This window comes from Lotus japonicus, chromosome 3 (assembly GCF_012489685.1).
Source record: "Lotus japonicus ecotype B-129 chromosome 3, LjGifu_v1.2".
Classification (NCBI taxonomy): domain Eukaryota; kingdom Viridiplantae; phylum Streptophyta; class Magnoliopsida; order Fabales; family Fabaceae; genus Lotus; species Lotus japonicus.
This window is the reverse complement of record NC_080043.1, coordinates 87,580,977-87,696,440: the sequence shown is the minus strand read 5'-3', so window position 1 is coordinate 87,696,440 and position 115,464 is coordinate 87,580,977. Positions and strand designations below refer to the sequence as shown.

General features: G+C 37.0%; 12 protein-coding genes, 1 long non-coding RNA gene and 2 pseudogenes across 25 annotated transcripts; 7 read left to right on the top strand and 8 right to left on the bottom strand.

Moving 5' to 3' along the window:
* The first annotated feature begins 4,200 nt into the window (after positions 1 to 4,200).
* On the top strand, positions 4,201 to 5,378 carry LOC130744948 (zinc finger protein CONSTANS-LIKE 1-like). The gene has a single exon (XM_057597105.1). The coding sequence runs from the start codon at positions 4,201 to 4,203 to the stop codon at positions 4,771 to 4,773; it is 573 nt and encodes a 190-aa protein (XP_057453088.1). The 3' UTR covers positions 4,774 to 5,378.
* A 5,312-nt stretch (positions 5,379 to 10,690) lies between these two features.
* Positions 10,691 to 14,521, top strand: LOC130746987 (uncharacterized). Its single transcript, XM_057599792.1, has 5 exons — positions 10,691 to 10,843; positions 11,441 to 11,883; positions 11,976 to 13,197; positions 13,309 to 13,455; positions 13,609 to 14,521. Exons 2-5 carry the CDS (start codon positions 11,833 to 11,835, stop codon positions 14,220 to 14,222), a joined length of 2,034 nt encoding a protein of 677 aa, XP_057455775.1. The 5' UTR covers positions 10,691 to 10,843; positions 11,441 to 11,832; the 3' UTR covers positions 14,223 to 14,521.
* Positions 14,522 to 14,648: 127 nt separating this feature from the next.
* Positions 14,649 to 24,874, top strand: LOC130746988 (uncharacterized). Of its 2 annotated transcripts, XR_009022279.1 has the most exons (6): positions 14,649 to 15,836; positions 15,974 to 16,708; positions 16,801 to 17,012; positions 17,112 to 17,219; positions 17,950 to 18,730; positions 24,787 to 24,874. XR_009022279.1 is itself a non-coding variant. In XM_057599793.1 (5 exons), the coding sequence occupies exons 2-5, from the start codon at positions 16,417 to 16,419 to the stop codon at positions 18,664 to 18,666; spliced, it is 1,329 nt and encodes a 442-aa protein (XP_057455776.1). In that variant the 5' UTR covers positions 14,649 to 15,836; positions 15,974 to 16,416; the 3' UTR covers positions 18,667 to 18,976. The 2 variants fall into 2 exon arrangements, 1 of the variants encoding a protein (XP_057455776.1); XM_057599793.1 differs by lacking the exon at positions 24,787 to 24,874 and having other exon boundaries at positions 17,950 to 18,976.
* On the top strand, positions 20,871 to 24,074 carry LOC130746983 (G-type lectin S-receptor-like serine/threonine-protein kinase At2g19130). The gene has a single exon (XM_057599791.1). It carries the CDS (start codon positions 21,437 to 21,439, stop codon positions 23,945 to 23,947), a length of 2,511 nt encoding a protein of 836 aa, XP_057455774.1. The 5' UTR covers positions 20,871 to 21,436; the 3' UTR covers positions 23,948 to 24,074.
* A 16,674-nt stretch (positions 24,875 to 41,548) lies between the features above and the next one.
* Positions 41,549 to 43,142, bottom strand: LOC130746990 (uncharacterized). Its single transcript, XM_057599794.1, has 2 exons — positions 42,465 to 43,142; positions 41,549 to 42,359 (listed from the first exon to the last, which is right to left on the bottom strand). Exons 1-2 carry the CDS (start codon positions 42,723 to 42,725, stop codon positions 41,928 to 41,930), a joined length of 693 nt encoding a protein of 230 aa, XP_057455777.1. The 5' UTR covers positions 42,726 to 43,142; the 3' UTR covers positions 41,549 to 41,927.
* A 3,627-nt stretch (positions 43,143 to 46,769) lies between these two features.
* LOC130746982 (uncharacterized) lies at positions 46,770 to 62,964 on the top strand. Of its 7 annotated transcripts, none has more exons than XR_009022275.1 (11): positions 46,770 to 46,945; positions 47,065 to 47,104; positions 47,535 to 47,638; positions 47,900 to 48,025; positions 48,369 to 48,426; positions 54,514 to 54,648; positions 54,786 to 54,881; positions 55,299 to 55,331; positions 60,429 to 60,728; positions 60,933 to 61,120; positions 62,698 to 62,964. XR_009022275.1 is itself a non-coding variant. In XM_057599788.1 (3 exons), exon 1 carries the CDS (start codon positions 56,354 to 56,356, stop codon positions 58,913 to 58,915), a length of 2,562 nt encoding a protein of 853 aa, XP_057455771.1. In that variant the 5' UTR covers positions 55,342 to 56,353; the 3' UTR covers positions 58,916 to 60,728; positions 60,933 to 61,120; positions 62,698 to 62,964. The 7 variants fall into 7 exon arrangements, 2 of the variants coding, with proteins under 2 accessions (XP_057455771.1, XP_057455773.1); XR_009022276.1 differs by having other exon boundaries at positions 47,065 to 47,291; XR_009022274.1 differs by having other exon boundaries at positions 47,065 to 47,434.
* LOC130746985 (G-type lectin S-receptor-like serine/threonine-protein kinase At4g27290) lies at positions 48,606 to 52,268 on the bottom strand (annotated as a pseudogene).
* A 763-nt stretch (positions 62,965 to 63,727) lies between the features above and the next one.
* Positions 63,728 to 68,025, bottom strand: LOC130744947 (G-type lectin S-receptor-like serine/threonine-protein kinase At4g27290). Its single transcript, XM_057597104.1, has 7 exons — positions 66,726 to 68,025; positions 65,535 to 65,648; positions 65,269 to 65,432; positions 64,992 to 65,202; positions 64,634 to 64,871; positions 64,399 to 64,549; positions 63,728 to 64,317 (listed from the first exon to the last, which is right to left on the bottom strand). The coding sequence occupies exons 1-7, from the start codon at positions 68,023 to 68,025 to the stop codon at positions 64,009 to 64,011; spliced, it is 2,487 nt and encodes an 828-aa protein (XP_057453087.1). The 3' UTR covers positions 63,728 to 64,008.
* Positions 68,026 to 75,107: 7,082 nt separating this feature from the next.
* Positions 75,108 to 78,615, bottom strand: LOC130746986 (G-type lectin S-receptor-like serine/threonine-protein kinase At4g27290; annotated as a pseudogene).
* Positions 78,616 to 82,415: 3,800 nt separating this feature from the next.
* LOC130746978 (uncharacterized) lies at positions 82,416 to 88,026 on the bottom strand. 5 transcript variants are annotated; one of them, XR_009022271.1, is made up of 5 exons: positions 87,602 to 88,026; positions 84,272 to 87,376; positions 83,360 to 83,467; positions 83,078 to 83,269; positions 82,416 to 82,850 (listed from the first exon to the last, which is right to left on the bottom strand). It is a non-coding gene; the product is annotated as an uncharacterized LOC130746978 (long non-coding RNA). The 5 variants fall into 5 exon arrangements; XR_009022272.1 differs by having other exon boundaries at positions 84,272 to 87,326; XR_009022273.1 differs by having other exon boundaries at positions 84,272 to 84,527; positions 85,985 to 88,004.
* Positions 88,027 to 90,181: 2,155 nt separating this feature from the next.
* Positions 90,182 to 96,325, bottom strand: LOC130746977 (uncharacterized). 2 transcript variants are annotated; one of them, XM_057599783.1, is made up of 2 exons: positions 96,075 to 96,325; positions 90,182 to 90,921 (listed from the first exon to the last, which is right to left on the bottom strand). In XM_057599783.1, exon 2 carries the CDS (start codon positions 90,919 to 90,921, stop codon positions 90,361 to 90,363), a length of 561 nt encoding a protein of 186 aa, XP_057455766.1. In that variant the 5' UTR covers positions 96,075 to 96,325; the 3' UTR covers positions 90,182 to 90,360. The 2 variants fall into 2 exon arrangements, with proteins under 2 accessions (XP_057455766.1, XP_057455767.1); XM_057599784.1 differs by lacking the exon at positions 96,075 to 96,325 and adding an exon at positions 91,684 to 91,980.
* LOC130744945 (uncharacterized) lies at positions 94,364 to 97,167 on the bottom strand. Its single transcript, XM_057597103.1, has 2 exons — positions 96,075 to 97,167; positions 94,364 to 94,416 (listed from the first exon to the last, which is right to left on the bottom strand). The coding sequence occupies exons 1-2, from the start codon at positions 97,165 to 97,167 to the stop codon at positions 94,364 to 94,366; spliced, it is 1,146 nt and encodes a 381-aa protein (XP_057453086.1).
* Positions 97,168 to 97,601: 434 nt separating this feature from the next.
* LOC130742940 (uncharacterized) lies at positions 97,602 to 99,541 on the bottom strand. The gene is made up of 2 exons (XM_057595048.1): positions 99,104 to 99,541; positions 97,602 to 98,341 (listed from the first exon to the last, which is right to left on the bottom strand). The coding sequence occupies exon 2, from the start codon at positions 98,339 to 98,341 to the stop codon at positions 97,781 to 97,783; it is 561 nt and encodes a 186-aa protein (XP_057451031.1). The 5' UTR covers positions 99,104 to 99,541; the 3' UTR covers positions 97,602 to 97,780.
* Positions 99,542 to 100,787: 1,246 nt separating this feature from the next.
* LOC130746976 (transcription factor MYB15-like) lies at positions 100,788 to 103,453 on the top strand. The gene is made up of 3 exons (XM_057599782.1): positions 100,788 to 101,190; positions 101,527 to 101,656; positions 102,710 to 103,453. Exons 1-3 carry the CDS (start codon positions 101,058 to 101,060, stop codon positions 103,146 to 103,148), a joined length of 702 nt encoding a protein of 233 aa, XP_057455765.1. The 5' UTR covers positions 100,788 to 101,057; the 3' UTR covers positions 103,149 to 103,453.
* A 6,107-nt stretch (positions 103,454 to 109,560) lies between these two features.
* LOC130746975 (transcription factor MYB13-like) lies at positions 109,561 to 110,857 on the top strand. Its single transcript, XM_057599781.1, has 3 exons — positions 109,561 to 109,794; positions 109,911 to 110,040; positions 110,160 to 110,857. Exons 1-3 carry the CDS (start codon positions 109,662 to 109,664, stop codon positions 110,806 to 110,808), a joined length of 912 nt encoding a protein of 303 aa, XP_057455764.1. The 5' UTR covers positions 109,561 to 109,661; the 3' UTR covers positions 110,809 to 110,857.
* The last annotated feature ends 4,607 nt before the right edge of the window (positions 110,858 to 115,464 follow it).

Sequence of the window (115,464 nt, the reverse complement as noted above, 5' to 3'; positions counted from 1 at the left end):
AAAAGAGGATTAGTGTGAGGGAGATTAAAGCTTGCGTCATTTTTTATTAACTTTAAAATTTTCATCAACTAATGACCCTGAAACTTTGGCCATAAAAAGAAAATGTTTCACATTTTGCCTAAGGTCAATAGTAGAAAAAGAGCGAGCATAGCCCCAAGCGATGTTAGTTTAATTTTTTGTTTGTTTAAATGATAAGAATTTAATTGCTATGTACCATTTGTGTAAACTTTCTTTACACATACATCCAATTAATTTTTGTTACATTGGCAATTAAAGATCTAATTTAACTAAAATAAAAACAGAAACATAACTACTAATCCTACATGACATACAATAATTGGATAACAAGCTAAAGATTTTTTACAAGCAAAAGAGAATCACATTTTTAGTTAAATATTATTTTCTCAACTTTTAAGGTAATTATTTAATTTTTAATAAATAATTATTTAAAAAATTGTTTCAAAAAGGTATTTTGAATAGCATTTTACGTAAAAGTGTTGCTATAGATGAAAGAGAATGGAAATTGAAAATAAGATAAAAATATATGTACAAAATCATAATTTGACAAACAAAAACCTAAATATTTTTTAGATAAATGCAAATCACTTTATGATTTTTTATAAAAAACTCTAAAAAAATAATATCATCTTATTTTACAGTTACAAATTATGATTTAAATATTAAACAAAAGGTACTCTTATTTAGATGTTAAAATATAATTAATTTTGAATTTTGAATATGAAGAAACATTTATTGAAAAATTCTTACCCACTTAACGCAATCTCTGAGGCTTGAGAGATTAATCTCATGGTTATCCGTTGTTGGATATAACGAATAATCTTTGATGACATTGGGATGAAAAAGATGTTCTTGGAAAATTTATTTTACTCATGCCAAGAAAAATATTTAACAAATTTTTCGTTTGCTAAAAGTAAATTTTTAAATTAATAAATTATTTAGTAAATAACTATAATAAAATATTTAAATGAAAATATAATATATAAAATATCTTAATAAGCAAAATTAAATTTAAAAGGAATGTACAATATTAAAAATGTTCGTTTGTGACAAACAAATGAGGAAAAACATAATTCCCAGTTTTAGTCTCAATTTAATTATGGCGATGGGAAAAAAGAATATATGACTATTTACTCAATGACTTTTATAACCTTATATATGTTACTTTAAGTATTCAACTTTTGAATAAACTATTAAATTTTTATATTGAAAATTTAAATAATGCAAACATTTAAAAAAACAAAAAAAATTTATATAATTATTATGCTTCTAAAAGACAAAAAAAAACACATTTATCAAAAAAAAAAAACTTAAAAATCTCTGATACAATAAAACCTTTATTCTTTTAATACCAAAAATATATTTTAAAAAGTAACACAAATCGTAAAAATAAACATAATAAACAAAAATGAATATCCCCCGTGCATCGCACGGGTCTAAAATACTAGTTGTATTATAAATTTAATACTATGGCCCTCACACTTCCTACTCAGTTAGTAATTTATACTCACTTCATTCCATAAAGATTGATTGTTGTTTAAGGTTGTGACACAAAGATTAAGATGACAATTATTGATAGGCTATGTTTGACATGTTTAGCTGATAAGCTAGCTGAAAGCTTATAAGCTAGCTGATAGCTGAAAGCTGATAAGCTAGCTGAGAGCTGAAAGCTGATAAGCTAGCTGAGAGCTGATAGCTGAAAGCTGAAAAGCTACGTGATTGAAACAAAAGTGTTTGGTAAAACTAGCTGTTAAACAAGCTGAAATTGTAAAATGACATAAAAAGACATACTTGTATAAATATTTTTATATTTAACATTACTTTATTTTCACATTAATACCAATATGATATTAATATTAAAATTATTATCACTTTAAATATTTTTATTAGCTCCCGTTATTTATCATCTTAAAAATATAATATTAATTTTTATTAATATAATATTTATAATACTTGTGGTGCGCAACGGTGTGGCGGGAATGGTGGCGGAAACTGCATACGTAAGTGTGAGGGGAAAATAAGTTTATTATTTTTATAAATATATAAGGGTAATGGTAGAATTTTAATAAAATAATAAGGATAAAAATGAGAATAAATTTAATAAGTTATAAGCTTTAAGCTATAAGCTACCTGAGATAGCTTATAGTTTCAAGTTTTAAGCTACTAAAATAAGCTCCTTCACCAAACACTTTTGAAGAATTTTTAAGCTAGTCAAATAAGTTTTAAGCTAGTCAAATAAGCTATAAGCTAGCTGAAATGGCATGCCAAACATAGCCATAGTATAATGTTATTAAAGTGTCCTTGTTTAATTTTACCTAGTATCATATGCAACTATTAATTATACTTAGATAGAACTTTCAAAAAAAAAATTATACTTAGATAGAGAAAAATATAGTTAATAGAGAATGGTTGTGGTTGATTAATATGAAATGTGATAAGTGAGAAAAAAATGTATTAAATAAGGGTATAGATAGAAAAAATTAACAAAAAATGCATTGAATTTTTAAAACAACAAATATTTTAAAATATTGTAAAAAAGTCTAAAACAAAATGCTTGTGAAACAGAGGGAGTAGTAATTTATTTTGTTTTCTCGGTCTCATTTTCACATATGGTGACCTCTAAATTTGATTTTGCCTCTCCTGGCTTTGAGAAAATGACTGATTAGTTATTTTATTCCCTAGTTTATTTAGGAAATATTGGTGACATCAAAGTAGCATTCCACCAAAAATGGATAATTGTAATTTTTTGGATCTCTCACTTACTCCACCTAGTCACTTTAAGTTGAATTTTATTTTATTTTACCGTTTACATAGAATTTCATTAATCAGGAATAAAAGTTGGTACATCCGTAGTAAGGAAAAAAAATTAAATCTGTTTAACATTCCTCAATCCCAACATATTGTTTTAGGGAAAAGACTTTTTGAGCAAGAGAATTGGCAATAAGCTACCATGTTACAATGACGCCTAACATGAACAAATCCACATAGGGTAAAATCTATTGAAGGAAATACTATGCTGAACCATAGAGGCTAGGTAAGAAGGACTGTTTAGCGTGGAGCATCCATAAGTTGCAATTTGTTGCTAAAAAATAAACAATAATAGAATGAGCATGAGCACAAAAGAATATATACTTTGTGTTCTCCCTAAACTTAAGAGACAAATTATTGTTAGATTGAAGTTGGTTATTCTCCGACTTTGTGACTTCTCTTACTCTCTCCGTTCCTTATCTTTTGTTGTTTAAGGTTATGCACATTGTTTAAGAGTGCAATTATTGATATATTTGTTGACATAAACACTCATATTTATTATTGAGTTAGAGTGAAGAGAGAGAATGATAGTTATTGGTTAAAAAAACTTGTTATGATTTTGATTGGTGAAAATAATAGGTGGTAGGTGAGAGATATATTATTAAATGAGGGTATACATGGAATAAATTGAGAAAAAATGCATTGGGTTTGTAAAACAACAAAAGTTTTAGAATTTAGACCAAAAGTTAAAACAACAAAAGATTAAGAACGGAGAGAGTAGGTTCCTAGAATCGATACTTCTTTATTAATGTGTCGTTATGCATTTATTATTGTGTCTTTAATCTGGTAAGTCATTCGGGGCGAGGTGTGACCTTTTACATTCAAGTAACCTCATTATATTGTTTTTATTTAACATCTCATTATATTGATCTTGAACCCAAGTGAATGTGGTCTTACTAACAAAAAGAGTTGCATGTGTGACCAATAAGCTCACTTTGAGTATAGGGGATCATATCTCTCCAAGCACATAAGCATGGGTGCTTGTTGGGCTTGAAGTAAATCATGAAGTGCTTGTATAGGTGAGGTGTGTTATTGTGGGTGTAGTAGCACACATTCTTACAATTGAAAACAAATGAAAGGAAAACAATTACATAGTTAGCATTTTTTTTTAAACATTTTACTCGTTTGTTTTCATGAAAGAAGACATAATTAAAACATGGTTAATTAAAGTTTCCTCTTGTAAAAAATGGTTAATTATTTTTGAAGGAACAAAGTTGAAAATCAATAGTGAGGCAGAGCACTGTTTCAACTTTCAACTTTGAAGCTCCTACCGAAAACTTTGGATTTTGTTTTATAAATTTCGACAACATCACCATGTCCCTGCATAAATAAGCGGGACGGAAAACAAAGGGAAAGCAGAAAAGTGCAAAGAGAATGGTGGTGGAGATGCAGAAGTGTGTGCTGTGCAAGGTTCCAGCGAGGACGTTCTGTGAGCCGGAGCGGGCGAGTTTGTGTTGGGACTGCGACGCCAAGGTTCACGGTGCCAACTTCCTGGCCGCGCGGCACTCCAGGATCCTTCTCTGCCACGCGTGCCGCTCTCCCACGCCGTGGAGAGCCTCCGGCGCCAGGCTCAACAGCACCACCGTCTCCGTCTGCGATGATTGCGCCGCCGGAGAAGAGGAAGAGGAAGAGGATGTGAGCGAAGGAGGCAATGACGAAGAAGTAGACACGGAGGACGGCGATGTTGACGGTGACGGCGTCGGAGACATTCAGGTCGTGCCTTGGTCCTCGACGACGACGCCTCCACCGGCGGCGAGTTCCTCCAGCGGCGAATGGTCGTTGGCTTGCACCAGTAAGTGCAACGACAACAACATAGACGTAGACGATTCTGTTTCTGAACCGTTAACGACAACAGTCTCGTTGAAACGACAGCGTGAGAACGATGATGCTGTCGATCGTGATCTCCAGGTTTCTTTTAAATTCCTTAGTCAATTTCTTTGGTTTTGAACGGTGAAAGTTGATTTTTGGTTTACGAAACAATGACCATTATTGATTTGGGTATTTTTTATTTTTTTTTTAAGAATTTGGGGAAAATGATGTTTTTACATTTTTTTTGTTCTGTTGCGTAAAAAAGCAGGAGGGTCCGGACTGTTTGGCATTTCAACGTGGTGGGGAGGTGGAGGACCACGGAGAACCGCCGTTGAAGGAGGGACGGAGGCCGCGTGATGGAGCGTCCGATGCCGTTTGATGTTTGAGGGCTTGGAGTTTCTCAGCCGCAGGATTGACAAGGTTGTAGCGGCACAAGATGTTTTGGTCTTTGAAATTTAACTTCTTTTTTTTAAGTAGGAAAAATAAACAGCAAAAGTAAAGCTCTAGCTGCTAAATCCTTAGCCAACAAAGGCAACACCAAGGAAGGGGGGTCAACAAGTTCAGTAACATCGCACTGCAAGTGTGCTCCCATTTCCACAAAACAATCTGCCGATTCATTGACCTCGCGAGGGATATGGCGAATGCGAACATCCCAATCCTTAACTTCTAACCTAATAGCATTGCTGATTTTGATTTTGACTACTAGTTTGATTAGTTGATTGTTGTGTACGAACGTTCGGGTCCCTAGGTCCATTTTCAAGATGAAAATTATGATCGCCTTTTTATGCTGATATTTGTTTTTCGGAATTTTATCACTTTTTATTAAAAAACTGCATCTCTTATTGTGGTTTTTTTGGTCTCTCCTTTGGTTGTGGGAAAGTTACATAAAAGAGGTATGCTTTATTTCTATTTGGATGGTAATGCGATAAGCAAAGAAAATAATATTAAGAGAAAATAACATAAAAGGAAAATGAGTTAATTAATAAGTTATTTAGATTAAGAGAAAAAACTGAAAAAAAATGTTAAAGGAAAAAGGAAATAAAAAAGAAAAGAAAGTTAAATTGCATTGCATTCAAAAAGTAATTGCTTTCATATTCTTGTAAAAAGGTCTTCTCCAAGTTTTATCTTAGCATTTCTAGCTTTCACTTTTTAATAAATACCAATAAGAATCAAGTTAGTTAATTTCGACAGGGTGCACTTTCCCTTTATGTGTATTTGTTTCCCTTTCCATTTGTAACAAAAAAAAAAACACTTCATTACGGTTTATGTTTCAAAATTAGGTGTGTATAAAGTAAATTTGAGTAAAGGTAAGTTCGAGCACAACACTTTAATACACTTTAACTGTTCATCTCAACGTGCTCTTAGAGTGTTCATTCTAACATATTTTTTTGATCGTCATTTTTATTACTCATCTAAACATGACGTACACATCATGTCGAGCAAGGGGGTATAGTTCTGGATGAGAACCAACCATTTAACCACAATAATTGGATTGTTAGAATCATGGTCAAGTTGTTGGAACCAAAGTCGAACTGCTATGTGATATGAGCATTCAGTTATGCCACGTCGTCAATGGGTTAACTCCTAGCAACTAAGCAAACGTGAGTGACCATGTATAGGGGATTGCTCTCATAATAAGCAAGATTAGACTATTCATTAGTCTTATATTGTTATTCCTAAACTCGAACATTCTCATGTAGTTACATTGTGCATTGTCATTCCAAAACATAATGAAAAACTAACACTTGAACGTGCGGGTTTAAGACATTCACATCATGGTAGAGCTAACGATTCCAACGAGAGATTTTCATTTACAAGACTCGAATATGAGACATTGCTTAAGAAAAATTAAACATATACCACTTGACCAATCACCTATGAGTAAAAATTCAGCTTTTTTAAGAGACACATAATATTGCCTTTTTGTTGTTGTCAAAACACATAATATTGCCTAAATTCTTTAGCCATGCAGGCTTTTGTTTTTTTTTTTGTATTCATGGGCCTCTCATGGACATGGCCCATCAGCAATGAACTACCACAGTATTCACCTTTCTGAACAAACAAAAAAAAGTGAATATGAACCTCGTGCGAATAATGCATGAACATTACTCCGATGGTGGTGGCATCATAATGTTCACGTTAGAAAATTGATGTGGATGTGGTCATAATAAGTGCATTATTAATCAACTCCTTCGAGCTCACGTTTCAAATTTGCAACCACAAATTACGCGCTCCATCGTTTATTAGAAAGAAAGAAATATCTGCTTGTTTGTCTCAGCATCTTCCTTTCACTTCCCACCTTTTTGTTAAGTGTCGTTTTATAAAGCCATCAAATCTAGTGGCTCTCAGTTATAGTTTAGATTTTTCCACTCTGGACACGCTTTTGTATATAACTCGTGTTGTGTGGCTAACTTTGTTCTGATTATCTATCAATATTCGTTCAATTTTAATGCTGCGTCCAATTAAAGCTAATTTAATTATTTTATCGTTAGAAAGTCTGGCTTTTAACAATAAATAAATAACTTAAAAAGCAAAGTGATAGCGTAGACTTTTTTATTTTAAGAAAAATCATGTTTGAATTGGTAAGTTTTTTTTTACAAATTGGTTAAGATTAGGTGAAAAAAATTTCTTATCAAATATCTGACGCAGATAACATAATCTTACCCACAAGAGGTAACTCATCACTTGTCAACACAGATTAATTGTAAACACTGAATATAAACACATTCATGTATATAAGTATATTTTTGTTTATCATTCTGCGAATTCATTCAACTTGTTCAATAGCAGTTTCACTGGATATTTTATTTGCAATTAAGTAGCTTTTACACTATAGCTTTAAGCTACCAACTGACTTATAAATTTTCATATAACCTTTTTAACTTTCACCTCGCCAAACATACCTTCATGTTTATTGGGCATGCCACAAATCATATATCTCTTCACATGGCGAGAGATATATCTCATTAGCCCACCCATTGGTTGAGTGTGATTGCAAAGAGGATGATCATGTCTAAATAGTAAATAAGTAAATATCTCTCACACCACCCACACCACTATTTTCATTTTTAGAGACCAATTAGATATCTCTCAATGACAAAAATAATGATTCACTATATAACAAAAATAATTTTAGTGATTATTAGTTACCTCTATTACTTATCTTAATAATATATAAAGCACATCCACCAAAGTGGGCCACATTGTTATTTAATTTTCACATGTTTTGATTCTATTGGTTGATATTATTGAATTTCCAAATGTCTAATTTTGATTGGTCTCATATTGTTGACATAAATCATGGAGATGAAAACAAGGTGGCAGTTCCGTAAATAAGTAGAGTTTTAAGTGAAACAGGTTTTAAACTTATAACATGAGTCTATGATCGTGAGTTCGAATCTGGTTGAGATACAAAAATAAGAATTTTGATATTTGATTCATTTGCACTTTGCAGTCTACATCAATAAAAGTATTCTTTTATGCATTTTTTTTTACAGCAAGTATTTTTTTATACTGTTTTTCATGCTGTCATCGATAAAAATAATGTGATTAGATGACTATTTATACTGTTTTTGGTGTTGTCAATATATTAAATATGTATTATAAGTAGTATATTAATAAATGTATAGTAGACAACAGTATTAACAATATACGTATTTGACCGTCAAAAAACAATACACATATTTACTTTTAAAAAAAAATATACATATTTGCTCCATAGAAAATAAATATACGTTTTTCCAAAAAAAAATAGACCTAAACCTTTGATAGAAAAATATATTTATATTTATATATTAATAGAAACACAAAAATCGTTAATATCGTTAAATGCATATTGTAAAAAATTATTTACAAATTGTTCAATAATGAATAGACAAAAATATTATCCTAAAAAAATATACAAAAAAATTATCATTATCCAAAAAAATTGAAATTTATATAAATTATTCATTATTTATTATCTTCAAATTATTCATTCCAATACCTTTTTCATTATTGTAAAATAATTTTAGAAGTAAATTTTACATGAAAATACTAGAAATGTAAATTTTAAGAAAATCTCACTGCTTTGAAATATAATTTCATGTAAATATAGTTTTCTTTTATTTTTGTACAAATTGCAGGATGAAAATATCTCACAGAAGAAACATTTTACATGAAAATCTATTCCTATTAAAACTATTAAAAATTATTTTTTTCATAATTATGATATAATGAAAATGTAGTAGTAAAATTATGTTATATGAGGATTAGAAAAAATTCAATGTGTGTGTGTATATATATATATATATATATATATATATATATATATATGAGGAGGGATATATTGACTCCAAGAGTTAATCTTATCAAAGCTACTCCGCTTTATAACTTGCGAAAGGAGATGAATTTGATAAGTAAACATCAACTATGATATTACATACCTACAAATTTTCCATTTAATTGAAATTTGGTATACATAATCATCATGATTATATTATATAATACATCGGTTAGATTTATCAAATTCATCTCCTTTCGCAAGTTATAAAGCGGAGTAGCTTTGATAAGATTGACTCCTGGAGTCAATATATCCCTCCTCTATATATATAATTATTAAGTTTAAATTACATTGTTAAAAAATTTTACGATAAGATATATTTTCATGTCAAAAATAATTTTGATATAATTTCAATGTATTATTTTAATTTTTCAAAATATTTATGTAAATAAAACTATAGAATATCTCCAATGCACGAGTATAAAACTAGATATGTCAGATGAGCTCATCCCAATTAGTCTTGACTCAATAATGGAATAGATTAAATGTACATATCTTGACCTTCCGCACAGAATGAAAGACCCGCAATTCTTTCAAGATAGAGTAATATTAACCCCTACACTGGAGGCTGTTGAAATGATAAACACTTACATGCTAGGCTTGATAGCTGCACCAGAACATGAATATCTGAGCTCCAACTCTGCCTTGCGATCTTATGAGCATTCTGAAATCCGAGGTGAGTGGTTTACCACATAATTTTTTAGAGACACTAAAAGTTAAGGAACGTCAAACCACAAACTATTATAAAAAGTTTGTATTCCAATCATGCTTTTGAGAAATATAGATCAAGCAGCAAGTTTATGCAATGGAACCAGATTAATTGTTGATGAACTTGGTGAACGTTATATTGGTGCAACTGTTATCACTGGAACCAATACTAATGACAAAGTGCACATTTCAATAATGGACTTGGTTTCTTCTGATCCAAATTTCTAATTTTCAATTGCAGTATGCTTTGTGATGATCATAAACAAAAGCCAACGACAAACATTATCTCAGGTTGGACTCTTCTTTCTGAGGCCCGTCTTCACTCATGGTCAGTTATATGTAGCTCTCTCTAGAGTACGCTCAAGAAAAGATCTTAAACTTTGAATACTGGATGAGTCAGGTAAACAACATACCAGTACTATAAATGTAGTGTTTAAGGAAGTTTTTGGAAATGTTTGATGTGTACAACACAATTTCATTTATTTATTCTATTTTTCTCTTTATATATTATTACATGATTGACTTATATATAATTTAAAAATTACATATATTTTTTTCGTTCCATCATATATATAAAAACTAATTTATTTATTATAAAATTCTAACATAAAATTCCGTGCAGCGCACGGGTTATCATACTAGTTGTCTATATATGCTCATTGGTGAATTAACAATACTTAAACAACTTTTCCGATGTATAAAAAAAAACCTAAATAAGAAACTAATTAGTATATTAGATATAACCTTATCGGTATCCGCTGTGAGAATTAACCTCACTATAATGTATATGTTGTCGGTTCAAATATAATTTGCTTTCTAAGGAAGATAATGTAAGGGCAAAAAAAAAAAAATCACCGATAAATGTTTTAGATATTAGATATATTTATAGTAAGATATATTTTAATTAAAAAAAAAGATATATTTTGTTATGATAAAAGGATTTAAATTTTAAAATTGTTATCAATTTTTTTGAATATAATTATTATTGTATTATTATTATTATTATTTTAGTATAATAGAAAAATGAAGGAAGTTGTTTTGTTTTGTTGATTGCGTTGTGTAGCAGCCTAGGAGGGCAGAGAAGAGAGGGAAGAAGAGGCTGTTTCTGGTTCTGGATGCAACAGTGCCCTTCTTTTCATTCGTTCAAACAGATCAACTCTTCTCCTTCTATTTCTTCCTGTAAGCAATTTCCCCTTACATTCTTATTCTATTAATCTGCTTTTCGCTGATGGAACCTTTGTATTTCATGCCTCTTCCAAAATCCCATAATTTCAAAATTGATTTTTCACGCTTTTTATTGTATGCTGGATTCAAAGATGCAATTTTGTGAAACCCCTTTTGTGTATTTTTCTGAATAAATTAGTGGGTGTTGTTGCAATTCATGTCTGATTTTTTGTTGATTTTTATTTTTTTGTGTATTTGATTTTTCATATAATTTGTTTTGCCAATTTCAGAGATTGATTTGTTAGAAATAATCTCCAAAAAAATTCTTCAAGTTTGGTAAATCTCAGAAATTTTAGCTGGTTTTGATTTTGAAAAGAAGGAAGATAGCAGCTGTGTTTGGATGAAGTTTGTTGTTTCTATAGGCATATTGTTTCATAGCATATCTTGATGGTTTGGTTTCTATTGTTTGTAATCACAATTTCCATATACTTTTCGAATCGAGTAGAAGTGTTTCTATTCATGGTTGTTGATCCTGTTCTTGTGGTTTAACTATACTCTGGATGTTACATATATGAGATCAATATTGATCCTTGATTCTCTTTATTTTACCAGGTCTGCATCTCTTATGCATATTTGTCTCTGGATTCTGCTAGTTGGAAAAGAATTTATTTCACTCTGGCCGCTTTAAATCATTCGAACTGTTCTCGCACCTCGAGAAGGGTGTGGGGTGATGCAGAAGGAGTGATTTCGCTTTGTGTTTTACGAAGATCAAAGTCGTCAGACATATGGAGATTGTGCCGTGCTTCAGTAGGCTTGTCTGTTGATTATGGCTAAGGGTGGCTTTTGCTTTGCCCCCAGAAGCTCTTTCTAATTTGCCTCTGAATATCAGCAAATTTAGAGTCTTTGATCAAGCTTCTGGAAAATTGATTATAGAGTGTCGTTGATATTTGTTTTTGTGCAAGCAAGTTTACGGTTTAGATGTAGGTCTCAACAGCATCGCAGCAATGTTTAGATTTTCTTGTTTCCATGCTAATGTCCAAGGCCACAAGACAAAGGTAAGCAGAAGATGCATTGTAGTATTGGCTAAGTTTAACTTCATTATTATCACATGACTTATTTTGACTCTGTGCTTCCTTCTTTCAATCAGAAAACAGTTCTACCTACTGAAGCAATGGTGAAGGCTTCACAAGATGGTTCCAAAAGTCAAGTCTATAAAGATTCATCTCCCACCAAAAGCTCAAAATCAACACCTTCAAAAGAACAAGTTCATAAGAAAATGAATGTCATTGAGAGTCAAATTAGCAGTTCGGATTCAGTTGAGCGCATTGATAGGTCAGAAGATCTGAATAGCAAGTTTTCCATTGAACTTGAGAGAGAAGCACACCAAACTGGGTGTCTTAAGAAAAGCCAGTCTCTGGGTGGGCTTTACCGAGGCACTACTGAGGGTGATGAAGATCTGGGATTTTCTGGAAATAATTCCCAAGGCTGCTATGATTCTCCTGGTGTTAACTCCATTGATCAATCTGAAAAGAATCCAGACTTTGAGTTTCAAGTCAATTTAGATCTTGCAAATAATGACTCACTTTTTTCAATAGGAGATCCTTCACCTTCCGATAAAGGTGAAATTTCTGAGACTCCATTATCTGGTGAATTAGCTGGTGACTCTGCTGACCAGAATTCTGGTCCCGGGACCCCATCTTTGATGAAATCACGTTCTCTACCAAATATTAAAGCTTCTACACTTTCCCCTGAAAATCATGCTTTCAAACATCCATCTTCAAAGTCAAGGTCTTCTGACGATCTTCATGCTTTAGGCATGAGGAAGAAAGAGGGATTCATCAATGAGTCTGAGGATCAAATAAGGGAAGGTCAAGAGAGGGAGGACAACATTGGAAAAACAGAAGATAATCATATGGGCGAATACTTTGATGATGGTTTTGATTCTTATCTCCTTTCTGATCTAGAAAAAGACTGGGTAATGCCAACTACAGATGATATAAGTGAAGTCAAAACCCTTCAAGGAGATAACTCAGTTGATTGCTTTGGTGAATTCCCTAACAAGGATTTCAAGGTTAAGCGCATTGAGGATTGGGTAGTGGATCTGCAGCATTGCGGACCACCTGTAGAGGAGATAAATGAATTGCCGGAATCCGTTGATCCCGTAGTTGATATTAACACCATAAATGGTGTGACTGCTGCAGGTGTGAATCATAAGATCACTCCAGGAATGGAAGCAGCTAAAAGATATATATCTTCATTGACTGCTAATGCTTCTGCAGCTCAGCTGGCAAATCATGGGTTGGTTGTGGTCCCATTTTTGAGTGCATTTGTGAGTTTGAAGGTGCTCAATTTGGCTGGAAATTCAATAGGTTAGTAATATAACTTATTCATTCATTACTTTTGAGTTTTGAGTTGAGCTGGATAATGTTGTCATGAAACTTAGTTGAGTTATGTTAACCCTTCTGCATTCTCTTTTCCAGTAAGGATAACTGCTGGTGCTCTTCCTCGAGGACTTCACTCCTTGAATTTGTCAAGAAATAATATTTCCAGTATAGAGGGACTGCGTGAACTTACCCGGCTTCGTGTCCTTGACCTCAGCTACAACCGTATACTAAGAATTGGACATGGTAAAACAAATTTTAGATTACATCTCAAGTTTATATTTTTTTAATATATTTTTTTTTGCGGGAAGAATTCTTAGTGCACATTGAAATGCTGATTGCTGATATTCTCTCCATTTTTTCCTTCTATTGATTGGTTTACCTTTTCCTAATTTGCAGGCCTTGCATCCTGTTCATCTCTCAAGGAGCTGTACTTGGCTGGAAACAAGATAGGTGAAGTAGAGGGTCTGCACCGTCTCTTGAAACTAAGTATCCTGGATCTCCGTTTCAACAAAATTTCAACAGCCAAATGTCTCGGTCAGCTTGCAGCTAACTACAATTCTTTGCAAGCTATCAACTTGGATGGGAACCCTTGCCAGAAAAATGTTGGGGATGAACAACTGAAGAAATATCTGCAAGGCCTTCTTCCCCATCTTGTCTACTACAACAGGCAGGCTATGAAAGTGAGCACTTTGAAGGACGGGGCTGATCGTTTGGTTCGGTTAGGAACGAATGATCGCAGCCTTAGAGTGGATCGCAAGACCACAAGGAAAGGAAGCCATGGCGTTGCGGCTGCGCGGAGACCACCATCCACTTCAACTCATTCTCACAGAAGTCAGACAGTGGAGTCACCGAAACTGTCCAAAGGCAAGCAAAGCCATTTGCCACCAATCAGAACCAAAGTATCAACCCAGAGTCGCCATTATTTGGATGCTCAAAGCAAAGTATTGAACTTGACATCAGGGCACTCCATGCGCAAGAGTCGCAGTGAGGGAACTCTGGGAGCTCTATGAGGGCATTGCACTGCAAATTGATCCCTTTACTGCCTTTGTTTCAGTATGCATCTCTAATTTACTTTCGTATTTTATGTTCATGCTGTGTTCTGTTCGCACCCTTTGCCCCCTCCCCTTGATTATTCTGCACTAGATTTTGATACATTGATTTATGGTTATACTTGTTTTCAGTTTTCCCAATAAGCAGCTTTATGCTTTCTATTTAATTATTGCTTGTGTTTTTTGCAAGTTTCTCAAAACATCCTTGTCAATTTGTCTGGAGTTGGGTGCAAGTTTAATAAAAAATAAATTTTATCATCTGCAGCAATTTTTGTCACATTCATAATTTTATATTTTTATTTTGCTTTATCATAAATTAAGATCAAATATGTAGTGTCATGTAGTTTTCTTTGTACTTCATTAATTACATAAATTCGTTGCTGTCATTTGATTTGAGTTTGACTAGTGTTTTTTGTTTTCTTTGATCCAACAAAGTCGTCAAATTCTTACATGGGTCAATAAGTCGTCAAAACTTTAAGTTGAGAAATATTCCGTTTAGCCAAACCCAACAGCTCGAAAAAATTTCTAGTTAGCCAAACATCATAGCTTGATTCATTTACACCAGCTGCAACTTTTTCTTCAGTTCTATGAATGGCTAATTTGATTTGCAATGTAGTTTGATAGAAGAGTGAGGACAACAAGTGGTAAGTATCTTGATTGAACATGGGAACTATAACATGTTGGCAAAGGAGTTGTCTAGCAACAAGACTTGGTTATTATGTTCTGATTTTGCAATTGTTTTCATCATAGCTTGATAAATGATGTGATTTGAAAGGAAATAGAGTCATAGATCATTTGAGTATTGTTGGTCACCACTCACCGAGAGTATCATGAATAAGTGGCTGACGAAGCCATTCATGACCAGTGTTTGTAAAAGCAATGGAGAAAGATAGGGGTTATGGGAAGTAAGATTACAAAAAAGTGAAATGTAATGTTAAAAGACATCGAGGTTATCCTTGAGATAAAGTTGACTGAAAAATGTTAAGTTAAACTTTGTGGCAATGTTAAAATTTAAAAAGAAATATGAAAAGGTGAAAAACCTAAATTAGAGGAAAAATTGAATGACTATGCATGCTTGAAGTGACGTTTTTTTTATTGTTAGAGAAAATGTGATGATTTTTTGACACCATTTACACTTAGTCATAAAATATCAAATCATGATTGATGCCCTGTTAGAACATGATTACTTTTTAATTATTAAAGTTCAAGTTTCAAAACTTAAAAAGACCGACTAAATATAAAGTTGAGCATAATATCTTAGTCATCATTATAGATAAGTCAGACACTTTATCACAACTTTAAAAATAAATCCGATCATTTATTTTTAAATATTCATCTTGGAAACATATTTATTTAACATCTTCTATTGCTCAACTTGGTGTTTTGCTCGACCCAATTGATTGCATGATCAGTGCTCGTCATGCTAGCCAGTCAGGACAACCAAGCACAAGACTTCCTTCCTTCTAACCAAGTAGGTAAACATGAAGCTAGGTTGTTGGAACTATGGCCAAGTCAAGTTAAACAAAGGTAGCAGTCTCAAATCTCAATGCCACATAAGTAATATGATAGCAAAAGGTAAACGATCAACACAGTTAATTAGACGACCGTTATAAATGTTTGATTGCCTTCTAAGCTATATAAGCAACTCATTTTGCGCTCTTATTGCTCCTTTGAGATTCTTTTGATCCTCAACGCCAAAATGCATGTTACAGGTATCTCACTGTCATGGATTTGCACTACAATACCATGTTCACCACCTGGCTTTTGAGCAGCACCACCATACACTCATTCGGAGAATCATTTGTTATAAATTTGAAAGAACAATTTTTGTCAAAGAAACATTTTAAAATAAAACAAGTTTTAGATCAATTTTAAATTTTTTATTGTATTTGAAATAAAGGTTGGAAAGTGAACTCCAAAAGACAAACTAATAATCTTTCTTTCCCCATTGATAATCTCTTCTCTGTTCACTTACCCACCGGATTTTCCAAACCGTGGAAGCAGTTTCTCAATTTTAAAATTTCCCACCACCGGATTCAAAACCATAAAATGTTCCCGCCGAGGATACGAACCAAATCACACGCCTCGCACTTCCTCTAACTCTTCTCTCTCCGCTCCTCCGTCGCGAAACAACCACCACCAGAAACCCCCGAAAATGGAAATGGGTTTGGTCTCTGTAGATCGCTGGGTACAGGGAAGCCAGGCCTACTTCCTCACCCACCTCCACTCCGATCACACCAAAGGCCTCTCCTCCTCCTGGTCCCACGGCCTCCTCTTCTGCTCCCCGACCACCGCCAAACTCCTCCCCTTCAAGTTCCCCGACTTTGACCTCTCCCTCCTCCGCATCCTCCACGTCGGCACCACCCACACCCTCTCCCTCCGCTCCCCTTCCTCCTCCTCCACCACCACCGTCTTCGTCACCGCCATCGACGCCTGCCACTGCCCCGGTCAGTTAGTTAGTTAGTTAGTTAGTTAGTTACGGTTCGCCGATTAGTTTGTTACGATCCGTTAGTTAGTTAGTTTGTTATTGATTGATTAGGTTCCGTTATGCTGCTGTTTCGCGGCGAGTTTGGTTGCGTGCTTCACACTGGTGATTTTCGCTGGGAGGTTGGTTGCGAGAGAGCCAGGATGGCTAAACAGGTGCTTCGTGCTGCTCTTGGTGGTGAAGATGGGGTTGATGTTCTTTACCTTGATAATACCTACGCTAATCCTACCTATGATTTTCCCTCTCGCCAAGTCGCGGCGCGGAAGGTACCACTCTAATTCGAACTCCTAATGCATCCTTAGCCCGTAATTGATTCACAGAAATGCTTATTTTCTTAGGTTGATTTGGTTGGTGTATGATTTCAGGTGATTGATTTAGTTAAGTCCCTTCCTGATCATGATGTCATTATTGGGATTAACAGTTTGGGGAAAGAAGATCTCTTGGTTCAGATTGCAATGGAGCTTAACATTAAGGTCTCTTCAGAACCATTCTTTAGCTGTTCAAAAAAATCAAGTCATTATTATCATGCTAATAGTCCCTGTGTTGTTTTGTTCTATGTGATATCATGATATGTGAGGATAATGGCGAAAAATTCATGCCATTAAGTCTAGTTAGATCTTCCTATTTTATGTGTATGAATAAGTATGAGATAAGTATGAATAATCTAGATAAGGAAGAGTTGCAAACGTTGTATTGTAGCACTTGGTTTTACCTTATGCTGCTATTATGTAGAAGGATGATAGCTATTGTAAGATAGTTTCAACTTCTTTTCCTTATAAGTTCTTATTGATGAGTTTATCCAAACATGCTTGAAGACTAATGCTCTGAATAATTTAGATAACTTTGGAGAGTATAAAAAGTTCAATTGTAAAACTTGATTTCAGCTTATGTGGCTGTTATGTAGAGGGTTCATAGTTGTTGTAAGATTGTTTCAACTCTTTTTTGTTCTTTCTTATTAGTGATTATAAGGAGTTTATCTGAATGTTCTCTGATGATTAATGTTTTCTTATTTATAGCTTTTTGTTAGAACTTTAGAAGTGAAGCATATGTTCTTAACATGCTTGGTTTGAGTGTTATGTTTTTGTTGTATGTAGTATTGTCATGTTTGATCTCATACAGAATTTTACATTTTTCTTTTTGGTTGCTATATTTGGACTAAGCATTCTATTTTATTTCAATGGTTTTCTTGTTTTTCAATTGAAGGTTTGTGTGTGGCCAGAGCGCTTGCGGACTATGCGTATACTTGGTCTCCCAGATGTATTCACAACCGACACGACTATTACTAGAGTTAGAGCTGTTCCTCAATGTAGCTTAAAGATTGACACTTTAGAGACAATGAATCAAAGGCGCCCTACTATAGGAATTTTGCCATCTGGTCTTCCTTGGGCAAAGAAATACATTCAGAAGGGTGAATTTCTCTCTGGGTCCTTTTTGACATCACGTTACAAGCGAGACAAATGGAGCGAAAATAGTAAGGACCAGAGTGACAAGCCAATTGGAAACACAGGACCTCCTGAACAGATTCATCAGCATATGTATGCAGTTCCCTACTCTGAACACTCTAATTATTTTGAGATTGAGGATTTTATCAAGGTTGTCAAACCAACCAGCATCAAGGGCATTGTTTCTGCGTCCGAATGCTATATTGAGCCCATGCACTTCTTTGGTCGGCTTTGTCGTGTTAACCAACCAAAACAAGATTTGCATAACAGGTCTGAAGTGAAAGACAGTGGTAAAAGGGTAGGTACAGTAAGCCCTGAAACTTCACTTGGAGATGATGTTAAGTTGCATAGATACGGAAGTGGGACCTCGAGGATTAAGCTTTTAGGCGTTCGTAAGAGGAGGTTGAGTGTATTGATAAGAAAGCGCCGCGGTGTGAAGATTGTGGACATTGACAGTCCTGAAATTGTTGGAAATTAAATGCCGTAGGTGGTCAAGGAAGATGTGTACGCATAAAGTTCTGCACTGCTTTGAAGTGTTCAAGGTATGATCTACATACTCCCAAACTCAGCTAAGCACTTGTTATAGATGTATATTGTATGACTCTGTTAGTTGAAAGTTTAGTTGATCGTCAACATGCAATTGGATGAGTTTTTTATACACCTTTTGGATTCCAGTTTGCATATGGGAACACTAAAATTTGCCTTGAGGCAGCTAAATTGTAAGAAAACAGGATGCTTTCTGTAGTGCTGCTTACAAATTAAAAGTTTCAATAGTTTTATAGCTTTTATTACTGTGCTGCATATTTAGGATTCTATTTCAATTTTACTAATTTCACCTTAACTTTTCATATTAAACTCTTTTACTAATTTCACCTAAACTTTTCATATTAAACTTACTAAATTGTAATTTTAATAGAAGTTATCATTCACATGGGTAACTATACTAATTTTTTTTGGGGCAGCTTAACTGCTTAATTACGTTGGAGTTTAGATATATTTTTTATTTGAAGTCTTCATTGCTTTGTAGTGACATCAATTTGTTCTTGCTTAAATAAGATAGGATATTTTTCTGTTATACATTTTTTTTCTTAAGAGCTTTTTTTCCCACAGGTTTAACATTATTGAGAACAAACCGGCCCATTGTGTTTTTCTAACAATTTTTTAATAAGTTTTTAACTGCTATCAATTTTTTTTTTTACCTTTTTTCAATCTCAGCTATTTTTTAACTTTCAATTAATTGATTTGAATTTTTTTTCACCGTAATTATGTTGCTGAATTTTAGTAATTCATATTCTCAAACTAATTTTTCACATTAAAATATGATTTTATTTTAAACATTTGTTCTACTTTATATATTATCTTGACTTCTTTAGTGTAATATGTTGTTTTAGTTTACTTTTTAAAGTTTTTATGCATCAATTTTTGTTTTATTGTTAATTATTATATTTAAATCCTTGAACCAATCATCTACTTTTTCTATAATTTTGATTTTTCTCTGTTGATATGCATCTTGTGAGTACTAGCTTAGGAATCAAAACTAGCTTGATTGATTGTGCAATAAATATTAAATATTGTTCATAACTCTTATATATGAAAATACAATTCTCACATCCAAGTCAGTTTTTAGGTTGAGTTAGACTTCTTTAAGTCTAATTTGATATTAGAGTCAATCCTAGATCGTTTATTGGAAATCACCCACATATGAGCCACCTGCATATGTTTGGTCTGAGTGTGAGGGGTGAGTTGTAATTAGAGATATGACTAAGATAATATATACGTAAAGACAATCCTTACCTCTAAACTATATTTTTTTGGGTAAAGTTATTTCTCTCAAATTTTGATAAATATTGCTTAGTATGTACTTTTTTTGTCCAACTATGGGCCATGAATATAAAACATCGGTTGGATTATTTCTCACAACAAAGAACCATGAACCTACTCCAATTGACAACAATACCAGTACTGAGAGAATGGCATCCTTCAATTTCTTATTGATATTGATCTAAAAAAAATTCTTATTGATGACTTTGAACTTGGAACTGCCTAAACCTAAGGATGAAAATCAACGGAGAGAAGGCGAACATCCAGATCCTCATTCTCATTCTCTGTTGGTCTATCTTCTATTTGGTCCTTCTGTGATCTCCTGTCATGCTTACGATTGTAATGACGCAAATACTAAACACATACATAAGTCTAATATGGCAACTCAGAATTCCGGTAAAAAAAAATCATAAGTATTAAGTAAGCATTTACATTTATCATGATTCGTATGCAGGATATTGATAGTGCAAAAATAATTGGTGAATATATAGTAAGTGATAAAGATGGGTGAACCACTAATTTTGACGCAAATACTAAAATATATGAAGCGAAGAGATAAAAGTAATAAATATAATATGTAATATAATATGAAGATAGAGATAGAAAGGAAAAAAAAATGTGTATGAATGTTATTATTATTTTATGATACATGAATTGACAGCATATAGACAAACCTTGACTTTTCCCCGAGCTGTTTGTCATAATCATGAGCTAAATTAGTTGCACCATGCCACCATCTGAAATGACCAGAATGCACTTCTGTTGCAAAAGAATTAATTTTCTGTCTAGTTATTGTACATTTACACTTCACTTTTTTTTTTTTTTTTTCATTTCTACACATTTTCTCTTTTTATCTATCTCTATTTTTTCTTTAACATCACGCGTCATATCTCTCTCATTTCATCTTAATTCTCTCGTATGTTGTTTGATTGGGAGGGTCAACAAAACATGAACCTTTTATTTCTATTTTTCATGTTCGGTGAAACATATTTTGTCAAGAGCAAGGAATTCATCTGTTGATCAAGGATCAAGATAAAAAATAGTTTCAATTTTCAACATGACAGTCAAATCCATTTGCACTAAAATAAGTTCAAGATCACAGGAACTTCTTAACTGAAAATTAAGCAAAAATACGTATGCACCATAGTGGTTCCATTATAAATTATAATGCCTAAGAACAAGGTTCAATGGACTCCTGTTGGCCTAAGAAATTCACTGAATGAATAACCTGTACAACATTTTTCTGTTTCAAAGGGCACAATAGTCAGTTTCAACAGTCTTAGTTGACTTTGCTAAACAGAACAAAACACAACCTTCTATTCTATGTTTTCATTCCAACACGACCAGGTCATACCTCAGACCCTTTCTCCCATTCAAACTCTACATAATATCTAGATTCTGTGGCAGTTGGAGTTCAGCCCCAAGCCATGAACAACATGAATAACAAACCATGTTTCTTCTGGCTTTCTCTTCTAATCTCCTGCTTCTTCCTTCACACCTACACTTCCCTTGCTGCTTTGACCACCATCTCAGCCAATCAATCTCTTTCTGGTGACCAAACTCTTGTCTCCAAAGATGGGAACTTTGAACTGGGTTTCATCAATCCAGGCAACTCCTCTAGATACTACATAGGCATGTGGTACAAAAAGGTGTCAAGAAGAACATATGTTTGGGTAGCCAATAGAGATGACCCTGTTTCTGATAAGAATTCTGCCATCTTAACAATATTGCGTGGTAATTTAGTGCTCTTGGAGAATGGGAATCTAGTTTGGTCAACGAATTTGAGCTCTCCTAGCTCTGGTTATGTAGAAGCTGTGCTTCTTGGTAATGGGAACCTGATATTAAGCAACAAGCCTAATGCATCAGAATCAGAATCTCTGTGGCAGAGTTTTGATCATCCAACAGATACATGGCTTCCAGGTGGTAGAATCAAACTGGACCACAAAACGAAGAAGCCTCAGTATCTGACTTCATGGAAGAACTATGGAGATCCATCAACAGGGCAATTCTCTCTGGAACTGGACCCCAATGGAACCAGTGCATATCTGATTCTATGGAACAAAACTGAGCAGTATTGGACCAGTGGTGCTTGGAATGGACATATTTTCAGTTTGGTTCCGGAAATGAGGCTTAACTACATTTACAATTTCACCTTTGTGTCGAATGAGAACGAGAGTTACTTCACCTACACCGTGTACAATACTTCCCAACTATCTCGTTTCGTGATGGATGTCACGGGGCAGATCAAGCAATTTACTTGGCTGGAAGTTTCTCAGGAATGGAACTTGTTCTGGTCACAGCCAAGGCGCCAATGCGAGGTTTATGCTGTTTGTGGTGCATTTGCGAGCTGCACTGAGACATCCCAGCCATACTGTAATTGTGTAACTGGCTATGACCCAAAGTCACGATCTGATTGGGATCTAGGAGATTACACAGGTGGGTGTGTGAAATCAACGAAGTTTCAATGTGAGTCATCCAATTCCTCTAAGGGGGCAAAAGACAGGTTTTTAACAATGCCAAACATGGCTTTGCCTGAACATGCTGAACTTGTGGGAGCTGGTAGTGTTGGTGAATGTGAGTCAACTTGCTTTAGCTACTGTTCCTGCAAAGCTTATGCTTTTAACAGCAGTGGTTGTTCATTCTGGAATGGGGATCTCTTGAATTTGCAACAGCTTACTCAGGATGATAGTACAGGACAGACTTTGTTTCTCAAACTTGCAGCATCTGAGTTTCATGATTCTAAGAGCAGCAATGGGATAAGCATTGGTGTTATTGTCGGTGCTGTTGGTGGTGGTGTTGTGGCGATTCTTCTAGCTCTTGTTGTAATAGTGGTGCTGAGGCGAAGTAAGAGACAAGGTGGAGCAAGAACTAGGATGGAGGGGTCATTGACTGCATTTGCTTACAGAGATTTGCAACAGGCCACAAAGAATTTCTCAGAAAAACTGGGAGAGGGAGGTTTTGGTTCTGTCTTCAAAGGAACATTGTCTGATTCAAGCGTTGTAGCAGTGAAGAAGCTAGAAAGCATTAGCCAAGGTGAGAAGCAGTTCAGAACAGAAGTGAGCACAATTGGAACAGTTCAACATGTCAACCTTGTCAGGCTTCGTGGGTTCTGTTCTGAAGGTGCTAAGAGGCTGCTGGTTTATGATTACATGCCAAACACTTCCTTGGATTCATGCCTGTTTCAGGAGAAGGAAAACTCCAAGGTGATGTTGGGTTGGAAAGTGAGGTACCAAATTGCTCTTGGAACAGCAAGGGGATTGGCTTATCTTCATGAGAAGTGCAGGGACTGCATCATACACTGTGATGTGAAGCCAGAGAACATCCTCCTGGATGCAGATTTGTGTCCCAAGGTAGCAGATTTTGGCCTTGCCAAGCTTGTAGGAAGAGACTTCAGCAGGGTCCTAACTACCATGAGAGGAACAAGAGGCTATCTTGCACCAGAGTGGATCTCTGGAGTGGCTATCACTGCCAAAGCTGATGTTTACAGCTATGGAATGATGCTTTTTGAGATTGTTTCCGGAAGGAGAAACTCTGATCCTTCTGAAGATGGCCTAGTTAAGTTCTTTCCCACTTTTGCTGCAAACACAGTGCATCAAGGTGGGAATGTGCTTACCCTGGTGGATCCTAGGTTGGAGGCTGATGCTAGTGTTGAGGAGGTTACTAGAGTCATCAAAGTTGCTTCTTGGTGTGTTCAAGATGATGAAGCTCACAGGCCTTCCATGGGTCAGGTTGTTCAGATCCTTGAGGGGGTTTTGGATGTGACTTTGCCTCCAATTCCAAGAGCACTCCAAGCCTTTGTTGATAACCAGGAGCACATAGTTTTCTTCACTGATTCAGCTTCCGCGGTCTCCACCAAGAGTTCACAGCAGGTGAAGAGCAACGTCTCAACACAGTCTTCTCATTCCAAAAGCAACAGCTCCTCTAGTACCCAGTCCTGAAGACAAAGTTACAATTAGTTGTTTCTTATTTTGATTGAGGTGTTTGATTGTGTAACTATGTAAGGGTTGTTTAACCAAAAATTTGTTTATAAAAATTGAAATAAAGAAGTGGGTGTAATTTCCAACACATTTATCCTCTTACACATTGATCCATCTAAAATGTAGTAATGTGATCCTACTAGTTTGAGATTAGTGGAACCGGTGCCAAGAAGCTTGTATATTCAACTAAAATATCATTTGACTATCTTTGTGTGAATCATTAGACAAGGCACCTGAATTGGGTGCATTAAGCAATAAATAATTAGCATACCAAATAATCATTTGCTATTATTGTTGATTGATGAATGACTGTTATTGTTTTAATAATTGATTGGTATGCTGCAGCAAACTTGTATGCATTATATTTATCCAAGAAATTCCCTTGGACAAAGAGGGTGGTTGGAGGTTGGAGCTGCTATGCATTGCCTCCAAATCTAGTTTCTCTTCAATCTCAACTGAAGAATGACTTTTTAAGTATAGCAGTTGTAAATTATTATTATACTTGTTTTCACAGTAAGGGAATTCCCTGATCAATAATTGTGTTTAATAGTCACTTAATCTTGTTAAATCATTATGCAGAACACTTTAGTCTTTACAGTCAAGACTTGCAAAACTGGACAAGTGTCTTGATTTCAAACTTATTGAAAACCAACTTTTTCCTCAACCTTTTTGAGACTTGGAAAAGGCAAAATTAAACATAAAATAAAGGCATCAATACCGTGATCTTACATGCAACTTCTTACCCTCTGACACTTTCAATTTTGTGTATGTGTCTCCTCATGTATTAATTCCCATTGCAGTGAATGTGTTGTAGATGCACAAGCACATCGTTTGACACACGGCAACATGAAGTGCTAATGCAAAAGGGAAAGCAAATTCCACTACGAGGTTGATAATTACTCCACTTATTACTATATATATTTTGGATAAAGCATGGCTCTGCTTTGCTTTTCCTGCATTTCTTTTCTCCTTTTTATTGGATATTTTATTTAGATACAAACTTCAGTGACTGCAAGTCGCTCTCATTTCACTTTTCCAAAAGGATCTAGAAACAAATTTTGTTTTATCAAATCCAAACTGTGGGAACCTTGGGTATATACATGCTAAAGTGGAATATGCATGATTGCTTCGAATGTAAGAGTAAGATTCAGGGAGAATCATATCCAATAGATGCAGTTCTGTTAGCCCTACCCCTCAACAATCTTATATTCTTATTTATGTTCTTTGTGATCCCAAAGAAAACAAATGTAAGGTTATAAATGCTTGTACTGTTGTACATATTTTCTTGCTTTGTAGTAGGGTGCTTTTTGGTGATGAAGTGTTTGCCTTGTTTCATATTGCTCTTCCTATTTGTTTTGGAAGAGGATCGATCCGGTCTCTTGTTACACCAATAAGATCGTGTCATTTAATTTAAAACCACAAATATAAAGTTATTAATAAATATTATATTCATATATTTTTTAATTTTCATAACATAATTTTATTAGTTGTGACAGAAAAATGAGACATTATTTAGAGACAGCAAATCTGAAAGAAGAATGAAGATAATTTACAAGCTGACCTGCACCCATACTAGGAAAAAGGATTGCTATGCCAGAGTACTAAGTATCCCATATGTGGCATTTATTGTAAGCCAAGGTTATGGTTAAGTGCATCTGAAGTACATATATACTACATGCCAACCTAAAAAGTTTTAGAAGAAAACAAAAAAAGAAAGTACAAGTCCTTTGGACCTCATTATTTGCACAAGGTTTCTCTTTATAATTTTTTTGACCTTGTCAATAATATAGCAGTCATACACATGCCATTGCAGGAATCCATCTTATAGAAAAGTTTGTAATAATTACTTCCTTTTCCTCCATTGTGCCTTTCTTGATCTGTAGTAGTTTTACTTTTTTGTGACTTAAAGTAGGCAATTCCATGATTTGGTTACTTGCTTTCTAAAAGCTTATATTACTTTAGCATATTTATCAGATTTCCTTATTCCAACTTTATTTTTCTTTAACTGTTTACGACGCAGGAGCAGATTAATTAAGAATTTATTATTTTTAGTATTTTTAAATATATTTAGGATCTATTCCGAATCTATTCTGTTTAATTAAGTTTAGGATCAATTTGTTAGGATTTTTTATTTTTAATTACTTTTTAATTGAGTATAAAATCTTTTAGTTAGGATTTTCTTTATTTTTAGTTTCATTAGGGTTTTCCTATTTCTCTATTTAAGCACTTGTAAGGCAATAGCCTATTCAGTTTTTGATTGATAATAAAATTCAAGAGTTTTCTCTTCTTCTCTGGTGGATTCCAGTGTATTTTCTAGGGTAGGGTTTTAGCGCTGACTAACTCCCTTTCTGGTGGATTCCAGAAACCTTCTTTTTAGGATTAGCGCTTGCAATCCTAGTATAACTTTCGCTGTATCAGTTTAGAAGTTGATTTTGTAGAAACTTACTTCTAAAGATTTCCCCCCTCGTGCAAACATTTTCCATATAACACTTCCTATTAACAGAGTTGATTCATCATTTCCATAGGATGTTGAATCATATACGATACAGGGAAATTGAAGCCAACTTAGCATCTTGTTATGGTGGACCTGAACTTGAAACAAAAGTATATCGTGGGACAAGAAGAGAGTGGCATGTGCCATTTCACCCTTCAAGTAATGAATTTAGATGTGAGTGCAAAAGGATTGAATCAGTTGATCTACCTTGTCTAGCAGTGTTGGTTTTTCTAGATGTTGAGGACTTTACCTCAGTGCCTAGAAGCAAAGGTGGACAAAATATGCAAAGGATGAAGTTGTCAACATTTCAAAGTTAGATTCAAAACACTGGGAGTTTAACTTGATTTGTAGGTATGCTGCTCTAATGCATCAGATCATCAGTACATATTGGGTCATGTGTGACAATGTAGCAATTTGGGTGGGCATACGATTTTAAGTTCAGGAGTATTTCTTTTATTTTTTTGAAACAAGTTCAGGAGTATTTTTTTTTGGTACAAGAGAACAAAGGAGAAAAGCAAAACAACAAGAAAAAACTAGACTAAGGTCTTACAAAGGAGACACCCGACGCATCTGCGAACTCCTCCATTTGACTCATGCCCTCTAAAGGCACATAAGTGGTAACAAACTCCTCCATTTGCTCAGCTTCACGCTTAGCTAGAAAATCAGCACAAGCATTCCCTTCGCGCAGCGTATGAATCAGAGACACTCTCCACGAACGGGCCAAGAGGTCTCTAATATCCCAAACAATCGACGCATATGCATGACGGCTAATAGAATTCCCTCCACAAGAGAAATAACATGCAAATAATCTGATCTACACTCCACGATTCGGTACCCACGCTTCCAAGCCTCCTCCAGACCGTGAAAAATCCCCAAGAGCTCCAGCTGTAAGATATCAGAGTCAGCTAGATGACCAAAGAAACCCGTAATCCAAGCACCATCCGTGGTCCGCAAGCCACCTCCAAACCCCCCACGACTCGGTGTGCCATGGACACTACCAGGAGTATTTCAATATCATAAATGTTAAATTCATATTTTTTTTTCTCTCTTCATAAATGTTTTAAGAATCTCATCTACACCTATTGATATGAAGAGAAATTTCATATAAAAGGATATAGGGTGTATCTATAATTTCTTTAGGGGCCGAAATAAAACAATAATACAAAATTATCCATAAATATTATATATACTTTAAATGATAAAAATTAAATATTAGTTCTTTTATTATAATAAATTTATCTATTATTGTATCAACATTGATATTTTAAGCAATTTATCTCTCAATATATACAATTAATAAATTTAAGAGAAGAGTATCTTCGATCTTGTTGCGAAATCGAGTTTTAACAACTTTCATTGCATAAACAATTCACTCTCTAGAAGCTGTTGAAACAGTAAGTGTTAAAACAAGACGTATCATCTATCAACAGGTGAAAACATTGTTGTTTTTCCAGTTTCAACAAACCCTTGGTAAAACTCCGATAAACTGAATTTTTTTTATAAATTAAGATATCAAGAAACATCTAATGATAATGTCTTAGCTGAAATTGTAAATTCTCCTTTTCTAGCTCCGAAAAATAATCTGCATAAAATTTATCAACAAGTTTACAAATTTTCTCATTATCAAATGATTTGAAATTTTACTTAGGATTTAAAGTTGAACTTACATTGTCTCGACATTAAATCTTTTATTTAATTCAAATAGTTGAAAATGAGCTAAAATAAAATATATCTATAGTAAAATGATATTCAATATCTTTATCTTATTTCTTATTACAATCATTGTTGTCAATCTCTAGAGATATCTCTTAATCTCTTACGAGATTACGAGATCACGTACCAAAAACGAGACTAGTGGGGGGTAATAACTGTTTTTTCAAATCTCGGCTGATATCTCGAGATATCTCTTAATCTCTAGTAATATCGCGAGATTACCACGAGATTACGAGATTAACTTGTTTTGTTAAAAATGTTTTGTCTAAGGCTATTTCACTCATTTAACCCACAAATTTTAGGGTTTTCACTCATCTCTGTCGTTCTTGTCACTCAACTTTGTCGTTCTTTCCACTTCTTCTCTCATCTCTGCGTCCGCAACCTTTACTCATCCTCTCGCGTGACCTCCAGCGCAACTTCCTCCTCCTCCGACGCGGCTTCCTCCTCCTTTTGATGAAATCCAATCTGATGATGAATGGATAACTAAAGAGGTAGATGTAGAGGAGAATGATATTTGTAAGGCCCTAAACTCATTTTGTACTATTCAAGTGGAAAATTGAATAAAAATGAAGGTTTTGACAAGGTTTGAGTTTTGACAGATTCTGTCTGTCACTTTGTACGAATTTTTAGAGGGTCTTAACGACCTCATTTGGGAACACGTCCTTCATGAGAGTTGTAGCCCTTTAAGTTAAGAAAATTCTCCAAGTGGTTTAAGGTCATTCCGATCTCGGTAGCCCGAGATATCGAAGTTTTAGTGACGATGGTTATGGCTGTACAGTGCCATTGGATTAATTGATAAATTTTTCTTTTAATTCCGATTTTTCTTTTGTTTTTAATAAAAAGGGATTAATATTCCATTTAGTTCAGATCTGCTTATGTGTGTAATTAGTGGGTGGGGTTTGCTTGGTGTTGGGCTTAAAAAGAAAAAGAACAAAACCCTAGCCCATCTATAGTGTAGCCGCAAGTTGATAAGGGGTGAAGGGGGGAAAGAAACCCTTATTTCCTTCTCATGCAGAAATTGTAGTGCACCCACACACACCACTCACGTAAGAAAAAAACAGAAGAAAGAAAAGAGAAGAAGAGAGAAAGAAAGGGAGAGGCCGTGAAAGAGGGAGGTGAGAAACGCAAGTTGAAAGGGGGAAGAGTGGGAGCAACCGAGAGAGAGGGAAAGGAAAAGGAGAGGAGCTGTGAAGAGAAGGCAGCAGCAGCCCTAGAGGTTGACCTAGAGCCGCCGCCACCTCCTTGTACCCTAGCACCGCCGGCCACCGCACGCGTGAGGGAGGAACCGATCGCGTGAGAGAGATCGAGAGAACGAGAGGAAGAGATCGAGTGGAGAAGAAGAAGAGGGACTGGACAACAACTGTTGAGGTCTCTTCTACATCAAAGAATCCTTCTTCTCATCAAGGTTTTAGCAAGGTAAGGGCTGGTCCTAGGAGGGGTAGGTTACCTAGGAATTCTTGGTATGATTTGTCTTATATTGTGTTGTGATTTAGAAGGTTTTCCATGAGGTTTTGGACATGTTGTGCTTGCTGGAAAATTTTCATATGATGCTAAGTTTGCTTGCTTTTACTCTAAATTCTATGTTTGATGTTGGTCATGATGTCATGAGAAAATTCACATGCATGCTGCAACTTTGCTACGTAAAATCGCTTGTTATGACATGAAGATTTATGTGTGATTGCTACTGAAAATGTGACATGATATTTGGGTTGTTGGGGCTGTACCAAGACTCCTAAGATCAAAAGGGAAGGAAGGAAAATTGTTTTGAAAACCCTAGGGCCTTGAGAGGGCTCGGCCGAACCCAAGTTTTGAGGGTTCGGTGGATGTTTCCCTTCGTTTTGGCCATACAAGTCGTGTGGTACCTTGCCCGATGATCTTGCCATGATATGTTATGCATAAGTGAATGACCATGCTATTCCTTAAGCGAATTATATTTTCTATTTGGTTAACGGCTCAAAGGGTCGCTCACCTAGCTGTAATCCCCTTTGTCCCCTGTGATTGTTTTACTGTTGATATTGGTGTGTGAAGAGAATAATAAGACTCTAGGATTGACTTTAGAGCCTTAATATAAAAAGAATGAGATTTAACTCGCTTGCAAGTAAAATGTGATTAATCGGTCATAGGTCTAGTGAAGACTATGAGCCATGAGAACGATGGTGCCGTTAGAGACAAACGGTAGCTTGCACGCGAGGGAGAATTTGTGGATCGGTGAATCCTCGTGATTTGGTTGACTGCGGTCACCGTGAGAATTGTGAATTGTGGATCATTGTGTATCCATGTGATTGTACATCTGCGGATGTGTGTGATTGACCAAGGAGTTTTGGTGGGTTGTGTGATGTGAGGATGCGCTAGTCTAACTGACTAACTGTCATAAAACTTAAATTCCATAACAAATGATTATTGTGCTTTATGATATGGATTGTGATTATTTTGTTTGCGACCTGACCCTTGCGCTACTTGTTTATTTGTTATTTGTGGGGGGGGGGTAGATGGTCGTGAAGATAACGACGACGACCCATTCTTAGGAGCTGATACTTCGTGACGGGCCACTATCGGATGACGACTACACTCCTGATGAAGAGGAAGAAGATAAAGAGGAAGAGGCCAAGGAATAGGTTTGGGTTGAGAGACATCCATTTTTTCTTTGGGTTGAGAGTACCGAGTTCGGGAAGCACTGAACAATTATTTTTCTTTCATTTGGATAAATAAAGTTGATGCAATTTACTTTGGTTTTAGATGTATATTTCATACTTATTTTATTTAATTCAAAAGTTTTGGGATGATGTTTACTTCCGCGAGATTTGTTAAAGGTTAATCTTTCAAGAGTTTCGCAATTAATGAACCTTTGTCATTAATCAAAGATTAATAATTGAATCGACGAAAATTCTTTACGAAAATTGGATTAATTGGTTACTGTGTGACATTCGAGAAATCGGGGCGTTACAATATTGATGGTCATGATGATATTGTGGATATCATTGAATTAGTTCAAGACAACATTGAGAATTTGGTTCTTGATCCTAATGTTGGAGGGTCTAAGTCTATCTCATATGAGGAAGAACTTGATGGTGATGATGGAGATGATGATGCTAGTTGTTCTAAATTCGACGGTGTTGTAGGATTTTAAATTTGGATGACTAGTGATTATTTGTTCTTGTTTTAAGTTTATCCTAACTTGTATTGATGTTTTGTTAACTTGTTATGACTTATGTACCTTAGGTTTAGATATTTGGTAATTTTATGCATGATTTCAATTGTCATTGTTGGATATTTTGTGTTCTGTACTAGGGCAAGCTTACGTAAGAGAAAGACAAAAAGTAAACCCTAGCAGAGCACTAAAATAGCAAAACTACCATAAAAGGAATATTCTCATTAATGCTGAAAAAGTTGGTTTCGTACAAGTGGATGACCTCCCCTTTTATAGAGGGGGTGGTCATGATATGGATCTTTCCTATATTTGGGCCTGACAATTAGGGCCCAAATCCCCGTACATATAAGACAAATCCAAAGGAATCTTCCAGCTGGCTTTGTGGGTCCATCACCTAAGGGAGGGTAATGAAGCTCGTCATGTTGCCTTTCCCGCCTTGGCTATCGTCATTGGTTTATTGTTCATTTTGGGCGGGACATAATCTTCCTTATGTCCCGCCCAGTCCACATGCCCCCAAGACATGAGACTCGAGTAATTGAGTCGAAATGTCTTTATCGTTACCCAGTAGTTCGCCTCTATTGTTTATTCATTCATCGCCATTTTTCTTTCGTTGTTACATCGCCATTTTCACACTTCTCCACCTTTGTTGTCGTTTCAAAGATATGTCGCCTTCAGTTTAACCGTCAACCACGTCTTTTCAACTGACGCACGTATCCTTATTTTCCGGGATTTCGTCATCATTTGTTATAAATGCAATCTTCGGTTGTGTGTCTCGAGGAGTACGTCTTTTCGCTTCCCACCTTTTCGAATTTCAAATCCCAAAATCCCACGATCTTCCCCCATTCGTTCTCTCTCCTCCTTTCTCTCTATAAAAACCCCTTTTCACTTTACATTTTTCACTTTCTTAAAACTTTTGCCCTGAACCTTTTCACCGCAGCTTTCATTCTCTTCTTTGAACTCCGGTGAACCCTTTCTTCCTCCGGCCGTCGTCATTGCGCGGTGCTCCCCTATCGCCGACGTTCTCCTTTCTCAAATCCACAGTTCTTCCCCTGGTTAGTTTTTCTCTTTCCTGAGATTCTTTGTTTACTTCTTTTCTCTGACTGTTCATCTTCTTTCTTCTTGACTCTGTTCATCTTCTTTTTTCTTGACTCTGTTCATCTGCTTTTTTCTTTTTATGAAACTGCCTCGCATGTCTTTACCAAACGCCAGCCTTTCTTCCCTAGAATTTTCTTCGCCCTCTACGGAGGAGGAAGTTGTCGCCCCCTCTATCATTGAAATTCATTCCTCGCCCTCTACCCATGATGATTCCGGTCCCGCCGGCTCTGTAGACTCAATTCTCTCCTCTAATGGAGATTTGTCTTCACCTGAATGGCGCTCTGACGTGCATTTAGTTGAAGATAAATGTCTGTTGCATTCTATCTGGGGCAGCATTGGGAGCATTAATTCGCTTCGAATATCTGCTCAAGGGTTTACGAAGATAAATCCCGCCACCTCGAATAATGAAGATCATCTCTTGAATGTCCTCCCATGTGGCGAAGATGACTGTGTTCTGTTGCGTAAAGAACCAGCCGATGAATCGCCCGATTTCTTCTTTGTTTATGGCTATTTCTTCTTAGACTTGAACATCAAACTTCCTTTCTCGCCGTTTATATGTCACGTTCTTTCTTTTCTGAATGTGGCGCCCTGCCAACTCCAGCCCAACGCCTGGGGTTTTCTCCGCTGCTTTGAAATTCTTTGTGAACACTTGAGTTTCACTCCAACCTATCCTTTGTTCTTCCTGTTCTATAAATCAGTCACCACTAAACCTACTTCTGTGAAATGGGTTCCACTATTAGCCCGTAAGAACATGAGTCGGTTCACCGCCCTTAAAAGTCATTACAAAGTATGGCAGAAGAAATACTTTAAAGTTATGGAGTCGCCCGAAATAAAAAACCTGTTCCGAGATTCCGACAATAACCCCCTCTTCCCTTTTTACTGGACAAAGAACCCTCGCCGAAAAATATCTGTTTCATACGACGCCTTGGATGAATCTGAACAAGGCGTCGCCGATTACCTCCGCACACTACCAGTATTTTCTGGTCACGACTTGATTGAGGCGTCGAAATCCGGCACTTTAAATCAATTTTTTAGTAAGTTTATAATCTTTGTACGTAACTTCTTTTTCTTTTTGTTCATGTATCTCGTCTAATTGGTGTTTTCCATACAGCTACGATGGGAAAAGGCAAGGTTGACGCGAACCCACTCAAGATGAAGGAGTACCTCGCCCAGTCTGCTGCGGCGGCGAAGAAGAGGGCCGCCGAAACTGAGCAGAAGAAGAAGAATGAAGGTACCTTGGGTTCTGACAACGTCAGGGACCCTAAACGTCAAAAAACTTCAGGTGCTGCTGGTGGTAAGCCTCTCCACCAATCGACTCTTGATTCAAAAAGCCGTCCATTTGAGAAAAAGAAGGGACATGACAATGTCCCGCCCCCTCAACAAGATTCAAGCACGCTGATCAACCGCCCATCAACTCCATTTGGCCAGGCTGGCCCTAGTTCAGCCATTGGTGGCGAAGCTCCTCCCCCCTTGCTGAATTTGTCGGATCCTCACTTCAATGGGCTGGAATTCATGACCCGTACTTTTGACAACAAGATCCACAAGGATGTTTCGGGTCAAGGTCCCCCCAACATTGCTTCTTTGGCGATCCATCACGCGCTTTCTGCCGCCAGCACTGTGGCGGGAATGGCTCAGTGTGTGAAAGAGTTGATCTCAGCCAAGAACCGTTTTGAGAAGAAGGCAGCTGATTACAAGACAGCCTATGAGCAGGCTAAAACTGATGCTGAGACTGCCAACAACAAGCTGAAATCTGCTGAGGAGAAGTGTGCTAAGTTAACTGAAGACTTGGCTGCTTCGGACCTGCTTCTTCAAAAGACAAAGTCTCTTAAAGAAGCCATAAATGACAAGCACACTGCCATTCAAGCCAAATATCAAAAGTTGGAGAAGAAACATGATCGCCTGAATGCTTCCATCCTAGGGCGTGCTTCTCTCCAATATGCTCAAGGCTTTCTGGCGGCCAAAGAGCAGATCAGTGTAGTTGAGCCGGGCTTTGATCTTTCCCGCATTGGGTGGCTGAAGGAGATCAAGGATGGTCAAGTAGTTGGTGATGATGACATTAGCCTCGACCTCCTTCCCCAATTCAATGATGAGAGTGAGCCTGAAGAAGATGGCGAGGATGGGAATGAGCAGCACATGAATGAGGATCAAGGGAAGGAAGATCCTCAAGCTGGGACAAGCCAGGGCAACAACGCCAACAACGAGAACCTGGCTTGAATTTGTTTTTATTTTATGTTGAAATTTTTCTTTGGGCATTGCCCTCTTTTATTTTCGTTTCAAATTATGTATGGGCATCGCCCCCCTTTTCTCTACTTTAAATGGATATCATCTCAAGTTCATTCGTTGTTTTAGTTGTTTCCAACTTTCGTTGTTATATATCTTAGCCGATTTTTCGACGAGGCTTGGTTTCTAGTGGCCACTAGAATTGCCAAGGCTTTTAACTTTTGAAGGCGATACTTTCTTATTCCGAAAGGTTTACTCGCGGTATTGCATACCTTAATACGATTTGCATTGCATGAACTCGTAATAAAAATTCAAAAAACATAGATTCTGTTGAAATGATCTTTTCATTAATTTTCTTTCGTATGGGAACAATTGTCCCTTCATTACAATTGTCGCCTCATTAAAAACCTTTCCAAAGAAAGGGAAAAAGAGTGCGACTTCATTTACATTTGTTGTTTCTACTAACTAAAATACTGCTTTAGATGAGAGGCGTTCCATGTTCGTGGAACCTTTTGACCGCTTAGTTGTTCCAACTTATAAGCTCCTCCTCCAACATCGCCAATAATCCTGTAAGGCCCGCCCCAGTTGGGTGAGAGTTTGTTGTGTTTGTCGGGTATTGTATTTTTTCGGAGCACTAAGTCTCCTACCCTCATTTTTCTTGGCACCACTTTTGTTGAGAACTTTCTTGCCACCTTCACTTTTCCCGCCTCATTTCTTATGTGGGCCTCTCGTTGTTCCTCGGGCAGCATGATTAGATTTGCTATTAAGTTTTCTCCGTTGTCATTTTCATTAAACTGAGCCACTCGCCAATTTTGGTTTTCAATTTCCACTGGGAGCATGGCGTCAGTTCCATAAGTTAGACGATACGGGGTTTCCTTTGTGCTTGACTGCTCCGTGGTGTTGTATGCCCAAAGAACGCCTGGTAGTTCCTCCGCCCAAAGCCCTTTTGCTTCATCCAGTTTCTTCTTTAAACCCTTCAGGATAACTTTGTTAGCCGATTCAGCCTGCCCATTGGTCTGTGGATGTTCTACAGAGGCAAATCGCATCTCGATTCCCATTTCTGTACAAAATTCTCGGGTAACACTACTTGTGAATTGTGTTCCGTTATCCATTACTAATGCCCTGGGGATCCCAAATCTACAAACAATCCTTCGCCACAAGAAGCTCCTGACCTTGGCGGCCGTGATAGTTGCTACTGCCTCAGCTTCTATCCACTTAGTGAAGTAATCAACCGCCACGATGATGTACTTCATTTGTGCCTTCGCCACAGGGAATGGTCCTAAGATATCGGTCCCCCACATGGCGAACGGCCAAGGCGCCATCATGGTTGTTAATTCTTCTGGTGGAGCCTTGTGTAGGTCAGAAAAGACTTGACATTTTTCACATTTCTTAACATACTCCAAACAATCCTTCTTCATCGTTGGCCAATAGAATCCTGCTCTTATCACCTTAACTGCCAAGGATCGCCCGCCAATATGACTAGAACACACGCCTTCGTGGACTTCCGCCATTATTCCGAGGGCGTCCTTGATATCGACACATTTGAGCATAGGAGACATGATTCCTCGCCGATACAACTCTCCACCCACCAGTGTGTAAAAACTGGCTTCCCTTCGTTTTGCTCTCGTGTTCAAATCATCCTCCTTTGGTGGGTTCTCTAAGAAGGTTTTAATCGATTCTATCCAAGATATCTCGCCCTCATTGACTGACTTTACAGCTTTCAACTTTATTTCTACCAAATCAATGCTCGGGCGAGGCAGGGTTTCTTGAATGACTGTCTGGTAGTTGCCCAATCTCCTTGTGCTTGCCAACTTCGCCAACACATCAGCCCTCTCATTTTGTCCCCTCGGGACATGTTCTATTTTGATTTCTTTGACCTCCCTCATCAATCTGCGCACCACTTCCAAATATTTGGACAGTTGCGGATCCTTCACCTGGTACTCACCTTTCACTTGTTTAACCACTAACTGCGAATCTCCTTTGATAAATAACTTCTGGACTCCCAATTCAATGGCCAACCTTAAGCCGGCAATCAGAGCCTCGTACTCAGATTGATTATTGCTCGCCTTGAACTCAAACTTGAGAGATTGTTCAATGATCATTTTATCTGGACTTTCGATTGTTATTCCCGCCCCACTTCCAGTGTTATTAGAGGATCCATCCACAGACAGGACCCATTCTCCTTGAGTCTTCTCTCCTTCAGTGGGTGTTAATTCCGCCACGAAGTCAATTAAACTCTGGACTGTGACTTGGCCCCTTGGCTCATATTGTAAGTCATACTCTGACAGCTCAACTGACCAGCTAACCAATCGCCCTGATAAATCAGGCTTCTGAAGTACTTGCCTTAAGGGAACATCAGTTTTAATTTTGACTTGGAAACTTTGGAAGTAAGGTCTGAGGCGCCTTGCAGTTTTCAGAATCGCCAAAGCCGCCTTTTCAATTTTTTGGTACCGCAATTCTGCCCCCTGTAAAGTATGGCTCACGAAATATATAACTTTCTGCTTTTTTCCTTCTTCCTGGAGCAAAACCGTACTTACCGCCTTGTCAGTAACCGCCAAATAGAGCACTAATGGAACGCCTGGTGTTGGCTTGGAGAGTACCGGTAATGTGGCCAATGTTTCTTTCAATTTGGTAAAAGCTTGTTCGCATTCCTCTGTCCACTGAAACTTTGAATTCTTTTTTAAACATGTGAAGAACGGGGCCGCTTTGTCACCCGCCATTGGCAAGAAACGTGACAAGGCGGCCATTCGCCCTGTCAAACGCTGAACCTCCTTTACACTTGTTGGGCTTTTCATCTCCAAGATCGCCCTTCCCTTATCTGGGTTCACTTCTATTCCTCTTGATGTTAACATAAATCCCAAGAACTTTCCTCCCTGGATCCCAAAAGAACACTTCTCAGGATTCAACTTCATTTGATATGTTCTTAACTGATCAAACGCTTCTTTAAGGTCGCCACCATGATCACTAGCTCTGGTGGATTTTACAATCATGTCATCCACATACACCTCCATATTCCTGCCTACTTGCTTTGAAAAAATTTTGTCCATGAGCCGTTGGTACGTAGCTCCTGCATTCTTCAAACCAAAAGGCATTGTCTTGTAACAATAGTTCGCCTGATTGGTCATAAATGCTGTACTTTCCTCATCCGAGGGATGCATCATAATCTGATTATAGCCCGAATAAGCGTCCATGAGACTTAAAAGTTCATTCCCTGAAGCTCCATCCACAAGCTTATCAACATTGGGAAGTGGGTACGAATCTTTGGGACACACTTTGTTCAGGCTCGTGTAGTCCGTGCACATTCGCCATTTCCCATTGGCCTTCTTGACCATTACAACATTGGCGAGCCACGTTGGGTACTGTACCTCACGGATGAAGCGAGCCTTGATCAATTTTTCAGTCTCTAATTGTACAGCCTTATTCTTTTCTTCACTCATTCTTCGCCTTGGTTGGATGACCGGGGTCGCCCCTGGTCGTATGGCTAGTTTGTGAGTGATCACCTTGGGATCAATCCCTGGTACATCATTGATGGTCCATGCGAAGAGATCTAGATTATCGCCCAGAAGGGTGATTAGTCTGTCCTCTTGTTCTGTTGTCAAACCACTGCCAATCCTTAGAAACTTGTCCTTGACTTGCACCTGCTTGGTTTCTTCCAGCGGTTGTGGGCGAAAATCATCAGCATCATCTCTTGGGTCCAGGCTAAATCCTTCTTGTGGGAAGATTTCTGTAATTCGATGGCTCTCCTTGGCGGCCTTCCGCCCATAGAGCGCCACGCTCCTCAAATAGCATTCCCTTGCTGCATTCTGGTCTACACGCAATATCCCGACCTTCCCGTTACAGGCGGGATATTTAACAGTTAAATGAGCAGTTGAGATGACCGCGCAGACCTTGTTGAGGGTGTCTCGCCCCAAGAGTACGTTGTAATTGGCTCTACACGCCAATACTAAGTACTTTACTTGAAACTTCTTGACAAACTCTCCTTCTCCAAAGGCAGTCGGAATTTCGACGTATCCCCGCACACTGACGCGGTCCCCTGTGAATCCCACCAAAGTTCCCTTGTATGGTTTCAAATCTGATTCCTTTAGTCCCAGGCGATCAAAGGCGTCTCCATAGATGATATCCGCCGAAGATCCCTGGTCTAAGAATACTTTCTTTGTCACATAATTGTTAACCCTAATTGTTACCACAATTGGATCGTTGTCATGGGGAATTACATGCGCGAAATCCTGAGGGGTAAATATAATAGGGGAATGATTCACCCAACACTCGCCTTCGTTCGACTCCTGTACTGAGTGTACTGCCGCCACGTTAGCATTTTCTAGCCTTACTTGAAATTGCACCCCCGCCAAATCCTCCTGCAATAGATGAGCATTCCCCAACAGGATCGCCCAACTCTTCAACTATCTCTTTGCCTTTGCTTTTGTCCCCTTGAGTGATTTTAGCTACCTCCGGCGCTGCTGTGTCTTTAACAAAGTTTGCCAAATGGCCGGCTTTAATCAAGCGATCAATTTCCCGCCTTAAATTCCAGCAATTATCTGTCGTATGCCCCAACGCCTTGTGGTACTCGCACCACCTATTGGTGTCCACGTTAGCTGGCGGCCGCCGTGGGGGTGGTGGGTACTGCACAACGTTGGTCTGTCCAACCGCCCTTAAAATGGTACTTAAGGGTGCATTCAACTTAGTAAGTGGAACTGGTGCAGGCGAAGCACCAGTCTGACCAGCTGTGGCAGCAGGTGGACCTTGTGGATTTCTGTGCCATGTATTTTGAAAGCCAGGTTTAGAGTTTTGGTATGGTCCCGGTCTTGGTACACGGGGGGTCTGCGCTATCCTGGTTTCCTTCCCCGCCTTGGATTTGTCCTGTGAAACACCACCAGATTGAGACTGCTTGCGTCCTTCCTCTCTTTCTTGTTTCTTCTGATCATCTTGCTCGATTAATATGAACTCTTGAACACGAGCGCGAAGATCCAACATATCCTTCGCTGGTCGCCTTGTTAAGTCTCTATTCAAATCTCCCGCCCGAAGGCCATTTTTGAATGATGCCAAACAAACATCTGGATTTTCATCCTCCAACTGCACCGCCATCTTGCTGAAGCGTGCCATGTAGGTTTTCAATTTCTCGCCTGGTTGCTGATGTATGCTGATAAGATCAAACATTGTTGCTTTTGTGGTTTTATTGGCGGAAAACTGAGTCAGAAACTTAGTGGACAGATCAGTGAAATTATCAATGGAGAAGGGCGGTTGTCGAATGAACCACTGCATCGCCATGCCTTTGAACGTGGAAGGCAATAATCGACATTTTACCGCATCCGTTGCCCCGCCGATCACCATTTTGGTATTGAAATATCTAAGGTGCTCCATAGGATCAGACTCGCCTGAAAAGGCGTCTAATGCCATGGTTTGAAGGTGCTTTGGAATGTCCACCCTAGTGATGGCTGGAACAAAAGGTTGGAATTCAACTACATCCTCCGCCTCCAAGCGTTGTTCTTGCTTAAAATCCTGCCGCTGAGTGAGATACTCAACCTGGGCTTGCAACTGCTCGTTTTGGGACTGCACCTTCTGTAAGGTATCTAACATCTGTTGCAAAGCCGCAGGCGTGATACCTGTCACTGCCTCTTGTGCTCTCCGTGGAGCAGTGGTTTTAAAGTCTTCCAAGTTCACATATTCAGGCGGCGTTGAACGCCGCCGAACACCTGGATCTGATTTAGCGATCAGATCTGAAGGTCTTCCCGGAGCTGCATTCACCAATGACGCTGGCGACGGCGCCACTGAGTGGACCCCCTCCGAGGAAGCTTCCTGCTCGTCCAGTACGGGACGGTTGTTGTTTCGTCCGCCGCCGCGACCACCATGCCGACCACCACCTCGCCGGCGATGATCGCGTCGACCCATGCCGCATGAACGAGTCTCCATGGCTCGCAATTCCTCCTTTTGTCACCGGAAGAGCTGAGTCAGAGCCACAGACGGCGCCAATGTTCTGTACTAGGGCAAGCTTACGTAAGAGAAAGACAAAAAGTAAACCCTAGCAGAGCACTAAAATAGCAAAACTACCATAAAAGGAATATTCTCATTAATGCTGAAAAAGTTGGTTTCGTACAAGTGGATGACCTCCCCTTTTATAGAGGGGGTGGTCATGATATGGATCTTTCCTATATTTGGGCCTGACAATTAGGGCCTAAATCCCCGTACATATAAGACAAATCCAAAGGAATCTTCCAGCTGCCTTTGTGGGTCCATCACCTAAGGGAGGGTAATGAAGCTCGTCATGTTGCCTTTCCCGCCTTGGCTATCGTCATTGGTTTATTGTTCATTTTGGGCGGGACATAATCTTCCTTATGTCCCGCCCAGTCCATTTTGGATAATTTTAAATACTATAAGTGTGACTTAATCATCATTATTATAGTTTTAAAAGTATTATTTTTGCACGAGGTAATCTCTTACGAGATTTTGTTACGAGATTACGTTACGATATTACCTCTCATCCACGAGATTTGGTAATATCTAGAGATTGACAACCATGATTACAATCATTCTACATAAAATAAGAGGCTTTCATGTAAATAATTTCAACATAAACGTCACAAAATGATATAACATTCTTCAACAATAGTTTGAAACTATTGTCTCTTAATTCTTGAAAAAAATATTTAGTTTTTGACACAAAATCTAAAATATTAACTATATTATGAGATATAATATAATTGGTAAAAAATTAAAATTATTAGGGGTCGAGGCATCAGCCAGCCTCTCCCTAAATATGCACCTAAAAATGATCCTAATCTATAAATAGAAGAAACCGAGTCGCGAAGAATGCTTAGTCATTTCAGTTTACTAGTTCCATGTTAATCATTCATTAATGTCAAAACCATATGTAGTATCAAGAATTGATGGCAAAAGATTTTCTACTTCAAAGATCATTAATACACTGATATGAAATCTTTACAACGAATTAAATTTTCAATACAACCACTAAACCCCTTCCTATCAAATTTCATCAACTACTTTTTCTACCCTCTTCTTGTAATAAAGCCAAAGAAAAGGAAAAGCAAGGTAAATAAATGTGCAACCACTGTTTCTTCTGCTTCTGTCCTCTGATCCTTCCCTATGCTAACAAGCTAAACAACACCAACAAGTCTAGCTAGCTTATTTCACATTCCTTTGAGCCTAAGAAGGCAGTGTTGCAGGAACCAACTGAGGCAAAACAGAGAATGAAGAAGGAAACACCAAGCACGAAAAAGAGTATTGTCACGTTAAAAATTAATGCCCATTATAGCAGTTCATAATGACACCCCTATCACCCTATTTCTGCTCTTAACATTTTGTCTCTCTTTTGGACAAATTGGAAACCTCTTTTGGCAGTGAAAAATTGAGTTCCAAACAGGGAAAGAGTAGAGCCACATTGATGTCATAATAATGCCAAAAAGCTTCCCACAAAACATGGTAAACACTAAGCTTATCAGAACCAAGCATATTCCAAAGAGCTGCAACTTCTTTTGCTTCTCTAGTGGGCCTCCATGGCTAGCTTTGTTCTGTTTTTCCTTGGTAGAATTGGAAAAATTCTTCCATTGTGGACTTGAAGAAGTTGAAGATGAACCATGTGAAGATGAAGTTGACAAAGGAGATTGAGGTGATTTGGTTTCTTTATAACTCTGCTTTGAACCAAATGAACCATGATGGCCATAACGATTTTTATGACTTGCTCTTCTTTTCTGCACAATAATAAAGTTAAAGATTAATATTTTTTTTCAAACATGAGTTTAGTTAAATTTTCTCTACACAAAAGAACAAGAAATACATGGATTTATGAGACTAACCAAGATAGTTTGAGACACCAAGGCTTTGATCATCTTACAAATCGTTCGTTTTGGACGGTCTTGCATGATCCATGATCCTTGATGGAAAAAATCTTGATTTTTCTCTGAAATTTTCATCATCTCCTGCTTCTCTGAAACGGGTGTGTTTGAGTAATGGGAACTAGTAGAGCTATGAGATGCAACTTCAGAATCGAGCATGGCATCTATGTCAACAACAGGGCGAAAACAGAGCAAGGACTTGTTTTTTGAAAAGATCCCCATGATTTTTGCTGGTTAAGTGAATCAAGAGAAAGCCCAGATTCTGGTTGTATATAAAGAGAACAACTTCAGGTTTTCAAGAGTTCAAGGTTGAAGATTCTTTGGGGTATAACTCCAAGCTAGCTAGGACAAGGAAAGACAGTGAAAAGAAACAGGGGAACTCTGTTTTTGACAAGACAATTTTGAGAGTTAGAAGCAATGACTCTCTGCAGGATCCTCCGTGGGAGTAAATATAGAGGTTTTGGGTTTTCAGGAGTTAAAGGATGAAGATATTTTTGGGTATAGTTCAAAGCTAGCAAGGAAAGATCGTGAAACGAAACAGGGGAACTCTGTTTTTCACAAGAGGAAGAAACAGGGGAACTCTGTTTTTGACAAGAGATTTTGAGAGAAAGAAATAGCAAGAAGAAATGATTTTCTGTTGGATTCTCAGTGGGGCTTATATAATGTTGTTGATGGTATGGTCATGGACCCCGGTGTGGTTTTGTGTTACATGAGGTGACCATTCATTGGTCCTTTTATTTCCATTGTTTTTGCTTCTTTTTGGTGAGTGAAAGAAATGGTTGTAAGTGGGAGGAAGTAAAAAGAGGATGCCACTTTGGGGGCTCAGTGTGAGGGACAGGTTCTAGGATGTGACTTCTATATCTTTTGAGAAAGAATGCTTTTCATTTCTTTTAATTTTCTAACTACACGTTGAATTATAAAAAACCTACTCTTAAATCTTAAGATTGTGTTAAGATTTCAGCTGTTAGATATTTCGTGAAGGATGAAACATAAAAACACATATTTCAGTGGAGCAAATATCAATGGAAGTGTAGGGATGAATTGAATTGAATGTGCTTTCGGTGGAGCAAATACAACCTAAAATTTGAAGATTAGATTTGTCATATTAGTTTTTTAAAGAGTGATGGCCATAAATATCTTTCATGAAACTAGATTTTTAAAGACTTAAAATGTTATTATATTTATTTTTATGAATCATTGCAATGTTAATATATAAAAGATAAACTATATTAGATGTAATTTAGGGATCAAATTTTTTTCCTTGACTAATGTATTTCTATAGCAGGTAGTTGTGAGACTAATTTTCTACTCCACAATTAGTGTACTAAGTAGTAGGATCTGATCAATGAATTCTTATTCATAAGAGTTGAGAATCGAAACTCTAACAATTTACTCAAGAGATACTAAACCACTACACCTACCCTCTTGGTTATGATACATCCAAGACGTCTATTAACTGCCACGTATTCAAAATAAGTTATATTCCTTTTTATTTCAATTAAATTACAAACTTATTTTTAATTTAACAACCCATTAATAAATGGATGTGTAAAAATTGTTTACTACATTGCCATTAAAATCCTGACTTTAAATCCGGTTAACATTACTTAATTGGAGAATGCATTATAGTAATTTACATTATAATATTATTGTCAAGGAAATGTATTATGTTGGTTTTCTAATTTTTCAAAGCCTTTAAGTAGGCACTTACATGCAATCTTTCAAGAGTTTTTTTTGGGTATAGTAAATGGTAATTTAGTTTAGTCAGAAAAGTTCACATCAGGATGAGGTTATCTTTCCTAGAGGAAAAATTCACATTATGTGCGTTTATCTACGCATGTTATGCACCAATTGAGATGCACCTAAAAATTCATGTAGAGTTTTACAATCCTGTACTATCATAATTCATACGCAAGTCAGTAATGTTTGTTGACATGTTTATTTACAAGCACAACTGGCATTGTACTAAAAACAATTCTGGCGGTTTAAGAATTCTACAAGACTACCACAACATTAACATGTTTATTAGCGGAGAGTGAAAACCACTGTTAAAAACTTTTTTTACTCTCCACATTTAGCGGCAGTTGCAAAGGTATATTTAGTGTTAAATAACCAATTATTTCAAAAGCTTAAGCTACTAGGTAAGAGTCAGATGAATAATTTATACTCTTATTTCTAACACGCACCCTCATGTAAGAGTCTGTTTGAGCTTTTACCCGTTTGGACTCGAAGTGTGGAGAATATACAGGCTCGCCTAACATGTATTTTAATTATTTTTTTTATTAGAAGAATTTGGAGCAGCAATGATCAAACTCTAGACTGTTTCGTTATAAAAAGTTTGATACCTGTCAAATTACCAATTATCCCAGAAGCTTAAACTATTATGTAAGTGTCACATAAATGATATTATACTATTATTTCCAACACTAGAATCACACTGCCTTACATATCATTACACTTTGTAAATAGTGTTGGTGACTTATGTGCTTTATAGGCTTAAGCGACCCTGCCTTTTTTTAGGCAGGTTATGTTATATGAACTATTATGTACTTAGACTCAAACTCATGTATGTAGTTTTAGGCTCCTCTGTAAGGAGAAATGACCATTTATAATAAGGATCGCTCTTCCATTTTCATAATAAAATAGCTAGGTTTAGTTTTTCTTTATAAGAGCTCTAGATCATGTACATGAACAAATAGGTACCGTTTGAAACATGAATGCCATGCATTTGTAAGAATAGGACAATTAGTTTCAAACACCGCCTTGAAATACCAAGCTCAGAGGAATAACTTTAAAGTCCCCAATTAAAGCTCATCGCTTCAGCAATATTGCAACTAGTACGAACCTGAAATTGTTTAATACTCCCTCCGTTCCTAAATAACTGATACTTTAAGGTTGTTGCACAAGTATTAAGAAATAACAATTAATATTCTGGTTTTATTAAAATTATAATCTAACTTCCTATTATACCCTTTATCTCTCTTATTAATTTTAACTTTTCAATTTTCCTACCACCAATAAATGAAGGACACAATTGGTAAGGTATAATTAATGCTCTTTTGAACTTTATAAAGTGGCAGATAATTAAGCACAAAATTCAGCTAGAAATAGTGTCAGTTATATAGGAATGGAGTTAGTAAATTTTAAACAATTGGAAGCAAGCGTTACATGAATCTAAACTAATTTAATAAAATAAAAATTTGGTTCAATATGTTGGGTATAGATGCAAATTTTTTGTTCCCTTCCCGTGTACGAATATCATTAAAAGACATATAACAATTGACCATGCAAGCTAGCTTAAAGTATAAGTTTCCCTAATTCCCCGTCTTACTCTCCCTCTTTTTGCCGCATGATTCATGAGTCGCACACCCCCTATATTTTACGGCCAAAAAACTAGTTGGAGAGTTCTCAGTAAAGCTAATAAAAAAGAAAAAGTAAAACTTATTGCCAAATTTCCCCCTTTGTGCCTACATATTACTCCCATTTAACACATGCTGTAATTAGCATTTTGTTGTCCAAGTTCAAAGCTAGTGTTAAAAAGAACTTGAACATAATGATTTGAATAAGTCCACTCTCAAATATTTTAATAAAGGATAAAGTATACTTATAAGATGATCAATGTTTGATTTTAATTTTTTAATTTTTCAAACATCCTCTGATGTTCCATCTTGCTGTTTGATGAATTTCCCAATTAACGCCAAATATTTGTCCATGTAGGTTGTAGGATAGTTCAAGTGGTAGGAATTGAAGACATATGGGTTGGATAGGGGAGGTCCGGTGATCGATTTTTAGTCGGTGCAATTTATTTTTCTGATGTACCAAAAAAGATGATCAATATTTGATTTTCATTCTTTTAATTTTTCAAAGTGATTATTTAAATTCTAAGGTTAAAAGTTCAATTCTTAGAAGACACACTCTTTATCAGACCTTTAACTTTTACCACATCTGGGAGAATAAGATTGCCTTTCGTCTTTCGAAGATTCTAGTGGTTAAAAAAAACTATAGCGAGTAAGTAGAGTATGGTCACTACTGCACTTAAGCCTTGTTTGGAAGATTTATTTGAGTTTATCTTACAACATAAACACTTATGTCAGTATTTGAGAGAACTTATCTAAATAACTTATGATCTACCTTTTTTTTTTTTTGAAGGAAACTTATGATCTACCTTTAATCATTTTAACTTAATTCCAAAAGGTGCTTATAGTAACTTATAAGTTATAAATAAGAGCTTATACTAATTGATAACCTAATGAGTACAAAGTTCGAATGAAATAACTTCTACGTTAAAAAGATAGACAAGTTTACATGTGTTTGTGTCGGATAATATCCAAATCACTTATGCTCGTAGTTCAATATGAATGATGAAGTTTTATGTTTCCGCTGCATCACTCCAACACTTATTCCAATAAATTTATCAAATCATGCAATGAATAAACGCTCATGTACGTGTTTAATCAAGTTGTTACTACAAAACAACGTTACCAAAATGTTTGGCAACCGTACTAACATTTTTTTACTAAATGTTGCATGTTCACTCTCGCGCAACCTCTGGTGCTCGTAGGACGAGAAGCTCCATGTCAGACAACTGGTGCTCTTAAACTGTGAGTTCCATTTTCTGCTCACAACGTGTTTGATAAAATGTCTCTGAGAATAAACAGTTACTCTGTTTGTTATCAATCACAAGGGTTGTTTTATTTACTCATTGCCACCCTCTCGCCGTTCAAGCGCTGAATTTACTCGTCCTGTACTCGCTGCATTGCGTTTTACTTTTGTGCGAAAAAACACAAGGTACCTTTGTGTTTAGGAATCAATCTTTCTCCCATAATACCCCATGATGAGATATAGTTAAGATTGTGTGCTTGTTTTGCTGCTCAAAGTTGACAAGATTAAGCTCATTCAAATCCGGTACATCTGAATCTGAATTATCTAGTGTGAGTGATATAAACATGCAATCAAGTCAGTGTCTAATGTGTTATGGTTTTATTAGTTTAAGGAACAGTGTTAGTTTTTCTAAATTGGTTGGTAATGCAGGTTTCTTGAAAAGATTAAGGGGAAAAACGTTCATTCAAAAACTAAACATCAATAGGCCTCAACTTGATGAAATTGCTGATGCAGAGTTACCTGTGAAAGAAAAGGTCTGAATCATGTATAGCCCAATGTCATGGATATTTATTCAAATGTTTTTTTTTATTATGTTTTATCATACAGAAATCTCAGTAATATATGTTCTGATGCATATATAATTAAAATGTTTTTTAACTTGATATTGCCAATTTAACTCTTTTTCAGTTATTTGCATAACAAAACATGACGCTATTGTTATAAGACTATGAAACTTTTGATTTAATTTCACTGAATGATACAACACTACTAATCTTAAGTATTTTGTGTGTCAGGTTCTCAAATTGGTTCGTTCGTAGATAGTTGGAGTGACTAAAATTCGTTGCCAATGTATTGAATTCGTGACTGAACTTTTTTGCGGTGTACAGCTCCATTTTGATAGGTTTTCCAGTGATCTCAAGGTTAGCATTTGCTTTGGCCTCTCTTTATGTTTCTGCATTATGTCCTATATAAATATGTTCTAATCATTCCTTATTAATTTATTGGTTTTTTGGATTTGAATTCCATAGTAAGGAGATTTAGAAAAAAGCCAACCTTGGTTTAGGACATAGTTACACCCTCTGAAGGCCATTGGAGACCTCTGAAACCGTTAGATAAAAATGAATATCACTATTTTAAAATCATGTTTTGTTCGAAGAAGGATTCAAGCACTGCTTATTGTTTTTTATTTGAAATTTTCCTCGGAAGTTGTGAGTGTAAATATACTATTTATTTGAAAATTTCCACTATTGTGCTTTTATTCAGAGATAGGAGGTTGGCTATGCTTTTGGAATTTTCATCTTCTGTTCACGGCATTCATCAGGTATAAAAGTCATTATTGCTTACTCATTTCTTTGGATTATGATTTATGAGGTGATTGAACTAGTTATAATAATACATGTAAAAATGGTAAAAAAGAACTTGCTCTGTAAAAAATTAGTAGTAGATGCTGGCGCTGAGACGAACCCTGACCTTTATAAATTATAATTGCTATGAAAAAAATAGTAAAAGGTGAAGTGATATTCGATAGTTGACACACAAACATAACTAACATAATATGAACTTGCACAGGCTGCGGCGAAGGTCTATCCTAATAGCCTGAGGCACTTCTTACTAATAGGAATTGAGCTTTATTGTCTTCATATACAATTTTGTTCATCTCATGCATGTGTCTGGATATATTAGACAAATAAAACACAGGTTCATAATAGTAAAAACATTAGCTATTTCACAAACTAGGTTTGTTAGAATAACCTATTTCATTGTCTCGATACCCTATCTTGCATCTAACTCTGTGATGGATATTCCATTAGCTGAGCAGAATTTGTGATTTGCCAGTGAAGAATCTGATTCGGTACTTACATCTTTTTCAGTGTAAAAGCCAGGAACCTTTGGTTCTGGCAATTGTTTCTCACCATTTAGCATTAGAACCACAGCTGACATATCTGGTCTATCTTCTGGCCTTTGTTGCACGCATAATAGGCCCACCTGTATGCTTCGCATGACTTCAAATGGTGTGTATTGTTCCCGTAACACTTCATCCAATAGTTCCAGCGCTCTCTCTTCAGTCCATAATCTCCATGCCTATTAAGTGAAAGACAAATTAGTGACAGGAAACAGTTCAAATTAAACTAATAAGCAAGGTAGTGAGGTGATTATGCTTACATATCCAAGAAGATTATGGCGGTGTTTGGGGTCTGAAAATTCCCTGTTCTTTTTCCCACTTACAATCTCTAGTACAATCACACCATAGCTAAAGACATCAGACTTTACTGAGAAATGCCCATGGACAGCATACTCTGGAGATATGTAACCACTGAATATATTGTTTTCAAAGTAAAATTAGTATGACTTGAAAATGCAATATCAAAGAACCATAAACATGTAGGAACTAACTTACTATGTTCCAGCCACTCTATTTGTGTTATCCTCGATTTGGTCTCCCAAAAATATTCGAGCCAAGCCGAAGTCTGATATTTTTGGTTCCAAATTTACATCTAGTAATATATTGCTAGCTTTTAGATCTCTGTGGATAATCCTCAGTCTTGAGTCTTGATGAAGATAAAGAAGTCCACGAGCAATGCTACCAATAATATTGAAACGCTTAAGCCAATCTAGTGACATGCTTTTGGTTTCATCTGGTCAATTAAAGACATGCATATTTAGCATAACACTTCAGTCTCCATAGTTTCCAAAATTATGATAAGATATAAGAAGAGTGTTACTGAAGTTTATGATAAGTTGAAAAGTATGCTTGTACCAAAAACAAAGTTGTCCAAGCTTTTGTTGGGCATGTATTCATAGACCAACATTGTTTCTTCTCCTTGAATACAACAACCAAGAAGCTTTATGAGATTACGGTGCTGAAGTTTGGCAATCAGTGCCACTTCATTTTTAAACTCGTCCAACCCTTGTCCAGATCTTTTTGAAAGCCTTTTCACAGCTATCTCTTGTCCATCTATCAATATTCCCTAGAAAGTAATATGATATGGTTAGAAAGTTCCTAAGGGAAGAAGAAGTCATCTCACACCTTTGTTACCTTGTATACTGGTCCAAAGCCACCTTCTCCAAGTTTGTTACTGCTTGAAAAATTGTTAGTGGCATAAGCTAAGACTGAGAAATCGAATGTTGACAAATCAACATCTTCCTTCCTCGGGTTCTTTTTGTAATGCTTGCAGAAAGCATTTCTTGCAGCCCCTGATTAGTTAGAACTTAGAAGACATAATCACTATGACATAGCCCTTGATTGGTTGAAAGATATATATGAACAATACAACACACAGAAAATGCAAGTTATTTCTTTGTTGCCTATATAAGATGGTATATTGTATCTGTGAATTTACCTGGATTTTTTATTATCAATATCAATCCACATGTTATTAATCCAAAAATAGCCACACCAACTGTGATTCCTACTATCTTCTTGATGTTTCCATGGTCATCCGTTGTGACTTGATCTGAAAGATGCATGCAGAGCATGATTAGTTTCCAACTTTATGAACAAATCTGTTTGGAAGGAAGTGTATTTAATTTCCTTAAGCGAATGAGGAACAAAATGCTTTTAACATGGAAAATAAATTATGCCACATAACAAATAACTAATAACTTCCAAATCAACAAGAAACCAAATGGGGAAAGGAACCCCAAAAAGAAAAACGTATAACTAAGTCTTTGAAATAAAAAAAATCTGGGTACCTAGTTCTGAAAGAGGGACTTTGACATAAAGATCTTGTCCCAAATGAGTGAATTCCCTCGCGTCAACCAGATGATTAAACCAAAGCAGACACCCAGTCCCCCCATTGCGGGTATCCAAATTTGCATACGCTACACATGAACAATTTCTCAAACACGACATCTTACATTCCTCAAGGTTCATGGTCTTACTAAACCATGATGAGGAAGTGTCTGGATACTTCACGTGTGTGTACTTGAAGAAGCCCTTTGTTTTGTACGTAGGACTGTTTTTGCAATCAGATTCATTCCTTGGAACACAACCCTTTTGCCAGTGAGACAACTTCCACTGTTGAGGAATCTTGGGAACATACCCTTTCAAGCACTCACAAGTTGGAAGGGTACCGTCCATGCTGCATATAGAATTCGCACCACAATAGGCATAGTCTTCACATTGATCTAGCTCCCCATTTGAGTACACTTTTTGGCTGCTCGATCCAACGGTCCAATAGAGAGTCTGGGCAGCCCCTGAAGGAGTCAGTTTATTTACGGCGATAGTTGAGGTTTCGTTACGGTCGTACTCATAATACACTTCTTTTTCATTGAACACAAATCTCTGTGCTGCTCCCGGAGTTGGACCTTGAGATCCTGCAATGAACTCACCTAGCCATGGCCCTGCTCTAGTAACTATATCAGACCCCTTGAATCTCATTATCTGTGGATATCCTCTGAGGTCAAGTTTGGTAGCATATTCTCCCTCAGCAGGGTCATCAGCACTTTTCCATGATGATATGAATCTTTCTAGACCAATTTCCAAGTTCCACCCAAGCTTCATTCCCGACATCAATGTATCACTAGGATAATCAAAACTCTGCCACAAAAGTCATCAGTTTCCTGTCCATTTTTCACTACCAAATTTCCTGAATCCTGGAGATGAGCAATTAGATTATTCATATTCCCTGCTTTGCTTGTTCTGTTTGATGACCAAATTATAGTGTTGTTAGCAGTACCGTTGAGAAGCTGAAGAACCCCTTTTGCGTTGAGCTTTAACACTCCTGAATTGTTCAGTAGAGGTGTTTCTCTGTTGGCCACCCATATCACTGTTAAAGGCGATACATTCGTATACCATACACCCAAGTATCGACTTTTTGAACTCCCGGGGCTGAAGAAACCCATTTTAATGATTCCACCTGCTGAAAGTAGACTCTCACCATCTCGGATTGATTGGTTCACTGCTAAAGTGTCCAATGAAGTGGAAGAAGTGGAAGTTTTTGAAATGTGGGAGAATAATAATAAGAGCCAAAGAAATGCCATTAAGATGTTATGCACCATTGTTTTGCCGAAGCAAGAGGCTAGATCCCAGAAGTTTTTGTGAGAGTACTGCCTATGCACAGGGGAAGCAAATGACAAAATAATTGAAGAGAAGAAACTCAACAAGCTGTTGTGGTTCTGGGGCGAGGATAATAAGTGATAAGGGCAAAAGAAAGGGACATTGCACCCTCTTTGATTAGTCGTCTACGTTGGTTTTACACTTTTACTACACAAGATCATCACTGAACTAAAAATCTAAAGGTGAACTTTTTGGTTTTGTCCCTAGGTCCCCACAAACTTATAGAAAATTTAATGTGCAACCTAACTTGTAGGTAGTGCAAGTAGAATATACAAAAATAATATTATTAAAAATTTATTAAAACGACATTAATAGAAAATTAGAAAATACATATAAACACTTAGAAATTGTATTAGAAAAAATTGACAAGAATATTTTAATACTAATAGACGTTACAAATAAAATTTTAACTATATTTTTTTCACATCAGAAAGATAAATTACACTAATTAATATAAACCAACCAAGAAATGATCTTCCCGCGGTTGAGGGATCTAGGTGCGTACTTCCGCAACCAAATTAGAAGATTCTCAAATATTTTAATAAATGATAAATTATATTTTTAGTTTCAGTAAGATGACCAATATGTGATTTTATTTTTTCATATTTTAACACACCATTTTTGTCTTTTATTTAGTGATATGGTGCAAACTATCATATATTAAAAAATTATAACAATTATTGAATGCATGCCGATCGCAATGGTCAAACGTGGTTGTTTGAATTTTGAGATTGAAAGTTTAATGGGGAGACCTTTAACTTTCATCACACCCGATAGAACATGGTTGTCTCAGTAGAGGAGTGCTTCTTCAGCCCCGGGAGTTCAAAAAGTCGATACTTGGGTGTATGGTATACGAATGTATCGCCTTTAACAGTGATATGGGTGGCCAACAGAGAAACACCTCTACTGAACAATTCAGGAGTGTTAAAGCTCAACGCAAAAGGGGTTCTGGGGCGAGGATAATAAGTGATAAGGGCAAAAGAAAGGGACATTGCACCCTCTTTGATTAGTCGTCTACGTTGGTTTTACACTTTTACTACACAAGATCATCACTGAACTAAAAATCTAAAGGTGAACTTTTTGGTTTTGTCCCTAGGTCCCCACAAACTTATAGAAAATTTAATGTGCAACCTAACTTGTAGGTAGTGCAAGTAGAATATACAAAAATAATATTATTAAAAATTTATTAAAACGACATTAATAGAAAATTAGAAAATACATATAAACACTTAGAAATTGTATTAGAAAAAATTGACAAGAATATTTTAATACTAATAGACGTTACAAATAAAATTTTAACTATATTTTTTTTACATCAGAAAGATAAATTACACTAATTAATATAAACCAACCAAGAAATGATCTTCCCGCGGTTGAGGGATCTAGGTGCGTACTTCCGCAACCAAATTAGAAGATTCTCAAATATTTTAATAAATGATAAATTATATTTTTAGTTTCAGTAAGATGACCAATATGTGATTTTATTTTTTCATATTTTAACACACCATTTTTGTCTTTTATTTAGTGATATGGTGCAAACTATCATATATTAAAAAATTATAACAATTATTGAATGCATGCCGGTCGCAATGGTCAAACGTGGTTGTTTGAATTTTGAGATTGAAAGTTCAATGGGGAGACCTTTAACTTTTATCACACCCGATAGAACATGGTTGTCTCAGTAGAGGAGTGCTTGTACTTCATACCAATATATATTATATGGCTTATCTCAAAAATAAAGTAGAGGAGTGTTTAAAAAAACACTAAGTAGGGTACTGTAGTCATTACTGCATTTAAGCCCAACTTGGAGGAACTTATTTGAGTTTATCTTATAGCACAAACACTGTGTTTGGCTAGAAAACTTATCCAAATAACTTATGACCTACCTATAAGCTGTTTTGAGCTTATTTTCACAAATTGTTCAGAATAGCTTGTGGAGACAAGCTTATGCTAGTTAATAACTTATTTCAATAAAATTCTTATGCTGTTTTCAACTTATTTCAATAAAATTCTCAAATTGGCTTATGAGTAATTGCTAATATAATCGGCGCTTAGGCCATGAGTGCTTATAATTAAGTTGTTTTATTAAACACCCTTATAACTTTTACTTACATAGTTACATTTGTAGTTTAAACGTTACCAAAAAGTTTGGCAACCATGATACTGTTATTTTTTTACTAATGTTGCCTGTTCATTCTTTCTAGCAAATGTTCCTAACTAAGACACACTTGCGCTATTTCTCGGCTCTCATTTTTCTTCCTGCTCTTGCTCATTTTCACTCTTGTTGTTCGATCAGGTTGCAAAACCCTTCTCTTCTCCTTAATCGCAAATTGTTGAATCTTGTTGCAGGTTTTCATGAAAGCTCAGTGTAGGATTTGATTGGTGCTCATAGGACGAAGCTCAATGTCTGGTAACACCGTAACAGGCGATCCAGTATGGTTGAGTTTGAATTATCCCTTTCATTCGTTAATACCCTATGATGAGGTATAATTATGATCGTGTGCTTGTTTTGCAGCTCAAAGTTGACAAGATTAACATGCAATCAAGTCATTGCATGATTGTTTTATTAGTTTAGGGAGCAGTGTTAGTTTTTCTAAATTGGTTTGTAATGGCTACTGCAGGTCTCTTATAAAGATGGAGAGGAAAAACCTTCATTCAATAAGTAAACATCAATAGTCCTCAACTTGATGAAGTTGCTGATGCAGAGTAAAGAAAAGGTCTGAATCATTTATAATCTAATGTCATGGATATTTATTCAAATATGATTTTTTTATTGTTTTATCATACAGAAATCTCAGTATTATGTGTACTGATGATATATATGATTAAAATGTTTTTTTTTTTGTATTTTGATATTGCCCATTTCACCGTCATTTAGACCCTCTAACCACAACATTCCAAATGAAATAAAACAAACTGTCAGCTCATTTCCAGTAATTTGCAAAATAAAACATGAAGCTCTTGTTATATAAAGACTGACACTTTTGATTTAATTAGACTGAGCTGTACAACACTACTTCAGTTAAGTGTTTTGTGTGTCAAATCCTAAGATTGATTCGTTCATAGATATTTGGAGTGACTAAAATTCCTTGCCAATGTATGAATTTGTGACTGGACTTTTTTGTGGTGCACAGCTCCATTTTGATACGTTTGTCAGCGATCTCAAGGTTAGGATTTTCTTTGGCCTCTCTTTATGTTTCTGCATTATGTTCTACATAAATGTCTTCTACTCATTCTTTATTGGTTTATTTGTTTTTATGGATTTGAATTCCATGGTAAGGCGATATGGAAAAAAACTAACCTTAGTTTGGGACATAGTTATTAGTTACACTCTCTGAAGGCCCTTGAGGGCCTTTGGAACTGTTAGGTAGAAATGAATATCACTATTTTCAAATCGTGTTTTGTTCCAAGAAGAATTCTATCATTGCTTATGCTTTTTGTGGTTCTATCCTTGTGTTTTATTTTTTTGAAATTTTGGTTGAAAGATGTAGTTGGAAATCTACAAGTGCCAGTGAGAGCAATCAAATTCCTAATCGAGTCACAAACTAGGAAAGGAAGCGTGAAATAGCATAATGGGAATATGGAAAATATAAGCCTAAAACGCCTAAGTCTAAGAAATGCTATAATTCTGAAGTGCTGAAATGCAAATAAACTACTAACCTACACTAAAAATGTGGAAAAGTATGATAAACATGCCGTAATTCATACTTTTTCCGAGTAAAATGCAAGTAAAGAAGATAATGAACAGTAAATGAAACTTAAGCTAATAATGAATCTAAACTAGAAATGAAACTAAAACATGCCGCAATATGAAATGAACACCAGATATCATGTCGAAAAAATTGCGAAGTATCTAGCGATGGAAGCAAAAGAAACGTAGGCGAGAATGCAAGATGATGGACTCAAAAAATGAGCTTCATGCATGAAGCCGAAAATAACACACAATGAGTATAAGGAACATGAAGACATATTAGAAGTAGGAAACATCAAACATGCATGCAATTCGACAATCAAGCAATGTTAGAAATCATAAGTTAGAACCACACACCACAAAACCTTAGGCTTAAGGCAATGAGTGTGTGTGTTCTTTATTATATATACACTTGTATACTAGCTAATGTAGGCAATGTGAGATTTCTTTGAGTCACCACTTGTTATCTCTGAAGAATCTATAGCAAAACTGCTGGGTATGGAGTTTCAGCAGGGAAAAAGGATCAAGAATGTTGAAGCAAATGTTGCTGGGATGAGGACCGTGGTCAACAAGGCGCTCTATGATAACTGGTCTTACCAGAAAACCAAGTACAGCATTAAGGACCTGAAGTCTGAGATGAAGATTTGGCAGAAGATCTTCATGCACTGCATTCACCCCAGAACTGGAGGAACTGATTACCTGAATGCAACTCAGAAGGTAATCATGTACTACATTTCAACTGGTGAGCTTATATGTCTGCCATTCCTACTCTTCAATTACCTGAAGGAGTGTGTTGAGAAATCAAGGACCACAACTGGTTCTGAGAACAAGAGGTTCATCTACTACATTCCGTATGGAAGGCTGCTGTCAGACATCTTCGTCCAAAACAAGCTTGTCAAGACTCTATCAGATCTTGGACTCCACGAAGATCTGGCCATGACAATTGGTGATGCTCTCAATGGCATAAAGTTGAAGAAGATGCAGATTATTGAGAAAATTCAAGTTGCTCCCAAAGAAGACACTTCTGATGAAGTTCGTCAGAGGGATTATCCCATTGATGACTTTCCTATTTGGTCCAAGAAGGACAATCCAGCATGCATTCTGGAATATGTCAGGATGCTCAGAAGACAAGGTGATCCAATCACCCTTACAGAATTTGTTAACACTCTTCCTGAAAGTCCTCCTAAGCTGGCTACCAGGAAATCCAGGGGAGCAACAAGCAGCAAGCCCTCAGATCCTAAGGGCAAAGGGATTCTGATAGAGGAACCTGCAAAGAAGAAGGCTGCTTCCAAGACTGTGATCATCAGGGAACCATCTCCTGAAAGGCCTCTGAAGAGAACCTCAGCTCAACAACAACAAATGTCTGATTCTGAAAGCTCAGAAGACACATGGAAAGACTCATCAAGTGAGGAGACTGAAGATGAAGACATGCCTCTGGCTAAGAGACGCAAAATTATTCTTGAGGAAGAGGAAGATGAGCAGGATGACCATGAGATCATCCAGAATGTGATTCAAGGTATAAGGGAAGCTTCAGATGCTGAAGAATCCACTGATTCTGATGCTATTCCCGTAGTGAAGAGAAGGAAGCTTCCTCTGAGGGGACCACTTCAGCAGAAGGAAACAGCAGCAGAACAAGCATCTGAACCAACTTCAGAAGTACAGAGGGAAAGAAGATCTAAACGGACTTCTGATCCAGCAAGGGCTGCAAGTCTCACCAGAACCTCACCCATCAGAAGCCTCAGTAAGGTAATTACTGAAAGCATTAACTCTGATTCTGCTTTAGTAGTTATACCTGAGCAACCTATGCCTATATCTACCTCTCTGCCTACCTCAACCCAAACAGAACCTATTCAACCTGAAACACAACCTCAAACACAGGCTGAACCTCAAGCTCCCAAATCTCCCATCCAAACAGCTACCACAGCCATCCCTTCAACTCCAATTTACACCTCTTCCACATCCATCCCAACTGAACCAATACCTCATTTCAATTCCTTCATTCAAGGTATTGTTCAACATGAGGCCACTCTGAGAACCTTAGTTCAACAGTTCTCTCCCAAGCCTGCATCCACTTCACACACCCTCCTCATAACCCAGACTGGTGAGATCCCTGCTGAGGCAGAAAAAGAGGATGATGATGATGTTCAGATCCTTGTACCGCCCTTCAATGTGAAGCCTCTTCAGCAAATTGCTTCCAATTTTGAAGATCAGATTCCAGATGCTGGTGAGACTTCTTATGTGTCCTTGTCCAACTACTCAGCAGTCAACTCACAGGATCTGAGTTTCACTTCACCTGAGAAGGCTGTCACCTCAAGGCAAAGGCCAGACACTATCTCAGAAGCTGAGCACATGGCTGAATCAGATCACTCAGGGATAGTGAAGGATCATGAGATTGCTTCCACTCACTCAGAACAACTCAGACCTGATTGCTCAAATGCCTCAAGCTCAAATACTGCCAAAACTTCTCAGCCTGACTTAACTCTGGCAACCTCCCTCAGACCTCAGAATCTTATTCAGCTTATTCAGGAATTCTCTGAAGAGGCAACCCGAAGACTTCAATGGTTATATCAGGTAACTGATAATCAGCTTGATGCCTCCTTTGTGGATAGTCTATGGTCTGCATTTGGAAGATGGTCAGAGAACAGAGGTTATGACTTTCAGAAGCAGCTGGACAGTGAAAAGCGCATTAGAATTCATAATGCATCTGAAAGAGCATATGAGCAAAGGCAGAGAGTGCTGCATAAGGTCTGTGAACCTTTGAGAAGAGCTGTGGCTGCAAGAGATTCTGTCATCTCTGAATGTACTTTAGATGATGCTGAAATAATATCAGAAGAGGCCGCAGAAGAAAGTTCTGAAGGGATAGTGATTCTGGAAGATGTTGTTGTTAATGAAGTTGAGCAGCAAGAACAAATTCAAGTTGATACTGCAATGTTTTCAGAATCTGAAGTTGCTACTCATACTCAAGCTCCAGAAGCTCCTCCCTCAGCTCCTGCTCCAGAAGTTGCTACTCTTGCTGCCAGAATTGACCGCATTCAAGATGATCAGCAGAGACTATTTTAGATGGTTGAGCAGCAAGGGATTGTTCAGATAGAACAGAGCAGGCAGATTCAAGAATCTTCTCGCAGAATGGAAAATATGATGAAACTCCTGCTTGAGAATCTTCCCTCCTCTTCGAAACCTTGAATTTCCTCTCATTTTTCTTGCATGCATGTATTTGTCTTAACTGCATTAATTTTATGTTGACTATGTTAATTGCTTTATCTATGATTCAATGCACCGTTCTTAGTAACTCACATGCCTTTATGTTTTGTTAAGTTTTATGCATGTTTTTCTGTTACTTTTCTTCCTTATAATCTCTGCAATCCTTCTTCTTCATCACACCGCAATTCACCTCTCCATCAATCGCTTCAATATTCCTTATCTTCTTGTTCAAAAATGACCACTGTCGAGTTAATTTCTGACCTCAAGACTATGGTATTTGACCAAGTCTTTCCATGGAGCGTAAATCTATCTTCTTCTCAGTTCTCTCAAGCTATTGAGAAGATTGAGAATCTTCTGAAATGTTGGCTCACACCTCATCAAACTTATTGTCTTCAGAATCTTCAACAAGTTCTGAATGATCTCCTCAGTCTGATCGCTCGTCGGAAGGACGTTGAAGATCAATTTCAGGGCATTTGCATGCTTCTGGAATATGAAGAAGATCACCATGCCGCGGATCAAGAGGCTGTCCAGGAGAATCAAGCTTTGAAGGAAGACCTGGCTACCCTGTTAGCCTCAATTGATCAGGACATACGTCCTCTGCACCTTCAACTTCTCTACATGAAGGACTCTAGAGCCTTCCTATGTATTTAGGATTAGTCCTCTTCATTGCTCTTTTGCCTTTGTACTCTTTCTCCGTTCATTAATAATAACGTCTGTTATTTGCTTTTCGTGTTATTGTTATTGTTGATTTTTCACTCTTTATGATTATGACAAGAAGGGGGAGTACACATACAATGGTTTTTGATAAACTTTTATACTATATAAAACCAGTAGAGGAGAATAAGTATTAAAAACTTATAGCACATAGATTTTGTCAAGCATCTCAAAAAGGAATACATTTTGACGCCTCATTCTAATTATATCTGGACAAGACTATATGCTATTATGTGATATACGTTAAGTTCTGAACCATCACTTCTGATGAGTATACATCTATTCAAGCGTAAAATCTGATCACATAACCAGACTCCGAATCTAAACTCTTCACCAATTCATCAAGTCATAGATTCAGGGGGAGTCAGGGGGAGACCCTAGCTCAGAATCAGGTGCTGTCCTAGATTCAGAAAGATTAATGCAAACCGTTACACAAGGATAAGTTTAACTTCTAATCTTTTCTCTCTTGTGTATTCAGTTTATTGTGTAAAAATTGTTCATCAAAATACATGTTTTGTCATCATCAAAAAGGAGGAGATTGTAAGATCAAGGTTTGATCAGTAGTTGCATCTCTATGTTTTGATGATTACAATTAAGGTTTGTGATGATGAACAATTGTGGTACCCTAACGTTTGTCTTTTTAAGTTGTGACAAACAGGTTCTGAATCTGACCCAAGCCTATTCGTTCAGAAGAAGAAGAATCAAGGGTTACTAAAAAGAGAGTTTCTCAACCTACCATGTTCGCATTGAACAGTGGCAAAACCCTCAGAAGTTCTGAAGATACAAGCTCTCAAGAGGCTCTGAAGAACCAGAGTCAGAAGTTCTGAAGATTAGATGTTCCAGTGGAACGGTTCAGAAGCAGATAGACTCAAGTTCTGAAGACCTGTAAGAAGTTGGTTCTGAAGACCCAAGCTATTCTAGCTCTGATGTTCAGAAGTTCTGAGGAACTTATTCAGAAGTTGGTTCTCCATTCTTTAGTTTGTGTAAAGTTGATGTTACTTTTTATATTTATTTCAGTATATTTCAATCTTTGAGCCTGACAATTTTTTTTACTGTGTAAAATGAAAACCTTTTTATTTCATATAGATTCTGAATGGTAAGCACCCAGTATCTTGAAATTTGGCTGGTTTTTGTGTTCTGACTTCAACTTTTTAATTTTCAGGTGATGTGTATTCAAATGTAATATTTTATCTGCATTTGATGAATTAGTTGGGCTTACTCCTTGGAGTTTCTAAGTCACAACTATATTGAGTCTCCAGTGTTGTCGCTACTGTTGGCCCCGGAAGCAGTAGCAAAAACATGCCAACTTTAAAGGAGTACGGAACCAATTTGACTGACATAGCAGAGGAGGTAATTACCAGTTTCTCAATTAATTTAATTGTCATTTTATTCCATATAGATTCAAAATGATAATAGATAGCAAAGTTCCCATGACTGGCATTTCGGATTATGTGTTATTTGAGTGAAGACATGTTCTTGTGATCTTGTATTATCATTTAAACTGACTTCTTTATAAAAATAAGTTAATATTATAGGAATGTGAAACAGAAACATGATATGATTTGAAAAGGGTTTATACTTTCAAGATTAAGATTTGAGAAGCTTTGCAACTTTTACTAATTGTTTTCTCTGTGTATATCTTGAAGATTGAAGAATCAAAGAAAAAACTTTAATTTGAACTAATATGATTCTCGCTCTTGGTGTTCAATTTTGTTTAATAACTAAGAAAAAATTTGGTATAAAAGCTTGAAGGAGACACTAAGAGAGTTATTTCTTTGTGTTTTTGCTGCGTATTTTACATTTGTCTCTACTACTGCATATGTATAACAAAGCAGTCTGTGTATGTGAATCTTTAATATAGTGTTTGATAATGGAAATCTAGGTGGTGATCAGAAACCATCATGCCTTACAAGAACCTGTCAACTGAAGAGATCCATTCTGCTAAATAGTATTTAGGACAGTAGAACAAAGTGAAAGAGCGCTATGAAAGTTTTAAATCTAATAAAAATGCTTCAGTGAAATTGAATCATCTGATGTTATCTACATAATCAATCACATTGTTATTAATGGACTAATAATCAACTGCATATTCATGTACTCCTTCAATATATGCAAATTCATCTAATTCTAATTCTAATGGAAGCCTGATATATGTATGGGGAAATTCCTATGCTATTGTGATCATTTCATGCAATGGTGTAGACTAATTGCACCAACCTGTTATTTGTTTGTTCCTGTATATATGCTGCAATGAACAACTAATTTTTAAAATCAAAATTGTTTCCAAGAGCAAATTACAGATTCACTTCAATATTTCAGGTTTATGTATACTTTCATAGTCATCTGTTTGCATGCAACTGCAATTGCTTGGTCCATATGGGAAACGAATGTCTGGTTTTGTTGTTTCCCCATTCATTTTTCTGCTCATTTATTGGATTATTTTCTGGGTTCTTTGAATTTTAAGAGAGAGAGAGAGAGAGAGAGAGAGAGAGAGAGAGAGAGAGAGAGAGAGAGAGAGAGAGAGAGAGAGAAGGAGGTGATGGGATAGGAAGAAAAAATATGAAGAAAAAGTGGTGAAAATAAGATGAAAGAGAAAGTGTATGAGTATGGCAAATTTGATTCTACAAATCTAACTCCCGGATTATTCCCCTACTCACTTTCCCCTACAACTGAGTTTTTCATCTCATACTCACCTATTCTGTAGGCAATTGTCATTGTTCATTATATTTACTTTTGATGAAAAATTCAAGCAATCCTCCAATCCAAACTAGACTAGATAACGAGGTTACCTTGGACCTTTATGGAAAAAAATTAATCTTAGTTTTCAATATTTTGAAACTCTTCTATTTCGAATCTGATTCCTATCCTCTCTGCTAGCATTAAAAGGATCTAACTTAGTACAATCTTTTGTCCATATATGTTTGCAGGCTGCTCTGGAATCCAGAAATGAAGAGGAAAGGTTAGGTGTGGCAGAAGAATTCAAGGTAGAGGAAATGATTGATTTGGAAAATACTAACAACTGCCATGACCCAAAGACACTAGGAAGAGCTTGAGAGATATATACCTAAATTTGTATAGGATTAAGAATTAAAAAAATGCTACAAAACTTGATACAAGACTTGCATATTAATGTTGCTAGAATATTCTTACTAAAAACAAGAATTATAATAATAGTTTAATTTACTTTGACTTAATATGAAGGAGATAAAAATGTTAGGCTTAATAGCTCTTTTGGTCCCTCACTTATCACAATTTTGCTCTTTTGGTCTCTTTAGAAAAAAATTAGCAAAATTAGTCCCTCACATTTACACACTTTTGCAGTTTTAGTCTAAATAGGGATCATTTTTGCAAATAAATAAGCAATGTGGAGGACCAAAAGTGCTAATTTTTTTATTAGGGATCAAAAGTGCAAAACCGTGATAAGTGAGGGACCAAAAAAGCTATTAAGCCAAAATATTATTAAGAAGTTGATTTTTAATTTTCAGATAAATACTTCAATTTTTATTCAATTATATGATCATTTTTCATTCAATTATATTACCAAATTTTATTCAATTACATTATCAAATTTTTAGTATATTTGATCTAATAAAATGTTAATTATATTTCATAATATATTATAGATTATAAACTAATACATGTTTTAATTCATAAAAAACAGTGACCGTGCATCACATGGGTTACTACCTAGTAAGGAACATGAAGACATATTAGAAGTAGGAAACATCAAACATGCATGCAATTCGACAATCAAGCAATGTTAGAAATCATAAGTTAGAACCACACACCACAAAACCTTAGGCTTAAGGCAATGAGTGTGTGTGTTCTTTATTATATATACACTTGTATACTAGCTAATGTAGGCAATGTGAGATTTCTTTGAGTCACCACTTGTTATCTCTATTAAGCATTAATGACAAAGGCTTGTTGAATTGGAAGGTAAATTAGTAGCTGGAAAAAATATTTCAATTTCTTTGGTGTCAAAAGTTCTCCAAGGAGAAGGGAGATTTGAATCCCGTTCAATACATCAACCACATTCTACAACAAATAGCAATTGAGCTTTATTGTCTTCATATAAAATTTGTTTACCTCATGCATGTGTCTGGATATATTTGACTGTCAAAACACGAGTTCATAATAGTAAAACCATAAGCTATTTCAAAAACTATGTTTGCTCGAATAACCTATATATCCCGCGTTGGAAGGTGAAGACTTGTCATTTCCCTTGACTCAGTACCCTATCTGGCATCTAACTCCGTGATGGACAATTCATTAACTGAGCATAATTTGTGATTTGCCGGTGAAGAATTTGATTCGGCACTTAAATCCTTTTCATTGTAAAAGCCAGGAACCTTTGGCTTTGGCAATAGTTTCTCACCATTTAGCATTAGAACCACAGATGACATGTCTGGTCTATCTTCTGGCCTTTGTTGCACGCATAATAGGCTCACCTGTATGCTTCGCATGACTTCAAATGGTGTGTATTGTTCCCGTAACACTTCATCCAATAGTTCCAGCGCTCTCTCTTCAGTCCATAATCTCCATGCCTATTAAGTGAAAGACAAATTAGTGACAGGAAACAGTTCAAATTAAACTAATAAGCAAGGTAGTGAGGTGATTATGCTTACATATCCAAGAAGATTATGGCGGTGTTTGGGGTCTGAAAATTCCCTGTTCTTTTTCCCACTTACAATCTCTAGTACAATCACACCATAGCTAAAGACATCAGACTTTACTGAGAAATGCCCATGGACAGCATACTCTGGAGATATGTAACCACTGAATATATTGTTTTCAAAGTAAAATTAGTATGACTTGAAAATGCAATATCAAAGAACCATAAACATGTAGGAACTAACTTACTATGTTCCAGCCACTCTATTTGTGTTATCCTCGATTTGGTCTCCCAAAAATATTCGAGCCAAGCCGAAGTCTGATATTTTTGGTTCCAAATTTACATCTAGTAATATATTGCTAGCTTTTAGATCTCTGTGGATAATCCTCAGTCTTGAGTCTTGATGAAGATAAAGAAGTCCACGAGCAATGCTACCAATAATATTGAAACGCTTAAGCCAATCTAGTGACATGCTTTTGGTTTCATCTGGTCAATTAAACACATACATATTTAGCATAAAACTTCAGTTTCCATAGTATCAAAAATTATGATAAGAAATTAGAAGATTGTTACTGAAGTTTATGATAAATTGAAAAATATGCCAACCAAAAACAAAGTAGTCCAAGCTTTTGTTGGGCATGTATTCATAGATCAACATTGTTTCTTCTCCTTGAATAAAATAACCAAGAAGCTTTATGAGATTACGGTGCTGAAGTTTGGAAATTAGCGCCACTTCATTTTTAAATTCCTCCAGCCCTTGTCCAGATCTTTTCGAAAGCCTTTTCACAGCTATCTCTTGTCCATCTGGCAACATTCCCTAAAATATGATATGGTTAGAAAGGTTCTAAGGAGGAATGGAGATGTTATCTAAAACTTTTGTCACCTTGTATACTGGACCAAAGCCACCTTCTCCAAGTTTGTTACCACTTGAAAAGTTTTTAGTGGCATTTGCCAAGACCGAGAAATCAAACGTTGACAAGTCAACATCTTCCTTCCTTAGGTTTCTTTTGTAACGCTTGCTGAAACTGAAAGTATTTCTTGCAGCCCCTGATAAGTTAGAAGATACAAACACTATAATACAACCCTTGATTGGTTGAAAGATATGAAATATTTGTTTCCTATGTAAGATGGTTATTTATGTGAATTTACCTGGATTTTTAATCATCCATATTGATCCCCATGTAACTAATCCCGAAATAGTCACAGCAACTGTGATTCCGATTATCTTCTTGATGTTTCCATGGTTTTCCGCTGCAACATGATCTGAAAGATGTAGAGCATGATTAGTCTCCAACTTTTTGAACAAAGCTGTTTGCGAGGAATTGCGTTTAATTTCTTTAAGAGAATGAGGAAGGAAATGATTTTAACATGGAAAACAAATGCCACATAACAAATAAGTTCCCTTAGTAATAACTTCATAATCAACAACAATCCAAATGGGGAAAGGAAACCCATTTGGCTTCGTTTGGATCGGTGGAAGGGGATGGAGCGGGATGGAGTGGAGGGGATGGAGGAAGAGGTCCTTTGTTTGGATTAATTAAAAATGGATGGAAAGGGATGGAATTCAGTGGCACACATTCCATCACATATCACTACTTTCCCCCACTTTTGTTCCCCCCAAATTTGGGAGGAATGGGATGGAGCAAAATAACTGATGTCTAATACAATTATTAAAATACTATTTTACCCTTTTGTAACTTCCTCCATAATTCCATGTTTTCACCATTCTTCTCCCTTTACGTTGCTTAAACTGTGAAAAAGCTCCTGCTTTCGCTACTTCAGATTTTGCCATCAATTGTTTCTCTTGGCAAGGTATGTTTTTTATTTCTCTTCAATGTTAATGAGCCTGCTAAAGTCGTACGTAGCCACAGAGCTAAAGTCACAGCCACAAAGCTCAAATATTTGAGTTTTTTTTATAAAAAAATGAATGAATGACAAATGCTAAATAAATTCTGTGACAAGAGGTAAAATAATAGAATTAAAATAATATTAGAATGGAAAGAAATATGTTTACTTGGGTTATATGATTTGAGAATTATATTTGAAAAATTATAAAAATAAAATAAAAATATAAGAAAGGGTAATATAGGAATGAAAAAGTTATAATTCATTCTGCTCCGTCCATTATCCAAACGATGAAGTGGTAACTTTGTTCCGTTCCATCATAACATACCCAAACAATGGACTGGGATTTTCATTCCATTCCGTTCCGCTCCATTCCATTCCATTATATTCCACTCCGTTCCGCTCCATTATGTTCCATCAATCCAAACATAGCCAAAATGAGAAATGTAAAATTTAGCCTTTAAAATAAATAAGAAATAAATAAAAACTGAGTACCTAGTTCTGAAAGAGGAACTTTGACATAAAGATCTTGTCCCCATTGAGAGAATTTCCTCACATCAACGAGATAATTAAACCAAAGCAAACACCCTGTTCCCCCATTTCGGGTATCTAAATTAGCACAGGCTACACAGGAACAGTTTCTCAGGCACGCCAACTTACAATCCTCAAGGTTCATGCTCTTATTAAACCATGATGAAGACGTGTCTGGATACTTCGTTTGTGTGTACTTGAAGAAGCCCTCTGTTTTGTGCGTAATATTGTTTTCGCAATTAGATTCATTCTTCGGAACACAACCGTTTTTCCAGTAATACACCTTCCACTGTTGAGGAAACTTGGGAACATACCCTTTCAAGCACTCACAAGTTGGAAGGTTACTGTCCATGGTGCATATAGAACTCGCACCGCAATAGGCATAGTCGTCGCATTCATCTACCCTAATTGAGTAGTTTTGTTGGTTGTACGATCCAACGGCCCAAAACAGAGCCTTGGCAGCACCTGAAGGAAGCAGTTTATACATGCTGATAATTGACATTTCAGAATGCTTGTACTTATAATACACTTCTTTTTCATTGAACACAAATGTCTGTACTGCCGGAACTGGACCTTGAAATCCAGCAAGGAACTCGCCGAGCCATGGCCCTGGTCTATAATCTATATCAGGCCCCTTGAATTGAATCATCTGGGGATATCCTCTAATGTCAAGTTTCATAGCATATTCTCCCTCAGCAGGGTCATCAGCACTTTTCCATGATGATATGAATCTTTGTAGACCAATTTCTAAGTTCCACCCAAGCTTCAATCCGGGCATCAATGTATCACCAGGATAATCAAAACTCTGCCACAAAAAGTCATTAGATTCCTGTCCATTTTTCACTACCAAATTTCCTGAATCCTGGAGATGAGCGATTGGATTATTCATATTTCCTGCTTTGCTTGTTGTGTTTGATGACCAAATTATAGTGCTGTTAGTAGTGCCGTTGAGAAGCTGTAGAAACCCTTTTGCGTTGAACTTTAACACTCCTGAATTGTTCTGTAGAGGTGTTTCTCTATTGGCCACCCATATCACTGTAATAGGGGACACATTTTTGTACCATACACCCAAGTATCGACTTTTTGAACTCCCAGGGCTGAAGAAACCCATTTCAATGATTCCACCTGCTGAAACTAAACTCTCACCATCTCTGATTGATTGGTTCACTGCTAAAGTATCCAGTGAAGTGGAAGAAGTGGAGGTTCTTATCACGTGGGAGAATAATAAGAACCAAATAAATGACATTAGGATGTTATTCACCATTGTTTTGCCCAAGGAAGAAGCTTGATTACTTCAGTGGCCTCTATAACAACTAGTGAAACGCTAGGGAAGAAGTTTTAGCAAATAATTGAATGAGAACAAACTCAACAAACTGTTGTGGAAAACGGGGCAGGCGACTAAAGAAACGGACGTGGGTACTGTGAACCAAGCCCAAAAATTCTAACTTGTTGGTTTCAGTTTTGTATCATATGACATATTTTTCCAATTTCTGTGCTTATGACAAATAAGTCCTCAAGCATTTACTACCACTAATTAATGTTGATTTGTTCAGCAACTAGCGATGATCACTAGTTCAATCAAGTAAAAGACACGTCGTCCAAGTCAAGCGTTTATGCATGCATTATATTATAGATCAACAACATTTTCTTCATGCAGAATCAACTGGGAGTCAGTCTGTTTAATTTGTCTTAGAATCAGTCACCGCCGTGAAACTAGCGCGTGTATGTATATGCAGAAACTAACATCTCAGTTCAAAGGACTCTTCGTTTTGAATCTGCATGCTCATTATTCCACATTTGTCGCTGGGCCCTTGAAGAACATCTTTATCTAAAAAGATGGAGAAAAAAAAACACGAGATTAATTTAAATTCTAGTGAATCAGGTCATCTACCAACCCCAGAGATAAGACTGAGTAATATGTGGAGAAATTTGTTAGGCCTAATTTTATTTTATTCTTATTTTGTACTCAAAGATAATGCATGCACACACCAAAAAATAATCAAGATATCAACACAAAGTGTTGCCAATAAAATAGTAACAACTCAGCTGTCGTGCCTTGTCGTCTTGGATTTATGTCGTGTACTATCGTCTATCTATATAGCATTGCTCTTAAAAAATAGCAGCAATTTATGGTAAAAAAGTTTAGGAGGGATTGTTGAGCACATTTAATTTGTGGTGGCTTCTCCACTTCAGTTACCATTTGACGGTTTGGCAAAGTGAAGGGAGAGTGGACAAGCTACGTCATGTGTTGCGCGAGACTGCTTTTATTTTTGTCAACAGGAGATCTTGGCCTATAATTGTGAGAGTTTGTGAACAATGTAAAATGCTGAATACAATCTGATTCTCATTCAATAGAAACTTTAGTATTTATACAATGACTCAACAACTAACATACTCTAACTAACTTGAAAGACTAACTCAACAGAGCTTGGGCCCAACTACACCTATATTACAAACAGCCCAAGCCCACATACAACTAACACCCTCCCTTAAACTGAACTTACTTCAAGTAAGACAGTTTAACTTCAACTGATCACAGCTACACATGCCTAACTTCCTTCTAAGTCTTACAAAAGAATCAACCTTCAAAGGTTTAGTCATGATATCAGAAACCTGCTCATCTGTACTGCAATGCTCAAGTTCTATCTTGCCATCCTGAACCAAGTCCCTTAAGAAGTGGTACCTCACATCTATATGTTTACTTCTTCCATGTAGAACTGGATTCTTGGACAGCTTAATGGCAGAGCTATTGTCACAGAAGATCTTAGAACAATGGCTCTAAGATGAGCCAAGATTGTCCAGAATTCTTCTAAGCCAGATGCACTGACAAGCACACATGGCAGCTGCAATAAACTCTGCTTCAGTGGTAGAGAGACTTACCACTGCTTGCTTCTTGGAAGACCAAGCAATTGAACCAGTTCCCAGAAGAAAGACATAGCCTGAGGTACTTCTGCGATCATCAAAATCCCCTGCATAATCACTATCAGTGAAAGCCACAAGATCTTCATTTCCCTTCCTGTTATACAAAATTCCCAGATCAATAGTTCCATTCAAATATCTGAAAATCCTCTTAACTGCCAACAGATGCAACTCAGTAGGTTTTTCCATGTATCTGCTAACCAGACATACAGCATACATGAGATCAGACCTAGTAGCAGTAAGGTACATCAAGCTCCCAACCATTTGCTTATATTGAGTAGCATCCACCTCTAAACCACCTCCTCCTTTAGTCAACTTGCTGTCTGGTACCACTGGATTTCCAACTGCATTGCTGTTCTGCATTCCAAACCTCTCCAGTATTCCTCTAGCATACTTCCCTTGACTTATGAAAATCCCCTCAGAATTTTGTATCACCTCTACACCAAGAAAATAGCTCATCTTGCCAAGGTCACTCATATCAAACTCACCTTTCATTGATCTCTTGAATGCCTCAATCATTGACATACTGCTGCCAGTAAAAATAAGATCATCAACATAGAGGCTCACAATCAGAATCATACCCTCCTCATCATGCTTAACAAACAAAGTATGTTCTGAAGGACACTTTATGAACCTTTCTTTGAGGAAGTAGGACTCAATTTTACTGTACCAAGCTCTTGGAGCTTGTCTCAAACCATACAATGCCTTTTTCAATTTATACACCTTAAACTCTTCCCCTTCTTCTGAAAACCCAGTGGCTGATCAACATACACTGTTTCCCCTAACTCTCCATGTAAAAATGCACTTTTAACATCAAGCTGAAATACACTCCATCCTCTTATTGCAGCAAGAGCCAAGATGGCCCTGATTGTGTCCCACCTAGCTACTGGTGCAAACACTTCAGTGAAGTCAATACCATGTTGCTGAGCATACCCTTTTGCTACTAGTCGAGCCTTATATTTCTCTACTTCCCCTTTCTCATTGTACTTGGTCTTAAAAACCCATTTAACTCCAATACTCTTTGCTTTATCTGGTAAAACAACTAAATCCCAAGTATTATTCTTCTCAATTGATTCCATCTCTTTTTCCATTGCCTTCCTCCATTTCTCATCACTAACAGCCTCCTGAAATGAGGAAGGATCAGTCAAGGATGCCAGAACATTGAGGCTAAAATCTTCATCATCTAACTCTTCTCCACTAATAAACTCTCTCATCCAAGTAGGCTGAGCCACAATTCGTTTTTCTCTTCCTGATGAAGTTCCAGGCATTTCAGTTGCTGTGCTAGAAGACTCAACACTTCCTGTATTTCCCACAGTAGGATCTGAAGCAGCTTGACTTTCAGTTTGTAAGTCTGCCTGAGGTGATTGCCCTCCGGTGTCACCATTGGTACCATTATTTTCATCACATAAATCAACAATATCAGCTGTTATATCCTTTCCTGAGTGCCAATCCCACTTATCATCCTCACCAAATACCACATCCCTGCTTACAATAATCTTCTTTGTAACTGGGTCCAGAAGTCTGTATGCCTTTGATTCTTCACTTACTCCAAGCAAAACACATTTGATGCTCCTATTGTCAAGCTTCTTCCTGTTGTTCTCAGGAACATGTGCATGAGCAGTACAACCAAATACCCTGAAGAAATGGACTGAAGGCTTCACATTACTCCATGCTTCCTCAGGTGTTACATCTTTAACTGCCACAGTAGGACTTCTGTTTTGAACATAGACTGCCCAATTCACTGCTTCAGGCCAATATTCCTTTGGAATTTCCTTCTCAGAGAGCATACTTCTGACCATATTCATGATGGTTCTATTTTTCCTTTCAGCCACCCCATTTTGTTGAGGGGTGTAGGATGCTGTCAGCTGCCTCTTGATCCCATGCAAGTTGCAGAAATTATCAAAATCCTTGGATGTGAACTCCCCACCTCTATCAGTTCTCAAGCAACCAATAGCTTCCCCTGATTCCTTTTCAGTAACTGCTTTGAACTTCTTAAACACTTCTAGAGCAGAAGACTTCTCAGCTAGGAAATACACCCAGGTTTTTCTACAAAAATCATCAATGAATGTGATGAAATATCTCCTCTTACTATTAGATTATGGCTGTATGGGACCACATATGTCAGCATGGATCAATTGTAGCCTTCTTTGTGCTCTCCAATTGCTCTTTTGTGGGAAAGGATCTCTGTGCTGCTTCCTTTTAAGACAATCACAACAAATGCTCCCAGTTCCACTAAGTGTGGGCAAGCCTCTTACCATTGATTTCTGAGAGAGAGTTTTCAGACCACTTAAACCAAGATGCCCATATCTTCTATGCCACAGAACTAAATCATCATCAATGGACACCTTGTAACAACTAGGGGTAATGACATTAGCCAAGACAGCAAACATTCTATTGGAGGACATTTTCGATTGCATAATGAGTCCTTTAACAGGGTGATAGACTCTACACCAACCCTCCTGAAATACCACATTCAAACCTTTCTCCTGTAATTGTCCTACACTTAGCAAATTGTTCTTTAACTCAGGAATGTAATAGACTTCAGTTATTACTTGGTTCAATCCAGCAATTTGCAATCTAATGTCTCCTTTTCCTTTCACAGTCATCTTGGAATCATCACCCAATTTAACAGTTGTGGAGAAATCTTCATCTATCTCATGAAACCAATCTCTAACACCACACATATGATTACTACAGCCTGAATCAAGGAACCATACCTTTCTTTCTGAGATTTCCCCTTTGACTTCTGTGTGTGCCATGAGTAAAAGTTCTTCTTCATCGTCTTCCATTTCAGCATAGTTTGCACTCTCCTCCCATTTAGGACACTCATACTGGAAGTGACCCAATTTGTGACACTTGTAACATTCGACAGTTTCTTTGTTGAAATTGCCTCTTCCCCGACCTCTGCCACCTCTTCCAGATCTTCCTCGACCTCTACCAGTAAATTTTCCAGAATTTGACACCTTCAATGCTTGTTCTTCCTCCTTGTAGCCACGCATTCTCTGCTCATGAACCAGTAAGCTACTCTGCAACTGGTCAATTGTAAGAGTACCCACATCATTTGACTCCTCAATTGAACAAACCACATAGTTGAATTTCTCAGTCATGGACCTCAAGATCTTCTCCACAATCGAGGTCTCTGTGATTGCCTCTCCCTGTATGTTCATCTTGTTGGCAATTACCAGGGTTCTTGAGAAATACTCGTTCACAGTCTCTCCTTCTTTCATTCCCAGCACTTCAAATTCACGCCTTAGAGCTTGCAATTGAGCCCTCTTCACCTTGGTGGATCCTTGACACTTCTGCTTCATGGAATCCCAGATGTCTTTTGCAGAATCTTTGCAGAGAATGGTCTCCATGATGTTCCTCTCGATTGATTGAAACAGATAATTCTTGGCCTTGAGGTCCTTCAATTTTGCTTCCTCATGTGCCTTTGTCTGCTCCGGAGTTGGATTCTGAGGAAGTGCAGGAATCCCTGATTCAATCAATCCCCAATACTCCTTTGATCGCAACAGATTCTCCATGAGCATAGCCCAATGATCATAGAATCCATCGAATTTGAGAACCGATGGTTGCAGAAAGGTTGATTCCTTCGATTGATCTGCCATGCTTGCCTCTTCTTTGCTCTTCTTGATCAAGCTTCTTGATTGGTCTTTCTCTTCTCCGCCAAGATCCCAGTCGTTCTTCTCTACTCAGCGGTTCTCTTCTCTGCCAAGAACCCAGTCGTTCTTCTCTACTCAGCGGTGATCAAGCTTCTTGATCGTTCCTCTTTCTCTTCTCTGCACTTTCCTTCGTTCAATCACTCCCTTCCAATGGAACTGCGGTTCTATGGTTCAGGCCCCTTGCGGAGCTCTGATACCAAATGTGAGAGTTTGTGAACAATGTAAAATGCTGAATACAATCTGATTCTCATTCAATAGAAACTTTAGTATTTATACAATGACTCAACAACTAACATACTCTAACTAACTTGAAAGACTAACTCAACAGAGCTTGGGCCCAACTACACCTATATTACAAACAGCTCAAGCCCACATACAACTAACAATAATTGCATTGGGTTACTTTGGGCTGGCCCAATACAATATGGTTAAGGATCGCATTGCAGAAGACTCAAACTATTTTGATTGTAGTCTGGTTTTCATTAGCCTATTATCATTTGGTTAAGGAAATAATTCAGAAAAGGGTGCACTTAATGTTATAAGGGATAGTGCAATTCCCCGCCTTGCCCGTTGCTCCGTCGCCTCGCCTCACCATTGATCCACGATGTCCAGCTGGCCACGCGCTGCTCCACCGCTTGATGGTCTCCAGCCACCTCTTGCCCTGTTGGTTTCCTCTGCGGCTCCACCTTCCACCTTTGGGTTATTTCCTCTGAAGTTTTGTAATGCAGACCATGATCATCATAGTGTGTTTTCATGAAGCGTATTAGGACTTAGGAGAGCTACATGACGCTACTTTCTCTCCAATACAGCTCCATTTTGATAGGTTTGCTAGTGATCTCAATTCTCAAGGTTAGCGTTTGCTTTGGCCTCTCTTAATGTTTCTGCATTATGTCCTATATAAATATGTTCTAATCATTCCTTATTAATTTTTTTGTTTTTTGGATTAGAATTCCATAGTAAGGACTAAGTAGATTTGAAAAAAGTCCAACCTTGGTTTGGGACACTCTAAGGCCACTGAGGACCTTTGAAATTGTTGGGCAGAAATGAATATCCCTATTTTGAAATCGTGTTTTGTTTGTAGAAAGATTCAACCACTGCTTATGTTTTGATCCTTGTGTATTTATTTGAGATTTTCCTCGGAAGATGTGGTTGTAAATCTACTATTTATTCTGTTTATTTGAAATTTTCCACAACTATTCTTTTATTTACTGTCACTGCACTTATTCAGAGATAGGAGATTGACTATGCTTTTGAAATTTTCATCTGCGTTCACGGCATTCATCAGGTATAAAAGTCATTATTGCTTACTCATTTCTTTGGATTATGATTTATGAGGTGATTGAACTAGTTATAGTAATACATGTATAAAATGGTAAAGAACTTGCTCTGTAAAATAATAGTAGTAGATGCTGGGGCTGAGATGAACACTAACCTCCACAAATTATAATTGCTATGTAAAAATTTGCAAACAGTGAAGTGATATTTGATAGTTGACATACAAACATACTAGCATGAAATGAACTTGCACAGGCTGTGGGGAAGGTCTATTCCAAATAGCTTGAGGCAGTTCTTACTAATAGCAATTGAGTTTTGTTGTCTTCATATACAATTTTGTTTATCCCATGCATGTGTCTGGATATATTAGACCGATAAAACACAGGTTCATAATAGTAAAAACATGAGCTATTTCACAAACTATGTTTGCTTGAATAACCTATATATCCCGCGTTGGAAGGCGAAGACTTGTCATTTTCCTTGACTCAATACCCTATCTTGCATATATCTCTGTGTTGGACATTTCATTAGCTGAGCAGAATTTGTGATTTCCCAGTGAAGAATCTGATTCAGTACTTACATCCTTTTCAGTGTAAAAGCCAGGAACCTTTGGCTTTGGCAATAGTTTCTCACCATTTAGCATTAGAACTACAGATGACATGTCTGGTCTATCTTCTGGCCTTTGTTGCACGCATAATAGGCCCACCTGTATGCTTCGTATGACTTCAAATGGTGTGTATTGTTCCCGTAACACTTCATCCAATAGTTCCAGTGCTCTCTCTTCAGTCCACAATCTCCATGCCTAATAAAGTGAAAGTCAAATTAGTGATAGGAAACAATTCAAAATTAGACAATTAGCAAGGTAACTAGGTGACTATGCTTACATATCCAAGAAGATTATGACACTGTTCTGGGCCTGAAAATCCCTTATTCATTTTCCCACTTACAATCTCTAGTACAATCACACCATAACTAAACACATCTGACTTTACTGAGAAATGCCCATGGACAGCATACTCTGGAGATATGTAACCACTATGTTCCCGCCACTCTATTTGTGTTTGCCTCGATTTGGTCTCCCAAAAATATTCGAGCCAAGCCAAAGTCTGATATTTTTGGTTCCAAATTTTCATCTAGTAATATATTGCTAGCTTTTAGATCTCTGTGGATAATTCTCAGTCTTGAGTCTTGATGAAGATAAAGAAGTCCTCGAGCAATGCTACCAATAATGTTGAAACGCTTAACCCAATCCAGTGACATCCTTTTGGTGACATCTGGTCAATTAAACACATATTTAGCATAACACTACAGTCTCCCTAGTTTCATAAATTATCACAAGAAATAAGAAGATTGTTTTAAATTAAAAAGTATGCTTGTACCAAAAACAAAGTTGTCCAAGCTTTTGTTGGGCATATATTCGTAGATCAACATTGTCTCTTCTCCTTGAATACAACAACCAAGGAGCTTTATGAGATTACGGTGCTGAAGTTTGGCAATCAGTGCCACTTCATTTTTAAATTCTTCCAACCCTTGTCCTGATCTTTTTGAAAGCCTTTTCACAGCTATCTCTTGTCCATCTATCAACATTCCCTACAAAGTAATATGATATGGTTAGAAAGTTCCTAAGGGTAGGAGAAGCCATCTCAGTCTTTTGTTACCTTGTATACTTGTCCAAAGCCACCTTCTCCAAGTTTATTACTGCTTGAAAAGTTGTTCGTGGCATAAGCTAAGTCTGAGAAATTGAATGTTTCCAAATCAACATCTTCCTTCCTTAGGTTCTTTTTGTGATGCTTTCTGAAAGTATTTCTTGCAGCCCCTGATTAATTAGAAGACACATTCACTATGACATAGCCGTTGATTGGTTGAAAGATATATATGAACAATACATCACACAGAAAATTCAAATTACTTATTTGTTGAAAGATATTATATCTGTGAATTTACCTGGATTTGTAATTATCAATATCAATCCACATATTATTAATCCAAAAATAACCACACCAACTGTGATTCCTACTGTCTTCTTGATGTATGTACGGCTATCCGCTGAGACTTGATCTGAAAGATCTGAGCATGATTAGTTTCCAACTTTATGAACAAATCTGTTTGGAAGGAAGTGTATTTAATTTCCTTAAGCGAATGATGAATGAAATGCTTTTAACATGGAAAACAAATTATGCCACATTACAATTAACTAATACTCCCTCCGTTCCAAAACTATTGTAGTTTTAGTTTTTTTCACTAAGTTTAAGAGTTTATTAATTGATGTTATAATTTGACTGAAACACCCTTATTTAATATGAGTTATATAAAAGAGAGAGAATGAAAATCATTGGTTAACTAATTGGTGAGAATTGTGATTGGTGGAAATAAGAGGTGGTACTTGGGAGATACAATATTAAATGAGGGCATGGATGGAAGAGAATGAGATAAAGTGCTTTGAAAATATAAAACAACAATGGTTTTGGAACAAAACAAAAATGCTAAAACTACAATAGTTTTGGAACGGAGGGAGGGAGTAGCTTCCTAATGTACAAAAAGATAAAACACAAAAGTAAAAAATAAATAAATAAATTTGAGTACCTAGTTCTGAAAGAGGGACTTTGACATAAAGATCTTGTCCCGATTGAGAGAATTTCCTCAGATCAACCACATTATTAAACCAAAGCAGACACCCAGTTCCCCCATTGCGGGTATCTAAATTAGCACAGGCTACACAGGAACAGTTTCTCAGGCACGCCACCTTACAATCCTCAAGGTTCATGCTCTTATTAAACCATGATGAAGACGTGTCTGGATACTTCGTTTGTGTGTACTTGAAGAAGCCCTCTGTTTTGTGCGTAGTACTGTTTTTGCAATTAGATTCATTCCTCTGAACACATCCGTCTGACCAGTTATACGCCTTCCACTCTTGAGGAAACTTGGGAACATACCCTTTCAAGCACTCGCAAGTTGCAACGTTACCTTCCATGCTGCATATAGAGTTTGCACTGCAATAGGCATAGTTTTCGCATTGATCTAACTCCGCAGTTGAGTACACTTGCTGGCTGCTCGATCCAACAGGCCAAAACAGAGTCTGGGAAGCACCTGAAGGAGACAGTGTAAACATGCTGATAACTGAGCTTACATTAAGCTTGAACTCATAATACACTTCTTTTTCATTGAACACAAATCTCTGTGCCGTTCTCGGAATTGGACCTTGAAATCCAGCAAGGAACCCGCCGAGCCATGGCCCTGTTCTAGTTTTTATATGAGATCCCTTGAATTGAATCACCTGAGGATATCCTCTAATGTCAAGTTTATTAGCATATTCTCCCTCAGCAGGGTCATCAGCACTTTTCCATGATGATATGAATCTTTCTAGACCAATTTCCAAGTTCCATCCAAGCTTCATTCCTGGCATTAATGTATCACTGGGATAATCAAAACTCTGCCACAAAAAGTCATCAGTTTCCTGTCCTTTTTTCACTACCAAATTTCCTGAATCCAGGAGCTGAGCGATTGGATTATTCGTATTCCCTGCTTTGCTTGTTGTATTGGATGACCAAATTATAGCGCTGTTAGTAGTGCCATTGAGGAGCTGAAGAACCCCTTTTCCATTGAGCTTCAACACTCCTGAATTGTTCTGTAATGGTGTCTCTCTATTGGCCACCCATATCACTGTAAAAGGGGACACATTTCTGTACCATACACCCAAGTATCGACTTTTTGAATTCCCGGGGCTGAAGAAACCCACTTCAGTGATTCCACCTGCTGAAACTAAACTCTCACCATCTCTGATTGATTGGTTCATGGCTAAAGTTTCCAGTGAAGTGGAACAAGAAGAGGTTCTTATCACGTGGGAGAATAATAAGAACCAAACAAATGACATTAGGATGTTATTCACCATTGTTTTGCCCAAGCAAGAAGCTTGATTACTTCATTGGCCTCTATAACGAACAGCTAATGAAACGCTAGGGAAGAAGTTTCAGCAAATAATTGAATGAGAAAAAACTCAACAGTCTATTGTGGAAAACGTCAGGGACAAGGCTAAAGAAAAGGGACGTGGGTACTTTGAACCAAGCAGAAAAAGTTTTAGCAAATAACATTTCTGTGCCTATCACAAATAAGTCCTCTAGCATTTACTAACACTAATTAATGTTGAACTGTCCAGCAACTTGCGATGATCAACTTGCGATGAGCAAGTAAAAGTCACGTTGTCCAAGTCAAGCGTTTATGCATGCATTATATTAGAGATCAACAACATTTCCTTCATGCAGAATCAACTAACGCATATGTGCCAGTTTAAAGGGCTCTTCTTTATGAATCTGCATGCTCATAATTCCACAGATTGTCGTTGTGCCCTTGAGTAATGAGTTTATCTGAAAAAAAGGAGAAAACAAACATGATTTCCCCCCAAAGTTTCCTGCAAAATTCCTTACAAATAGTTTTTGAAAATTTTGTGTCAAGGTAAGTTCGTAAGAAAAATCGCTGGTAAAATTTGAAAGTTGACAATATCAAATATGACTTCCTTTATTTTTAATTGTTTCCTTAATTTTTTTTTTACAACTATGGTGCTTATTTGGGTAACAGAAGAGGGGTTTTTTGAACTGCTGAAGGGTCTATGAGGAGATCCTTGGAAATTATTTCTTCAAATCATGTTCCAAGGTTAAGATGCCAGGGAGTTCATGTACATGCTTGGTGTACTGATTTTTCAGATTATAATCTTCTAGTTATGGAAGATTTGTGCTAGTTGATACAAATACTGACAACATCATCACATGAAACTATCAATAGATTAGTTAAGGTCAAAATAAATGTTTCTTCGTTTTCAATCAGAATTTCGGAAGAGTATAACCATTTGATGGCTGTGTGGTAACAGTGAGACCAGGATGGTCGAGAGTGCAGCATGACATGATTTTGTAATTGATAGGTTCATGTTTAAACTCCATTCATCCCTCTTGGATGAGGTAAATGTAAGTTTATTGTTAGGTTTTTCTGCCTTGCAGTGAAGTATCATTATCTCATCCTAAATTTATTATTAAAACAATAGCAGCAATTTATGGTGAAAAAATAGCAGGGATTTATGATCACCGCATTTAATTTGTGAACAGAAGATCTTGGCCTATTATTGAATGGGATTACTTTGGGCTGGTCGTCCAACACAATATGGTTGAGACTTGGTTGTAGTCTGAAGAGGAGGGTGCATGCACTTAATGTTATAGGGGACAAATGTTGAAGATAGAGACTTGGTCCTTGAGTAATAACGAGAGTCCTTATCAAAAAAAAATAACGAGAGTCTGAGAGAATGAATTGTTCAATCTCATTAATGAATGTAATATATAGGCTTAATTCCACTTTAGGCCCCTAATGTTTCACAAATGTGCGGTTTGCATCTCCTGTGTTTAAAAGGTGCGGTCAACATCCCTCATGATTCCAGAAGGATCTATTGAGGCCCTTCCGTCAAGTTATGTCAGTTGACTAAACGAAACTGAAAGTAATTAATTGCATTTTCTTCATCCTTATCAACATCATCAACAATACTTCATCATCATAAAAAAAAAAAAAAACCCAGATTTGCAACCCCACCCATAAAACCCAGATTCTACTTCTTTGAACACAAACCCAAATTTGCAACTGCTGTAAAAATCAATTCCTTTAATATGCTTCTCTTCCAATCTTTCTTTCCAACACAACCCAGGTACCAAGCCTAGATCTCCAAGTCAAACTCCTTGTACTCCAGAGTTAATTTAAGAGTACTAAACACTTCAACTATACCCGATGCCAATAGCCCGCAGCAGCCCTCTAACAATAGAACAATAAACTATGAAACATGCAAGTAACTGTAATAGCCCTCACCCATTAACTTTCTCATAAGCTTAATCGATTAATGGAGAATAAGAACGATTCTTGAAGGAAGGAGAAGATGAAGGTTTATTGCTCTCCTTCCCAAGATGAGAGCTTTCTTCACATCTCGCTGCAGACTGGTGGGTGGGTCGAGGTTGATCGAAAGGAGAAGATGATGGGGTTTGGGTACTTCAACCGTCGATCATCCCCGCGTCACGTCGTACTCCGGCCTCCACCGCACCGTTCGAACCCAGATCGGAGTTCAATGGTCGAGCCCGATCCAGAACCACAGCAGTCCTGACAACTCGCCCCTCCTTCTCCACCTCCGTCACCGCTCATCCCCGACGGTCCAACCCCTAGCGCCGCGGCGGAGGTGTACAGATCAGCTTGTTGGAAGAAAGAACGCGGTTGCGGTTGCACAACCTCTTCTTAGCCTCTCTTGGTTAACTTCTTCTTCTCCTTCCAGACCCAGATCCACAACCTCTTCTACTTTTTTGACGAAGAAGCACATGGATGAAGAATCAAATTGATAAAGGAAGGGACGTTTGATGGCAAAAACTAATGTCGCCCCCTTCTCTGCATTGATAGCATCCTTTTCCCATCCTCTTCTCTCAATCTTCTCCTACTTGTGGTGTTTGATGTTTTGTTTTGAGAGGTTCAGTTGAGGAAGATGAAGATCAATTTTGTGACGAGTTAATTAAGTTTGTGACGGATTATTTTCGTCACTAATTTGCCTTTTCGGAATTAATGAATTTAATAATTCTGTTTTAAAAATAAAAAATATAATAAATGCACCGTTAGCGAGTTCCATTTTAGTCAACTAACGGAACTTAACGGAAGGGCCTCAATAGATCCTTCTGGAATCATGAGGGATGTTGACCGAACCTTTTAAACACAGGAGATGCAAACCGCACATTTGTGAAACATCAGGGGCCCAAAGTGGAATTAAGCCTAATATATACACAATTATATTTTACAGGAATTCTCTACAACTAACAATCAGTTACAAAAATTTGCAATATGTTTTTCTGTTGACTGATAGATTATCTCATTTGGAGTAATTCTTAACAGAAATTTGAATCATTGACAACACTTCCTCTTATTTCAAACTAGGATTATAGCCCGTCTCCGTGCAATGCACGGACGAGCAGTTCTGTAATTTATCATATTTATTCAATCAATTTATTTAACTGCATCTAATTAACTCACATACCAATTATTATAATCTTTAATAATTACAACCCAAATATGGGTTAACCGAAACATAGGAGTCAATGAACTAATTATAAACATATAACAAAGTTTTATTTTAATTTATCTTTGTCAATTATACTTGAACATAATTACAGTGTTAACGTTTTTGTTATAAATATATGAAGGCTAAGATTATAAGTCAAGAGATAGTTGAATATACAACAATGTTAATTGTTAACAGATATTTGAATATACAATGTTAAAGTTTTTGTTATAAATATAGGAAATAATAAATATACAATAGTAAGAAACCTTAGTGTTTTATTGTTTTTGGTTTTATATGATTTACTAATTAAGTAATCACCATAAAAGAAATAAAAACATGTAAATAAGAAATAGACTCCAAAACAAGAAACATAGACAGCCCAATCTGGGAAAAAAATGTCATAAGAGGAAGGTTTATTTTAGACCACATCTATATTTCTTATAAATAGCATGATCACACAATGATCCTCTAACAAAACAAAAACAATATCCAACATCAATCTATCTAGCCTATCTGGGACAATGATTGACCATTGTTTTAATTAATGGCACAACGTTACCCAGATTATTAAGTTACACAAAAAGTATCCATATTTTCTTTAATGGTAGAACAATAAATTAGGGAAAATTGAATGCAAACATTTTTTTTAGATAAACCCCCTAAAACATTGAATTAATTAGGCTTAAATATGCTTTTGCTCCCTCTAAAATAAGGATATTTTTGTTTAGGCCCCTCTAAATAAGGTATACATCACTAAATGCAAAATCATACTGAATACAAAATTATTCTGTCGTCACCTTACATCGTTTAAAATGACCTAAACCAAAAAACTATGATTTTAGAGGGACCTAAGATAGGATACCTCTAAAATATGTCACGTCAATGTCTGTTATGTAAATGTAACAACATGCGCTTATCCTAATTGCCTTTATGACATTAATTGTGGATAACACTCCATCCTCACCACTGGATAAATTATGAGTACTGATTTCCAAATTCTTCACACCTGTGATTCAGACTTTCTTAACTTGCCATTTGCATCTTCAGTAAGCTCTTTTCCAACCACCTTCAATTTTCTTTTCACACACTTACAGACAGCAGACTGGTTGCTACTTGCTACTATCTCCATATCCAACAGTATCAACAATGTTCTTCATCAACATCTGTGACCTGTGAATCCCTCTGAATGTTAGTAAATGAAAGAAAAACTTGAAGGCACCCACCTATACTACTTAAATTTACTAATTTAGTATGCATTATAATATACCAGTTATCTCTAGAATATCATAACAAACTAAATAGGTAAGAAACAATACATCTATGACTTGTAACAAAAACATATATTAATAATATTATTCATTGTATTTGGACTATATAAAAGGACAAACAATAATTACCATTGTTGACTTGGTACTTGTTATCTCAGAGAAGAAACGTGACACAATCTCAGGATCAAAACAAATTCAAAGAACTTCATAGCAAGGATAACCCTTATATGTTATACCAGGAACCCTACAAACTTTAAAAAGCATCTTCTTTTCAGTAACTTTTTCCTCAACCTCCAGCGGATAATCAACATCAACATCAGGCTGTATACAAAATTAAATAAAGAACATGAGTAATCTATTTTTTTGATATATCATGTTACAACTTGTTGTAATAGGAAGGGATGTCTCAACTGCATCTTCCTTTCCTCTTCCTCAACCTACTTGCTTATCAACATGTCATTCATATTGCTCGTCAACAACATGGCACAGGCGAGCTCAACAACTTCACTTGATCTTGATCTTATTTTTGGTGTGAGGGAAAGTCAGAATAGCTCATCAAAGTAATAACACAATTAAATGAACTTCTCAAAATAAGCTGAACCAATACTCATATTTGAGAGTAAATTGAAGGTATAATCATAAGGCTTTACATAAGCAAGATATAGATTGTTGCTTCTACCTTTCTAAAAAAGATTAACATTACAATTGAGTCTACACATCACAAATTGAACTGAGCTTGTAATCAAAGTTGATAATCATCAAATAGATTTACAAATGTAACTAACTTTTGAAATGAAAACATTGATCTTGGCTAGGCAAACTGTTGAGAGAGCATTGAGATATTCTACTCTCTTTCTCTCTCTTTTAGAAAGCTGAAACGAAATCACATCCTCTTAAGGACTTTCAAAAGCAACACCATTTTTAAATGTTCTAAGCAATTTCACATGATGTAAATTGAAAAGAGAACATGTTACATATTTCATTATTGCATGAAGTAAAACATTCAAGCAAAGCCTCAAAGCTAAATCCATTTTCTTGTGAGCATTTCAGCAAAAACTTTATGAAGCCAATGAATTCTCTTTTCTTATCATAGAATTCAGCTCTTCATAAGCATCCAATAACGGTGGTAATTTTCACTATTCATCAAAGTTAACTAATTTTGAAATCTGCATCCTCTTAAGAACTTTCAAGAGCAGCACCATTTTAAAAGCATCCCACATTCCAATAAATCAATACTTATAAAAATGAATCATGTCAAAGTTGTTGACATTTATTTAAAGGAAGCAATGGTGCATGAAAGCATAAGACAACGATAGGGAGTACCTCAGGTCCTTTGTGGGCAGTACCGTTTTGTTTGTCATGAGCATTGCTCAGTGACATTCTTAATGACATCCCCATCTACATAAAAGTTCTGCTTAAATTTCTCTGTAGCACTTCTGTCTCATAACCATCCACGAAACTGAGCCTCTTCACTCCAATCCTTTTCTATTCTCCACTCCTTTTAAGCTTTTATAAAGCAACCAAAACAGCCAGCTACTAACCAGGTTGACTCCTTAAACTGGTTAAAGAGAATTCATGCCTAGGATTAAAATTATCAGTCAGTAACATAAGTTTTGGTTACAAGATTCGAGAGAAAGCATCATAAAACAATTAACAAATCAATTTCCTCTGATTTGGGTACTAACTCAACATGCCACATTAGAGTATATTTCAATTGAATCAATTTATAAAAGAGAATGAAGAAAACACCCATAACAAGTGGTGCTTCCTATAAACTTCTGAAAATATACCCTTTTTAATTCACTCCTATGACACTAACGTGCCAATCAGGTAAACAACACACGGTGCATTAAACCACATAAGGGAAATTAATCAGATATAATTCAGATCAAAGGTAAATGTGAGGTTCCCGTATTAATTAAATTGATGTAGCTGTAAGAACTTGCCATACTCATCACAATGAAAAGATTTAATATCTCTGGCTAACAGCAAGTATGAAGCATAGAACAAATATTTGTACCATCTATGTGCCATCTTAAAATGAAAAAGAAAAGATGAATGAAGCATAGACAAATATTTGTACCATCTATGTGCCATCTTAAAATGAAAAAGAAAAGATGAGTAGGTAAATAAACCAAGTCATAAATTTGAAGAAGCTAGATGAAGAAAGAGATTTAGCAGATTTTGCTGCAGGGTAGGAAAGAGTGCATAAGAGGGTGCTTTTCTTTTTATAACATTTGAAAGAGATAAGAAAAAGACCTCAAGAGTGAACATTAGCTCCAATAAATATGGGAGAGCTAACTTATAGAATTAAAACTTTCACATCATGGACAACATCTACTAATTAACTGCATAATTCATATGATGTGAAGGGTGAAAGAGTTCATGAAACTCTGAATATGAAAAACAAAATCTGAACATAAAGTCATTTTTAAAGTTGATTAATGGAGAAAATGAACTTACCATCACCTTAAAATTGTGTGAGCTTTTCAACAATTTAAATGATGCTCAAGTTCAACTAATATGCCAAAAATTATGCATGTTCAGATAAGCATAATATCAAAGTGTAGCTATGCCTTAAAAAGAACTAAGAATGAAGAAAGATCCCACATGTTGTCATATGCATTGCTAGTCAGAACTATAAGTTGTCAACATAACTTAAGGCCCAAAATCGAAGACACTTGAATGCCAAATATATCCAGCAACAGAATTTATGTGTGCAAGCATAATAAATTCAAGGAATAAACCAGAGAAGTCTTAGACTAACCCAGAAACAGATTGGTTCCAAAAACTTATTAGGATAGAAATCCTCATATGCCTTAACTGAAACAGTTTAGTGTTTAATAAGCCTTATATTCCCAAAGAAAAGTAGAAACATTAAAGATTATAACAGGGGCAGACAAGAATTATCCGGCTTCAACAGAAACAGTTGAGCAAACAACCAATTTTTAAATAGGAAATAAGAACCCAGAACTTGGGGAAGCCAAAATGAATCAAGAATCAAAATGATCAGAAAAAGGATGATACTGCCCTGACTTTTGATCATATAGGTTATCGAACCACATTGTCCAGCCTTCTTCCCTCTTCTCCCCTTCTTTTTCACATTGCATGCACAGGCTAGCTCTGAAATTATGTCCTTCCAATAAGCCGAATCATCCATTTCGTCCTCTTGATCTGTCATGCCCCTCTTTGTCTCACATGGTCACAGTGAAGAGAATGTTAACATTAGTTTCAGAATAATGGGAATTAAGAACACAATGGGGCGGACAAAACTGGTTGTAGGCACAGTTTTAGAGAACATGAGTAATCTATATAATCCAATATCCAATATAAAACTATAAATAAATCAATATAAGCTCATGGAAGCAAAATTACATATAAATCAACATAACTTATACTCATTGTCATCCATCATCCATAACAAAGAAGAAGAAAACGAATTAATTTTATTCAAGAAAATGAACACAAGTTACACAACTACTGATACTTTTGAGAGACTTAGCTTCTCTCCCTAGAATTCCCCAATCTTGCAATCCAAATAACCCCCATTATCACTACTATCCCCTACTTATATTACTATGCCTAACTATCCTTTCTTGTAACTACTAACAAACTAACTCTATGTTGGTTACCAAGTTAGTGGTACAATGAAAATGAATCCTATAGGTTAGGGTTCCCTAAAGCTCCTTTACATATCCTTTCATAGAAATTAATTGGGATTTAGTCCAGCCATACGTGGAAAGATAAGATATGCATAAACTAATCCAATCAACTAACTTAAATGTGTTTTCTTCTAAGTAAACAATACATTTCAGCCAATATACTGAAAACAAAAGTTAACAAAAATAAAGGCCAGTACTGCAATACAATGAATATAGGAAACTAACCAATGAGAAAATCAGATTCCCCCATTGTTGCATCAATGTAAGTAGAGTTCTTGAGTGATAAACAAATAGTTGGAATAACATCAGAATGTTCCTGCACTACTTTTGTTCTATGATTGAAGAATATCTTGAACTCATGTTCAGAGGCACAAAATGCGCCATAGTTTCCAGAAACACTAAAATAAGTTATCTTGTATACATTACCCTCTGAAAATTCACCCCTAAACTTGCTAAGATAGTTCTTCTTAATGTAAGCCTCAATTTTTACACCCAATACAACAAAATAAAATGATCAATGACGAATTACAAACTTGCTACAGCTAAACATAAATTATTATCAGAAAAAGGATTTACACAAGTAAAAAACAAAAGAACAAACCTCTGAAGCAATCAAGACAAGATTAAGCGCATATGGTTTGGAAGGCTCACCAACAGGAAACATCTCCCACTGATGAAGAACATGAACCTTAACTATCCATGTATCTTTGCCAGTACTTAAAATTCGAAGGGGATGGAAAGGACATGTAGTAAACGCCATGAGTAACTAAAATTACCAGCAATATAGAGAATAGAGAAATAGAGACAACATAGAAAGAAAAGAGGTTAGACTAAGAACACCAGGAATAACACACAATAGAGGTATTTATAGACAGCTACAAATGAGAAAAGAGTACAACTACATTGAAATAAAAATTCAAATGCTTGCCAACAACAAAATAGCTGGAACACTGTGCATATATACCAAACCTCTGGAAATAAACTAACATACCAACAATCAGCTGACGAAGCAGACAACATCTATGGCTTCTGATACACCTCTTATACTGACGACGAACAGTGCACAAATGAACCATTTTCTTCAAAAATCTATTATCCTCCCTCTGATTTCCACCTAACAGAAGAAGTCTTCAAGAAACATATGTCACAATGACGAAATTTTCGAACAACCCATATCAATACAGGTGTCAAACCTAAAATTTAGTCCTCCTCCTTCCTCCAAATTTCCAAATCTCCTCTCTTCTGTCTTCTCAAATCTCAAATCTCAAACTACACTTAACCTAACTTCTGCTACACTGACGGGGACTGCAACAATGCAGATCAATCGCAGACAACAACCAAGGAAACACTCTTCTCCTTCATCCCATACTTCTTCAACGCAAACCGTGATGTCATCTACAGAACGAAACTTCCAGACGAAAGGTGGAAAACAAACGCTCAGATACGAATGGCCAGGATTAAATATCAGAAATTGAGCAGGCTTGAGATGGATGGCCCAGATTCAAAGTTCTCTTATGAATAGTGATTTATTGTCTCTCTTTTAAGGTGTAGTAGATACTTGAGGTAAGCAGCACCTAGTTCTTTTCTCAACTTTTCAAGTTTATCAATCCTTAATGCTTTGGTAAAAACATTTGCAATATGTTCCTCTGTTGAACGATAGATCATCTCAAGCTTTCTCTCATTCACATGCACCCTCAGGAAGTAAAATCTAACTTCATTATGTTTGCTACTGGGTTCTTTGCTAAACTCATAGTTGAGATATTTTCAACTGACAATTTCAGTGGCTTTCTCACTTCAATCATCATTTTCTATAACAACGCATCAAAGCCAAATAGCTTGACAAGCAGTATAGGATCCAACAATGTATTCTGCCTCACATGAAGATAGTTCTATTACTGGTTGCTTCTTAGAAAATAAAGAGATTGGTGCTTCCAAAATCTAAACATGTATCCATGTGTGCTCTTTCTTTCTTCTATATCTCCATTGTAATTAGAAATTAAATATCTCACTAATTCATACTTTTTGCTCAACACATTTTGGAAATAGAACTCCATGGTCCAAAGTACCTTGTAAACTGTAAGTACCTTTGCTGAATGGAGAAGGTTTGAAGGGGCTTCTGTTCATGGTCTTCAATTTGGAATGACATGAGGACAAATTAAATGAATTTGCATCTCTTAGAGGATGTTGGTGTTATGAGGCATTTTTTGGGTGTTACTCGCATTGATAATAATATTCATCAGTGGGATGTTGAAATTATAGGAGTAGTACAGGGAGGCTTTTTAATTAGAGTAAAAGATACCATGGCGGTATTAGGTGATTGAAGATTAAGAGATGTTACTTGACCTGTAAAATCAATGTATGGTTTGGAAGGTGACAGTCATTGTCACATATGTATCCAGAATTGATGCAAAGAAGTGGTGTTGTCCTTGTTGCTTTACCTGACCTGTTGGGTGTTTGAATTGTATGGACTTTTGTTGTCATTTTGTAAGTGTGAGATGAATATTGTCTTGTATATTGCGAGCTATTATTGGGAGGACGTTAGATTTGTTCACATGTTATTCTTGGAGTGTTAGCCACGTCATATGGATAGCATTGTCCAAATCCAGAATGATTATTTCTCAATTTTTATGTCATGTCAAATAAATTGTTTTGCTTCAAAAAAAAAACCTTGAGATCATCTTTTTTGCTGCTGTGTAACTTCTTAGGATTACTCATTAATCGACTGATTAATCCCACTTCATAGCATATGTCAGGTCTACTATTACTTAGAAACCTCATTAATCCAACTATTTGCTTAAACAGAGTGGCATCCCCATTCTATTCTTCATCATTCTACTTCAACTTCATATTCAATTCCACAGGGTTAGTTTATGGATTGCAACCAATCACAATGAACCTTCTTAACACATGTGGTATGCTGCTTCTGAATTAAAATTCTAGCTGCTAAGCTAGTAAATTCCATGCCCAGAATGTAGGTTAACTTTCCTAAGTCTTTCATTTTAATCTCGGGCTTCATAATGTCTTTGAATTCTTCAATTTCTTTAAAATTAGTTTCAGTCACAAGGAAGTCATCTACATAAAGACTAGTGACTAAAATAGCTTTGCTTCCATTCTTTACTCTTAGATATACACCATGTTCTACTGAACATTTGCGGAGTTTAAGTTGAAAACAAAAAGAAACAATCCTCTTGTCACACGCTCATGAGACTTTTTTAATCCATAGAACCTTTCCCTCAATTTCAAAACCTGGTGGTTGAGTTACATAGACCTCTTCTTCATGTTGGATTCCACCCCTCTTCTTCATGCATGTGTAGTGCCTCTCCATGAGGGTACTAGTGAGGGTACTAGTCATGTCCTTTTTTTTGCTACCGGCCACTCCATGTGTAGTGCCTCTCGTGATGAGGGTACTAGTTGTAACGCCCCGATTTCTCGGACGTCACGAAAAACCAAAAATCATGATTTTCACAAAGAATTTTCGCCGTCCATTTATTAATCTTCATTAAATGACAAAGATCCAATTATTACGAAAGTTCTCAGCGTTAAATATAAATCAAATAAACAAACGTGCGAGTAAGGAAAACGAACGATTGATATAAATCCAATAACTGAAATAATGTACGGTGGCCACACCCATGTGTGTAAACAAAACCACCCTAGTAATCTGACAAAATTGTTTACATTTGAAAATCAACTACAAGTACTTCAAAGTAAAATAAAAGCTCCAAAAATAAAACAGCGCTCTCAACCCAATCAAGGCCACTCGTTGCAGTCTGCATCTTCTCTGGCCCACATGTTGGAAGGCTCCGGCGTCTCCTCTCCTGGCTTCGGAAGCTCAACTTTCATGTCCAGGTTCCACTGCCTCAATGCCTCCAAGCTCCACCCAAACCCTAATGGTACGGGATCCATGAGTTCCTGATTCAGCTCTTGCTCGGGTGGTGCAATGGGGCTCACCGGCTCCTCCTTCGGCACCAAAAGTCCCTCTGTCGGATTCTGGTACTCGGAAGTCACTGAAGGCTCGCTCCCCTCGCCTGACTCGTAGCCTGGCCCCTCACTAGGGTCCGACTCCGAACCGCTGAGGAAATCCATCCCTAAGGGGAGTCCAAAACGGAAGGGTGCGTGAGGAAACCGAATCTTCCCTCTGATAGGATGAGTCTCAACAATCTGCCCAGCTTGGTCTCTTTTGAAGATGGTCGCGCCGCCGACGTACACGTTCTTCTCCTGGCGGTAGTCGACACCCCAGGCCGTGTCCTCATCAAAACTATGGAGATAAATCTCCCAGTCCTGATCCACTAGCTCCTTCCGGATCACCATCTGTTGGCGTTAAGCGCCCAAACAACAAATAGCAAATAGAGAGGGTCAACTTCTGACTCTCAAATATCTCTAGTCTCTAGCATGTTATAGACAATATAATATCATCATTAATCAACAGAACATAACTAAAAGGTTAATCACATAGCCTAAGTTTCAGTTAGTCTATGCGTCCTCACTTTTCACACAACCACCTTTCACCTTGGATCCAACACCATTCGTCCAGCAGACGAACAACACCATGAGCAAAGCTCACAACATCATGGCGTTCCTTGGAACGACCACAGCACACCATGGGTCAGACACCCACAAGTCATAACATCACGGTTCAAACCGCATTCACCCTCGCGTGCAAGTTATCCGTTTTGTCTCTAACGGAACCACTGTTCTCATGGTTCATAGTCCTAATCAGACCTATATTCCACTAATCATAATTTACTTGCATGCGAGTAAACATCATAAAATCCTAGTCTCATGTTACTACTTCAAGTAAATAGACAGGCATTTTATCTCATGTTATTGAAATTAAATAACATCATGCATAATTTCACTTAGCAAATAAGGCATACTTGAACTAGCATACATCAACTAACTAGTTCTATAGCATACTAAGAATTTATCATATTAACTTAGTAATAAATCATACATCATATCATCACTTAGCATAATATTGAATACTAATACTAAGCATGTTATCAACCACACTCGCATACAACTTCACATGCAGGAAAGCAGTAAGACTTCTCTAGACGGAAGTGCCCTCACCTTGGCTACGCTTTCCACGCGAGATCGAGTACGTTCGATCTAACCTTTCCGTGCGCGAACCTGCACGGACCAACAAACTAGGGTTAGAATTTGAAGGAAAAAGGAGCATCATTTCCCCCCTTCAAATATTCGAACCCCATCCCCTAAAACCAAACAATATTTCATCTTCTTCTTGTAAACAAGAAGAAAAAATACTTGAGTTCACTACTTCCCGAAGGAAGCAGAGCTTAGTTACTATAGGAATTATTTCCTATAGAGGTCAAGAAGAACTCTGGAGAGGGAGAGATAGAGACTCACAAAAATTTGGAGAGCTCTAAGTTGTGATTTTCCCTTCACTAGAGACTCCTATTTATAGTGGAGGATGTGGAGGTAAAAATACGATAAAACCCTTAATTTTAGCCCAAGCCCAAGGGCAAAAATATAATTTTAATTAATTTTTATTCAAATTAATTACTTTTCCACTAAGCAAGTAACAAACTCCCCTAAATTCCCTCTAACAACCTTGGCCGTCCCCCCCCTTCTAGTTTGTTAGGATATTTGTTTTTTTTTTTTTATTATTAAAACACTAAACACATGGAAATAATTTTCAAATTTGAAAAACCAAACCATTATCCTAACAAAGTTTCGGCCACCACCCTAGAAGAAAATATATCTTCAATTCTTTTTTTTTTCTTTTCTTATTTCCAAAATAACATTAAATCCAATTAAAAAAAATTATTTAAATAAAAACTCCAAAACACTTTATATTTACTTAACAAATAAATAAGTAAATCTCCTCCTCCAATATAATAGATATAAGTCTCGAAAATTCCCTTTTATGCATATTCTATGCACTACTCGAATTTCATGCATGTGCATGCATGCATATCGACTACTCGCGCCTTACGTAATAATTAATTACGTAATAAATTACTATACAGCCGATATAGTAACAATTTATCAGTAATTTCTCCTTACCGAATAAAACATCGTACTTTATATTATTCTTCAATAATACAAAACATAAATAAATCACCGGGTCTTACAATACTCCCCCCCTTAAAATAGTTTCGACCTCGAAACTTAAGGGTCTACAAACAACTCGGGATGTGATTCCCGCATTTTATCCTCTAATTCCCAAGTCGCATCGCCCGTAGCTTGATTCCATACAACCTTCACTAAGGATACTTCCTTGTTCCTCAAGCGTTTGGTGCTTTTGTCGACGATCTTGATGGGCGGCATTTCCATCGTTAGATCATCCTTCAGCTGAATATCATCAGGTTCAATCACATGAGAATTATCAGCCATATACCTCCGAAGTTGCGACACATGCAGCACATCATGTATGTTGGATAGGAACGGCGGTAAGGCAATCCTATACGCCACGGGTCCAACACGCTCCGTAATCTGGTACGGTCCGATAAACTTTGGAGTAAGCTTCTTTGACTTGATCGCCCTTCCGACACCTGTCATCGGGGTAACCCGCAAGAAGACATGATCTCCAGCTTGAAACTCCAACTCCTTCCTGCGATTGTCAGCATAACTTTTCTGACGACTCTGCGAAACCCTCATCTTCTCTTGGATTCGCTTCACCTCTTCTGTGGTTTGCTGTACTAATTCAGGCCCAACAATCAAGTTCTCCCCATCTTGATGCCAGCACAAGGGTGTACGGCACCTCCGACCATACAACGCTTCATAAGGCGCCATCCCTATACTTGCATGAAAACTATTGTTGTAAGTGAACTCGATCAATGGCAACATCTCATCCCAGCTGCCTTTGTGATCCAGTACACAAGCTCTTAGCAAATCCTCCAAGGATTGGATGGTCCTCTCGGTTTGCCCATCCGTCTGTGGATGATAAGCGGAACTCAATTTCAACCTGGTTCCCAAAGCCCGCTGCAAAGCTTCCCAGAAACGCGAGGTAAACCTCGGGTCTCTGTCCGACACAATGCTAGATGGCACACCGTGCAAGCGTACAATCTCAGCAATGTATATCTCCGCCAACCTCTCTACCTTGTAGTTCAGATTGATTGGCACGAAGTGAGCAGTCTTCGTCAATCGATCAACTACAACCCAAATTGCATCGAACTTCCTTCGTGTAAGCGGCAACGCCGTCACGAAGTCCATGGAAATGCTATCCCATTTCCACTCCGGGACATCCAATGACTGCAGCTTTCCTGCTGGTTTCTGATGTTCCACCTTCGCCTTCTGACACGTCAAACATGTCGACACATACTCAGCTACTTGTTTCTTCATCCCAGGCCACCAGAAATGAAGTTTCAAGTCCTGATACATCTTATTCATCCCCGGATGAATACTCAATCTGCTTTTGTGACCTTCATCCAAGATCAGCTTCCTCATTACTGCATCATTGGGTACACAAACTCGTCCCTTACAACGCAGAATATCGTCGTTCCCAATAGCGAACTCAGACGCTTTTCCTTGTACCACAAGCTTGCGCCATTCAATCAACCCTTCATCGGTCTCTTGTTTCGACTTTATCTCATCCAAGAGTCCACTAGACACCGTCACCATTCCAAAGCTCAGCTTCCCCGGTGCGAGTTCAACATTCAAACTCAGATCACGGAAAGCCTCCAACAATTCTAACTCCTTGACCATCAACGAGGATACATGTATAGCCTTTCGACTCAGAGCATCAGCTACAACATTGGTCTTCCCCGGATGATACTGTAATGAGAACTCATAGTCTTGCAGAAACTCCATCCACCGTCTCTGCCTCATGTTCAGATCCTTCTGATCAAACAAGTACTTCAAACTCTTGTGATCACTATAGATCGTGAACGTACTGCCATACAAGTAATGTCTCCAGATCTTGAGAGCATACACTATAGCAGCCAACTCCAAATCATGCGTAGGGTAATTCTTCTCATGGACTTTCAACTGTCGCGAAGCATAAGCAATCACCCTCTTCTCTTGCATCATCACACAACCCAAACCATTATGCGACGCATCACAGTACACGTCGTATGGTTCTCCCTCCTTTGGCAAAGCTAGTACAGGTGCGGTGGTCAACCGCTTCTTCATTTCTTGGAAGCTAGCCTCACACTTCTCCGTCCACGCAAACGGTTGATCCTTCTTTGTCAAATGAGTCAACGGTGCAGTCAACTTGGCGTAATCCTTCACGAAACGCCGATAGTAGCCAGCAAGCCCAACAAAACTTCTGATATCACTTGCTGTCTTCGGTTGTTCCCATGCCAAAACTGATTCAATTTTGCTGGGGTCCACTGCCACACCTTTGCTAGATATGACATGACCAAGGAACTTCACTTCCTCCATCCAGAACTCACACTTTCCTCCATTAGCATAGAGTTCCTTCTTCCGCAACACCTCTAGCACTTGACGTAAATGCTCCTCATGTTCCTCCTTACTCTTCGAGTAAATTAGAATATCGTCTATGAACACCACCACGAACTTGTCCAAGAATGGCCTGAACACTCGGTTCATGTAGTCCATAAAAACTGCGGGTGCATTAGTAACTCCAAATGGCATCACGAGATATTCATAATGTCCATATCGAGTTCTGAATGCCGTCTTCTGAATGTCAGCCTCCTTCACCCGAATCTGGTGATACCCTGATTTCAGATCAATCTTCGAGAAAACAACTGCTCCCCGAAGTTGGTCCATCAAGTCGTCTATCCGAGGCATCGGATAACGATTCTTCACTGTCACCTTGTTTAGTTGTCGGTAATCTACACACAACCTGGACCTCCCGTCCTTCTTCTTTACCAACAACACTGGCGCTCCCCAAGGAGACACACTCGGTCGAATAAATCCCTTTGAAGAGAGATCATCCAACTGTTTTGCCAATTCCATCAATTCCGCTGGTGCCATCCGATACGGCGCCATCGATATCGGTCCCGTGCCGGGCATGATGTCAATGGAGAACTCCGTCTCCCTTACTGGTGGCAATCCGGGCACATCCTCCGGAAAAACATCCACATAGTCTTGCACTATCGAGATGTTCCGTACATCACTATCGTTTCTTGCTTCCGCCACGATAGAGTTCACGAACGCCGGTGAACCCTTCTTCAAATGGTACGAATTCAAATAATCCGTAACGCCTGAATCCGGAAATACCACGGCCTTGTTAGCACAATCCAAAAGAACATGATATTGCGCCAACCAGTCCATCCCCAGAATCACATCGAGCTCTTTAAGCCCTAAACATATAAGGTTTGCAAGGAACTTCCGATCCTCGTAAACCAACGGACATTTCAAGCATGCCGTGCGAGTAACTAAGCGATCGGCAGCAGGGGTTGTCACCACCATATCGAAAAGTAACTCTGAGGTTAGCAACCCTATTTTCTTCGCACACTCATCAGATATAAACGAGTGCGTAGCACCCGAATCAAACAAAACCATCAAGGAGATACCAGCAATAGTACACGTACCCTGAATAAGATCTTCAACACCCTCAGCTTGCTTGCCAGTAACAGCAAAGACACGTCCCTTAGCAACTGGACGTCTCCCCCTTGCCGTATTCAACACAGGTTCAGCTTTTGGCGCATCAGGACAGTTTGTCGAGATGTGCCCCGTCTTCTGGCACTTCCAGCAAGTAATCTCTTTCCCACATTCATTGGCATAGTGCCCTTTCTCATTACACTTGAAACAAGTAACATCTTCTCTCGGAGTTTTTGCTCCGACTTTGGCAGATGATGTCCTACCAGTTGCATTCTGATAAGACTTCTTTTGACCAGCCCTACCCTTTTCAGTCTTCCCAGCTTGTTTCTGACCAGACCTGATTGGCCCTCCACTTTCCTGTCGGTTCCCTCGACGATTCTTCATGACCTCAACCTCGCGAGACTTCTCAACCAGTTGTTGAAAGACTCTGACTCCCAAAGGTCTGACGGACTCCTCAATTTCATCCCTCAAACCAATCATGAAACGGTTGCAGAGATACCCTTCATCAACTTGTTCTCGGAAGAAGCGAAAGTACTTCGACAGACTCTCCAGCTTGGCTGCATATTCCCCAACAGTCATGCTTCCTTGTTTCAGTCTGAGGAAACGGTTCTCCATATCATCTCTTGCAGTCTCTGGAAAGTACTTGTTCAGAAAAGCTGTTTTGAATGAATCCCAGGTAATAGCCACCTGGTTAGTCGTCATCAACAGCCTGGTGCTCCTCCACCAGTACTCTGCATCCCCTTTCAGCATGAAGGTAGCGAGATTCACCTTCTCTCCATCAGTTGTGTGCAAAGCTTCAAAAATCTTTTCCAGCTCTTGGATCCAAAGATCCGCTTTCTCGGGTTCAACTTCCCCTTCAAACTTTGGCGGGTTCTGCCGATTGAAATCAGTTCTCATCCTGACCTGATCCTGGTTCAGCTCCCGTTCCAACCTCTGCGCCATTCTGGCATGTTCTTCAGCCTCTCTCTGAGCTTGTGCAGCAGCCATCGTAACACTAGCATTAGCCTGCTGAGCCACCACTTGGGCCAATTGAGCCATGGCCTGAGCGAGCTGAGCGTTAGTTGGGTCCTGTCTAGGAGGCATGATGTCAAACCTGCTTGTTGATAAAACCACAACCAAACGTCAGTTCCTCAGTCAGAGAGATGATCTAACAGTAAAAACTTTCAACCAAAGCATCATGGCATTGATACTCCACCCCAAATAAGATCACACTTCAAACATCTTAGCAAACAAGTCTACCCAATCTCACCGCGAAGTTTTGAAAACACATTTATCAAACAAAACACCACGAGTTCGAAAACTCGTAAGCCCAAAACCTTTAGTGCTCTGGTTTCTCAACCGGAGCTCTGATACCACAGTGTAACGCCCCGATTTCTCGGACGTCACGAAAAACCAAAAATCATGATTTTCACAAAGAATTTTCGCCGTCCATTTATTAATCTTCATTAAATGACAAAGATCCAATTATTACGAAAGTTCTCAGCGTTAAATATAAATCAAATAAACAAACGTGCGAGTAAGGAAAACGAACGATTGATATAAATCCAATAACTGAAATAATGTACGGTGGCCACACCCATGTGTGTAAACAAAACCACCCTAGTAATCTGACAAAATTGTTTACATTTGAAAATCAACTACAAGTACTTCAAAGTAAAATAAAAGCTCCAAAAATAAAACAGCGCTCTCAACCCAATCAAGGCCACTCGTTGCAGTCTGCATCTTCTCTGGCCCACATGTTGGAAGGCTCCGGCGTCTCCTCTCCTGGCTTCGGAAGCTCAACTTTCATGTCCAGGTTCCACTGCCTCAATGCCTCCAAGCTCCACCCAAACCCTAATGGTACGGGATCCATGAGTCCCTGATTCAGCTCTTGCTCGGGTGGTGCAATGGGGCTCACCGGCTCCTCCTTCGGCACCAAAAGTCCCTCTGTCGGATTCCGGTACTCGGAAGTCACTGAAGGCTCGCTCCCCTCGCCTGACTCGTAGCCTGGCCCCTCACTAGGGTCCGACTCCGAACCGCTGAGGAAATCCATCCCTAAGGGGAGTCCAAAACGGAAGGGTGCGTGAGGAAACCGAATCTTCCCTCTGATAGGCTGAGTCTCAACAATCTGCCCAGCTTGGTCTCTTTTGAAGATGGTCGCGCCGCCGACGTACACGTTCTTCTCCTGGCGGTAGTCGACACCCCAGGCCGTGTCCTCATCAAAACTATGGAGATAAATCTCCCAGTCCTGATCCACTAGCTCCTTCCGGATCACCATCTGTTGGCGTTAAGCGCCCAAACAACAAATAGCAAATAGAGAGGGTCAACTTCTGACTCTCAAATATCTCTAGTCTCTAGCATGTTATAGACAATATAATATCATCATTAATCAACAGAACATAACTAAAAGGTTAATCACATAGCCTAAGTTTCAGTTAGTCTATGCGTCCTCACTTTTCACACAACCACCTTTCACCTTGGATCCAACACCATTCGTCCAGCAGACGAACAACACCATGAGCAAAGCTCACAACATCATGGCGTTCCTTGGAACGACCACAGCACACCATGGGTCAGACACCCACAAGTCATAACATCACGGTTCAAACCGCATTCACCCTCGCGTGCAAGTTATCCGTTTTGTCTCTAACGGAACCACTGTTCTCATGGTTCATAGTCCTAACCAGACCTATGTTCCACTAATCATAATTTACTTGCATGCGAGTAAACATCATAAAATCCTAGTCTCATGTTACTACTTCAAGTAAATAGACAGGCATTTTATCTCATGTTATTGAAATTAAATAACATCATGCATAATTTCACTTAGCAAATAAGGCATACTTGAACTAGCATACATCAACTAACTAGTTCTATAGCATACTAAGAATTTATCATATTAACTTAGTAATAAATCATACATCATATCATCACTTAGCATAATATTGAATACTAATACTAAGCATGTTATCAACCACACTCGCATACAACTTCACATGCAGGAAAGCAGTAAGACTTCTCTAGACGGAAGTGCCCTCACCTTGGCTACGCTTTCCACGCGAGATCGAGTACGTTCGATCTAACCTTTCCGTGCGCGAACCTGCACGGACCAACAAACTAGGGTTAGAATTTGAAGGAAAAAGGAGCATCATTTCCCCCCTTCAAATATTCGAACCCCATCCCCTAAAACCAAACAATATTTCATCTTCTTCTTGTAAACAAGAAGAAAAAATACTTGAGTTCACTACTTCCCGAAGGAAGCAGAGCTTAGTTACTATAGGAATTATTTCCTATAGAGGTCAAGAAGAACTCTGGAGAGGGAGAGATAGAGACTCACAAAAATTTGGAGAGCTCTGAGTTGTGATTTTCCCTTCACTAGAGACTCCTATTTATAGTGGAGGATGTGGAGGTAAAAATACGATAAAACCCTTAATTTTAGCCCAAGCCCAAGGGCAAAAATATAATTTTAATTAATTTTTATTCAAATTAATTACTTTTTCACTAAGCAAGTAACAAACTCCCCTAAATTCCCTCTAACAACCTTGGCCGTCCCCCCCTTCTAGTTTGTTAGGATATTTGTTTTTTTTTATTTATTATTAAAACACTAAACACATGGAAATAATTTTCAAATTTGAAAAACCAAACCATTATCCTAACAAAGTTTCGGCCACCACCCTAGAAGAAAATATATCTTCAATTCTTTTTTTTTTTCTTTTCTTATTTCCAAAATAACATTAAATCCAATTAAAAAAAATTATTTAAATAAAAACTCCAAAACACTTTATATTTACTTAACAAATAAATAAGTAAATCTCCTCCTCCAATATAATAGATATAAGTCTCGAAAATTCCCTTTTATGCATATTCTATGCACTACTCGAATTTCATGCATGTGCATGCATGCATATCGACTACTCGCGCCTTACGTAATAATTAATTACATAATAAATTACTATACAGCCGATATAGTAACAATTTATCAGTAATTTCTCCTTACCGAATAAAACATCGTACTTTATATTATTCTTCAATAATACAAAACATAAATAAATCACCGGGTCTTACACTAGTCATGTCTTTTTTTTGCTAATTGTACTAGTCATAGTCATGTCTTTAAAGATTAATGATGAGGTTGTTTAAATAGCCCATGTGAGTTACTAACCTACAATTCCATGTACCAATATGATTTTTTATAAATAAAGTAATAAATAAAATATAAAAATTCTAACTTGTTTATCTTCAATGTGATTAGACGATGAGTTATTTAACTCAAACATTTTCATGAGTCATTTAGACAACCACATTATCGATTTGTCTTTCTTCTATTCCTATTTCAATTATGATTCGTTGACCCCTCAATTTTATTTTCACTTTAACTATCTTTTTCTTCTTATCCAGTCAAATCATTCATCATATATCTTACTTTTTCTCTATTTTTTTATATCTCTCCACTAATTTATTTATTCTCTACTTATAATGAAATGAAATGTGAACAAAACATTATTCATTCCTATTTTCCTGTGTGTGAATTTGGGATGCAAATAGATTCATTTGTTTTCTATTTAAATTCTGTCATCTGTCAGATTAAAATATTAAATGATCGATATATTTTGCAAGGCTACAAACAACTTGGGACCTAGTGAGTTATGACTCTTCTGTTTCTCGTACACGCGTGAGTCACATTTTATTTTTGTTTTATAGCTTGTGCATTTTACTTTTTTCGCTCTCCTTTGGCGTGATGCACGTTTTGGTTAGAAAACACATATAAATGAGAATATCCAAGGTTTACTAATTCAGTTTCTATACATTCACAATTACTTTTTCTTCCATTTACTTACTCTTTCTAGCTCTATCTTCTTTTCTTATCATATTAATTATCACACATTTTTCAATTATCTCTTCTATAATTTCTATCAGAGTGTAAGTGTGAGTGAAATTAGGGTGTGAACAAGTTAATTATTTTCCTTAAGTAGCTAGTCAGCTCTGAGACATCGATGGTGAGAACCCCTTCTTTTGACAAAGATGGACTGAAGAAAGGAACATGGACACCTGAGGAAGACGAGAAGTTGGTTGCTTATGTTACTAGGTATGGCCACTGGAATTGGCGTCTACTCCCCAAGTTTGCAGGTATATATAATGCTGCATGTTGAAATTAGTATGTAACTTCTATATATATATATATATATATATATATATATATATATATATATTCAGTCACTCTTATTTTCATGATCATAACCAACTCTGGTGGCCATATTAGACCTATATATGTAAGTGATCCAATGAGAGTTTTACTGTTTTAAGCATTGGTCTGCAACGCAGCTGCAGCCGCACGCAACTATAAGTATATAACCATGAACAAATTAAGAACCTAACCAAATTAAACAATGTGATTTTCTTTAGTTTTGTGTTGGTATACCATCAATATCATTGGTCTGTTATTTGGTTTTACTTAATTCTCAGGACTTGCAAGGTGTGGGAAGAGTTGCAGACTCAGGTGGCTGAATTACCTAAGGCCAAACCTCAAGAGAGGGAACTATACTCAAGAAGAGGAGGAGACTATTATCAAGCTGTACAAAATGCTGGGTACCAGGTATGAAGCCTTATCCGATCCGAAGCTTTTGCAGCAAACCTATGCCATTGCCATGTGCTAACTGATATCTGTCGCTTTCAAAATAATTTATGATTCATCCTTTACCGTCAGAGACGTATGAGAGATAAATTAGGTATAGAAATGATAGATATATAGTTTCCCAATAATGTTACTTACACACCTCTCATTTGAGGTGGAAGAGGTGAAATGAAGAGAGAGATAGGAAGAAAAGAAAAAGTAAGAGAGAGAAAGTATGAGATTTGATAGATGATAAGAGGAAAGAGATAGAAACAAAAAAAGGTGGAAATGAAGTGTTTAAAAAATGAGGTGTGTATATATCATTGTTGATAGTTTCCTGCACTTAAAATTTTCCCATATGTTACCCCATAAGATTGTACTTACTCTGTTCCTTAACTATTGTCTATAAAAAAAACATACATATTAAAAAATATTAAAAATGAAATTTATTTTTCTAATTTTCCTAAAAATATCATTTCTTTTCGAGATTAATTTCTATGCACCGATAATGTAAAAAGTTTTACACAATCATTCAATCACAACCTTCCATTTTCTATTTTAGATATTATTAAATTCAAAATTAATTGTCAGTTAACAAAATAAAGGGATGTGATTGATTGATGGTGTAAAACTTATTTACACCGTCGGTGTATAGAAATTAATCTATTTATTTTCTGATTTTACCATTTAAAATATATATTTCTCTCTTCATTTATTGTTCTTACATTGACATTACTTAAATAGTATGATATTCATTTGAAATTCTAAGTATACAAATATATAGGTACAAATTATATTTTCTTTTGGAAAATTATTTTCATCTAAGTGGACAGTCGGTGGCAAAATGGGTCAACGGTATGTGCGGCGGACCAAATCCTCCAAAAAAATAGTTGGGGGCGGATTAGCCCACTTTTAATATATGGATTGAAAGTTTCAACCCAACCCATATTTGAGTTGGATGGCGGACCGGTAGGTTGACCCACTCAAGAACACGAATCTTAAAATGCAATTAAAGCTTTTCCTTTGCACTGGTAGATGGTCTGCGATTGCTGCTCAGATGCCAGGAAGATCAGATAACGAAATTAAAAATCACTGGCACACCAACCTCAAGAAGCGATACCAACACAGCTCAATCACAAAATCTCAAGTCTCCAAGCCAAACGACCACTCCCCCGTGCAGGAAACTGCAAACAACATAAATGGTCCTTTCGAAACACTTCAAATCACTCAACTAGCTGATTCATCTTCGCCCGAATCCTCATCCACAAACATGGAGTACACCAATGTTACCAACAATGATGATTATAATCTGGATAGGGAAGTTGAATTTGCCTTTCTGGATTCAGACAGATATGGTGATATGATCAGTGGAAACTTCTGGTTCGAGCCATATATGCTTGACATTTCCTATGCAAAATCAAGTGAAAACTTTGAGTGCTTTAGCCCAGTCTTTGATGCTGAGCTTTGGAGTTGATACGATGAGTGATATATATATATATATATATATATCTGCTTGGTGAGTGCACTGAAGATGATGTTTTATTTAGAGTTGATACCTTTTTCCTCCAATTATTGACAAAAAATGAATCAAATGTAGGTGGAAAAGGATATGTAATAATTTCTATATACATCCGACATTTGTTTTCTTCTCTTGTGGGGTGGAGTTTCTCTGTTTCTGCAAACTGTGTGAATCTATTTTCATAATAAAGTTATAGTGATGTGTGTGTATGGTGGGTCACCCTACTATACGTGGATGTGCAAATGCCAATCGAATTAATGAAGAAAAGAAGAACATTGTTCACAAATAATTAAAATAAATTTATTAAACATTTAGTTTAATGGTACTCGAAACCAATGATGACACTACAAGAATATAATTGTTTGAAAAAAAGAGAATAGAATAGTCTATTTTAGCGTTTAAAAATCAGCGTCGGCCATCACACCCATGTCAATTTTGGTCTATTTGGGTCGCCTTGGCTGATGCAACACCAACGCAAGAGAGGTAAAAAAATCTTGCTTTATATTTGTATATTTCGGCCCAAAGTTAACTTTTGTCAGTTAAGTGGCATTTAAAGTCAGTTAAAGTGGACACAAAGCTAACTTGAAGTCGGTCATGTGACTGGCAGATAGCGGTGGCCTGAAGCTGACTCTATGCCCGAGTTAGTGTTGTCAGTAGCATTGCTGTCTGTCCAACAATTTTAATTAGTCTACTCTTCTAGCTTCTTGATCTCGTCATGTTGGGGAGGTTGTTAAGCTTAACTTTGATGCACCTGTTTCTCATTTGAGCATGACAAGTTTTGGCTTTGTTTCTTGGAATGACCATTATGTCGATGGCGGCTACGTCGACGCCGGTAGAGATTTTGTCACAAGTTATAGCCGAGGCCCTCAGCTTTAAGTGAGCTATTTCTATGGTTACTAATCTTTGTTGGAGGATTTAATTTGAAACTAATTGTTTTCAAGTGTTTGAGGTCTGGAAGTGCTCTTATAGGGGAAATTCTTATTTTGCGTCTGTTGTTCGCGACTGTAGACACTTAATTAGTTTCCAATGTTGATGTTTTTGAGTTTTTATTTATTTATCATGCTAGTAATTCTGTTGTTGATTTCTTAGCTAGACTTTCAAGTCATTTGAATAATGGAGTTTGGATTGAGAGTATCACTCCAAAGTTTCTTCTTTGATTCATCGGCCTCTGTATATCTATTTCTTCCTAATGATCGAATGAAGTATGTTCAAACAAAAATGCCTTAACTATTCACAAAGTCATTATATATTGCGGTTATCGTCAAGAGTATATTCCATTGATGTTTTTTTAAGAGAAAAGTGGTCAAGTGGAACTCTATCTTGGAATTAGTATTAGACACGCTTTCAAATTCAACTGTAAAAATCTCGTGAGTCAATTGCCAATGTGACTCACACATCCATATATTGTTAGTATAAAATTATTTGAAGTTTAAACATATAAAATTTATATGTTTAATTTCTTTTTTCTTCTCTATATTTGTAGAAATTTCTTCTCTATATTTGTAGAGATGTTGACAGCTGATTATAATTCAATTTTCTTATAATAAGGCGAAGTCAATACCACTTTTAGACCAGGTTTTTGTCCTGATATTTGGATTGCAACTATCAATATATATAAGCCGTTGGGAACCTGATAATTATTTTTTAAAGGTATATTTTCACATGAGCTAATTAATTAAGAAGACTTTTGACCAATGACTTTCATGAAAGATGAAGAAAGTTTTCTAAAGTAGAAAATTGTAACACTATTGGATAATTATTAGTTCAAATATGCTCCAGGCAGGACATCAATTTATAATCACGAGAATTTTTTGGCATTGGAGTGGACAGCGGGAAATTCAGTCTTTATGTTTTTTTATAGTTTTCCTTGGAGATTTTATTTTGACCATAAAAATTTAGTACTCTTTTTTCTTTATCAGGTTTTTCCAAAGAGTTTTTTTCTGATAAGATTAAATAAGCTTAATTTCTATAGTCTTTCTCCTTTGAGGTGGTGGGTGGTGGGTTTTTTTGTAAGTAGGAGGATCTTTGGCGATGCTTTTGTAAAGTCATTACATTTAATTTATTTTTTCCTCTTACTACTTGTATTGGGTTGAAGTACCTCATTTCAATATATCTCATTTGCTTATTAAAAAAAAATGAGAATTTTTTTTATGAGCTAATATTAATTTTGTACCAACTGACATACCCGAAACCGCGTCGTTTTGATCCATGCATTTAATAATTATTAAGAATTGAGTGTCCAGAATCTGACCTCCATAGTATTGAAAGAAAAAAAATTCTACATCTGACTCTATCAATTAGCGGTTTAGATTCTCTCAATTTTTTTTGTAAGTTAAGCTTTTGTATTTATTTTTCATTTTATATGTATTAAATATATTAACATTTTAAATATTTATGAAGGGGTAAATAGGCAAGTTGGTCCCTAAATGTGTCAGCCGCCTTCAAGTTGGTCCCTAAACTTTTAAAATGCATCCCGCGGTCCCTGAATGTGGCAAAAGTCATTCAAATTAATCCCTAACGTTAAAAAATGTGACGGACGTTAACGACAACAGTGACATGGATTTTTGTTTTTTATTTGGGAGAGCTGACATGGAAATTATTTATTTCTCCCCCCAAAATGAAATTCCCTGAACACGTGTCAAAGGCTAATTGGCTGAAATTGTAGTTAAATTGGTCCCTTACCAGCTTAATTAACTTAAAACAAAATTAAACAATCCAACCTTCATCTTCTTCCTCCCAACCCAACCTTCAAATTTTAGAAACCTTCATCTTCTTTCTCCTCGTCGCTGTAAAAACCAATCTCCCTAGACCCTCATCTTCCCACGCAAACCCCCTTGCTTTCTCTCGTTACTGCCTCCTTCGCCACTCGCTCCGACACCACCATGTTCCTGTTCCGCCACGTCACCATTGTTCTTCTTCCTTGTCCTTGCTGATTCAGAAACAGAACCCACCACTCTTTTCCTTCGATTCTTGCAAATCACACACAGAAGAAGCAAGAATATCAGTAACAGAACCACCTCACCGATGCGAAAAGAGTGAGAAGCTTCAAAGTTAGAACTTTGAGCCAAAGGGTATCGTCGATAATGGATGGCGGTGGTGATGTTGGGTTTTCTTTTGCTCTCATTTACAATCGATTAATTTGTTAGTAAAATACAGTTCTTGCTAAATCATTTTGTGCATCAAATAATTAGATAAATCTGTACAATCCTCTAATTTAATCTATCTAATTAATCAATTGTAATATTTAGAACTCACTGATCCCAAGCCAAAATGTCAATACATAAAATAGAAATGGAATTATTTACACACCACCGCCATAATTGCCACAATGATCTGTAATCAACCAAATGAAAATTATTTCCCCTTCCTTCTTTTTTTCTACAACATGCATGTGTCTTTTCTATTGGACACTACCCAGCCGCTTTCTACCCAGTACGCATCCACTGTGTAGGTTTGATCTGGCTTCTCTCAATCTATCTCTATCTCTGTTCAAATCTTCATCCAAATACTTGACTAGTAGCAAGGAGAAAAAACCAGGTAAAATCCATGGTGGATCGGGAACAAGTGGTGCTGCTGTGAATTATCAAACTGTTCCACCATCTACCTCACAGGTTCAGACTTCTTCAGCACCACCCACCTGGGTTTGGGTTTGGTTTTGGTTTTGGAGATAAGAAAATGGAATTAGAAATTTTTCTGGGTTTTCAAGTTTAAACTTTAAACTTGAAGAGGGAAGAAGATAATAGAGGTTGAAAATGATTAGGGATGAAGATAAGAAGTTAGGATATAATTTTTTTTTGTTTAATACTAGGGACTAGTTTGCCACATTCAGGGACTAACTTGACGTCCAAATGTTTTCCCAACATTTTCAGTTCCACATAGGCGTCCACATAGGCAAAAAAAATTAGAAAAAAATATTTTGTTAATGTATGTTTCTTTTTTTAACGTTAGGGACTAATTTGAATGACGTTTGACACATTCAGGGACCGCGTGATATATTTTAAAAGTTTAGGGATCAACTTGAAGGCGGCTGACACATATTCAGGGACCAACTTGGCTATTTACCCATTTATGAAATGAGATATAGACAATTTTTCGATGTATAAAAAAAGAAGTGAGATATAGACACAATTACACAATATTTAATAATTAACGTTATCCATTGATTTACTTGAGCAAGTATGGATCATACTCACTTACTTTAGCACATGGTAAACTGGAATCCAGAAAACGACAATAAATCATTAAATCGTCAGTATAGCAGGACATATCCTATTACGATCTCATACTTCTGACATCATCAGTACTACTATTCCATCTCTAATTTAACCATGTGTGATTGCACTATTAACTTTAATACGGAGTAATTGAATTACGAGACATAACTATTTCCATTATTAAGTGTTGAACTTTTGCTTGATTAGTAATCTTAGTAAACGATCTAAGAGTCACTTCCTAGTACTACAATTCTGTTTTCTTAAAATTTATTTGCATCGGGTACGATACTATTGTTCCCGAGACTATTGTTCTTGCCAAAGGTTCAATAGTAATAGTTCAATTTGTTTCTTGGAACACACATTAGGATTTGAATATTTGTAAGTGCAAGTTGATATAGAAGTGTGTTAAATCTGTGCTTGAAATTTAATATCTACACCTGTTTCACGATACAATTAATGGTAGATGCACCACAACTACTTTATTTTTTATTGGAATTAAGAAATAAATATTTGTGAAGTATACTTTATTTCTTTACAAACCATAAAAATTTGTGAGCTCAAAATATCCTTCACAAATTTTTAATTCTTACTACTAGCAACAAATAAAGTACATATGGTGCAACAACCATTAATTATATCTGTGGATATAAAATATCAAGCAAAGATTCAACACACAACAGTATCAACTTGCCCTTACAGATATTAAAACCCTAACTTGCAGCCTAAGAAACAAGCAAAAATTGAACTAGAACGATAGTCTCCGGCAACAGCGCTAAACTTAATCGAGGTCGTACCAGATGCTAATAAATTTTAAGAAAATAGAGCTGTAGTACTAGAGGTGACTCCCATGTCGTTTTTCAGGGATTACGAGTAGAGTAAAGGTTCAACACTTAAAACGCACGCACACAAAAAGGCTTGTGATTTGGTTTCAGTAAGCATAAAATTAAAAATATATTAGCAAAATATATTTAAACGGACAAATCTCTATAGTTCAATATATCTCAACTCAATCATTAATTCAACAGATAAATTCATTCTTATTGATTCCCTAATTCGTGAGAATTAATTAACTGAGCAAAAATTAATTTACAGTTCCAAAAATTAAGCGATTATGAAACAGTTGCGAATTTACACAAACTAAGCGATCATGCATCAATCCTTATTTCTAAAAGAACGAAATTAAGCAAACAATAGATTTAGAAACAAAGATGAAGAGGATTAATAAAGAACTGATTTTTCATTAAGAACAATACCTCAAGAGTGCGATATACTTAGCTTCCAAAGGGATTCAATCTAGGAAGTTAACCTTTCATGTATGGATGAACAAAAGCAATGTAAGTAATAGAGAAAGTATGAACATAAGAGCAAACCTTGAATAATAAACTAAAATTCAAAATTATATTGCAAAGAAAAATGTGTCTCAAGTTGTTTCAACACAAATCCTTATATAAGGCTGAAACCATATCCTAAATAAAAATCAAATCCTATAAATAAAATCTGAAAATAACAAACCAAAATAAAATAGAATCCTAAAGATATATATCTTGAAAATAAAACCCTAAAATATAATCTAAAATACAATCTCCACTTTAGCACAAATAAAATCTTGATTCCACAATTCTCAAAATGTCCTTGATGCAAATATGACCTGAAAATAATAATAAATTTAATTAGACCAAATAATTCAAAATCATGCCAAACAAGGTCAATTAATTATCGTACCAAAAAAAATGTCAATTAATTACAAAGAATCATCAATAATAACAAATTAAAATTATGAATAATGGGTAAAATATTACTCACATCACGAACAAATGACAACATCGTGTAATTTAAGGTTGTTCTTTGTGTTAGTAGATTTGCCGCGCCGCACGTGTTAATTAATTTTGGAAGGTTTCGTGTTGGTTTCCTGAAAGATAAGCAGTACTACGTGACAAATTTCATGTGAACCGAAGAAGAAACAAACATTTTTCTAGTACTATTATTTTGAGTAAGAGAATAGTTTAGTGTATAAGCAGACATTGGAAGTTTTACAGGAATATTTTATTTATCGATTCCTTTAAAATTTGTTTATAGAACAACAAACACGTTTTGGTTGTGAAAGCTAAGAGTATAAATAAGTGAGTGGTCAAATGCAGAGAAACCCAACACTCTCTCCATCAAACTAAACATACAGGACCACTATCTCTCTCGATTACCCTGCTAAAGAAACACATATCACACTCACTACTCATCAATTTTGAGTCTGATAAAGATGGCAAGAACACCTTCATGTGACAAAAGTGGGATGAGGAAAGGAACATGGACTGCAGAAGAAGATAAGAAGTTAATTGCTTATGTCACCAGGTATGGCTGCTGGAACTGGCGCCAACTCCCCAAGTTTGCAGGTAATTGATCTTCAAAATTGAAATCTTAGTTGGATCTCCTTCATAATTAAGCTAATTAGTACTGAAGACTGATTAATTATAGTCAAGAACTAATGTTGCATTGGTTTTTTATGCAGGTCTTGCAAGGTGTGGGAAAAGTTGCAGATTGAGGTGGTTGAATTATCTAAGGCCTAACATCAAAAGAGGGAATTTCACTCAAGAAGAAGAAGAGATCATCATCAGAATGCACAAAAAGCTAGGCAATAGGTATGAAGCCACATTTGAACACAAGAGTTTCAAACAACACTTGGAACATTTTAGGAATTCCCAATTGAATCAATTATTTGAACATGTGCTAATTTTATTTTTGATCCCTTTACTTGCAGATGGTCTACCATAGCAGCTGAGTTACCAGGAAGAACAGATAGTGAAGTCAAGAACCATTGGCACACCACCCTCAAGAGAACTGTTCATGAACAGAACACTGTCACAAATGAAGAAACCAAAGTCTCAAATTCAAAAAATGAGAGGGACCCTGTTCCCAAAAGTGGAATAGCATCCCTTCTGGTTACTCCTCCACCAGCAACTTCAATCTCAGGCAGCATTGGTGCACTATCCCCTTTCTCAACCTCTAGCGAGTTCTCATGCACAACTTCAGATCTGACTACTTCTTCCAGCAGTGAAATGTTGGTGTTTGAAGATGACTTTGATTTTCTGGATGATTTTACAGAGAATGTCAATGAAAATTTCTGGTCAGACTTAGAACCATATCTGGCTAACATTTCCAACAAACCAAATGAAACAGAGCTGCAAATTGAGACTAATTGTGCTCTTCAAAATCAAGACAATATCCAGATCCTTGATGCTTGTGAATTGTCTCCCAATCAGTCCTCAAGCGAAAATTTGATCCTTGAGAGTGACTTTGGCTGCTTTCTGGATGAAAACACAGACCGAACACTTGATAATTTCTGGGGACAACCATATGTTACTGACATGTCCTTTGTGCGTGAGTCTGAATATATTTTTATGATGTAGATAAGACTTATTTTCCCTTTCAATAAAACTCAAGTTATACTTTATCCAATCAATGTTTATCTTAATGCTTGCTCCATGAATGCGCGCATGTATGCATGATTTACGTTTAAGGATGTGATCTAAATGGAGAAACTGAATTAATCAAGGATTTAGATGACGAAAGTATGTATAATTCAAGGGATAGTTGAATTTACCTCCCCTAAGATTTGTCATTATTGTTGGAAAAATTGCGTGTATTTCGAAAGTCTCACAATACCTTTGATAAGTCTTCTAAAGGTTTATATACCAAACTTCACATAGGTGATAAAGAGCTAGTTCAGGATTAGGACGGTCAAACACATCTTAAAATACATTGTTTTTTTTTAAGTTAAAAGATATATATTAATATAGATAAAGTTGAGATATATCCCCTCCCAACAATGGGTACAGTAACCAAGCCAACAAAACCTGGCAAAGACTTAAACACTACAGCAAAGGCCCTCCAAACAGCTCTAAAAACCTCGCAAGCAAACAACTTGTAACGATTACACCCATAGAAGAGGTCCTATTAAAGCCGAAAACAACGACAGGTACAATTCTATCAATCGCACGCCACCTGCAATAGAAAACCACCTAGGTAGTGTACACCACAATACCCAAAACGCCATAAAGCTGAGACTAAAACCTAAAACCCCAGTAGAAAGCATAAAATAGAAACACACTAAGAAAAACAAGATCACACGTGCAAGCAAAACAGAAAACTCCAACATTGCCTCCAAAACACCACTGAGCTCAAGCAACAACCCTCAAGGAGAACCATAGACCAAACAACGATCCACCAGCCAAAAACCACGGGACATCCACCACAGCGGCGTGCTAAAAAGACTCATCCAACCACAGATTTGAGAAACCTGCCAAGAATGTCAACAACTCGGTTGGGTGAGGGGTGGGTCACCGGAAGGACATCAAACGCCATCACTTCGGGAGCGGAACTGCACTTGAAATACATTGTTTCGGTATTTTTTTCTTCAGGATTTGTAAATTACATGGCAATTAAACTAGGTATCTTTATTACTAGATTTGAAGAAACTGAAATGACCCGAAAAGGGAGGAATTTCAAAATCGGCTTGAAACCCAAAATTTGACCTGAACCATAAATCAGACATGATCCCTAAATTCGACTTGTCCAAACCGACGCCGAAGCCGACCAGACTGACCCAGTGTCGACACACTCGACCCATATGCCCCAAGCCATAAACCATATACCTGACCTGATCCCTAAAGTCCTGCCTAAACCCTTAATTCGACCTAACCATTTTGCTTAGCCAACTCAACACCGACATGCCTGGCTTGTAGCCGACTCGCTCGAGCCGACACCTACCTGAAGCCGATACAACCGACCTTGCCTAAACCTTAAAATCGGTCCTAAACCCTATACTCGAACTGGACCCCTTAAATCGGTCCTAAATCCTTTATCTGACTTGTCCATTTTTCCTTGCCAATTCGGCATCGACACACTCGAATTGGCGTCGACCCTCGCGAGCCATTGTTGAATCACTTGTACCGATACATACCTTGCCCAATTCATCCAATATGGTCGGTGTAGGCCGTGTTTCAAATTTAGGGTTAAAAGCTAGGCCAACCCACCTATCTCGGCGGGTCCAGACCTGATTCACTGATTTGTCTTATTCATTTATTTCTTTTTTAATTTATTTATTATATTTTAAAATTTTTAAATAACTGTAATTTAACACAATTACTAATTCTATCTTAGTTAAACCTAAAACTTGTCTTTTTTCGAGGTCAATGCTAAATCCAATTTTAAATTTTTTATTGTTTACTCAATTCAAATTTCAATCGATTCAAATTTCTAAATTCACATTTATCTCCATACGCTGTTTCATCCTTTTTTTTTTTTTTGAAAGTCTTAATGTCATCTAAATGTGCTTTCCATATACATAAGCTAAATTAACCTTAAGTATTCATATCCAACAAGTCAATATATATTGTGCGTGTTTTTTTTAAGTGTCATTAAAAGAGTGTGCGTATATTAATCCATTTATTTTTTAATGGTTAAGTTGAATTCTATCTTGGAGACACGCTTTCAAATCTACTACTTCTTATTTGCAAGTTTCAATTTCACTATTCCTTCAAAACCACCAATCGCTGCTCGCCACGTGTCTGCAGCTTTAACAAGTTTTTTTTTTTTTTTTTTTTTCAGTTGGAACTTGGGAAACGACGTCGTTCTCCCTTTTTCACTGTGACTCCCCTACGATGACGAACCCCAATTTGCAGTCCTTCCTTCTGCACTCTTCACGCCGCCTCCTCTTTTCCCATCACCTTCTCTCTTCCCCTCGAACCCACCACCACCGACCACCTCCACTCGGGTCCATTCAGCGCTGCCACCACCTCCTCTTTTCCCATCACCACCGCACCAGCTCCTCTCTTCCCCCTCAAACCCACCACCACCGACCACCTCTTCACCGTCAGAATTGTGCCGCCACCTTCAACACAACCTAAATTGAGCACCACCGCCATCGCTCCCTTTCTTTCCAGATCGTGCCGACGCCGCCGCCCTTCCGTACTTTTTCCCCGATTTCTCGCTTCCTCTGTATCAGTGTCACCGATTTCCCCCGTTTCCAGCGGTTACCGACGTCACTCAGCGCAAAAGACTTACTTTCCACGACCCTCGGTGTGCTCCCACGGATTCTCCGGTGATGGCCATCACATCTCCCTGTCTACTATCACGTGGGTAAGCCTTTGTAACAATTCTTTTTTGTACTTCAACCCACTGTATCTTAACCCTTCTCATACGTTTTCTCCTATTTTCGTCCTTTTTATGTATTTTTTATCTGATATAGTTGATTAGATGTGCATTTTTTTTAGGGGATTTGGTACTTGGTTTAGCACTTCTCATACGTTTCCTCCTAATTCCATCCCATTGTTATCTTCGATTCTTTCATTTTTTATGCATCTATCATTTCTATTCTGAGCAGAAGTTGGGATTAGGTATGTAGATGTAGATGGAGGGTTATAGGTGGAAGGCTTTACAGAGACTCTTCTATTATTTTGTTTCTTCAGATAGATTTGGCTATAAATATCCCCTTAGTTCTCATTCACACTTTACCTCCCCTTCCGGTTAGCTCTGCTATTTAACCCTTTTATTTGTGTGTTATGAACTCTTTAGATGATCAGCACTATTAATTCAATCAGGAGTAACAAAATATTCAGGATTCGTGTGTTATCAACTGTTCTGCAAAATATTTTGTCTTGCCATTTGTTGCCTTGCCTGATTTCTTTTCTCTTTTTCTCAGATATGTGTATTCTGGAGCTCTACTTTTGTAAATCAAGGTTCTGCTGGAGCAACTAATAAAACTATGCAGAAGGGGCAATGGTAATTGTGCAGGAAGGTAATTTTGCAGCTAATTCATTTGATTATATCACAATTTGAAAGCTTATTTTAACTTTTGTAAGTTTACATGATTAATTTTCTTTAAATTTCATGTATCTCATTCATTTTAAGTAGTTTTTAGATCCTAAATGTGAAGAGGTCTGAATATCAGTTTGGTACTTGATTAAATGTTTGGCTTTGTTTATAATCGTGATTGTGATGATGGTCCAACTTCAATCTTTATCCTATTACGAGAACTATTTATTATTTTGAATGGTGGTTGAATCATTGGTGGAAGGACTTTGAAGTCAATAAATATGAGATTGGATTATTCATAATTTGTCTTGGGCTATTTTTTATAATATTATAATGGAGAATCTGTTGAAGATCTTAAAACCTTCATTGTTTGCAAAAGTTTTTAATTTTTGTTTTGGACATTTTGTATTGTTGTGCTTTTGGTATCACACTCGTGTTTTAGTTAGTTGTATATAAAATGGTCTGGTTTACTCTCCCTTCATGGCTGTGTTTTTCCTTATTCTTCACATGTTCTTGAAAGCCAATTGTTGAAAGGCATGAAGCTATTTTAATTTTAGAATATTAGAGAATTTGATATTTGATATTAAAACCTTCAGAGCTCACATAATGTTTTATTCAAGTGTTCACAACAATTGTGTAAAAACAGGTTAGCTTCTTTTATTCAAGTGTTCACGTTTCCAATAAGATGACATACTCCATTGATCATACAAATAGTTACCTGTTACCCTATTAATATTTTAATTATCTCCTATTGGTTATAGACTATAGAGTAATGAGCTTTTCCCTTTTCATTCTCTATAAATACTCCCATTGTTTTGTTGTTTTCCCATCCTCATCCTCAAATCCTCAATTGATATTGCATATGAAGTTGTGAGTTATACTGATACTGATGTCTTTTAATGATTCTATATTGTTGGTCCATATTCCTGGTATTACCCCTTTGGAAGCATTATTTAATTGCTTATAACGCCCTCTTTTTTAAGAGGTATTAGTCATGATTAGAGTTTTTTATACTTTCTTAGCTTGAATCATGTTCTGATCACACATTTCTCTTCTTTATTGTTATTATAGACAGAAAAGTGAGACCAAATATTACATGTTTCCTTTTCAATGCTAATCATTTACATAGTTGGTTGATTATAGCCATAACACATGGATGGAACATGGATGCTAATCTTTGATTTGACATTTTTTTATTTGATTTGTCCTTCAACTGTTGACAGTTTATTTAACATTATCCAACAGCGTTC

What these genes read in the sequence shown, in the direction of transcription:
- LOC130744948 (XM_057597105.1), top strand. Translation starts at nt 4,201, where the DNA reads ATGGTGGTGGAGATGCAGAAGTGTGTGCTGTGCAAGGTTCCAGCGAGG.
- LOC130746987 (XM_057599792.1), top strand. Translation starts at nt 11,833, where the DNA reads ATGTTTAGATTTTCTTGTTTCCATGCTAATGTCCAAGGCCACAAGACA. An exon ending in TCCAAGGCCACAAGACAAAG is followed by an intron (nt 11,884 to 11,975) that starts GTAAGCAGAAGA and finishes TCTTTCAATCAG; the next exon opens with AAAACAGTTCTACCTACTGA. An exon ending in TATACTAAGAATTGGACATG is followed by an intron (nt 13,456 to 13,608) that starts GTAAAACAAATT and finishes CCTAATTTGCAG; the next exon opens with GCCTTGCATCCTGTTCATCT.
- LOC130746988 (XM_057599793.1), top strand. Translation starts at nt 16,417, where the DNA reads ATGGAAATGGGTTTGGTCTCTGTAGATCGCTGGGTACAGGGAAGCCAG. An exon ending in CGACGCCTGCCACTGCCCCG is followed by an intron (nt 16,709 to 16,800) that starts GTCAGTTAGTTA and finishes TTGATTGATTAG; the next exon opens with GTTCCGTTATGCTGCTGTTT. An exon ending in CAATGGAGCTTAACATTAAG is followed by an intron (nt 17,220 to 17,949) that starts GTCTCTTCAGAA and finishes TTTCAATTGAAG; the next exon opens with GTTTGTGTGTGGCCAGAGCG.
- LOC130746983 (XM_057599791.1), top strand. Translation starts at nt 21,437, where the DNA reads ATGAACAACATGAATAACAAACCATGTTTCTTCTGGCTTTCTCTTCTA.
- LOC130746990 (XM_057599794.1), bottom strand. Translation starts at nt 42,725, where the DNA reads ATGGGGATCTTTTCAAAAAACAAGTCCTTGCTCTGTTTTCGCCCTGTT. An exon ending in TGGTGTCTCAAACTATCTTG is followed by an intron (nt 42,360 to 42,464) that starts GTTAGTCTCATA and finishes ATTATTGTGCAG; the next exon opens with AAAAGAAGAGCAAGTCATAA.
- LOC130746982 (XM_057599788.1), top strand. Translation starts at nt 56,354, where the DNA reads ATGGAGTTTCAGCAGGGAAAAAGGATCAAGAATGTTGAAGCAAATGTT.
- LOC130744947 (XM_057597104.1), bottom strand. Translation starts at nt 68,025, where the DNA reads ATGGTGAATAACATCCTAATGTCATTTATTTGGTTCTTATTATTCTCC. An exon ending in AGTTCCTCTTTCAGAACTAG is followed by an intron (nt 65,649 to 66,725) that starts GTACTCAGTTTT and finishes TACATCTTTCAG; the next exon opens with ATCATGTTGCAGCGGAAAAC. An exon ending in AATAGAGTGGCTGGAACATA is followed by an intron (nt 64,550 to 64,633) that starts GTAAGTTAGTTC and finishes CAATATATTCAG; the next exon opens with TGGTTACATATCTCCAGAGT.
- LOC130746977 (XM_057599783.1), bottom strand. Translation starts at nt 90,921, where the DNA reads ATGGTGATCCGGAAGGAGCTAGTGGATCAGGACTGGGAGATTTATCTC.
- LOC130744945 (XM_057597103.1), bottom strand. Translation starts at nt 97,167, where the DNA reads ATGCCTCCTAGACAGGACCCAACTAACGCTCAGCTCGCTCAGGCCATG. An exon ending in TGTTGAAGATCTTATTCAGG is followed by an intron (nt 94,417 to 96,074) that starts GTACGTGTACTA and finishes TTGTTTGATCAG; the next exon opens with AAGGATCTGAACATGAGGCA.
- LOC130742940 (XM_057595048.1), bottom strand. Translation starts at nt 98,341, where the DNA reads ATGGTGATCCGGAAGGAGCTAGTGGATCAGGACTGGGAGATTTATCTC.
- LOC130746976 (XM_057599782.1), top strand. Translation starts at nt 101,058, where the DNA reads ATGGTGAGAACCCCTTCTTTTGACAAAGATGGACTGAAGAAAGGAACA. An exon ending in TCTACTCCCCAAGTTTGCAG is followed by an intron (nt 101,191 to 101,526) that starts GTATATATAATG and finishes CTTAATTCTCAG; the next exon opens with GACTTGCAAGGTGTGGGAAG. An exon ending in TACAAAATGCTGGGTACCAG is followed by an intron (nt 101,657 to 102,709) that starts GTATGAAGCCTT and finishes TTGCACTGGTAG; the next exon opens with ATGGTCTGCGATTGCTGCTC.
- LOC130746975 (XM_057599781.1), top strand. Translation starts at nt 109,662, where the DNA reads ATGGCAAGAACACCTTCATGTGACAAAAGTGGGATGAGGAAAGGAACA. An exon ending in CCAACTCCCCAAGTTTGCAG is followed by an intron (nt 109,795 to 109,910) that starts GTAATTGATCTT and finishes TTTTTTATGCAG; the next exon opens with GTCTTGCAAGGTGTGGGAAA. An exon ending in CACAAAAAGCTAGGCAATAG is followed by an intron (nt 110,041 to 110,159) that starts GTATGAAGCCAC and finishes CTTTACTTGCAG; the next exon opens with ATGGTCTACCATAGCAGCTG.